Source organism: Geotrypetes seraphini, chromosome 16 (genome assembly GCF_902459505.1).
Source record: "Geotrypetes seraphini chromosome 16, aGeoSer1.1, whole genome shotgun sequence".
Taxonomy (NCBI): domain Eukaryota; kingdom Metazoa; phylum Chordata; class Amphibia; order Gymnophiona; family Dermophiidae; genus Geotrypetes; species Geotrypetes seraphini.
Genome location: NC_047099.1, coordinates 47928930 through 48066854, shown reverse-complemented (window position 1 = coordinate 48066854; position 137925 = coordinate 47928930). Strand labels below are relative to the sequence as shown.

Here is a 137925-nt window from a genome sequence, read left to right as displayed (position 1 = left end):
CCCAGGTCCCAAGTACCTAGCTAGATCCCAAGAAGGTTTTATGCTGCTTATCCTAGGAATAAGCAGTGGATTTCCCCAAGCCATCTCAAGAATGGCCCGTAGACTTCTCTTTTAGGAAATGATCTAAAACATTTTTAAACCCTGCTAAGCTAACTGATTTCAGCACATTCTCAAGCAACAAATTCCAGAGTTTAATTACACGTTGTGTGAAGAAATAGTTTCTCTGGTTTGTTTTAAATCTACTACTTAGTAGCTTCATCACGTGTCCCCCAGTCGTAGTATTTTTGGAAAGGGTGTACAAGCGATTCACATCTACCCTTTCCACGCCACTCATTATTTTATAGACCTCTATCGTATCCCCCCTGAGCCGTCTCTACTCCAAGATGAAGAGCCCTAACTGCTTTAGCCTTTCCTCATAGGGAAGTCATATCATCCCTTTGATCATTTTTGTTACCTTTTCTAATTCTGCTGTATCTTTTTTGAGATTATGGTGACCAGAACTGCACACAGTATTCGAGGTACGGCCGTACCATAGAGCGATATAAGGGCATTATAACATTTTCATCTTTGTTTTCCATTCCTTTCCTGATAATTCCTAACATACTATTTGCTTTCTTAGCAGCTGCCGCCCATTGAGCTGAGGGTTTCAATGTATCCTCAACAATTTCTATTCCATACTATGTAAAATTCTCAGCAGATCTGCTGCTACTGTCCTGTGTCCGACTCTTGGATACTGTGTAGGCCAATCCTCGCCACACTTCGCCGGCTTCTTTCAGTGGCTTGATGTTTATTCCCGTGTCATTCCTGATGGTATCCAGCCAATGGGCCTTTGGTCTTCCCAGTTTCCTTTGACCACTGACCATTCCGAGTAGCACCTCCTTTTCTGGTGAATTCTCCCTCGTCAAATGTCCAAAATAAATCAGTTCTGTCTGGTAATCTTGCCTTCCAGGCAGATCACAAAGTAATAAATATATGTACACAATCCGTTCAAGAAATAAAAGACCAATACGATACACCAAATTATTAAAATCAAACAAAAGAACAATAGTGACCAGTTGCCAGGTGATCTCTCAATCTCACACATCAGAGGTTAAAACATTTTAAATGAATTAAAAATTAACCCCCCCTTTTTACAAAACCGTAGTGCGGTTAATAGCACTGGTTGCCGCCGGTAACAGCTCTGACACTCATAGAATTCCTCTTACCGCCGCAGCTGTTGCTAAAAACCACACGATGGTTTTGTGAAAATGGGGAGGGGGGGGGGGTTAAGAATAATTTTGGAAAAAGAAATACACCGAAACCAGCCTCGTTGAGTAGAAAGTTTAGAACAGCTTTTCCTGGGTCCTAACTTCCCACCTCCTCACATTTTTGATCACGCTGCACTAGGGGTTTTTAGCGCGGGCCAGCGAGGTAAGTGCTCCGACGCTCGGAGGAATTCTGTGCGCATCGGAGCATTTACCACGCCGGCTCGCGGTAAACATCTCTAGCGCAGTTTCATAAAAGGGGGCCTTTATTTGGTTAATCCGCTGGTGCACTGGTTTTCCACATAGTCCTCGGGACACAATGAGCCAGTTGGGTTTTCAGGATATCCACATGCGTGCGCTACCTCCTTGCTTTGCAAATCTCGCTCATGCATATCAAGTTTCATTAGGATTTTATATACCGCCTATCAAGGTTATCTAAGCGGTTTTACAATCAGGTACTCAAGCATTTTCCATATGTATTGTGGAAATCCTGAAAACCGGATCGGCTGCTTGTGTTCCAGCGACTGTCACTTATATAGCGCTGAAAGGCGTCCACAGCGCTGTACATTTGACATTTAATAGATGGTCCCTGCTCAGAAGAGCTTGCAGTCTAACTTGGACAGACAGACATGACACATAGGGTTGGGGATGCAGAACCCAAGGTGAGAGGAGTTAGGAGTTGAAAGCACTCTCAAAGAGGTGGGCTTTTTTTTTTTTTTTAAATATTTAAACACTTTTATTGAAGGAATAAAGTAAAAATACAATCATATGCAGTATTCATAAAGATATTCCTTACAAACGATTTCACACATTTAAAAATCTAATCCTATCATGACAAACTATCATTCCTTCAAACAATTTATATTACAAACCATAGTCCCCCATTATCACCCCCTTCCTTTCTCCCCCTCCCTCCTTCCCATTCCCCCTTCCCTCCCAGGATGAAAGGTGAAGGTTTTGGAATACAATGAAGGCAACCATAGCTTCAGTGTAATTCATTAAGAATTAAACTTCTTGCTCTAGGTGAAAGTTTTTGAATATAGGGGGTCCTAAGTTTTCAAAAAGAAACAAGCTTTTAACTGGGCCTTGAACACTGGCCGAGACGGAGCCCGCCGTAGGGATTCGGGCAGCTTGTTCCAAGCATACGGTACAGCAAGGCAGAAGGGATGGAGTCTGGAGTTGGCAGAGAAGGAGAAGGGCACAGATAGGAGGGACTTACCAGCTGAGTGGAACTCACCGGGTAGGGGAACCTAAGGGGCAATGAGTGAGGAGAGATAGTGGGGTGCAGCCCAGTGAAGTTAAAAGTTTATTTATAGCTTGATATACCGACCATCACAAGTATCTGACTGGTATTTAAAATTGCATAAGGAAAATAATAAAGTGAAATTAAAAAAAAAAGCATTTGTAGCAGCTAGTTGACTGAGTATTGCCGCTCACTGGATCACCTCCTGCTCCACTCAAGCTCCACCTCCCAAACTGCCCTGGTATGGTACGGATACTGCCGCTGAAAATCTGCATAGAGCTACGCTGGGGGTATTTACTGCCAGATAAGGCAGTAAAACAAAATAGCCCATAGCACTTTTTTCAAGATAAATGCTGTTGCGTGTCGACTCGTTAGCTCCTCAGTGGACAAGAAACTAAGGAAGAAATCTGTCTAAAATTCGAAAGGAGAATGATGACCTTGTGTCTGCGATTCAAAATTGAAATACAATGCAAGAGAGAGCAGGTGATGTTGAAACATAAAATGTTAACATGAAAAACAGGACTACAATTCCCAGGATGCTTTGAGATGGGTGTGGCCAAAACCCGCTGTAGGCTGAGTTTGTCCAAGTGGCATGGAGAAAGGGGCAAGGGAAGCGTTTTGTCATATGTTGCTTCTTGGCTGAACCTAGGTCAGTCACAACAGGCTGAGCCTGGTTCTGGACCTGTCGTTCACATAAAGCTTTGAGGAGATTTGCATCAAATTCATTGGATCACAGCAAAACTTGAACCCACAAATTTAAAAGCTTGTTCACAAAACGTAGAACATTTTTTTTGTTGTTTTAATGCTCAGTTGTTATTAAGGGAAACAGTCTGAGGTCTCAAAATGTCTCTTCAGATCAAAATGTTCTTTAAAAAGAAAAACTGAGTCTTCTAGAGTCTTTCAATAAAGGCAGTAGCGTTGCAGCTGAGGTTCCCCCAGTCCCTGATGGACTAGATTGAAGATGTCACCTTTACAAGATTGACATGAGTGATAGAGAGTTTCATGGCAGTGAAAGGAGAGACAAACTCAGGATGCAGACGGCAGTGCTGAGTGAACCCATCGCTCCATGAAATATTTAATAGTATAAACCACATTCTTCAGTGTCTCCGAGAATAATTTCTACTTTCTGCATCATCTTTTCTTATTTCCATATACTTTAAGAAATGTACTGTGAAATCGTGAAGGAACTCCCAGAAAATGTAATCTCTCTTGATTGGGAAGAGGGTGGGCAGGAGAAGAGCAACCATGACTCCTGCAAAAAAAAAAAAAAAATTCCCAGAGATCTTCTTCAAACAGAAAAGGAAAAAAAATGATCTGCCTCCCACTTTCAGGCCTTAACATGACCTTTCTTCACTCAGTGTGTAGTTAAACTCTGGAATTCATTGCCGGAGAATGTGGTGAAAGCAGTTAGCTTAGCAGGGTTTAAAAATATATATATATTTGGATAAAGTCTATGGACGTAAGATGGACTCTGGGAAATCCACTGCTTATTCCTAGGATAAGCAGCTTAAAATCTGTTTTACTACTTGGGATCTACTTGTGACCTGGGTTGGCCACTGTCAGAAACAGGATACTCAATGTTTTTCTTTTCCTCAGATAATTCCATTTGTTCAAGGCTAAAGGATCAGTCCTTTAAATGCCTTCATATTTTGACTTTTTAAAAATCAAAGGGAGTCAAAGTGGAGAGAGGTCACTGGTCTGACTAAAGGTGCAAAGTCCTAAAGAGAAATTTGAAGGCCATGGATTGAATAGCAGGAGATTCTGTGTGGAAATCATCATTTGGACGATGAGGTGGTGTTTATGTATCTCTGTTCAGTGTTGACATCTGAAAAGAGAATAATTATATTCTAGGTGTTAAGAACATAAGAATTACCGCTGTTGGGTCAGACCAGTGGTCCTTCGTGCCCAGCAGTCCGCTCCCACCACGGCCCCTAGGTCAAAGACCAGTGCCCTAATTGAGTCTAGCCTTACCTGCGTTCGTTCTGGTTCAGCAGGAACTGGTCTAACTTTGTCTTGAATCCCTGGAGAGTGTTTTCCCCTATAACAGCCTCCGGAAGAGCGTTCCAGTTTTCTACCACTCTCTAGGTGAAGAAGAACTTCCTTACGTTTGTACGGAATCTATCCCCTTTCAACTTTAGAGTGTTCCCTCTTGTTCTCCCTACCTTGGAGAGAGTGAACAATCTGTCTTTATCTACTAAGTCTATTCCCTTCATTATCTTGAATGTTTTGATCATGTCCCCTCTCAGTCTCCTCTTTTCAGGGGAGAAGAGGCCCAGTTTTTCTAATCTCTCACTGTATGACAACTCCTCCAGCCTCTTAACCATTTTAGTCGCTCTTCTCTGGACCCTTTCGAGTAGTACCGTGTCCTTCTTCATGTACGGCGACCAGTGCTGGACGCAGTATTCCAGGTGGGGGCGGACCATCGCCCGATACAGTGGCATGATAATCTTCTCCGATCTGTTTGTGATCCCCTTCTTAATCATTCCTAGCATTCTGTTTGCCCTGGACGGTTTCATTGACTTGTCTACAAGTACTCCCAAGTCTCTTTCCTGGGGGCTCTCTCCGAGTACCGCACCGGACATCCTGTATTTGCACTGCCCAACCAGTTTTGTTCCTTTATTCCCTAGTGATGAAATAAGGGATTAGGTCAGAGATCTGTTTGACTCATGCAAAGCCTTGAAAAGTTTCTGCAGTCCCGCTCGGAACTATATTCAAAGGAAGATTTGAAAAAATCCTGCCTCTCGCTTTCCCTTTTGTCTGTCAACCAGAGGGTTGGGGATTTCAAGCAAATGAATCTAGAACTTTCTTTGTATTTAACATTTATCTTTTAATAGCTTAATCATGGTGCTGGTGACTGAGGTGACCTCCAGCTGTCTGAATTTTCCCTTCTGCTTATTAAAATGAAAATATATTCAAATACAATGAGGACATGGCTGCCGTACAGATGGGAAACAGCTGCTTGAAATGTTCCTGGTGTATTGCAGCCAGACTATTCCTTTCTCTTTTTTTAAATTGGATGCTGTAAGCTAACCAGACAGTATTTGGGGTGGGGGGTGGGGGGGATAAGAACTGCCATCAAACCCAGTAGCTTTCTTCAAGTTTCAAGTTTCAAGTTTATTAAATTATTTGATTAAACGCTTTTCAGGATACAAAGCGTTTTACAAAGAAATAAAATTGGATTTCTTAAATCACAAATACATCGTAAATAAAAATAATTACTTAAAAATTAAAAACAAACTGGGGTAACAAACACATGGAACAGTAGGAAAGTAGGGAAAAGAAAAAATACAATAAAAAAATAAAAAAAATAAAAAAAATGTGTTAATCAGATTAGGTTAGAACATAAGGATGATGTGAGAAAAGGATTTGCAAACTTAAAAATCTAAAAAAAAGGGGATATAAAATCAGAGTTTAATACAAAACAATGAGTATAGGAATCAACCGAAAAATAAACTTTTAGTTAAAGGCTTCTTTAAAAAGAAAACACTTTAAACTAGTTTTGAATTTATTCAAATCTTGTTCAAGTCTTAAATAAAGAGGGAGTGAGTTCCAAATAGTAGGGGCTGTAACCGAAAAAATCAGGTCACGGCGAGTACCGATGATTTTTAAAGAGGGAACGTATAGGGACGCTTGTGAGGATGATCTGAGAACTCTTGACGGGCTGTAAGGAATCAAAAGCCTATCTATAAATGCAGGAGTATTATTTCTTATTGTCTTGAAGACTAATAGTGCTATTTTATATGTAATCCTATATGAAATTGGTAGCCAGTGAGCTTTTTGAAGCAGAGGTGTAACATGATCGAATTTTTTTGAACCTGAGATTACCTTTATTGCAGTGTTTTGTATGATTTGGAGGCGCCTTATATCCTTAAGATATGCCCCCTTTAACAAGGAATTGCAGTAGTCTAGTTTTGAAATCACTAGAGAATGAATTAAAGTATTGAGCGACAATGAATCGAGAAGGGGAACCAATGAACGAATCATTCTCAGTTTATAGAAACAATTTTTCACCAAAGCACTGATGTGTAATCGGAAAGAAAGATTATTGTCAAAAATGACGCCTAAGATTTTTGTATTAGAAGTGAGGTATAGAGGTTTATTATCTATTAAGATTGGGTTGATGAGATGTACACCTTCTTTTCCTGAAAAAAGCATAGATGAAGATTTATTGATACTTAAAGAAAGTTGATTATTCTTCAAACAGTGACCAATCCAGGTCAAAAGTACCTGTATGAATCCCAAAAAACAGCAGAATTCCATGTTAACCTCAGCGATAAGCAGTGACTTTCTCCGGTTCTGCCTCAATTAAATCTCAAGTTTATTAAAAATTTGATATAACACTAATCATAAATTCTAAGCATTTTATAAGAAAAATTTTTAAAAGGGGTCCAGTTAACAAACTATTAATGATATAACATTACTTACATGAAACATTAGGATAGTGGGGAGAAATACAATTCGAAAGAAAGAGAGAACAATTAAGGATAATAACATAGTGAAAGGGAAAAATAAATTTTGTATTGAAAATGAGCTAGAAAAGTCCCACAGACCAATTAACAGTCATTTGCATCTTTAAATAAAAAGCTTTTGAATTGATCCAAATTCTGTTCAGACCTTAAATATGATGGTAACGAATTCCATATTGTTGGGGCTATTGCAAAAGAAGAAGCCCTACGGGTACTAATAATTTTTAGGGATGGGATATGAAGAAGATCTTAAGGTTCTTGGAGGATCGTGTGGAATCAGATATTTATGGATAAAAGTGGGTTCTTTGGTTTTCATAGTTTTGTAAGTGTTATGGTGATGGATAGGTAGCCAGTGAGCACTTTTTAACAAGGGAGTAACATGATCAAATTTTTTGTTGTTGGTTATAATTTTTATGGCAGTATTTTGGATTAATTGTAAATGTCGGATGTCAATGACAGTTTACCGACTTTTCCTCTGGGAATTTGCCCTGAATTTTTCAAAACACCAATATACTAACTGCTTCAACCACATCTTCTGGAAACAAATTCTGGTGCATAATTATTAGATGAATGAAAAATAATAATAATTGATTTGTTTTAAAAGTATATTTAATAACTTTATGGCATGTCACCTAATCTTTGTACGTTTAGAAGGGTAAAAATTTGACTTGTGTTTACCTGAACATAACGGGGATAATTTTGACAAGAGGGTGACATAATTGAAATCTGTGGGGGTGAAGGATAAGGGGAAGAGAATTTCAGAGGGTGTTTCCATTGAAGTCAATGGGGCTGAATGATGTTTGGAAGAGATATTTAGGAGGGTGTCACCATTGAAGTTTATGGCGGTGAATGGTGAGGAAAAGTTCATAGTCTGTTATTGAGAAAGTCATGTGGAAAGCCATTGCTTGCCTTGGATCGGTAGCATGGAATGTTGCTACTCTTTGGGTTTTTTGCCAGGTGCTAGGGACCTGGATTGGCCACCATGAGAACAGGCTACTGGGATTGATAGACCATTGATCTGACCCATTAAGGCTATTCTTATGTTTTTAAGAGGATGACACCTTTGAAGTCTATGAAGGTGAATGATGAGGGGAAAAATATTTGAGGGTGACGCCTTTGAAGTCTATGGAGGTTAATGATGAGGGGAAGAGATATTTGTGAGGGTGACGTCATGGAAGTCTATGGGGTGAAGGAGTTTGAACTACTGAAGACTATTTCTTGAAATAAATACCATTCTCCACCCAGTAGGCATGGCAATGGATGTTAGCTAAGGGATTAAACTAAGCCCTTTCCACCCTTTCGGATCTTCTTTTCATTCAGTATCTCTCACAATTAAGCATCTTATTAACCGGTCAATATTTCTGCTTCTCTGGGGGAGATGGAGAGCAAGGAATGATATGCTCCGAGAAAAGTCAGAGTGATCTCGGCCTGTAAACTTTTAATTTTTTCCAGCCCTTCCTCTGAACTCCATAAACAAGTCTGCTTTGCAGTGGCGATGTCTCTCCTTCGCCCCCATGGACACTCTCACCCTCTGAGACCATCTTCTCCTCATGCCATATGTCCATCTTTTTCCTTCAGTGGAAGAACAGGCCAGGCCACCCCTTGAAGAAACACTGGAGTTGCCATGGAAACCGGCCCCTGTCTCTCGCCCGCACCTCCAGAACGCCTCTGCTAGAATTTTTTTCTTAATTCTTTTTTTTTTTTTTTACTTTGCTTGCCTGCTGCCTCTTTTTCAGTTATCATTTTTGTCTGATAGATAATCGTGGCGAGCTCATGAAACAACATCACAGGCGAGGAGGCTACAGGTCACGCTAGTAACAGGATTCAAGAAAGCTCGGGATGGGTATAGAGGATCTGTGGCTGCAAAGATTTGAGGAGAAAAACAGAGATTGGAAGTTTTTTCATTATATATAGAGAGAGAGGGAGAGATAGAAAGAGAGACAGACAGACAGACATATTGTGCTCACCTTTTCCAAATCAAAACTGAAGAAGAACGACATTCAGATACAAAATATTTTCCCTTTCCGATCAAGGGGAGTAATTCTCTGTAGATCACCCCAAATTAGGCTCCAGGACGCTGCACGCTAGGCGTGAACTGTATATGGGTAATTGTGAACGAAACTACTGTTATGGAGGTGCGGCCGTACCATAGAGCAACACCAGGGCATTATAACATTTTCATCTTTCCTTTGCTGATAATTCCTAATACTCGATTTGCTTTCTTAGTAGTTGACACACATTGAGCTGAGGGTTTCAACGTATTCTCAACCGTGACGCCTAGATCCTTTTCCTGGATGGTGACTACTAACACCGAACCCAGCATCACATAGCTATAGTTCAGGTTCCTCTTTCCCACATGCATCACTTTGCACTTGTTACTTTTGTAATGCCACTTAGGAATAGGTGGTTGACATCTGCCATTTTGATGCAGTTTCTCAGTCTCACGAGTTCCTCTTGAAATTCTTCACAATCCTCTTGCGACTTAATTTTGTGTTTTCAGCAAATTTAATTCTCTCACTAGTTATTCCCATCTCTAGATCATTGATAAATAAGTTAAAAAGCATAAAGCCCTGGGGACCCCCCTCTATTTACAAACCAATACAACCTCTCATAAATGACATTCATAGGAGTAAAGCAAAATCATTTGAGTCCAGACCCTCTGGGGGAAACAATTACTAAAGATGAAAGGAAAGAAATTTTTGAAGGAGGAGAAAGCCCCAGATCCCCGTCTGCTGCCAGAACAAATCTTGCATGCAGACTAGAGAGGGAACTAGCCTCATCTACCCAGCACTTCATTAATAACTTATATTCTCAATGCAAGACAATGAATTCTTTACCGTTTAACTATTTACAGTTCTTGTTACTTATCATGAAAAAGTTCTCCTATGTTAGGGTTGCCAGATTTCCTCTTTGAAAAAAAAGAGGATGTCTGGCCACGCCCCATTCTGCATCCGGCTCCGCCCCCAGCGCAGCCTCCACACGAACCTCCCCGAGCTCTAAGGTCACATTTGAAAACCTTCGCGTGTGCACGGATGTTGATGCAATGATGTCACACACATGTGCAAAGGCTTCCAGACGTGCCCTCCGAGCTCAGGATTTCCAAAACCCGGACAGTCCTCTAAACGCGGAGATGTCCCATGTTATCCACTTCACTTAAGTGCCATTCGGTACGCTATAGTTTTAACGGTTCTCCGACGATGGCAAGCCAGAGTTTCGCTTGACACTGCATCACGGATTAGGACCCGATGCTCTGCAAATTAAATCAAAAAGATTTTTATCCATTGGCATTCTGAACACTTGCGGCTTCTTTGACAAAGCCCCGAAGCCCTTTAAATATCTATGGGCTTTGGGGCCATTAGCACGGCTTTGTAAAAGAGGCCGTTGATTTAATAATTTAATTTCCCATTAAGGTACAGATTCACTTACTGCTTTTTGCCACCTTCCTCCACGCTCACACAAGCGGCAAACATAGCCACAAGGTTGGGCAGCCTCAATTTGAATCAGCGGGTGACCTCACACTGACATCAGCCTAAATTTAAATGCCCATTGGTTTTGGACTAACATAATGTTGTTGACAATCTAGTTAAAATCTGTGTTTCAGACTTGTCCATACTTGAAAATTGTTGTAGAAAGTCTACAGGTGAGAGCCATATCAATTAAAATGTGCTTAATGGCTTCACTTGCTCATAAACTGATTCCCTGACATTTGTGGTCAGAGATCCGGCGTGAGACAAAACTGCAACCAACACTAAGCAAATTCAAAAATTCATACTGCTCAAATGATTACGATGATGTTACTATATTTTTAGATGGTCCATCAAGCCCAGTAGCCCGTCCTCACGGTGGCCAATCCAGGTCTCTAGAACCTGGCCAAAACCCAGAGTGTAGCAACATTCCATGCTACCGATCCAGGGCAAGCAGTGGCTGCCCCCAGGTTCCTCCGATTTCTTTTGTTCTCTGCGCAGTAGGGCCAATCTTCTGTCTCTCCCTCTTCTGAACGGTGTCACATGGTCTAAAATGCAACATTTAAGCATTGGTAAGGGATGTCCATTTGACGTACAGTGGTTGGACCAGTGGCTCATCTACACTGCTCCTGTGTTCTCCAAATCTGACCCTAAACGGTCTCGTGGTCTGTCCAACGTACAGTTTATTGCAGGGGCAGATAATCACATACACTACATGGGGGGGGGGTGTCACATGGTTTATGTTTTAATTTGTATTTGCCTCCTGTTTGTGGATGTGAGACAAAATCTCCCACATCTCACACGACTCCCTACATTATCAGTAGAGTAGACCTAGTGGATTGATGTCTTTCCTGCTGTATGCCATTCTGATGTCTTTGCAGTTGTGCTATTGGCCAGTGCCTCCCTATGATGGCAGCCACCTGCTCAAACCCCTTCCCATATTTCAGTATGCAAGTAGGTGTCCATTCACTTGATTTAATCTGTTTGTCTTGAAATAGGAGATCTCTGTTTATATACTTAGCTCTTGTATAGGCCCTATTAGCAACCTCTAGCGGATATCCCCTGTCCAATAATTTATCTTTTAGTTTCTTTGCTTGCGTTCTATACGTGTCAAGGGTTGAGCAATTCCATCTATACCTCAGAAACCGAGAAAAAGGTAGTTTCCTTTTTAAAGTCGGTGGGTGATGGCTCTCGAAGCGCAAAAAACGTATTCCTGTCAGTCGGCATCCGAAATACACTAGTTTCAAAATTTGAGTCTGTCCTTATAATCGATTGATTCAAAAATGAGATCTGAGTAGGGTGCGTTGACATACTAAATTTAATTTTTTTGTGATCATTATTCAACCACTGTACGGAAGCATCTTTAGAACCCTTCCATATTAGGAAAACATCATCTGACCCAAAGTTTAATCTTAGAAGAAAATTGATCTTCTAGTATCCAATGCTCCTCAAATGATTTCATATGCAAATTGGCTGTAGAAGGGGTCGTTGTAGCCCACATTTCCACCCCAGAAATTTGTTGGAAAATGTGATCTTCGTATTGGGAAAAAAAAATTTTCTTCATTGTGATCTCAATCAATCTGATGATCGCTCCAGAAGGGATCCGCCGTTCCTGAAACAAAATCTCAAGAGCTTCATCCTGAGGTGTCACCGTATGCGGTGACTTAGCATCAAGAGTTGTCATAGAGGTAATCTCAGGGTTATTGTCAACCGTGGAAAGCTTGTTGATGAAATCAGATGTGTCTCGAATGTAACTTAACCCGAGGACACAAAAAACCAGTCTGAAAAAACAAAGGTTCCAAGAGGGATCCCTTTCTCAAAATGATTAGTCTACTTGGGGGATTCTGAAGGGTTATATATACTTTAGGTAATAAGTATATGACTGGAATTTTCGGGTGAAACTCTTGTTTCGTCTGAAATCTGCCAAGAGTTTCCAAGGTGTGTTCTTTGATTAAGCATGGCCAGACAGTGGCCAAACCAGGTCCCAAGGACCTAGTTAGATCCCAATGAGTAAAGCAGATTTTATGCTGCTTATGCTAGGAAGAAGAAGTGGATTTCCCCAAGTCCAACTCAAGAATGGCCTAAGGACTTCTCTTTTAGGAAATGATCCAAACCTTTTTTAAACCCCGCTAAGCCAACTGATTTCACCACATTCTCCAGCAATGAATTCCAGAGTTTAATTACACGCTGTGTGTAGAAATATTTTCTCTAGTTTGTTTTAAATTTGCTACTCAGTAGCTTCATCGCATATCCCCTAGTCCTGGTATTTTTTGATTTGAACTAGGCATCCCCGGGTCTCAGCCCACTGCACTGATCATTAGAATGGCCTGCCCAAGCAATCCCTATATGGATGGGAATAATAAAGTCTGTCTTGGACTCTAAGATGCACTGCCCTCCTCCCCACCACTGCTTTTCCTGATCAGTGCCTTGAGGCGATGTGGTGGAGCTGAATTCATTTTGTCAAAACCTGACCCTGCCAACCTCCGGTGGATTTTGCACTGACTAAATCTTGGCTCTCTCATCCTTCCCCTCCAGCCCTTTTCCCATTGCTTGCTCATACGCTGTTATCTCTCTCTCTGTCTCTGCATAGCCCTGCAGGCTGCGTTGCCCGGAGGGACCTTTCCTTTTCTTCTTGCAGTAACTGACACACTATAGATTTTGAAGAGCCCAGAATCTAGCTGTCATGACGATCCTCTTTGCAGAATCACTTCACATTTCTTGGCTGCACGCCTGAATGGGCCTTGACGTGGTGATCAGAACCTCATATTGCCCTCTGCCTTCTGTGCCGCCACAGACCACCTTCAATCCCTCATCCTCTCGCCCCGCCCGCTCCTTTGAAATTAGCAAGGGAAGCCATTTTGGGGCGCTAGCTTTCTGTGGCCACACCAGCCACACCATAGGTGGCTACAGTCCGGCTCACTTTTTACTCTCTTTCCAACTTCCTCGGTAACTGTCACAGTTGGTGGAGTCTCTAGCTATCCACCCCAGCCTCCGTAAAGAAAGATTTGAATGTTTCCATTGAGCCCCCCCCCCGAGCACATTTAATCACTAGCCTTGTACCCCTTTTCTGAACCGTTTCCGTCCTTAGGCAGGTTTATGGACTTCAGAAATGATGAGAGGTGGGGGCCGGCGAAGAACTGAAGTGGGAAACAGACCCCCTTCCCTGGCTCTCTGCCCCTTCCCAGTGTCGTCTTATCCCTTTGCTTCTTCCCAGCATCCTCTCTCACCCTGCTCCGACCTCCTTTCACTGCCAGAAGTGAAAGTCCTGGACCCAGCGGCTGTTGCAGGACTGGTTCTGACTGGTAGCAACAGCAGCAGTAAGGAGTGTAGGAGGAACAAAAGAACGACCTTACTGGGCCAGACCAATGGTCCATCAAGCCCAGTAGCCCGTTCTGACATCCTTGAAGGCTTTCCAGGCGATTTTCTCTGGCCCGACTAACAGATCTTCAAATCTCTTTGATCTGTGGACCGACAAAAATGCCTTCCTTAATCTTGGCGTCAGCTATTAATAATTGCATTAGCCTGAAATTGTAAAAATATACTTTTTTGTTAAAATGGTACATGATGCGTAATTTTAAATGTGATTTTCGTGATCAGCAGCCAAAAAAATCTGTAAGATCCCCCCGAAGGTGTTGACGGAGCAAAAACTTTGTCTAGTGTTTTCTAGAAGCAGACTGTGCCCCCCCCTCACTGTTCCTCAAATGCCAACTTCCGCCATCTAAAAGAATGAATTGTTTTTGTTTAGAGACTTTGTTCCACGGGAAGAACTAATGCTCTCCTCTCTCCTGAGAACATGGGAGCTTACAGACCGATATCAGCAGGTTGCTGTTCTAAGTTTTCTTCCCTACGGGAGTTTTCATTTGAATACTGCTCGAGAGCCAGAGGGAATTTCGCCAGGCTTTGTGAGCTAATGCGTACAGCCCCCCTGGGGTAGATGAACTAGAAGGAAATGTCATGAACTTCAGCTTTCATGATGGCATTCTCAGGAGAAGGGACAGATCCGAGGATCAGAACTGAAGCACAGGTTGACAGAATGACCTGCCAGAGGCCACATTCAGCATAAGAGTTGCTATACTGGCACAGACTGAAGGTCCATCAAGCCCACTATCCTGTTTCTGACCGTGGCCAACCCAGATCCCAAGTAGTAAAACAGATTTTATGCTGCTTATCCTAGGAATAAGCAGTGGATTTCCCCAAGCCATCTCAAGAATGGCCCATGGACTTCTCTTTTAGGAAATTATCCAAAACATTTTTAAACCCTGCTAAGCTAACTGATTTCAGCACATTCTCAAGCCTCATCACATGCTCCCCAGTCCTAGTATTTTTTTGGAAAGAGTGAACAAGCGGTTCACATCTACCCCTTTCCACGCCACTCATTAATTTATAGACCTCTATCATATCCCCTCCTGAGCCGTCTCTTCTCCTAACTGAAGAGCCCTAGCCGCTTTAGCCTTCCCTCCTAGGGAAGTCGTCCCATCCTTTTATCATTTTTGTCACCCTTCTCTATACCGTTTCTAATTCTGCTATATTTTTTTCGAGATATGGCGACTGGAATTGCACACAGCATTCGAGGTGCGGCTGTACCATAAAGCGATACAAGACATTTTCCTCTTTGCAAAGTAAAAACCATTCTGGTGACAAACTATTTCTGAATACCCTTTGAGTTCAAGGTGGCCAGCTGGCGCAAGGTTCTCCTGGTTTTATGCTTGTCATTGTATCTATGAACTTACAGTCCCTGCCTAAAGAAAGTGAGTGTATTAGTCTGAAGTGCATCCAGAATCCAAAATACATTGAGAAGGGAATTCAAAGAAAACACACAAACACATAAGAATTATAATGGTCCCCGAGAAATCATGTTGTCCACAGAGGAAGGAAGCACTCCACACTTTCTCCGTTATACATATTCAGGAACAAATATGTTGTCTATGATTTGGAGGGGAACATGAGACCTTCGCAGGGCAAAACATCCTACTCCAAATACCTCATCTCAAATCTATTGATTGATTTTTGGTTTCTGTTATTATTTTGCATGAATTGCTATCTCACCGCAAGCATTTGTAACGGAATGGCAGGTCAAAAAATAAAATCGACTGATTTTGGAAGACTAGATCATTACTTGGTTTGCTTAATGAATACATCTTACGGGGATTAATGAGGCTGGAGACTGGGAGGGGTGAAGGAATAGGCGCTTTTAAGCCACACTGGCTGTATGGGCTCGAAAGGATAAGGGAAATACTTTTAAAACCAATAGAAGGAAAAAACATTTTCACTCATAAACTAGTTAAGCTCTGGAACGTGTTGCCAGAGGTTGTGGTAAGAGCGGATAGCGTAGCTGGTTTTAAGAAAAGTTTGGACAAGTTCCTGGAGGAAAAGTCCATAGTCTGTTATTAAGACATGGGGGGAAGTCTCTGCTTGCCCTGGATCGGTAGCATGGAATTTTGCTACTCTTTGGGTTTTGGCCAGGTACTAGGGACCTGGATTAGCCACGGTGAGAACGGGCTACTGGGCTTGATGGACCATTGGTCTGACCCAGTAAGGCTGTTTTTAGGTTCTTAAGGTACAGAGGAAATGTCTCCCAAAACCACCTTTAGGAAAACAAAATATTTAAAAGTTCAATTTTAACTTCCTGAAAATTGCCCCAGTTCATTTGTTGAACCTCAAGTTAAAATGATCTAAAAGGACCAAAGGGTTCGGTCTGGTGATGATGGATGAAATCATAATGCAGCTGAGTTAAATGGAATTGTAGATGATGAAGATATTTTTGGGGGAAAACATAAACGTTTCAGAGGCAACCCTCAAATGCCAGAACCGGCCCCTGACACCTGCAGATCAATAAAGCAGGGCTTCATTCTGCTAAATTTAAGAGTGCTGAATATTTGAAGATCACGGCTCTCTGTGTTAATTTACTTACTAAACAAGCTGCCAGGTTTAATCTCTTTCAGAGAAGTTATGCTTCCCAGATGGTGCCGTGTTTGCTGGCGATGGCTGAGATACAGTATGTTTCTCTTTCTTTATTCAAGTCTGAGCCCACTGCATTCTGGGACTTGCAGTTTTCCCCTGCCAATAAAATAATGCAGTTATATCCGTGCTGTCTTATCACTGGTGCTGATCAGTGCATTTCATGACATCTGTACTGTAGAATAGTGAGAATAGCAGATTTTTCTATCCTGGGTGCTGATTGGTGTGATTCTCACAGTGTCTGTGCTGTAGAATAGAATAGTGTATGACAGGAGTGGGCCTGAGCTCAAGGGAGCATCTGCTGTATAATAAGGACAGGAGTGGGCCTGAGCTCAAGGGAGCATCTGCTGTATAATAAGGACAGGAGTGGGACTGAGCTCATGGGAGCTTCTGCTGTATAATAAGGACAGGAACTGGATTGAGCTTTTGGGATCGTCTACAGCAGTGGTTCCCAACCCTGTCCTGGAGGACCACCAGGCCAATCGGGTTTTCAGGCTAGCCCTAATGAATATGCATGAGAGAGATTTGCATACAATGGAAGTGACAGGCATGCAAATCTGCTTCATGCATATTCATTAGGGCTATACCGAAAACCCGATTGGCCTGGTGGTCCTCCAGGACAGGGTTGGGAACCACTGGTCTACTGTATAATAAGGACATTAGTGAGTCTTGTGCTATGTGTGGTAACAGCTAAGGTAAGACTCAGTTTCTGGATTTCCCGCCTTTTTTTGCCATCAGGGTCCTCAGAAAGTTGCAAAAAGTTGATTCCATTTTCCTTTCTCCTCTATTCATGTCTGTGGGTTTCTTTGGGCTCATCGATTGGTTTTGCAAAATCAATTCAAATAATTAAACTGTCAAACCTGCCACACAAGGTTTTTGTCAAACTCTGAGCTAGGGCCACCCAGGCCAGCCTAGAGAGGACGCTGCAGTGCTGCTGTGTCCCTGCCTGACAGTTCTGTCCTTGCACACTGCAAACTCATCTAGTTTTTATGATGTCCCTGGTGAATATCCATCAGATTAAAGCTTGTCAAGCAGTTGTTGATATGCATGAATACAGCACGGACAGCTGATGAGTGAATCTGTAGCAGAGGATTGTGCAGACATCACACTGATACACCTAAATCATGAATACAGCACAGAGAGCTGATGCGGGGCTCTTTTGCAGGCTTAACTCTCCGTGCCATATTCTGACTCTGCGAATATCAATTTGTCACTTGCATGAACCCCTGAGTCCCATTAATGCAGATTCATAAGAGTGGGAGAAGCTAATTAGGGGAGAAACTTTCAAAGTCACAATTATGCTGAATTTTAACAAAATAGTTAAAAACACTTCTCATTCTCTAATCACTTTATTGATGAAGGGTCTGTTTACTAACTCCCAAAAATGAGGTCCAAAGCAGGTCAATAGAGTTGTTAGGGTTGGGGCAGAGACCCTGAATATGTGCAGGCTTTGAGGGTTCGGGGGTAAGGATTTTTTGTGGAATGGGTGGTTTTTGTATTATTGGGTATATTTTCTGGTCGTAGAGGGCAATTGTCCAGGTGGCTACTCACCTAGAACCGTTGATTCACCCTTTTTGTCCTGTGTGTCTGTCATAATTAGATTGTAAGCTCTTTTGAGCAGGGACCATCTCTTGCATGTTTAATGTATGGTGCTGCATGTGTCTGGTAGTGCTACAGAAATAATAAATAGTAGTAAAATAGAGTTATGTAAATTAAACAAATAAAACCTAAAAATAAACCAGTCAGGTTAAAAAAACACAACCCATGATAACCCTTCAACCCCCCCCCCCCCCCCAAGAAGCTTTGGAATTCACTGTACAGACAAATGGGATCTTGCTAGGTATTTATGACCTGGGTTGGCCACTGTTGGAAACAGGATCCTGGGCTTGATGGACCTTCGATCTGTCTTATGTTCTTATGTGAGCCAAGTAAAGGACAATGAAGCCATTGTGACATCACTGCTGAGGTTGGCTCTTAGGCATTGGTGGAATGAGGCATTATGACATCACAGTCTCAGCTCTGGAATGTTGCTACTCTTTGGGTTTCTGCCAGGGACTCGGGACCTGGGTTGGCCACTGTTGGAAACATGATAAAAGTAAATTCAACCATGCCTCACCGCTCTTGTCCAAGCTCCACTGGCTTCCAATTAACGCCAGGGTCCACTTTAAATGCGCCTGTCTAACTTTCAAAATCCTTCACGGCACCCTCCCTCCCCTTATCCCACTCTCCTGGACCTCCTCAAATCTTAATACTACCAGATCCACTCACAAACTAAAACTATCCTTCCCTTCATTAAAAGGCATCTCCCGTGTAGGAAAACTAGGGTCCTCCCTCCCCTTCAGATTCACTGAGCTCTGGAACAACCTTTCCTCCCCCCTTCGGATCCTGAGCTCTCTCCAACTCTTCCGCAAACATCTGAAAACCTGGCTGTTTTCAAAAATGTAATATTCACTCCATCTGTGGCATCCTGTGCCCCCCCACATATTCCTCTCACTTTATCCTGTAACCTTCATTGGCGTTCCTTTCTCTTCCAACTCTTGTAAACCGTGCCGAGCTCTGCGATTGTGGAGAGTTTAGTTTAGGATACTAGGCTCGATGGACTCTCGGTCTTTCCCAGTATGGTTCTTGATGTTTAAATCGTGAACATCCCTCACTCCAGTTGCACCAAAGAGAGCAAACTTCTCAAGGCGGTGAGCACGTGGCGGCAGCAAGGGAAACGGATTTGGGGACATCCCCATTCCCCACTGAATCAACTGAGAACACATTTGTCAGTGTCAACTAGCACCGTGCCTTTTCACTCTAGAATTATTTAATATATATATTTCATGGTGTTTGAATGCAATCAAGAAGACTTGCATGTCGTACATAGTAACAGTAACCACAGCCAGAGGTGAAACATGAAAGAAATTAGCACAGAATTTAAAATGTCGGTAACCCTGGCTATCACATAGCACCTTAAACAGTTTATAGAGAATCCGTTGTAATGTGACAATTTTTATAATATCCGCATCCCCAATTTGTTGGCTGCACTGTTACCTCGACACACTCGTAACATTCCACTAAAAATGAGCAAAAAACAGGCCACATATATCAAGCTACCATCTAGAAATAAGGAGGACATCTGTCCACTCTTTATTCTGTGGTCATGTCCAGCCCAGACAATGACCGGCAGATAAGAACTTAAGAATAGCTTGACTGGGTCAGACAAATGGTCCATCAAGCCCAGTAGCCCGCTCTCACGGTGGCCAATCCAGTTTAGTATCATCTGCAGATTTAATCACCTCACTCGTCATTCCAATTTCCAGATTATATATAAATAGCACCGGTCCTAGTACAGACCCCTGTGGCACTCCACTGTTTACTCTCCTCCACTGAGAAAAATGACCATTTAACCCTACCCTCTCTTTTCTATCCAATAACCAATTCCTAATCCATAACTGAACTTTGCCACCTATCCCATGACACTTTAATTTTCTCAGGAGCCTCTCGTGAGGAAATTTATCAAAGCTTTCTGAAAATCTAGATATATTATATCAACCGGCTCACCTTTATCTATATGTTTATTCACATCTTCAAAGAAGTCAAGCAAATTGGTGAGGCAAGATATCCATCGGCTGAACCCATGCTGACTCTGTCTCATTAAATCATGTTTGTCTATGTGTTCCACAATTTTATTTTTTATAATTGTTTCTACCATTTTACCCGGTACTGAAGTCAGGCTTACCGGTCTGTAATTTTCCGGATCTGCCCTAGAGCCCTTTTTAAAAATCCACGGAGCATTGGCCACCCTCCAATATTCAGGTACTACAGATGATTTTAGTGACCACTAACAGCAAGTCAGCAATTTCATGTTTGAATTATTTTAGTACTCTGGGATGTATACCATCTGGTCCAGGTGATTTATCACTTTTTAACTTTTTAACATCTTCCAGATTCACCGAGATTTCTTTCAGTTCCTCCACATCATCACCCTTCAAAACCATTTCTGGTTCAGGTAGATCTCTTACATCTTCTTCCATAAAGACCGAAGCAAAGAATTCATTCAGTCTCTCCGCTATGGCCTTATCTGCCCTGAACTCCCCTTTTGCTCCTTGATCATCCAGCAGTCCCGTGGATTCCCTCGCAGCAGGTGGTGGAAGTCTCCCCCATTGCACGGAGGGGTATCTCCTACCAATCTCCCTCCTGGCATGGGATGAGAGTTCTAATTTTGTCATTTAATTTTTTTTTTTTTGACTCAACAAGCGTATTTTGTAAGGTAGAGCAGCCAAAACAGAAGAATGATGCTCTCAAGTTGTGGCTGCCAAATTCTGAATCACCCGGAGCTTTGGCTCCCTGAACCGCAATAGGTTATGTTAAGAGCTGATAGGGTAGCGTGGCATGAAAAACTGCTACAGAATCCTCCTTAGCAAATAATGGATGGATGAATGGCTTTCTGAATTGAAAGAAACAGTTTTGGAGTGAAGAAGTGACCTGCAGCTCTCTCTCATCAGCCCATATTAATTTTAATCCCCAAACTCCGTGAATTTGTTCTTTAAAAGCAACAGATAACTTCTCATGCACAGAGAGGCTTTGGCGAATGCAGGACCAGGGTGTGGATGGTGATGGGGGTGCCCTGGAATGAGGGGACATGTCCCTGGCCCCAAGAGCGAGGGCGGGCTGTATTTGTGGAGCTGGCACTACCGCTTAGCAGTTCTGTTTTTGTGGGGTGGGATGACTTGAACAGAGCCCACTCGGAGCTCCTGGTTTGCGTGGGTGATGCTCCTTGTAATACACAATGACCCCGTTTCCCTGTGACAACTGGATATTTGTTCTGTGAACACACAAAACCTCCGTTTAGGTGGGGTTCAATTTAAGCTTAACTATGCAGCATTCAGAAATTTAGAGAATGACACGGAGACAAATTTTTCCCCGTCCCTGCGGGAAATCCCATCCCCGCAAGTTTTTTTTTTCCTGTCCCTGCCCCATTCCTGCAAGCTCTGTCCTCATCTGCACAAGCCTCAAATGCTTTAAAATCATAAGTGTTTGAGGCTTGTGCGGTTAAGGAAAAAATTGTCCCCGTGTCATTCTCTATTCAGAATCCATATCACAATTATATAGGTTTTCTATCCCCTCAGCTGGACTCCCATTCAAGGGAGATCAGGATTGACTATAATCCCTAAAGACTGGTAGCTTTGCCACGGACCCCCTAGAAGAGAAAATCCTTTTTTTTTGTCACTATCAAAGCTTTTACCAAGATACCACTCTCTAAGTACCAAGGCCTTCCAAACCATGCTGGGATTGATATTCCATCTGTTTAACACGTAGGGTCATTATAAATTTATACAGTAATAAATTTAATTCTGGAAGTGCCAGGGAAGCAGCGATGGATGAGGCCCCAGTAGGTGAAAAGAGGGGGTGATGTATCTGGGTTTTTTTTTTTTTTTTTTCCTATTTAAGTGCGTTAGTTCTGGATGAAAAAAGACCAAAATGAATTGATGAATATTTAAGTGGGCCTCTCAGGGCTGTTTCAATGGTAAATAAACCACCATCGCAGAAAAAAAAACAAAAGACTTACACAGGGCCTGGTTTCTGATCTTGCATTGCCAAGAATGTGTGACCAGGAGCAGGGCAAACCACAAATGCACCCTGTGCGACATGTCCCCCTAGTGCTCCAATCTCTGCCCAACGTGTCGTGTCGTGGTGAAGTAGGGATCACAGTGGACGGGGCACAATGCCCTATGTGGCCACACCGCCCACACGTAGGTCCCTATGGCTTATACGTAGCAGCTGCCATTGTTTCTCTGAGAAATGAGCATTGTGGATACCAGATTGCATGGGACAGCACAAACGTGTAGCAAGGGGGATGGAGGTAACCACCAGGGACTGGGCTGTTGCAACTACTCTGTTTTTATACAAGCCAGGCTTGAAGTGGCTCTGATTTAGAAACTGGAGCTTAAGTTCAGTCTGGGACCTTGGAGTTGGTCCTAAAAAGGCGGATGTGATTTTTGTCGCATTCTTTTTGATTCATGGTCAAGGACAGAAACAAAACGGCAACAGGGTCACAGAAGCTATCTCATGGACCTGGAACGTATAACACATCTCAGGGTTAGTAGCAGAGCTGGGGATTAGAGCTCAAGGTCGCATACAATGAGTCAGGAACACCATCGGACATTAGAACTGAGGCATGGAGGGTTTAGGTAACTCACTCTGCATTTCCTACAATTCTATGCGGATTACAAATTATTCAGGTCCTCAAGCATTTTCCCCTGTCTGTCCCGGTGGGCTCACAATCTGTCTAATGTACCTGGAGCAACGGGGGGATTAAGTGACTTCCCTAGGGTCACAAGGAGCAGCGTGGGTTTACATAGAAACATAGAAGATGACGCAGATAAGGGCCCTAGCCCATCAGGTCTGCCCACTCTACTGACCCACCCCCAAAGTCTACTATCCTAGGGATCCCACTCCTGGTGACAGGTTCCCTTGGCTTAACCCTCTAAGGGATCCCACATGGGCATCCCATTTGCTCTTAAATTCTGGAGCTCTAACCACTGCACCAAAACAAATGACAAGATTTATAGTTAAAAGCCAACGTTTGCATCTCCCCTCCTTTCCCCTTCATCCAATAGCGCTGGCATGCTTATTAGGCGCCAATAAGGCACGCACATGATATGTGTGCTTACGGCATTGCTTTTCCCGGTACATGCGCACATTTATGCATCTTTCGTGGTGTATTTTGCGCATGTGCCAATCGCTATCATCAGCGACTCATTTCAAGGAAATGTAGCGAACCTCCGCTACCCTCCGCCAACCTTGAGTTACCAGATTTTACGTAACCCCCCCAGGCCCGCCCCGTTCTACCCATCCCTAGCCCCGCCCCCCTCAGCCTGCTCATCTCAGTTGGGAGGGCATCCGTGCATGCGACGTGATCTGCTTCTCAAAACCTGGAGAAAGTGCTGGGTTTTGAAAAGCTGTCCGGATGCATTTTTTTTTTTTTCTTTTTGAAATCGCTACGATAACGGCTGCCACGGTGGCCCATCGGTATTTACCGCAAAGTTTTGAGAATCTTCCCCCCTAAGACAGAGGGTTGGTGACAAAACCAGGGAGTGGAACTCACGCATTAGGACTTTTGAATACCTGAAATGAAATGCTTTATATACACCAAACAGATCTCTGCTGCTTCTCCTGGTAAGAAGGTGCTCCACTCCTGCAGGAGCTAGAGGTGATGGTGGGGAGTGGGGGTGTGCAACTCACTTTCTCCTCCCAGTGCATTGCGAGAGACAATTGGAATCCAGAAGGCGTCTGCTCCAGCTGCCCGAGCCCATGTCAAGCCGTCCTTTTTGATTAACTTTAGGCCTTTTCAATTACATGGGGTTCTGTTCACCCCATAAATATTAATGAGATTTGTGGAGTGATTGTAAAAGCGAGTGGAAGGATCGAAAAGAGAAGGTGGCTGAGTAAGACTCAATGCGCCCTCTTCGGTGATGACAGAGGCTGAAAAGTCGAGAAATCTGGCATTCCTCCCTATGAGAAGGGACAGGCCGCATTTCTGAACCCCCATTATAGTCTCGTCTAAAAGCCGATGAAAACCACAGTCTTTTTACCCAACCTGAGCCCTTGTGAGAAGAAAATGTTATGGAGGTGGTTTTTAGAGGGGGGCTGTGCCATGATTTCCACAATGAATATGCATGAGATTGATTTTGTATGCAATAGAGGCGGGCCATGCAAACATCTCTCTCACATGGTAAACACCAGGCTGACTAAAGGTTACTCGTAAACTCTGTAGAGCAGTGTTTCTCAACTCGGTCCTGGAGTAGCCCCTTGCCAGTCAGGTTTTCAGGATATCCGCAATGAATACGCATGAAAAAATTTGCATATAATGGAGGTCATGCATGCAAATGAAGTTAATGCATATTCATTGTGGATATCCTGAAAACCTGACTCCAGGACCGAGCTGAGAAACACTGCTCTATAGGACTGGAAATCCAGAGGCCTCTTTGCCATGTGAATGGATCTCCCCTTCCTCTCAAACCTGGTAAAAATAATGCCTCAGAAACACAGACGAATTGCCTTGAGTGTAGCATCTACTCTCTGAGGCAGTACTGACCCAGTGTCCCAGCGTGGAGTTAAGGGACACTCTCTCCTCTGTGATTCAGTGTCCCAGCATGGCGATAGGCATAGTCTTACGGATGAAACGGAAGGAAGGAAAACCAAAGAAAGAGCAGGGAAGGGACAGAACACATCAACCTAAGGAACAAATATAATTTTATTGTAAACGAAAATAATGTAAAAACATATCATATATGTAAAGCCAAGCCTTATGTAAAGTCCAAGTCTTGTTGATTTAATGGACCCAACACAATCCGTGTTTCGGCTTCTGTAGAAAAGCCTTCCTCGGGGGTCGGCCCAGTGGGTGGCGCTCAATAAGAAACTCTTCGAAAGACAAGGCTTAAAGGCTGGAAAAACAGGATCAAAATGATCATATAGTCAAAAACACACTGGAAATCTGCGCACAGCGTTAAAGCTAAAACAGAAACGGCCCCAATCATGTAGGAGCTATAAAGTGAAGCATGAAGGCAAACGTGATGATGTCATCGGGAACTAAAAAGTGAAGCTTGAAGGCAAACGTGATGATGTCATCGGGAACTAAAAAGTGAAGCTTGGAGGCAAACGTGATGATGTCATCGGGAACTAAAAAGTGAAGCTTGAAGGCAAACGTGATGATGTCATCGGGAACTAAAAAGTGAAGCTTGGAGGCAAACGTGATGATGTCATCGGGAACTAAAAAGTGAAGTTTGGAGGAAAACATGATGATGTCTTTGGGAACTAAAAAGTGAAGCTTGGAGGCAAATGTGCCTTTAAGTCTGGTATTAAAGACTGCTCTTCTGGTAAGCGAGGCTGTCTCTCAGATGGCGTCTCTTTCCTACTGCTCTTCTGTCTCTCTTTTCTCTGAGTGCTCCCGATCCTCGGCGCTTCCGTCAAGATCCAGCTTTCGACATCACCCTGTCACAGCTCCAGCCCCTCTCTTAAAATCAGACTGAAGTGGGTTTCCCATGCCACCCTGTTCTAACCCATACACCCCAACCCTTACCCGACTCCGGATGAAGAAATTAATTAGAGCGATTTACTCTGCATCTGCTCTCCAGAGCTGGGCCGTGGAGGCGCTTCTCCGGCAATCAATTTGAATAAAATTTAAGCGAAGCCATCAATCTTAATTTTGAAAATCAATGCCAGGGCCAGTGCTGTGTGGAAATACAGGAATCCGTGTCTGTAATGTTAGCAATTATAGCAAAATCCTGAGACGGCTCAGCGATGGGGACGGTTGGAGAATATGACCAGGTATGGACATATTGGGGGAGAAGGGAATCTTACATAAAACAGTGCAATTTTTATTCCGCCCCCCCCCCCCCCAAACACATCGGTAACTCTAAAGCTTTAAGAAAGATGCAGGACAGAGGAGGTGAAGTTCTGGCCTCAGAACCCTCATCTAGTCTCCAGGAGCTGTGTCAGGGCTGGAGATCTAATCCCCACCTTGGCTGCAGTCTGCACGATCCCAGATCAAGCCACTTTCTCCAGGAGAATCTGCCTTTCTTTACTCTGAAGGTCCTGACCCATACTTTTGAGAAGAAGAATAATTATTTGGGGGGAGGGGGGGATAACGTAGCTGGTTTTAAGAAAGGTTTGGACAAATTCCTGGAGGAAAAGTCCATATTCTGTTATTAAGACCTAGAATGTTGCTACTCTTTGGGTTTTGGCCAGGTACTAGTGACCTGGATTGGCCACCGTGAGAACAGGCTTGATGGACCATTGGTCTGACCCAGTAAGGCTAATCTTTTGTTCTTATGTTTTCCTGCCCGTGTTCGCTTGGCTTGTCTAGGCTGAATTCCTGGTGACCCAGAGAAAAATCTGACTCCTGTGGAGCGTTCTCTGAAATGCCCTGTTACTGCATAATTAGGACAGCAGTTCTGATTTATTAGAAGGACCTATAAGAGTTTATTAAAGATATAACAACATAGGGGGGAAATACTTTATTGGACTGGGCTCATACATTTTTTAAACTAGATTTTGAGATGTAAAATTAAATTTCTCGGGTCCAAAGAGAACAAGCAGAACCCAAAGAAAGACAATGACCATCAAAACCCTTTCAAAAGCATTCTTTGGAAAATTCCTCAGTGGGCTTCAAAGGTGTGGGCAGGAGTCTTGGTGGCACTGGATTGTGGATTTTAATTCTGTGGGCTGTTCATGGTTTCACGGTCATCTCTTACCCATCTGACACTTTCCGACGCTCTCTGATGTTCCACGGATCACGAAACACGAATTTGTTTTACTGTTTTCTCAGAGAGTAGCTGGTGAGGAATTGGCATTCAAAGGCCCTGCATCTCACTTAAACACATCTCTCTCAACACACGGTCCTTGACACTGCTAAAAGGACAACCCACAGATCCCTGGTTTTGGGAGAGTGAGTGGGTTGGGATGTTATAGAGGAGATTCAAGGTCTGCAGGTGTGTGTACGCCATCTGCGCTGTATCTGTCCTGTGGATAAAGTAAAGATTTAATTTCCGACGGCTGTCTTTCGTGTTATCTGGTCCCGTCTCTTCATATCTATTAAATATTCCTTTCTACTCGCAGCCCATTTCTTCTGCCTGCTCACATATGCCCCGCTCAGGGGGAAGCACAAAGATTTAAGACCCCCAAATCTTCAGCCAGGGCCAGCCTCTGCTGTCGCTGTAAAGACTGGCTGATTTGTGGCCGTGGAGAAGCGTGCTTGCGTGTCCTATCTGAAGGATGGATGGCACCCTGGGTTGAGCGGAGCCTGCATAGCTCTCTGTCTCTAGGTTCACTGCAATATCTTGGCAGATGAGGAAAAGAAACTCGACCACCCCGAAAACGCGCCGTGCTTATGAGAGGTGGTTCCAGGGCTCTGAGATAACTCTGGTGCTGAATTCGAGGAAAATCTAATTCATGTATAAAATTATCTTCCTAGGGTTTACCAGTATTCGTATGAAATGAGAAATTTAAGAAAAGATTAGAGGGTGGTAAGGCAGGTACCAGCCTAAACGAAGACATACAGGGGAAACCACCCCTGGAGTGGTAGGTACAGCCCTAAATAAAGACGACCCCCCCCCCACCCCCCCCAGATTCTGCATGTTGAACCTAAAAGTTGTGTGTAGATCAGTGCACGCAGCTGATGTAGGTGCACAAGTTAATCAATTAATTGACCTCATCAGCCCGATAATTGGCAATTAACTCATATGTGTCGCTAATTGAGGCTAATTAAAAGTTACACGTTCAACTGTAAAAAGAGAGCAGCAGTTGTCACAGAATGTGCGCCTAACTTATGCGTCTCACACCGGCGCTAAGTGCGCTTTTTAAGGCTTGAGATATAGAATCAGGCCCAGAGTGGGTAACCTGTACGGAACGGCAGGTATAACCTTAGCTACTTTCTTGGGCCGACTAGACGTCCTTGCTGTTAATTATAATGGCATTATTTTTCTGTACTGTAAGATTCTCTGAGTAATATTTTTGTTTATCTGCTCTACAATTCCTAGCTTTGATCTGCCTAGATGTTGCTTAAAAATAATACACTTTTTCATTTTTCTTTTCACCTTTGGCTGCTGCAGGGCGACAGTAGAATACAAAGCTCAGGATGTGTTTTGCCTCTGGCTGTGGCTGAAACATGAAGAGCGGCCAGAAATGGCCTCGGGGATTTGTATTCTGTCACCTCTCAGATCCTGCTCATCTTTTGGGGTGAAACCTTTGCTCTCTGCATGGGCTCTGGTTCTACCTTTTAGCACCCTGCTTTCCAGCTTTCTCTGAAGTATGTTGGCTGCTGTCTTACAATTCATAGCTGCCGGCCAATTTAACAATGATCTATTTAGGTGTTTACCAGTGCAATAGCTTTCAAAAGGCAGAGCTGAATTCCCCTGGATTTCTGAAGGATGTTAAAACGAGCCAGCTGCGCATTCATAAGGTTTAAGGGTGCCGGGGATAAGCTGAAAGATGGCTCCTTTGTTTCTGTAGGATGAAGAGGATTATCTGGGCATAGGGGAGGCAGAGATGAGACTGCAGATGAAAGAAGCATTTCCAGCCCTGTCTGCCGTGGCAGGTTTGAAATTAAATTGCAGTGTGTCTGAAGCTTGCACTGCTCTCCTGTCCGTGCTGTACCTGCTCTGTGAATTAACTAGAAAGATAAGTGAACTTTCTTCTCAGTTCTCTCCCCTGTTAAATTTTAACATCTTTCTGTAGGAAGGGTTTGAAATCTTTCCTTTCCCGGTCTTTAAAATAAGAACATGGGAATAGCCATAGCAAGTCAGACCTCTGGTCCATTCAGCCCAGTATCCTGTTTCCACGGTGGCCAATCCAGGTCACAAGAAACCCAATTAGTAGCAGCATTCCAGAATCTCAAAGAGCAAGAAAGATTCTGGAACCCCAAATACAGTAGCAGCAACATTCCAGAATCTCAAAGAGTAAGGAAGATTTTGTAACCTCAAAGAGTAGCGACATTCCATGCAGAATCCCCAAAGAGTAGCAACATTCCAGAATCTGAAAGAGTAAGGAAGATTTTGTAACCTCAAAGAGTAGCGACATTCCATGCGGAATCCCCAAAGAGTAGCAACATTCCAGAATCTCAAAGAGTAAGGAAGATTCCGGAACCCCAAAGAGTAGTGACATTCCATGCAGAATCCCCAAAGAGTAGCAACATTCCAGAATCTGAAAGAGTAAGGAAGATTCCGGAACCCCAAAGAGTAGCGACATTCCAGAATCTCAAAGAGTAAGGAAGATTTTGTAACTTCAACGAGTAGCGACATTCCATGCGGAATCCCCAAAGAGTAGCAACATTCCAGAATCTGAAAGAGTAAGGAAGATTCCGGAACCCCAAAGAGTAGTGACATTCCATGCGGAATCCCCAAAGAGTAGCAACATTCCAGAATCTCAAAGAGTAAGGAAGATTCCGGAACCCCAAAGAGTAGCGACATTCCATGTGGAATCCCCAAAGAGTAGCAACATTCCAGAATCTGAAAGAGTAAGGAAGATTCCGGAACCCCAAAGAGTAGCGACATTCCAGAATCTCAAAGAGTAAGGAAGATTTTGTAACTTCAACGAGTAGCGACATTCCATGCGGAATCCCCAAAGAGTAGCAACATTCCAGAATCTGAAAGAGTAAGGAAGATTCCGGAACCCCAAAGAGTAGTGACATTCCATGCGGAATCCCCAAAGAGTAGCAACATTCCAGAATCTCAAAGAGTAAGGAAGATTCCGGAACCCCAAAGAGTAGCGACATTCCATGTGGAATCCCCAAAGAGTAGCAACATTCCAGAATCTCAAAGAGTAAGCAAGATTCCGGAACCCCAAATAGTAGAAAGATTCCATGTAGAATCCCCAAAGAGTAGCAAGATTCCAGAATCTCAAAGAGTAAGGAAGATTCCGGAACCCCAAAGAGTAGCGACATTCCATGCGGAATCCCCAAAGAGTAGCAACATTCCAGAATCTCAAAGAGTAAGGAAGATTTCGGAACCCCAAAGAGTAGCGACATTCCATGCAGAATCCCCAAAGAGTAGCAGCAGTCCAAGTTGCCGATTCCAGGGCAAGCAATAGCTTCCCCCATGTCTGTCTCAATAGCAGACTATGAACTTTTCCTCCCGGAATTTGTCCAAACATTTTTTAAACCCAGCTATGTAAACCGCTCTTAACACATCCTCTGACAAATGCGTTCCAGAGCTTAACTATTCTGTAAGTGAAAACATATTTTCTCCTATTGATTTAAAAAGTATTTCTCTGTAACTTTGAGTGTCCCCTAGTCTTTGTCATTTTTGATGGAGTAAACCCATTCTACACTACTCAGGATTTTGCAGACCTCAATCCTATCTCCACTCAGCCGTCTCTTTTCCAAACTGAAGAGCCCTAACCTCTTTAGTCTTTCCTCATATGAGAGAAATTCCATCTCCTTTATCATCATGGTTACTCATCTTTGAACCTTTTCTAATTCTGCCACATTTATTTTTGAGAAAATGCAACCAGAACCGAATGCAATACTCAACGTGAGGTTCCATCACAGAGTGATACAGAGGCATTGGAGGTCTCGAGCATTGTTCATTTGTTTGTACGCCATTTGGATCGGCATCCAGTTTCTTAAATACATAAGCCTGACTAGGAGTTTCATTCCAATTCCATAATTTCTCTGAGATTCATTGTTTTTCCCATCCTTTCCTTGTGTTTTATTATGTTTGCAAAGTTAGTCTTTAATATGTTTTGTAAGGATTAGTTTGAGGTTTGTTTTGTTGCCCCCTCAATTTTGTAATTTTACTGATATGTTCATCGCTTAGAATTTTGAATAAACGATCAATCAAATTTATAATAAACTTGAACTTGAAACTTGAAACGTAAATTAAATAAACTTGAAATGAAGCTCTGGAACTTTCTATTTTGCTTCTTAAACTGGGCTATAAACAGTTGGGAACTGTGTCTCCGGGAATAACCTTGATATATACAACTCTGGAAGCTTCTTCTGCATAGTTTTATGGTGGCTCACTCCTCTTGGGCCGATGCTCAGAACCTAACGCCAGCGTTAATCTGTGCAGGAAACGATGGCCACCCCAATCGTATGTAAAGGCAGTCAAATGGATATCAACGAGGTCATTTCCTATTCTTCTCAAATGCTCAGAACAGGCGCAAGAAGTCTCTGCGTTGGCAGCTGAAGGGACGCCACTTTCCGCGTGAAGGAGAGCAGCAGCACTGGGCGTATTTGGCCGGCAGGGCTTCGGTATCCCCAGCAGCAAAGTTAAAGGCGTGCTGAAGTTTTGGACAGGGCTCGAATACAAAATTCACCCCCCCCCCCCTCCATGGCTATGCCACTGGTCTCCAGCATATGCTGGTGTTCCCTGAGTGTGAGTGTGGGTTTCTGTCTGTTCTGTGACTCACTGTGAGGGAGTCTGGGTGTGTCTCTTCTCTGTGACCATGCAGAAGACCAGTCAGTTGCTTAAGGAAGCAGCTTCTGAGAGGACCTGGAAATCAATTGAGGAATACGTAAGGCCACTAATACCCTTTCCCTGGCCCTGAGGAGGGAGTCAGCCAAATCTTGTCTCTGCAGTCCAGGAGGTTCTTGTGGACTGGAATCGCCACTGCCTGCGTGAAGTACTGGTACTGGTAGTTCAGGCCTTGTAGTACTCTGTCTCGGGTACTTGTTGTCCACCCACGTGGATCTTGAGAAAGGCTGTGAGTTTCTGGAGGGACTTGGGGTGAGTCCTCGTTTGTTTTTTGTTTTTTGTTTTTAGTAAATATTTATTTATTTTTGTGGGTTCAGGCATCTTCAGGTTGAGTAGAAAAGTTGTAATGGAGAGCTGTAGAAAAAATCCGACCGATGGGAACGGGCGGAAACTAAAGACTGGGGATTAGGGGGAAGCAGGGGGAAATGGGTAGGGCTCGGGCATTGCACGTGCTCAGAGAGAGAGAAAAAAATCTCTCTGAGCTATTGGAGAGCTTATCCGCAAATTGGGAGGTGTTGGGACAACACCCATATGTGGCTGACTCATCCTGCTTGTCCTAGGAGAAGTGTCTTTTTCTCTGAGTGTCTCTGTGATAGCCCTACTTTCTTTATGTAATAGACTCAGGAATAGAGTGGCACTGGAATGGAAAGCTCAAGGTGTGTTTATAATTCCTTTTTGTCTAGTATGGGGCATTTCTGCACACACTAAATATTCCTTAGCAGACTAATGGGTGGAGGTGGGAAGAGGCTTCATTAGATAAGCTGTGATCACTACTGCCACGACCTCAACCACTATTCTCCCTCCCACCCTCCCCGTTTTCCTCTTTCATGATCTCCCTGTGTGGACCCCACTACATCCTCTCCTTTGAGTCTCTCTGTTTTTACTTGTGCAATTGCACAGATATCCCTTCACTTGAGAGCCGTCAATGTTTTAGAACTTCTGACGCTAATCAAGGAGCTGTAAGCCCCGGCTCTGTCACTGGATCTACGCATGATCTCGGGATCGAGTCACTTTTTTCCTCTTGTGTCGCAGTCCCAATCTCCAGCTCTGCCACTGACTCGCTGTGTAACCTTGCGGTGAGTCACTTTCTCTCACTGTGCCTCAGTTCTAATCCCCAGCTCTGTCACTGAGTCTCTACGTGTGACTCGGGGTGAATCACTGTTTCCTCCTTGAGCCTCGGTTCTAATCCCCGGCTCTGTCACTGAGTCTCTACGTGTGACTCGGGGTGAATCACTGTTTCCTCCTTGAGCCTAGGTTCTAATCCCCGGCTCTGTCACTGACTCTCTACGTGTGACTCGGAGTGAATCACTGTTTCCTCCTTGAGCCTAGGTTCTAATCCCCGGCTCTGTCACTGACTCTCTACGTGTGACTCGGGGTGAATCACTGTTTCCTCCTTGAGCCTAGGTTCTAATCCCCGGCTCTGTCATTGACTCTCTACGTGTGACTCGGGGTGAATCACTGTTTCCTCCTTGAGCCTAGGTTCTAATCCCCGGCTCTGTCACTGAGTCTCTACGTGTGACTCGGGGTGAATCACTGTTTCCTCCTTGAGCCTCGGTTCTAATCCCCGGCTCTGTCACTGACTCTCTACGTGTGACTCGGGGTGAATCACTGTTTTCTCCTTGAGCCTAGGTTCTAATCCCCGGCTCTGTCACTGAGTCTCTACGTGTGACTCGGGGTGAATCACTGTTTCCTCCTTGAGCCTCAGTTCTAATCCCCGGCTCTGTCACTGACTTTTTGCCAGTGACCAGAGGGTGAGTCTGCTGTTGTTTGGTTAATTATTGCTGTTTCTCTGTCCCTACTTTAAAAGTCACCACCGCAACTCAGTTTCCAAACCTGGCGAGCATACATTCCACCCTAGAGGCGGCTGTCGTGGTAATGTGGAAACCTCTTTGAGCCACTTATGGGAGATTAAAAAAAAAATAAAAAATTTAGCGGAAGTCATTTTATTTAATCTCATTTAGAAGCCTGAGCTTTGGATGCGTCTGCGCTCAGCATCCCTGCATATTTCTTAGGATAGACCATTCCAGCCAGCTAATGGGATTAAGTTACCCAAGATGGCACATTCCGCTGGAGAACCGTGGCTCAGGGATGGCTTTCAGTCTGTCTGCTAATTAAGCCCTCGTCGGTTTTAATAAATGACCTGTCATATTTCTAAGGCACTTCCAGCTGCTTTGCGCTGGCTTAATAAGGCCGCCTGTCTCACATCCTCGCTTCGGGTGGTGGTGGGGGGGGGAAGGGAAGAGGGAGGGGGATGTCGCAGTATGCTTTTGATTCTCACTGTATGGTCCGGATATTTAAGCCTGTTCCCTCGCTCCCGTGTCCCAGTAGTTGGGAGGCTTTAGGATTTATTTCCAAGCTGACTCTGTGTGTGTCCTCAGGGGAATCACCTTATCTTACTAAACCGCCGTTCTAATCTCCAGATCTTCTGTCTATTCCAAGTATGAGCTTAGAATGTGTCATTTTCTTTTGGCTTTGTGTGTGACCTTGGAGCGAGTCACTTTACCTCTCAGTTCTAATCCCCGGCTTTGCCACTGGACTTGGGATCGGCCATTTTCTCTCTTTCTCTTTTTTTTCCTTCTGTTCTAATCTCCAGTTCTGTGCTTGGGTTTCGTTCTCTCTCAGTTTTAATCCCTGGTTCTACCTGTCAAATTTCTGTGTTAGTTTTGGGTGGGCTTGAGCACTAATCCCCAGCTCTGTCTTCTTCGGGAAAGTACATCAGTGGACAGGTTGATCACCCGTGAGACAAGCGAGCCAATTGCTCCAATACACAAAGTATATGAGCTTCAATTTTATTCTCTTTCTCCCCTCCCACATTAATAAAATAGTTATTTCAGAGGGAATAAATAGAGTCATTAAAAAAATTTTTTTAGAGGTCTTTTTGTTGAACAACATATGAGCATGAGCCCTGCCTGTTGAGGGGGGCGTAGCGGTCCCCTGTTCCTGCCCCTTCCTTCAGCCCAAGTCACCCACTTACTTTCTCAGCTGGAGCAAGGTACTTAACCCCCCTCTTGTGACCCTGTGCAGGATCTTTAAGCTCGGGTGGGGGCTTAGCAGGTGCACAGAACTGGTATATTGGAACACCTTGCACGCAGACACCAGTTGACTAATAAAAGGCTGTCACTGCTGGAAATGCCACAAGGAAGTGGCCGCATATCAATGAGAAGCGCCAGCTCTAATCTTAATGTCCCTGTCACCAGCTAGCTGAGCTGCGGGGAAAGAGGAATAGAAATCTACCTCAGTGTGAGAGGCTGAAGGATAGACCTCAGATCAGTGGCGTAAGATCCCAGGTTCCCTCTGGGTGGTTTCTGAACTGCATTGTCAGCCTGGACTCTGACCCAGTGCCCCAAAAAGGTGTTAGGGGGGACACTCTTCCCTCTGACCAAGTGTCCCAGAGTTGAGGCACTGATGTGTTTCTACAGGTCTGTAGCATAAGAACCGATCATCCAACCCCCTGAACTCTTGCCTTCAAGACATAAATGCTCCACCTCTTCCCCCTTATCTCCCCCCTCTCCTCACCCCAGCCCGTGGTCCCTAGCCTCTGTGAGAAGCCAGCTCATTAACCGCACACTATGATTTTAATTAGGAGTGCTTGGGTGCGCCGGTCTGAGCGGTATGGCAAAGGGCCACTCGCGTTAATTGGATCAGGCAATGGATAGTGTCCAAACCGAGGAACCCCATCACCATAGCTGCATCCTAAGATGTATGAACAACCGCCTCCCCCCTCCCTTCCACCATCCTGACCCCTGAGACCTTTCCTATGGACATCCATGGAAGTGCAGGCCTGTGAAGGAGGCATCCCCTCCCGCCCTCTCTCTCGCCACACTGCCGTCCTTAATCGCCTCGAGCAGCTGCGATTCAATTTCTTCTCACTTTTATTTGGTTTTAATGAGATGTGCTGCTAATGATTGTTTAAAGTTTAAAACCCCTCCTAAAAACACGGAGGCCATGTCTTCGGTTTCCGCTCATTAATTCTGCTCGGAGCACTGAAAAATGTCAGTTGGGTGGAGAGCGCGTTTTTTTTTTTGTGCGGGCGCTTGAGGTGGGCTGCGGAAGGGGAAAGGATGAAGAAACTCCTGTCTGACATTTTAACTAATGCACTGTAATGTTACTCACCATGCACGACTGCATTAAATCCAAATCCCTAACTGATATCAATCAATTTTATTTAAAATTAGATATTAAGGATAGGAAAAGATATAACAGGAGTAGAAAGAGCTCAAAGAAGAGCGACTAAAATGATAAAGGGGATGGAACTCCTCTCGAATGAGGAAAGGCTAAAGAGGTTAGCGTTCTTTAGTTTGGAAAAGATACGGCTGAGGGGAGATAGGACTGAAGTCTGCAAAATCCGGAGTGGAGTAGAACAGGTACAAATGGATAGATTTTTTTTTTTTTACTCCATTAAAAATTACAAAGACTGGGGGGCACTCAAAGGGAAATACTTTTAAAATCAATAGGAGGAAATATAGTTAAGTTCTGGAACTTGTTGATGGAGGATAAGGTAGCAGCGGTTAATGTAGCTGGGTTTAAAAAAAATGTTTGGAAAAGTTCCTGGAGGAAAAGTCCATAGTCTGCTATTGAGACATAGGGGAAGCCACTGATTGCCTTGGAATTGGTAGCATGAAATGTTGCTACTCTTTGGGGATTCCGCATGGAATCATGCTACTCTTTGGGGATTCCTCATGGAATGCTGTTACTCTTTGGGGATTCCGCATGGAATGTTGCTACTCTTTGGGGATTCTGCAATGTTGGTACTCTTTGGGGATTCCGCATGGAATGTTGCTACTCTTTGGGGATTCCGCATGGAATGTTGCTACTCTTTGGGGATTCCGCATGGAATGTTGCTACTCTTTGGGGATTTATGAATGTTGGTACTCTGGGGATTATGCATGGAATCTTGCTACTCTTTGGGGATTCCGCATGGAATCTTGCTACTCTTTGGGGATACCGCATGGAATGTTGCTACTCTTTGGGGATTCAGCATGGAATGTTGCTACTCTTTGGGGATTCCGCATGGAATCTTGCTACTCTTTGGGGATTTATGAATGTTGGTACTCTGGGGATTATGCATGGAATCTTGCTACTCTTTGGGAATTCCGCATGGAATGTTGCTACTCTTTGGGGATTCCGCATGGAATCTTGCTACTCTTTGGGGATTCCGCATGGAATGTTGCTACTCTTTGGGGATTGTGCATGGAATGTTGCTACTCTTTGGGGATTCCGCATGGAATCTTGCTACTCTTTGGGGATTCCGCATGGAATGTTGCTACTCTTTGGGAATTCCGCATGGAATGTTGCTACTCTTTGGGGATTCCGCATGGAATCTTGCTACTCTTTGGGGATTCCGCATGGAATGTTGCTACTCTTTGGGAATTCCGCATGGAATGTTGCTACTCTTTGGGGATTCCGCATGGAATCTTGCTACTCTTTGGGGATTCCGCATGGAATGTTGCTACTCTTTGGGGATTGTGCATGGAATGTTGCTACTCTTTGGGGATTCCGCATGGAATGTTGCTACTCTTTGGGGATTCCGCATGGAATGTTGCTACTCTTTGGGGTTTCTGCATGGAATGTTGCTACTCTTTGGGGATTCCGCATGGAATCTTGCTACTCTTTGGGGATTTATGAATGTTGGTACTCTGGGGATTCTGCATGGAATCTTGCTACTCTTTGGGGATTCAGCATGGAATGCTGCTACTCTTTGGGGATTCCGCATGGAATCTTGCTACTCTTTGGGGATTCCGCATGGAATCTTGCTACTCTTTGGGGATTCTGCATGGAATCTTGCTACTCTTTGGGGTTTCTGCATGGAATGTTGCTACTGTTTGGGGATTCCGCATGGAATCTTGCTACTCTTTGGGGATTCCGCATGGAATGTTGCTACTCTTTGGGGATTGTGCATGGAATGTTGCTACTCTTTGGGGATTCCGCATGGAATGTTGCTACTCTTTGGGGATTCCGCATGGAATGTTGCTACTCTTTGGGGTTTCTGCATGGAATGTTGCTACTCTTTGGGGATTCCGCATGGAATCTTGCTACTCTTTGGGGATTTATGAATGTTGGTACTCTGGGGATTCTGCATGGAATCTTGCTACTCTTTGGGGATTCAGCATGGAATGCTGCTACTCTTTGGGGATTCCGCATGGAATCTTGCTACTCTTTGGGGATTCCGCATGGAATCTTGCTACTCTTTGGGGATTCTGCATGGAATCTTGCTACTCTTTGGGGTTTCTGCATGGAATGTTGCTACTCTTTGGGGATTCCGCATGGAATCTTGCTACTCTTTGGGGATTTATGAATGTTGGTACTCTGGGGATTCTGCATGGAATCTTGCTACTCTTTGGGAATTCCGCATGGAATGTTGCTACTCTTTGGGGATTCCGCATGGAATCTTGCTACTCTTTGGGGATTCCGCATGGAATGTTGCTACTCTTTGGGGATTCCGCATGGAATCTTGCTACTCTTTGGGGATTCTGCATGGAATCTTGCTACTCTTTGGGGATTCCGCATGGAATCTTGCTACTCTTTGGGGATTCTGCATGGAATCTTGCTACTCTTTGGGGATTCTGCATGGAATGCTGCTACTCTTTTGGGATTCTGCATGGAATCTTGCTACTCTTTGGGGATTCCGCATGGAATGTTGCTACTCTTTGGGGATTCCGCATGGAATCTTGCTACTCTTTGGGGATTCTGCATGGAATCTTGCTACTCTTTGGGGATTCCGCATGGAATCTTGCTACTCTTTGGGGATTCTGCATGGAATCTTGCTACTCTTTGGGGATTCTGCATGGAATGCTGCTACTCTTTGGGGATTCTGCATGGAATCTTGCTACTCTTTGGGGATTCTGCATGGAATGTTGCTACTCTTTGGGAATTCTGCATGGAATCTTGCTACTCTTTGAGGATTCTGCATGGAATGTTGCTACTCTTTGGGAATTCTGCATGGAATCTTGCTACTCTTTGGGGATTCCACATTTTGCTGACCACCACTGGTGTTATCTCTGGAAATTCAATGCCAGATCACCTCCCAGATTGCAGCACTGAATTTCCAGCTATATGCAGGCAGTGACAACATAACCAGTTAAGTGTGATATTTATCACTTAAGTGGCTCTGTACATACAATGTGTACATGTGCACAAGAAACCACGCTTTGCTGCAAAGCCTTATGCGCATGTGTCTGGCACACACCTCTCCTCCCCACATTTGCTGCATGTTTGCTGTACGTAAAATTTGCATGCAATTAGTGGTTTTATTGCCCCGCGGTGTTACGCTTGCGGAGGAAGCCACGCTTACTGCAGAAGTTTCCAAATTTATTAAAATATACTGTTCCGCGTCTTGGGGCAACCTTCAGGGCGGCTTGGACTAAAGTACTTACAATGGGTACAATAAAATCATAGTTAAACCTATCCTTGTACACACATATCAGGCATACTTCCCTCACATTTGCCATGCACACAATTTGCAGGCAATTAGCTTTTCCTATGCCGCAGTATTATGCTTGCGGTAGATGCTACGCGCGGCTCTAGGGTGAGCCTTTCTGCGTTGGCCTCTGGATGTGTCAGTTTGGATTTTGCCTGCCTGATGTAACTACATTAATCTCGCTCTCTAGTACTTTCACTTGCAGCCACCGAGGACTCACAGTGGATACTGGGGTCTGAGAAACCAAGCACATATTCAGGGAACCCCCCCCCCCCCCACCCAGGAGCCCAATCTCCAGTCACTGCGTGTGCTGTCAAGATTTGCAGAGTAAGCGGTGGGATTCTTTGATTTCCCTTCCACGAAACATCAGAAATCCACTGAAACAAGCCTCTTTGGTATTCAGGAAGGATGAGGAGGGAGTGGGGAGCGTTTTGGTCAAGAATTGAAAATTTTTGTCAAGTTTCTCTAATCACACAAACCCTGCTGCAAACCTAGCATTTGTTCTTGCTGAGAAAAGTGGTACTGGCGGCAGCAGGCATCCATGGAGGGAGCGTGAGAATGCCTGATTATCTTTGGTCTTGCCTGCCAGCTTTCTGAGCTGCTAACTCCTCCACTATTGATCTGGGGGTGTTGGGGTCAGGGTGCCCCCCCCCCTTGCCGAGGACCTGCAACTCCCACGCTGGTCCTGGACTGCGTATTTCAAGGCTGCTTGGCTTTCTTTAAAACATATATATCTCTCAATTTGCTTCTCCAGGCTTCTGAAAATGCTTGAGACTGGAGGCGAATTTTCCCTTTAATCGAGAGCTTTAATTACCTGAATGTCAGAGGTGACCGAGTCGCCCTTATGACTTAATAACCAATTAAACTAGGATTCCAAAGCACTGCGGTTCCATAAATTTAAACAGAAGGTGGTAGCATCACTCCAAACACCAAAAATCTTTCTGAAAGGGTTTGGAGACTGCGGTAATGCCGACCCATTGGAAAATCGTCCTCTTGTGACCCATTTTAGCTGAGTGAAATTAAAGAGGCATTCCTGCTAGTGTCTTTAGTTAGAGGGAGGTGCAGATGGGTTTTCCAAAGTTATGCAGACTACTTTGCTCTGCCCCCCTCTTTCCAGTAGGAGTGTTAGCACCTGGTGCTAACAGTCATCATTTAAAATCAGAAGGAAAGTCCCTCCCTCCACCCCCCCCCCCCCCCGCTAAGAACTGTTTCATGGCTCCCTGCAATCACCAGCTTGGGCCACCAGATGTCACTCTTAACAATGAACATGCCCCCCTTTCTCAGGGATTGTGATGGTCACTTTTGAAGTACTGTACCTTCAGCTCCAGTTGACCAGGGCTATAGAGGATCCAATTCTGTGCTATAACCAGGACCTGCCACTTGGCAATGCAGAGCCACTGCTTTATTCCTAGGATAAGCAGCATAAAATCTGTTTTACTTCTTGGGATCTAGCTAGGTACTTGGGAACTGGGTTAGTTACTGTTGGAAACAGGATACTAGGCTCGATGGACCTTCGCTCTGTCCCAGTATGGGAACTCTTATGTAAGTCAAGTATAGGACAGTCAAGCCATTGTGACATCACTTATGAGGTTGGCTGTTAGGCATTGTGATAATGAGGCATTATGACATCACAATCTCAGCTCTGGAATGTTGCTACTCTTTGAGGTTCTGCCAGGTACTTGGGACCTGGGTTGGCCTCTGTTGGAAACAGGATTCTGGGCTTGATGGACCTTCGGTCTGTCCCAGTATGTCAACTCTAATGTTCTTACATTAAACAAATATTGTTATTGTTGAAGGAGACAAGACCTGAGTCCTTTGTAACCTCTCAGTTTACTCAGACAAGTTCCCTTCCTCAGCTGAAGGCCACAGGAGAAAGTGCAGACACCGAACGAGCATGGGTCACAGCACAGACGACGTTCAAAGAATTTTTTCAAAAATAAACATTGTGTGGGCTATTTTCAAATCCTTCTTTTGTCATCACTTAAACATCTGTAGGCTCCCTTGGTATTCTTGAACCTCTTAATCACCTCTCAGGACCGATCATTAATGGAATATTAGATGTTCTGTGCAATCTTATATCCCGTCAAATCCTCATTAATCAGAGCTCCAGGCGGAATCCAGGCAGCATTCAGTATTGTTACATAGAATTTTGTAAAGAGTTAAACGTCTTACAAAGAATTATACATGCTACATAAAGTTTTCAAATTATCCATACAGTCTGAGGTAATATATCATAAATATCAGCTGACCATTAACATTGTCTTTGTTATGGGTGACATATTATTAGTCTGAATCTCTTTGGACCCCTGGTAGGGATTTCTTTAAAAAAACATGCTTTCTGATTTTTGTGACACAATGTAGATACTGTAATTGTGCAAATTATGATGGAAAGTGAGTTCCACACTTTTGCTATTTGGAATATTGCATTCAATTCTGGTCTCCTTATCTCAGGAAAGATATAGTGGCACTAGAAAAGGTCAAAGAAGAGCGACCAAGATGGTAAAGGGGATGGAACTTCTCTCATATGAGGAAAGACTAAAACAGTTAGGGCTCTTCAGCTTGGAAAAAAGACAGATGAGGGGAGATAGGATTGAAGTCTACAAAATCCTGAGTGGAGTAGAACAAGTACAAGTGGATCGATTTGTCACTCCGTCAAAAATGACAAAAACTAGGGGACACTCGATGAAGTTACAGGGAAATACTTTTAAAACCAATAGGAGGAAATATTTTTTCACTCAGAGAATAGTTAAGCTCTGGAACACAATGCCAAAGGTTGTGGTAAGAGCGGATAGCGTAGCTGGTTTTAAGAAAGATTTGGACAAATTCCTGGAGGAAAAGTCCATAGTCTGTTATTAAGACATGGGGGAAGCCACTGCGTGCCCTGGATCGGTAGCATGGAATGTTGCTACTCCTTGGGTTTTGGCCAGGTGCTGGTGACCTGGATTGGCCACCGTGAGAAAGGGCTACTGGGCTTGATGGACCATTGGTCTGACCCAGTAAGGCTATTCTTAGGTTCTTGGTTGAATGATTTGCTGTGAGATGTCTTGTGTTTTATATATTTCAGAGTTGGGAACGATAGGATCAGGCTGGTAGTTACGCTGATCAGTAGACTTAGTAGATAAGGACAGGTTGTTCACCCTCTCCAAGGTAGAGAGATCGAGAGGGCACTCTCTAAAGTTAAAAGGGGATAGATTCCATACAAACGTAAGGAAGTTCTTCTTCACCCAGAGAGTGGTAGAAAACTGGAACGCTCTTCCGGAGTCTGTTATAGGGGAAAACACCTTCCAGGGATTCAAGACAAGGTTGGACAAGTTCCTGCTGAACCAGAACGAACGCAGGTAGGACTGGTCTTTGTCCTGATGGTCACCGCGGGAGCAGACTGCTGGGCACGATGGACCACTGGTCTGACCCAGCAGTGGCCATTCTTAAATTCTTACCCAATACTTTGATAAATCTGGGGAAGCTGTTAGGGACATCACCATATAGTATTTTAAATGCTGCGCAGCTTAGTTTGAATTCTTTTAGATTAGATGATGGATAATTTAAGATAATTCTAGAGATCAGATAATGAGCTGCGTTGTATGCCAGGAATACATTTCTGGAATCCCGACATCGTGCTCCATCTCTGGACCTATTCCAATCCTACTCGGTAAAGGTAAGAAATGAATATTTAAGGTGGTTTTAGACAGAGATTCCAGATGTCCGGATTTACCTGAACATGTCCTCTTTTTAGAGGACACGCCTGGATGGTTTGTCCGGGTTTTGAAAAGCTTCCAGCTTAGGACCGCGTCGGAAGAGCATCTGCGCATGTGCGGATGCAATGAGGTGACATCTCCCGACGTGGCTCCGAGCACGAGAACAGGCTGAGGGGGGCGAGGCTGGGACGGAACGGGGTGTGACGCGGACAGAATGAGGCGGGGCTGGCTGGAACTGGGCGGTCTTGGGTCTGGATTTTACAATAGTAAAATCTGCTAACCCTACTTTTGGGAGAAGTGCTCGTAGATTCCAGATTAGGCGTCGCCATCCAGGAAAGACCAAGATGTCACTGTGGACAATTAAGTTGGAATCTTCTGCTCGATCTGTGACCCCCGAATGTTAGGAATAGAGAATAAATCAAAGTGTCTCATAATGGATCAGCATCGCTGCATGGTCCCCCATCCCTGCGGGATCTATCTCCAACCCATCCCGTCCCTGTTTGTGCCCCACCCTTGCAAGCTCTGTCCTCATCTGCACAAGCCTTGAACACTCGTAATAATAATAACTTTATTCTTCTATACTGCCATAGTCAGTTGACTTCTAAGTGTTCAAGGCTTGAGCAATTGAGGGACAGATCTTGCGGGGACAAATTTGTCCCCGTGTCATTCTTTAAATTGGTGTGACCACGCCTCATGAAGTTCACCGCATCCTCTCCTGCGATTATTCTGGGGTTTCCTTCCCTATTTTGTTCTCAATATTTCCACTTTTAGTCTGTTATTGTTTTTAAAATAATAGATGTGCACTTTTTCGTATGGCCACATCTCCACCCTCCCCCTTATTAAAGAATCTTTTGCCGTGGACCTACATTTCAGACCCTCGCGCTTTCAATGAATCAGTGTGACGCTGGCATTGATTTGGGGGTGGGCATTCTGATGATGATTAGGACAGCAACACCAACTGATGATGACAGCATGCAAAACACCTTCAAATGTCAACACAGGAAGCAGGAAGATGACTGTGGATCCTTTTAGCTGAGACCCCTCCACCTAGAAATAGCCCGAAAGGAAACATATTAACAAGCAGAACAGGCATTGAGGACAAAAACCTCAGGCAAAATAGACCAAAAGCTTCGGAACTCGAGAAGGGTTTAAGATACCGAGGTAATAAATAAGATTTAATTACAGCTGGACAGGAAAACACCCTGGACAGTGTACAGAGGGCATTAAGAAACCATCTTCGACTTGTAACTTTGAATTTCAACTGTTCACGTTTGAGTAATCGCAGATGCTCTGAGCACATGTCCCTGTCATGTCCTGGATGATGGAACGGTGAGATGAGACCAGCATCAGGATCTCTCTAGAGATTGTCACAAGATTCAGTTCTCGTAGGGAGTTAAAATAATGACCCATAAACTACTGCAGGGGCACAGCCTATGACCTCTAGGATTCAGGGGATGGACGCAGGGATACAGAATTTCTTTAGGACAGCTAGTCTCTTTTAGGAGGGTTTAGGAGATGGAGATGGAATTAGATACAGAGCCTGTCGCCTCTAGGACTGGAGGGTTCGGGGGATGGACACAGATACACTGATTTGTCATATGGATCTTTCACCAGGCATTGCCCGCTTGGTTCCTTCTTTACTTGACCACTTCTTGCTAGTGGAAAAGCTCAAAAGGGCCAAAGTTGTTTCTTGTTTTTGCTTTTTTTTTTTTTTTATACACCGTAAACATGAAAAGTCATCAGTCAAAGTGAAAGTGAAAAGGACACGAAGATTGTGGGACTTTAGAAGCTGGTGTTGTTCCCCGATGGAGAGCTAGTTAGATTTATTTCCAAATCGATGGCTTCATCCTGTTGAAAAGGAAAAGGTGTGTGTGTGTTGGGGGGGGGGGGGGGTAATTTTTGGAGGAGGACTGCCAGAAGCCTTGGTATTGCATTGCAAATGTATTGATTAGGCGTGAACCGGCTGCTAGCACATGGGCTCGTCAGGAAGGATTCTGATGCGAGTACATTGAGTTGGTTTGTCCCCCTAATTTGGACCTAGTTAGGAGGAGCTTTCCGAGACCTTCAGCAACGAGGTAGTGAGATGGAGGAACAGGAACCAGTTTGGAGCTCTATGGACAACGGCATAATGAGGGGTCCACCCCGGGCATGGTCTATGTAAAGGGTGCCCTCCCCTGCTTCTTCCCAACCCCGCCTGCCACACACATGCACTCCTCTAATTTTCCCTGCGCAAGCAGTATTACGATCTTGCCGCCCGCTTCGCTGTTGTCTCTCTTTGACATCGCTTCTGGGCCCAGTGCCTAGAAAGTGAGGTTAGAGGGATAAGGCTTAACACGTCTGGCTCTGCGCGGGACACTGAGGGTGCAGTCGGCACCGAAAGCATTCAAGAGAGAAGAGGTCTTCCACTGGTATTGCCCACCATGGGGTAAATTCAGTACAGGTCGCCAAAACTTAGGCACCAGAAAGCTGGACGCTAACTAAGCTCATATTCTGTAATGGCAGAATTGTAAACCAAATCTTTTATAAAATATTAGTATACGTCCCCGGTTACGCACCAATCTTTAGTTGAGTCCTCTTAGGTCATGTCTATGGCTGGCGTAAATTCAGCAGGTGGGTGTATAAATGCAATTATTCCATAAAGTGTGCGCAAGGATAAATGGAATGGCCATGACACCCCCCCCCCCCTTAACACCACCTTTGAATTAACGCATGAGAGAAGTTACGCGTGTTGTTTCTAGACTTATGGTTCAATTATCAGCCGGTGGCAGGCAGTGTGGTTACCTGCTGATGGCGGCACTGACCCTGGATATTCAATCCAAGGCCAAATCCAGTGACTGCCATTCAAAGATCTTGGGTTCAGTGGAGGTGAGTATAGTTGGCAGACTGAATAGAAATTATCGTTTGAGTAGAGTTGAGTAGAGCTGTTGGTGGGTAAAGATCTTAGATTGAATAAAAAAGTCAGTAGAACTGGTGGATTGGCTAAGTAGAGATGTTGGGTTGAGTAGAGCTGATGAATTGGGAAAACATCTTGGCCTGGGTAGAAATGATAGGTAGAATAGGTTTGAGTAGTGATATTAATAGATAAAGATCTTGGGTTGAGTAGAGCAGATTAATCAAGAAGGGTATTACAACCAGAACGAAAGAAGTTATCCTGCCGTTGTATCGGGCGATGGTGCGTCCACATCTGGAGTACTGCGTCCAATATTGGTCGCCGTACCTTAAGAAGGATATGGTGTTACTCGAGAGGGTTCAGAGGAGAGCGACACGTCTGATAAAAGGGATGGAAAACCTTTCATACGCTGAGAGATTGGAGAAACTGGATCTCTTTTCCCTGGAGAAGAGGAGACTTAGAGGGGATATGATAGAGACTTACAAGATCATGAAGGGCATAGAGAGAGTAGAGAAGGACTGATTCTTCAAACTTTCGAATAATAAAAGAACAAGAGGGCATTCGGAAAAGTTGAAAGGGGACAGATTCAAAACAAATGCTAGGAAGTTCTTCTTTACCCAACGTGTGGTGGACACCTGGAATGCGCTTCCAGAGGATGTAATAGGGCAGAGTACGGTATTGGGGTTCAAGAAAGGATTGGACAGTTTCCTGCTGGAAAAGGGGATAGAGGGGTATAGATAGAGGATTACTGCACAGGTCCTGGACCTTTTGGGCCGCCACGTGAGCGGACTGCTGGGCACAAGGGACCTCAGGTCTGACCCATCAGAGGCATTGCTTATGTTCTTATGTTCTTATTAATTGGGTGAGATCTTGGGCTAAGTAGAGTTGACTACTGAGTAAGAATTAGGGGTTGACTAAAAATGATAGATTGAGTAGAGGTGATGATTTTGGGTAAAGATCCTGGGCTCAGCAAAATTGAATAGGGTTGCCTTTCTGTTGCTTTAGGAGCAGTATATCAAGTACCTCAAATAAATAAATATTGGATTGAGTAGAAATGGTTAGAGCTGATGAATTGGGGAAAGACTTTGGGTAAAGGAGATATGATGAGTTGAGTAAACTTGACTTACTGGGATTGATCTTGAATTCAGTAGAGGTGAGAAGCAGAATTGAGTAGAGCTGATGATGGATGGAGATTTTGGGTTGAGTAGAGATGATGGATTGGGGTGCAAATCTTTGGATGGATGGATAGATTGGGTACAGTTAATGGCTTTTGTAAGGTGAATGTCAACAACCAGCTCCATAGCTTGCATCTAGTCAAAAGACAGAGATGTTTGGTGATTGTGGCTGTTAATGCAGAGTCCAGCCTGCTGCATGGGTACCAAGGGCTTAGTGAGCAGGTGATTACCAGAACCGTTGCCGATTCTGATGCCTTCTGTGAGGATAGTCAGTGATGTCATTTCTTTTGTTAAAGAGACAAGAGACCAGAATCTGATCCAGAAGGGAAAGGGCGAGCTTGGAGGAAATAGGAGAAAATCTTTTCTAAAACCAAGATAAAGTTGAGGGGTTAACGCACCTATGTACTGGCTGCCAGATCATTCTCTCTGCAGGAGCCCTGCCAGCTTTCTTAGTGTACTGGGATAACCTGGTCTACTGTAATTCATCATCGGCTGAGAAATTTGTCCGGTGTGTGTCTGAGGAGCTTAGGAGAGGTGAGCCAAAGATGGGAATGATTTCAGGATTTACAGCCTGTGCTCTGGAGACCTATCACACTGTGGCATGGTGGGCAGGTACAAGATAAATCCTCAGTTACAGCAGATAAGATAATGTCCCCGGGGCCAGTTTATAACCCAGTCCTTTTTCACCACTGAATTCTAATTTATCTCCGTAGACAGCATTGTTAAAGTGCACGAGAAGTAACCACCTCACTCCTGCCCTGCAGCACTGCCTGATATTCCAGTACTGGGACACACCCTCCCCCCACCTGCCAATGCACCTCACTCCTGTCCTGCAGCACTCCCTCAGCACACACACTCTTTCCAAAAATACTGGGACTAGGGGACATGCGATGAAACTAACCAAATAGTAGATTTAAAACAAACCTGAGAAAATATTTCTTCACCCAACGTGTAATTTAACTCTGAAATTTGTTGCTGGAGAATGTGATGAAATCAGTTAGCTTAGCAGGGTTTAAAAAAGGTTTGGATACTTTCCTACAAGAAAAGTCCACAAGCCATTATTAAAATGGACTTGGGGAAATCCACTGCTTATTCCTAGGATAAGCCGCATAAAATCTGTTTTACTACTTGGGATCTTGCCAGGTACTTGGCCACTGTTGGAAACAGGATCCTGGGCTTGATGGACCTTTGGTCTGTCTTATGTTCTTATGTGAGCCAAGTCTAGGACAATGAAGTCATTGTGACATCACTGCTGAGGTTGGCTCTTAGGCATTGGTGGAATGAGGCATTATGACATCACAGTCTCAGCTCTGGAGTGTTGCTACTCTTTGGGGTTCTGCCAGGTACTGGAAACAGGAAACTGGGCTTGATGGACCTTCAGTCTGTCCCAGTGCGACAACTCTTATGTTCTTATGCTGCAGGGGGAAGGGCCACCAGCTAGGTCTGGTGTCCCCAGAGCCTCTGTAAGACTGGCAGTCCCTTGTTTTCTTCCCCTCGGCTATAGGATAAGCTGTATTATAGAAAAGCACTAGCGTCATATCTCTGTTATTTGAAGGTTCTGATTTGTGCTTATTAGATGCTTCATAAGTATTATGTCTCCCTTTTAGTATGTAATATTTCTCTCTCTGGCTATCTGATTCCACTCCATCCCCAGGATTCCCCCTGCCGCTCCCTGGCTCTGTGATGCTCCGAGGATATAATAGGTGAGAAGAGAGGGGGAAATCCACATTCCTGCAGAGATTTCCCATGAAGAGAAGCACAATTAGAACCGAGAGGGTAAGGGGAATTAAAAAGAAAGGAAGGGAGGGGGCAGAGGCAGATAGCACCAGCATGGTGAGAGAGGGTACAGGGCATTAGCACTTCCTCAGACCCCCAAGGGTGGCAGAAATTGCCAGGTGAAGCCACTAATTGCTCGGAGACCAGAAATCATCGGCAGCTCGCCTCTTAACTGAAATTCCTGCACGTCTGGCTCGGGCGAATTATGCCGGGAGCTGAAAATGAAGAGCACCATGAAAAACAGGAGTTATGTTCTAGCCGCTCAGCGGAGGAAGGGATGAAATATGAATCAGACAGCTGTCAGATCCAGGAGGCGTAAATTAAACCGCTTCTCCGCTTGAAATGCCCCGACCTGGAAAATGCTAAAACCACTTTAATGAGATACTGGAAGATGGCCAACTTCTCACTAATTATTAATATATCAGGGAGATTTATAGGAAGGAAATGGAGAGGCTGGGCCCGTCCCCCCCCCCCCCCCCCCAAACTCACCAACCCTCTCTGAGGGAATCAGCTATGAGAGGGAGAGACAGGGTTAAGGATTTAGGGGATGCTGAGGCCAGTCATTGATGCAGTGTGCTCTTTAGTGCTATTGCACAATGTGCAAAGTGAGAAGGTAAGAATCATCAGTGCTGTGTGCTCCCCAGTGCTACTATGTAATGTGAGAGAAAGTAGAGGATTATTGTGGTGGGGGATGAGATTCATTGATGCTGTCTGCACCCCCGATAATGTGAGAGAGGAGGTGGAGGGGTGAGGATCATCGATGCTGTGTGTTCCTCAGTGCTGCTGTATAATGAGATAGAGGAGGTGGAGGGATTATTGTGGAGGGGTGAGGATCATCGATGCTGTGTGTTCCTCAGCGCTGCTGTATAATGAAATAGAGGAGGTGGAGGGATTATTGTGGAGGGGGTGAGGATCATCGATGCTGTGTGTTCCTCAGCGCTGCTGTATAATGAAATAGAGGAGGTGGAGGGATTATTGTGGAGGGGTGAGGATCATCGATGCTGTGTGTTCCTCAGCGCTGCTGTATAATGAGATAGAGGAGGTGGAGGGATTATTGTGGAGGGGTGAGGATCATCGATGCTGTGTGTTCCTCAGCGCTGCTGTATAATGTGAGAGAGGAGGTGGAGGGAATATTGTGGAGGGGTGAGGATCATCGATGCTGTGTGTTCCTCAGCGCTGCTGTATAATGAGATAGAGGAGGTGGAGGGATTATTGTGGAGGGGTGAGGATCATCGATGCTGTGTGTTCCTCAGCGCTGCTGTATAATGTGAGAGAGGAGGTGGAGGGAATATTGTGGAGGGGTGAGGATCATCGATGCTGTATGTTCCTCAGCGCTGCTGTATAATGAGATAGAGGAGGTGGAGGGATTATTGTGGAAGGGGTGAGGATCATCGATGCTGTGTGTTCCTCAGCGCTGCTGTATAATGAGATAGAGGAGGTGGAGGGGTGAGGATCATCGATGCTGTGTGTTCCTCAGCGCTGCTCTATAATGTGAGAGAGGAGGTGGAGGGGTGAGGATCATCGATGCTGTGTGTTCCTCAGTGCTGCTGTATAATGAGATAGAGGAGGTGGAGGGATTATTGTGGAGGGGTGAGGATCATCGATGCTGTGTATTCCTCAGCGCTGCTGTATAATGAGATAGAGGAGGTGGAGGGATTATTGTGGAGGGGTGAGGATCATCGATGCTGTGTATTCCTCAGCGCTGCTGTATAATGTGAGAGAGGAGGTGGAGGGAATATTGTGGAGGGGTGAGGATCATCGATGCTGTGTGTTCCTCAGCGCTGCTGTATAATGAGATAGAGGAGGTGGAGGGATTATTGTGGAGGGGTGAGGATCATCGATGCTGTGTGTTCCTCAGCGCTGCTGTATAATGAGATAGAGGAGGTGGAGGGATTATTGTGGAGGGGTGAGGATCATCGATGCTGTGTATTCCTCAGCGCTGCTGTATAATGTGAGAGAGGAGGTGGAGGGAATATTGTGGAGGGGTGAGGATCATCGATGCTGTGTGTTCCTCAGCGCTGCTGTATAATGAGATAGAGGAGGTGGAGGGATTATTGTGGAGGGGTGAGGATCATCGATGCTGTGTGTTCCTCAGCGCTGCTGTATAATGAGAGAGAGGAGGTGGAGGGATTATTGTGGAGGGGTGAGGATCATCGATGCTGTGTGTTCCTCAGCGCTGCTGTATAATGAGATAGAGGAGGTGGAGGGATTATTGTGGAGGGGTGAGGATCATCGATGCTGTGTGTTCCTCAGCGCTGCTGTATAATGAGATAGAGGAGGTGGAGGGATTATTGTGGAGGGGTGAGGATCATCGATGCTGTGTGTTCCTCAGCGCTGCTGTATAATGTGAGAGAGGAGGTGGAGGGAATATTGTGGAGGGGTGAGGATCATCGATGCTGTGTGTTCCTCAGCGCTGCTGTATAATGAGATAGAGGAGGTGGAGGGATTATTGTGGAGGGGTGAGGATCATCGATGCTGTGTGTTCCTCAGCGCTGCTGTATAATGAGATAGAGGAGGTGGAGGGATTATTGTGGAGGTGTGAGGATCATCGATGCTGTGTGTTCTTCAGCGCTGCTGTATAATGTGAGAGAGGAGGTGGAGGGATTATTGTGGAGGGGTGAGGATCATCGATGCTGTGTGTTCCTCAGCGCTGCTGTATAATGAGATAGAGGAGGTGGAGGGATTATTGTGGAGGGGTGAGGATCATCGATGCTGTGTGTTCCTCAGCGCTGCTCTATAATGTGAGAGAGGAGGTGGAGGGGTGAGGATCATCGATGCTGTGTGTTCCTCAGTGCTGCTGTATAATGAGATAGAGGAGGTGGAGGGATTATTGTGGAGGGGTGAGGATCATCGATGCTGTGTGTTCCTCAGCGCTGCTGTATAATGAGATAGAGGAGGTGGAGGGATTATTGTGGAGGGGTGAGGATCATCGATGCTGTGTATTCCTCAGCGCTGCTGTATAATGTGAGAGAGGAGGTGGAGGGAATATTGTGGAGGGGTGAGGATCATCGATGCTGTGTGTTCCTCAGCGCTGCTGTATAATGAGATAGAGGAGGTGGAGGGATTATTGTGGAGGGGTGAGGATCATCGATGCTGTGTGTTCCTCAGCGCTGCTGTATAATGAGATAGAGGAGGTGGAGGGATTATTGTGGAGGGGTGAGGATCATCGATGCTGTGTATTCCTCAGCGCTGCTGTATAATGTGAGAGAGGAGGTGGAGGGAATATTGTGGAGGGGTGAGGATCATCGATGCTGTGTGTTCCTCAGCGCTGCTGTATAATGAGAGAGAGGAGGTGGAGGGATTATTGTGGAGGGGTGAGGATCATCGATGCTGTGTGTTCCTCAGCGCTGCTGTATAATGAGATAGAGGAGGTGGAGGGATTATTGTGGAGGGGTGAGGATCATCGATGCTGTGTGTTCCTCAGCGCTGCTGTATAATGAGATAGAGGAGGTGGAGGGATTATTGTGGAGGGGTGAGGATCATCGATGCTGTGTGTTCCTCAGCGCTGCTGTATAATGAGATAGAGGAGGTGGAGGGATTATTGTGGAGGGGTGAGGATCATCGATGCTGTGTGTTCCTCAGCGCTGCTGTATAATGTGAGAGAGGAGGTGGAGGGATTATTGTGGAGGGGTGAGGATCATCGATGCTGTGTGTTCCTCAGCGCTGCTGTATAATGAGATAGAGGAGGTGGAGGGATTATTGTGGAGGGGTGAGGATCATCGATGCTGTGTGTTCCTCAGCGCTGCTGTATAATGAGATAGAGGAGGTGGAGGGATTATTGTGGAGGTGTGAGGATCATCGATGCTGTGTGTTCTTCAGCGCTGCTGTATAATGTGAGAGAGGAGGTGGAGGGATTATTGTGGAGGGGTGAGGATCATCGATGCTGTGTGTTCCTCAGCGCTGCTGTATAATGTGAGAGAGGAGGTGGAGGGATTATTGTGGAGGGGTGAGGATCATCGATGCTGTGTGTTCCTCAGCGCTGCTGTATAATGTGAGAGAGGAGGTGGAGGGAATATTGTGGAGGGGTGAGGATCATCGATGCTGTGTGTTCCTCAGCGCTGCTGTATAATGAGATAGAGGAGGTGGAGGGATTATTGTGGAGGGGTGAGGATCATCGATGCTGTGTGTTCCTCAGCGCTGCTGTATAATGAGATAGAGGAGGTGGAGGGATTATTGTGGAGGGGTGAGGATCATCGATGCTGTGTGTTCCTCAGCGCTGCTGTATAATGAGAGAGAGGAGGTGGAGGGAATATTGTGGAGGGGTGAGGATCATCGATGCTGTGTGTTCCTCAGCGCTGCTGTATAATGAGATAGAGGAGGTGGAGGGATTATTGTGGAGGGGTGAGGATCATCGATGCTGTGTGTTCCTCAGCGCTGCTGTATAATGAGATAGAGGAGGTGGAGGGATTATTGTGGAGGTGTGAGGATCATCGATGCTGTGTGTTCCTCAGCGCTGCTGTATAATGTGAGAGAGGAGGTGGAGGGATTATTGTGGAGGGGTGAGGATCATCGATGCTGTGTGTTCCTCAGCGCTGCTGTATAATGAGATAGAGGAGGTGGAGGGATTATTGTGGAGGGGTGAGGATCATCGATGCTGTGTGTTCCTCAGCGCTGCTGTATAATGAGATAGAGGAGGTGGAGGGATTATTGTGGAGGGGTGAGGATCATCGATGCTGTGTGTTCTTCAGCGCTGCTGTATAATGTGAGAGAGGAGGTGGAGGGATTATTGTGGAGGGGTGAGGATCATCGATGCTGTGTGTTCCTCAGCGCTGCTGTATAATGAGATAGAGGAGGTGGAGGGATTATTGTGGAGGTGTGAGGATCATCGATGCTGTGTGTTCCTCAGCGCTGCTGTATAATGAGATAGAGGAGGTGGAGGGATTATTGTGGAGGGGTGAGGATCATCGATGCTGTGTGTTCCTCAGCGCTGCTGTATAATGAGAGAGAGGAGGTGGAGGGATTATTGTGGAGGGGTGAGGATCATCGATGCTGTGTGTTCCTCAGCGCTGCTGTATAATGAGATAGAGGAGGTGGAGGGATTATTGTGGAGGGGTGAGGATCATCGATGCTGTGTGTTCCTCAGCGCTGCTGTATAATGAGATAGAGGAGGTGGAGGGATTATTGTGGAGGGGTGAGGATCATCGATGCTGTGTATTCCTCAGCGCTGCTGTATAATGTGAGAGAGGAGGTGGAGGGAATATTGTGGAGGGGTGAGGATCATCGATGCTGTGTGTTCCTCAGCGCTGCTGTATAATGAGATAGAGGAGGTGGAGGGATTATTGTGGAGGGGTGAGGATCATCGATGCTGTGTGTTCCTCAGCGCTGCTGTATAATGAGAGAGAGGAGGTGGAGGGATTATTGTGGAGGGGTGAGGATCATCGATGCTGTGTGTTCCTCAGCGCTGCTGTATAATGAGATAGAGGAGGTGGAGGGATTATTGTGGAGGGGTGAGGATCATCGATGCTGTGTGTTCCTCAGCGCTGCTGTATAATGAGATAGAGGAGGTGGAGGGATTATTGTGGAGGGGTGAGGATCATCGATGCTGTGTGTTCCTCAGCGCTGCTGTATAATGTGAGAGAGGAGGTGGAGGGAATATTGTGGAGGGGTGAGGATCATCGATGCTGTGTGTTCCTCAGCGCTGCTGTATAATGAGATAGAGGAGGTGGAGGGATTATTGTGGAGGGGTGAGGATCATCGATGCTGTGTGTTCCTCAGCGCTGCTGTATAATGAGATAGAGGAGGTGGAGGGATTATTGTGGAGGTGTGAGGATCATCGATGCTGTGTGTTCCTCAGCGCTGCTGTATAATGTGAGAGAGGAGGTGGAGGGATTATTGTGGAGGGGTGAGGATCATCGATGCTGTGTGTTCCTCAGCGCTGCTGTATAATGAGAGAGAGGAGGTGGAGGGATTATTGTGGAGGGGTGAGGATCATCGATGCTGTGTGTTCCTCAGCGCTGCTGTATAATGTGAGAGAGGAGGTGGAGGGAATATTGTGGAGGGGTGAGGATCATCGATGCTGTGTGTTCCTCAGCGCTGCTGTATAATGAGATAGAGGAGGTGGAGGGATTATTGTGGAGGGGTGAGGATCATCGATGCTGTGTGTTCCTCAGCGCTGCTGTATAATGAGATAGAGGAGGTGGAGGGATTATTGTGGAGGGGTGAGGATCATCGATGCTGTGTGTTCCTCAGCGCTGCTGTATAATGTGAGAGAGGAGGTGGAGGGATTATTGTGGAGGGGTGAGGATCATCGATGCTGTGTGTTCCTCAGCGCTGCTGTATAATGAGATAGAGGAGGTGGAGGGATTATTGTGGAGGGGTGAGGATCATCGATGCTGTGTGTTCCTCAGCGCTGCTGTATAATGAGATAGAGGAGGTGGAGGGATTATTGTGGAGGGGTGAGGATCATCGATGCTGTGTGTTCTTCAGCGCTGCTGTATAATGTGAGAGAGGAGGTGGAGGGATTATTGTGGAGGGGTGAGGATCATCGATGCTGTGTGTTCCTCAGCGCTGCTGTATAATGAGATAGAGGAGGTGGAGGGATTATTGTGGAGGGGTGAGGATCATCGATGCTGTGTGTTCCTCAGCGCTGCTGTATAATGAGATAGAGGAGGTGGAGGGATTATTGTGGAGGGGTGAGGATCATCGATGCTGTGTGTTCTTCAGCGCTGCTGTATAATGTGAGAGAGGAGGTGGAGGGATTATTGTGGAGGGGTGAGGATCATCGATGCTGTGTGTTCCTCAGCGCTGCTGTATAATGAGATAGAGGAGGTGGAGGGATTATTGTGGAGGTGTGAGGATCATCGATGCTGTGTGTTCCTCAGCGCTGCTGTATAATGAGATAGAGGAGGTGGAGGGATTATTGTGGAGGGGTGAGGATCATCGATGCTGTGTGTTCCTCAGCGCTGCTGTATAATGAGATAGAGGAGGTGGAGGGATTATTGTGGAGGGGTGAGGATCATCGATGCTGTGTGTTCCTCAGCGCTGCTGTATAATGAGATAGAGGAGGTGGAGGGATTATTGTGGAGGGGTGAGGATCATCGATGCTGTGTGTTCCTCAGCGCTGCTGTATAATGAGATAGAGGAGGTGGAGGGATTATTGTGGAGGGGTGAGGATCATCGATGCTGTGTGTTCCTCAGCGCTGCTGTATAATGAGAGAGAGGAGGTGGAGGGATTATTGTGGAGGGGTGAGGATCATCGATGCTGTGTGTTCCTCAGCGCTGCTGTATAATGTGAGAGAGGAGGTGGAGGGATTATTGTGGAGGGGTGAGGATCATCGATGCTGTGTGTTCCTCAGCGCTGCTGTATAATGAGATAGAGGAGGTGGAGGGATTATTGTGGAGGGGTGAGGATCATCGATGCTGTGTGTTCCTCAGCGCTGCTGTATAATGAGATAGAGGAGGTGGAGGGATTATTGTGGAGGGGTGAGGATCATCGATGCTGTGTGTTCCTCAGCGCTGCTGTATAATGAGATAGAGGAGGTGGAGGGATTATTGTGGAGGGGTGAGGATCATCGATGCTGTGTGTTCCTCAGCGCTGCTGTATAATGAGATAGAGGAGGTGGAGGGATTATTGTGGAGGGGTGAGGATCATCGATGCTGTGTGTTCCTCAGCGCTGCTGTATAATGTGAGAGAGGAGGTGGAGGGAATATTGTGGAGGGGTGAGGATCATCGATGCTGTGTGTTCCTCAGCGCTGCTGTATAATGAGATAGAGGAGGTGGAGGGATTATTGTGGAGGGGTGAGGATCATCGATGCTGTGTGTTCCTCAGCGCTGCTGTATAATGTGAGAGAGGAGGTGGAGGGAATATTGTGGAGGGGTGAGGATCATCGATGCTGTGTGTTCCTCAGCGCTGCTGTATAATGAGAGAGAGGAGGTGGAGGGATTATTGTGGAGGGGTGAGGATCATCGATGCTGTGTGTTCCTCAGCGCTGCTGTATAATGAGATAGAGGAGGTGGAGGGATTATTGTGGAGGGGTGAGGATCATCGATGCTGTGTGTTCCTCAGCGCTGCTGTATAATGAGATAGAGGAGGTGGAGGGATTATTGTGGAGGGGTGAGGATCATCGATGCTGTGTGTTCCTCAGCGCTGCTGTATAATGTGAGAGAGGAGGTGGAGGGAATATTGTGGAGGGGTGAGGATCATCGATGCTGTGTGTTCCTCAGCGCTGCTGTATAATGAGATAGAGGAGGTGGAGGGATTATTGTGGAGGGGTGAGGATCATCGATGCTGTGTGTTCCTCAGCGCTGCTGTATAATGAGATAGAGGAGGTGGAGGGATTATTGTGGAGGTGTGAGGATCATCGATGCTGTGTGTTCTTCAGCGCTGCTGTATAATGTGAGAGAGGAGGTGGAGGGATTATTGTGGAGGGGTGAGGATCATCGATGCTGTGTGTTCCTCAGCGCTGCTGTATAATGAGATAGAGGAGGTGGAGGGATTATTGTGGAGGGGTGAGGATCATCGATGCTGTGTGTTCCTCAGCGCTGCTGTATAATGAGATAGAGGAGGTGGAGGGATTATTGTGGAGGTGTGAGGATCATCGATGCTGTGTGTTCTTCAGCGCTGCTGTATAATGTGAGAGAGGAGGTGGAGGGATTATTGTGGAAGGGGTGAGGATCATCGATGCTGTGTGTTCCTCAGCGCTGCTGTATAATGAGATAGAGGAGGTGGAGGGATTATTGTGGAGGGGTGAGGATCATCGATGCTGTATGTTCCTCAGCGCTGCTGTATAATGAGATAGAGGAGGTGGAGGGATTATTGTGGAGGGGTGAGGATCATCGATGCTGTGTGTTCCTCAGCGCTGCTGTATAATGAGATAGAGGAGGTGGAGGGATTATTGTGGAGGGGTGAGGATCATCGATGCTGTGTGTTCCTCAGCGCTGCTGTATAATGTGAGAGAGGAGGTGGAGGGAATATTGTGGAGGGGTGAGGATCATCGATGCTGTGTGTTCCTCAGCGCTGCTGTATAATGAGATAGAGGAGGTGGAGGGATTATTGTGGAGGGGTGAGGATCATCGATGCTGTGTGTTCCTCAGCGCTGCTGTATAATGAGATAGAGGAGGTGGAGGGATTATTGTGGAGGGGTGAGGATCATCGATGCTGTATGTTCCTCAGCGCTGCTGTATAATGAGATAGAGGAGGTGAAGGGATTATTGTGGAAGGGGTGAGGATCATCGATGCTGTGTGTTCCTCAGCGCTGCTGTATAATGTGAGAGAGGAGGTGGAGGGAATATTGTGGAGGGGTGAGGATCATCGATGCTGTGTGTTCCTCAGCGCTGCTGTATAATGAGATAGAGGAGGTGGAGGGATTATTGTGGAGGGGTGAGGATCATCGATGCTGTGTGTTCCTCAGCGCTGCTGTATAATGAGATAGAGGAGGTGGAGGGATTATTGTGGAGGTGTGAGGATCATCGATGCTGTGTGTTCTTCAGCGCTGCTGTATAATGTGAGAGAGGAGGTGGAGGGATTATTGTGGAGGGGTGAGGATCATCGATGCTGTGTGTTCCTCAGCGCTGCTGTATAATGAGATAGAGGAGGTGGAGGGATTATTGTGGAGGTGTGAGGATCATCGATGCTGTGTGTTCCTCAGCGCTGCTGTATAATGAGATAGAGGAGGTGGAGGGATTATTGTGGAGGGGTGAGGATCATCGATGCTGTGTGTTCCTCAGCGCTGCTGTATAATGAGATAGAGGAGGTGGAGGGATTATTGTGGAGGGGTGAGGATCATCGATGCTGTGTGTTCCTCAGCGCTGCTGTATAATGAGATAGAGGAGGTGGAGGGATTATTGTGGAGGGGTGAGGATCATCGATGCTGTGTGTTCCTCAGCGCTGCTGTATAATGAGATAGAGGAGGTGGAGGGATTATTGTGGAGGGGTGAGGATCATCGATGCTGTGTGTTCCTCAGCGCTGCTGTATAATGTGAGAGAGGAGGTGGAGGGATTATTGTGGAGGGGTGAGGATCATCGATGCTGTGTGTTCCTCAGCGCTGCTGTATAATGAGATAGAGGAGGTGGAGGGATTATTGTGGAGGGGTGAGGATCATCGATGCTGTGTGTTCCTCAGCGCTGCTGTATAATGAGATAGAGGAGGTGGAGGGATTATTGTGGAGGGGTGAGGATCATCGATGCTGTGTGTTCCTCAGCGCTGCTGTATAATGAGATAGAGGAGGTGGAGGGATTATTGTGGAGGGGTGAGGATCATCGATGCTGTGTGTTCCTCAGCGCTGCTGTATAATGAGATAGAGGAGGTGGAGGGATTATTGTGGAGGGGTGAGGATCATCGATGCTGTGTGTTCCTCAGCGCTGCTGTATAATGTGAGAGAGGAGGTGGAGGGAATATTGTGGAGGGGTGAGGATCATCGATGCTGTGTGTTCCTCAGCGCTGCTGTATAATGAGATAGAGGAGGTGGAGGGAATATTGTGGAGGGGTGAGGATCATCGATGCTGTGTGTTCCTCAGCGCTGCTGTATAATGTGAGAGAGGAGGTGGAGGGATTATTGTGGAGGGGTGAGGATCATCGATGCTGTGTGTTCCTCAGCGCTGCTGTATAATGAGATAGAGGAGGTGGAGGGATTATTGTGGAGGGGTGAGGATCATCGATGCTGTGTGTTCCTCAGCGCTGCTGTATAATGAGATAGAGGAGGTGGAGGGATTATTGTGGAGGGGTGAGGATCATCGATGCTGTGTGTTCCTCAGCGCTGCTGTATAATGAGATAGAGGAGGTGGAGGGATTATTGTGGAGGGGTGAGGATCATCGATGCTGTGTGTTCCTCAGCGCTGCTGTATAATGTGAGAGAGGAGGTGGAGGGAATATTGTGGAGGGGTGAGGATCATCGATGCTGTGTGTTCCTCAGCGCTGCTGTATAATGAGATAGAGGAGGTGGAGGGATTATTGTGGAGGGGTGAGGATCATCGATGCTGTGTGTTCCTCAGCGCTGCTGTATAATGAGATAGAGGAGGTGGAGGGATTATTGTGGAGGGGTGAGGATCATCGATGCTGTGTGTTCTTCAGCGCTGCTGTATAATGTGAGAGAGGAGGTGGAGGGATTATTGTGGAGGGGTGAGGATCATCGATGCTGTGTGTTCCTCAGCGCTGCTGTATAATGAGATAGAGGAGGTGGAGGGATTATTGTGGAGGTGTGAGGATCATCGATGCTGTGTGTTCTTCAGCGCTGCTGTATAATGTGAGAGAGGAGGTGGAGGGATTATTGTGGAGGGGTGAGGATCATCGATGCTGTGTGTTCCTCAGCGCTGCTGTATAATGAGATAGAGGAGGTGGAGGGATTATTGTGGAGGGGTGAGGATCATCGATGCTGTGTGTTCCTCAGCGCTGCTATATAATGAGATAGAGGAGGTGGAGGGATTATTGTGGAGGGGTGAGGATCATCGATGCTGTGTGTTCCTCAGCGCTGCTGTATAATGAGATAGAGGAGGTGGAGGGATTATTGTGGAAGGGGTGAGGATCATCGATGCTGTGTGTTCCTCAGCGCTGCTGTATAATGAGATAGAGGAGGTGGAGGGATTATTGTGGAGGGATGAGGATCATCGATGCTGTGTGCTCCTCAGCGCTGCTGTATAATGTGAGAGAGGAGATGGAGAGATTATTGTGGAGGGGTGAGGATCATCGATGCTGTGTGCTGCTATATAATGAGATAGAGGAGGTGGAGGGATTATTGTGGAGGGGTGAGGATCATCGATGCTGTGTACTCCTCAGTGCTGCTGTATAATGAGATAGAGGAGGTGGAGGGATTATTGTGGAGGGGTGAGGATCATCGATGCTGTGTGCTCCTCAGCGCTGCTGTATTATGAGAGATTGGAGGAGGGAAGGGTGAGGATTATTAATGCTGTCTGTGTCTAATGCCGGTGAGGGAAAGTGTTCAGCATACAAGAGAGCTGCGCTCTGAACTGATAGCAGCTTATTAGACCTTTGAGCTCCCAGCATGATCTCTGATTTATGAGACCTTCATATAAAGCCATTCTTGAGTAAATTGTGCCCTCTCAGTTAATGGGATTTGAGACGGGATTAGGTTTTTCATATTTTTGCAGAGGGGGCAGGCGGGGTTTGATGTTTCTCATGTCATCTGGCTTCTTTTTGTGCTACACAAGCCGTGGTTGGGGCTGAGGGTTTTTGCGTTGTGCCTCTCCTAGTACAGACTGTTATCTTCAGAGACGAAAGGGTGGGTCGGGAGCGGCTGTGGACTGGACGAGTCAGGGACTGCCTCGCCCTGGGGTCTAATGAGAGGAGATAGGATGAATCCGGGATTTCCGTCATTCAATTTAGGGTAAAATTCAAATACATAGTTGGCTCCTGGAACGCTGGCTGTTGAATAAACCTCGAGAAAGAGAAAATGACGGCAGAAAAAGGCCACCTGACCCATCCACATCGGCTGCTATCTCTTGCTTTCCCATGCTTTCTTGAATTCAGACAGTTCTCATCCCTACCCTTTCCATAAAGAAGTACTTTTGAGTCATCTTATTTATGACCTCTCATTCCCAGAGCTTCCTTTCAGTTGAAAGAGACCTGTCTCCTGTGCATCTATGCCGCAGAGATATTTCCTCCACAGTAGACGTCTTATGATGTGGACCACCCACCATTTTAGTAGCCTTCCTCTGGACCGACTCCATCCTTTTTATATCTTTTTGAAGGTGTGGCCTTCACAATGCAGTATTCTAAATGAGGTCGCACCCGAGTCTTATACAGGGGCATCAATACTTGCCTTTTCCTACTGGACAGTGGTGTGCAGTCAGGGCCGTCAGGGGATTCACCCAACCCCCTGAAGTCTCTGAGGGCACTGCTCTGAATTTGATTAGTTGAGCAGGCAGCAGGCACCAATCAAATTCACATCAGTACTGTCATAGGGTTATCATATTTGTGAAGTAAAAAAAAGAACCCATGACCCCATTCCAGCCCCACTCCCCTCTTTCAGCACTCACCCCTACTCTGCCCCACCTTTCACCCGTTTCCTTAGTTCCCCCTTCCCATCTCTCTTTCCCTCTCCCATACCCCCATGGGTGCTTCTCCCTCCCTCCAACCCCCCCTGTGGGTGCTTCTTTCTCTCTCTCCCTCCCTCTCCTATGGATGCTTATCTCTCTTTTTCTGTCTACCCCCTCCCCATTGCACAATTCTTCTTTCTCTCCCCTGTCCCCCACCTAACTGAAACTAAATCTTTGGGCTGCTGTCGGCCTGCCCCGGAAAATCTTCTCTTTGGAACAACTTCCTGTTCCCGCATGGGCAGAAAGCCCCAGAGGAGAATACTTCCAGGACAGGCCGAGAGCAGGTTTACCTCACTCCTGCTGCTGGTCCAAAGATTCAGTGTCAGCCATGTCCGGAGGTAGGTGGGGGGCAGGGCACACCGGCTAAGGCTCTGGACACTTTTTCCCCAGACAGGGGAGAAAGCCGTCCGGACACCCAGACAGTCCTCAATAAAAGAGACCATATCCGGGTAAATCTGGGTGTCTCGTAACCCTATACTGTCAGGCCTTCAGGGGGCTGGATGAATCCATGATCGATCGATGGAATAGTCTTCTTCGCCAGGTGGTCGAGGCCAGTAGCGTGCTTGACTTCAAGCGTCGATGGGACCAACAGGTGGGGGTACCACAGAGTTTTGCTTAAAAGATGGATACTTCAGGTGGGGGGGGGGGTTGTCTTGAGTAGACTTGTGGGAGGGAGGGTTATTGGGCCGCCGGCCCTTTTCTGCCGTCAAACTCTATGTTTCTATGCTTTCTGTTTACTTTCTGCTTGATACAGTTTGACTGGTTGATCAGGCGGCATCAAACAAAAAGGAAACCACAAAATTTTTTTAAAAAAGCAGGTTAAGGCAGAGCTTATAGGAATGGGGAAATTGATTTCCCGCGGGGACAGGGAACCAATAGTCCTTGTGCCATTCTCTACCGAAGACACAAAAGCAGATTCATTCATTAATTCTTTTTTGCTATTGCTGTGGTTTGCAGACTCCTAGTCTCAGGTGACTGAGAATACTCCCTGCTCCTCCGACACTGTGAAAAAGGCAGATGGGTTGAATCAGTGTCCAGATAGAACAGATAGCGTTACAGCATTGAGACCTTCTTTGCACACAGCTCTGCCAGGGCGCCTCGCTCCAGCACTTCCGCAACTCCCGCTATTCTAGAACCGAGACCCTCTCTCTCTCTCTCGCACACCCATATTGGGATCATAGAAGCCCCAGCCCTTGCTCACTGTAGCTGTGGTGTCTGTAGTGGCAGCGTGGAGTCCCTACAAGATCTCGGATCTGCTTACCATGTTAACGATAATGGTGACTGAGACGTTGAAGGTCGTCTTGGGGACACTTCTTCTTTCTTATGGACGCTTCAGTAATAGATACCTGGAGGAGAGAAATTGTTGCTTCCTGAAGACACTATAGGCTAGAGATCCTTATTTACTGGGCAGCTCGGTCTCAGGGTCAGGACAGGAGCAGAAGTGATGGTGTTCGTGTACATGAATGTGTGAGTGTGTACCTGCAGGGTGTGTGTGTGCGCGCATCTCTTTATACGCCCTCTACCTGTCCTGTGGATCTATTCGAGGCTTTGCTTTCCGACCCTGTCACTGCCGCCCGCTGTTCCTGCCCCATCCTGATGTGCAGATGTTTTACCTGTCCTTGCCTCCTCTTGGCGGTGATCTCGTTAAAACCTCGTTCATGTCCGCCACCCTTCCCTGCATGTACAAACCGTACAATCGCGCTGCGTAATTCACAATAAGTGACAGGCCCTGGCTGGTGAGCAGCAGAACAAGGCTGCGGTGGGATTTCACGCGCTGTAAATCTTTCTTCTTAACAGATGTTCAGAATAGGAAGGCAGGGAACGGAAAGTATTTTTCTACATTATATCTTTAAATTCACTTTTTATTTTCACTCCCCTCCCCCCTATTTAGTTGTGCTTTGAATTAACCCTTTGCTATTGTCAGAATATCCATTCTGTTCTTTTGCCTGTGTGAATTACTTTCTGTAATACATAAGAAGGGAACCTAAGAAGTGAGTTCTAATCCCCAGTTCTGCCACCGATTCTGCTGTGACTTTGGGGTGAGTCTCTCTATCTCCATATGTCAGACCATACGTTTGAGGTCTCATAATATATAGAATCAGCCCCTTGTTCTGTCATGCTTTTATGGCTGCAGAAAAATGCTGCCACACCCCTGGTGAACTCTTCCTAGGGCATATGTTTAATTTCCATTATTACTGAGACTTATAATTTTGATAGGGCTACCAGACTGTCACTAGCTAGCTTTGCGTGTTAAGCATCTGATTTAACATCTCACACCTTCCTACTCTTTCATATCCACTGTGGGGTCCTTAGGTCCCTTTTATTCCACTAACTAAAATTTCGACCTCTGTGAAGGTCTCTGGGAAGACCTCTGGGAAGGGAGGGAGAGAGGTAGGAAGCAAATGCCAGAGGGGAGAGGGATAGAGAGAGAGGAGGAATGAAATCACATAGAAAAGGGGAGACAGAGGGATGCCGAGAGGTTGAGGGAAGGAAAGAGGCAAAAAGGGAATGGTGGAAGAGAAGGTGAGAGAGAGGGAGGTGGGGAAGGAGGGAGGAGGTGGAAAGGGGTAGTTGGCCCTGTAAGGTGGAGAGAGCTGTACATGCCACTCCATAACCAGTCTGCCGGAAGAGGCAGCGGAGACAGAGACTGTGTCTGAATTCAAGAAAGCCTGAGATAGGCATGTGGGATCTTTAGAGGGAGGAAGAGATAATGGTTAGAGAATGAGACGGGAACACATTTTTCCCGTCCTGTCCCTGCCCCATTCCTGCAAGCTCCGCCCTCATCTGCACAAGCCTCAAACACTTTAACATCAGAATGTAGTAAAAGTGAACCAAGTCTAGGACAATCAAGCCATTGTGACATCACTGAAGAAGTTGGCTCTTATTGATGGAATGAGGCATTATGATGTCACAATACCAGGGGCATAGCCACAGGTGGACTCAGGAGTGCCTGGTCCCATCTGCCTTTGGCTCAGGCCAATCCAGCACCAGTGCACCTCCCCTGGTGCCAGCTGAAAACATCTGCAGCATGCCATAACATCTTGCCCACAACCTCGTCTATGAGTGGCAGTACGCCAGAGTTGCCCATGGCCAGTGCCTTTAGTTCTAACACATGCTTAGTTTATACATGAGACATGGCCAGCAGCTGGTTGCTGCCGCTCACTGCTGTGGTTATCTGAGGGCAGTGGTGTAGCGAGGGATGGCGGACTGCCCCAGGCGCCTTCACGGCGGGAGCACTGGCACCTCCTCTTCACCCTGCTGCCCACCAGCCTCGTCAAAATCTTTGGCAGCAGCTGCTGCTCATGCCGGCCTCAGCTTTCCTTCCGATGCCACTTCTCGTGTTGCCCCACCAAGTCAAAAATCTTCAGATCGTTTGTGGGCTTAAGAACGTAAGAATAGCCTCAGTGGTCCGTCTAGCCCAGTAGCCCGTCTTCACGGTGGCCAATCCAGGTCACTAGCACCTGGCATACGGCTCGCATTTCCCCCGCTGCGTGCCGAGTTGCATTGGCTCCCTGCGATTTGGAGGTGCTGGTTTGCAGGGCAGCGCAGTGTGACTTCCCTCCTGCTACTTCTGATTCACTGGTTCTCTATAAGCCTGTCAAGAATTTACGCTCGAAGGCCCAGCAGTTGTTGATGGTTCCGTCAGTAGATCAGATGCATAAGGTGTCGATGCGGTCACGAATATTCTTGGTTGCAGAAGCACAGTTGACGAATGCTTTTCCGTTATCAATTTAGCAGGGTGTCTTCTCCTGGGCAGTTTCTGAGATGTTTAAAGGTGAATTTTCTTAATTGAGTGATGGTTTTTTTTACTTGGTTTTATTAGGTCGGTTGCTTTTATTGGGGGGGGGGGGGGGTTCGTATTGTATGTTTTTTGGCCTCTTATCTATGTTTGACTTTAATCTGCATAGATTATTGAGATAAGCAGGATTGTAAATATTTTAAATAAATAACTAAAAAATAAAAAAGGCAAAAAAACTTGTTCTTGTAACCCTCAGCAATGTCGCTCATGAAGATATTGAACAGAATTGATCCCAGGACCGTTCCCTGAGTTTTAGAAGAGAAAAGGGATACAGACTGGGAGAGGAGGAGGAAGAGGCAGAGAGGGGATGGAGGGGGGAAGAAAGGAAGGCAGGGAGAGAAGGTGGCAGGGAGAGAGTGAGGAGATAGGGGTTTTAGTAGAAGGGACAAGGGAAAGATGATGGAGGGAGGAGGCAGAGAGGGGATGGAGGGAGAACCTGGGGTGGAAGGGACTGAAAGCTAGACGGGTGGAGGGAGGCAGAGAGAGAGAAGTCGAGATCGAGCCTCCTGAATTGCAGTAAATCACAGGCTTTGAAGCTTCTTCCAGTTCTTTGTCATGGCAACCCAGCTCCACCATTAGTATTCAGCAGGAGCTCTCCTTCGCCTCCAGAGCCAGGGCCGGGGTGAGGGGAACTGCTTCAGCATCAGAGGGAAGAGGGGAAAGCAGGCAGGGTCCTCCTGTAACGTCTGCCCCACTCTCCTCAGCTTTTTCTCATAGTCTCGTCTGGCATTTATAGCCTCTGAAAATCTCTGTGTTTTCCTGGAGTCCCCTCTGCTATTTTCAGACCCCCTGTTCTATGCACATTGCTTGAGTTTCCTGTGATATTTTCAGCCTCTGAACTCTCTGTATCTTGCTGGAGTTTGCTCTGGTAATTTCAGACCCTCCTGTTCAATGCACATTGCTGGAGTTTCCTGTGATATTTTCAGCCTCTGAAGGAACTCTCTGTATCTTGCTGGAGTTTGCTCTGGTAATTTCAGACCCTCTGTTCTATGCACATTGCTTGAGTTTCCTGTGATATTTTCAGCCTCTGAAGGAACTCTCTGTATCTTGCTGGAGTTTGCTCTGGTAATTTCAGACCCTCCTGTTCAATGCACATTGCTGGAGTTTGCTCTGGTATTTTCAGACCCCCTGTTCTATGCACATTGTTTGAGTTTCCTGTGATATTTTCAGCTCTGAAGGAACTCTCTATATCTTGCTGGAGTTTGCTCTGGTATTTTCAGACCCTCCTGTTCTATGCACATTGCTTGAGTTTCCTGTGATATTTTCAGCCTCTGAACTCTCTGTATCTTGCTGGAGTTTGCTCTGGTATTTTCAGACCCTCCTGTTCTATGCACATTGTTTGAGTTTCCTGTGATATTTTCAGCTCTGAAGGAACTCTCTATATCTTGCTGGAGTTTGCTCTGGTATTTTCAGACCCTCCTGTTCTATGCACATTGCTTGAGTTTCCTGTGATATTTTCAGCCTCTGAACTCTCTGTATCTTGCTGGAGTTTGCTCTGGTATTTTCAGACCCCCTGTTCTATGCACATTGCTTGAGTTTCCTGTGATATTTTCAGCCTCTGAACTCTCTGTATCTTGCTGGAGTTTGCTCTGGTAATTTCAGACCCTCTGTTCTATGCACATTGCTTGAGTTTCCTGTGATATTTTCAGCCTCTGAAGGAACTCTCTGTATCTTGCTGGAGTTTGCTCTGGTAATTTCAGACCCTCCTGTTCAATGCACATTGCTGGAGTTTGCTCTGGTATTTTCAGACCCTCCTGTTCTATGCACATTGTTTGAGTTTCCTGTGATATTTTCAGCCTCTGAAGGAACTCTCTATATCTTGCTGGAGTTTGCTCTGGTATTTTCAGACCCTCCTGTTCTATGCACATTGCTTGAGTTTCCTGTGATATTTTCAGCCTCTGAAGGAACTCTCTATATCTTGCTGGAGTTTGCTCTGGTATTTTCAGACCCTCCTGTTCTATGCACATTGCTTGAGTTTCCTGTGATATTTTCAGCCTCTGAAGGAACTCTCTATATCTTGCTGGAGTTTGCTCTGGTATTTTCAGACCCTCCTGTTCTATGCACATTGCTTGAGTTTCCTGTGATATTTTCAGCCTCTGAAGGAACTCTCTGTATCTTGCTGGAGTTTGCTCTGGTAATTTCAGACCCTCCTGTTCAATGCACATTGCTGGAGTTTCCTGTGATATTTTCAGCCTCTGAACTCTCTGTATCTTGCTGGAGTTTGCTCTGGTAATTTCAGACCCTCTGTTCTATGCACATTGCTTGAGTTTCCTGTGATATTTTCAGCCTCTGAAGGAACTCTCTGTATCTTGCTGGAGTTTGCTCTGGTAATTTCAGACCCTCCTGTTCAATGCACATTGCTGGAGTTTGCTCTGGTATTTTCAGACCCTCCTGTTCTATGCACATTGTTTGAGTTTCCTGTGATATTTTCAGCCTCTGAAGGAACTCTCTATATCTTGCTGGAGTTTGCTCTGGTATTTTCAGACCCTCCTGTTCTATGCACATTGCTTGAGTTTCCTGTGATATTTTCAGCCTCTGAAGGAACTCTCTATATCTTGCTGGAGTTTGCTCTGGTATTTTCAGACCCTCCTGTTCTATGCACATTGCTTGAGTTTCCTGTGATATTTTCAGCCTCTGAAGGAACTCTCTATATCTTGCTGGAGTTTGCTCTGGTATTTTCAGACCCTCCTGTTCTATGCACATTGCTTGAGTTTCCTGTGATATTTTCAGCCTCTGAAGGAACTCTCTGTATCTTGCTGGAGTTTGCTCTGGTATTTTCAGACCCTCCTGTTCAATGCACATTGCTGGAGTTTGCTCTGGTAATTTCAGACCCTCCTGTTCAATGCACATTGCTGGAGTTTCCTGTGATATTTTCAGCCTCTGAACTCTCTGTATCTTGCTGGAGTTTGCTCTGGTAATTTCAGACCCTCTGTTCTATGCACATTGCTTGAGTTTCCTGTGATATTTTCAGCCTCTGAAGGAACTCTCTGTATCTTGCTGGAGTTTGCTCTGGTATTTTCAGACCCTCCTGTTCAATGCACATTGCTGGAGTTTGCTCTGGTATTTTCAGACCCTCCTGTTCTATGCACATTGCTGGAGTTTCCTCTGGTATTTTCAGCCTTTGCTCTCTAAAATTTTCTGGAGTTTGCTCTGGCACTTCTAGCCCCTGCACCCTATCATTGTGTATGAAGAGTTTAATTTATTAAGAAGGGAGGGAGATTGGTTAATGAAAGGGAATTATCTCTGGTTTAGCTATTGGATAAGGTCTGCAGGATTTATCACTCTGCTCTGACATCTGGCTCAGCCCTTTGCTGCCTTCTCCACTGTCTTGTCTCCCATAGTTCAGCCATTCAGCGCATCTTGCTTAATGGGATGACAGAGATGGGGGGGGGGGGGGGAGATGGAACACCGGCTGGAAAAAAAAAAGCCATTTATAAGGGCAGAGGAGAACAGGAAGTGTTATGCTGTCATTAAATCCGCTTCCTGCTCAGGCCCTCGGCCGCTTTGCACAAGAGGTGTGCCTAGCCATGAGAAAACCTTACAGCAGATGCCAATGGAGAGCAGAAAGGGTCCCGCCCCTCCGCAGAAAGAGGGGCAGGGGGGCATCCGTAGGAGGAACAGATCCAAGAGAGTGCATGAAGGGGGCATTTTTCAGATGAAAATTCTCCCATGCTCTCTGGGGAGAGAGGAAGGGTTTCCTTAACAAGAGACAGTAGTGAAACAGACATTTCCTGGGTGATCATCGGAGGCCTACACTGATGCACCTAAAACAGGAATACAGCACAGACGGCTGAAGCGAGGATCCTCACCAAGAGCCCGGTAGCACGGCATTGGGGGGACCATCTTTCCTTTGACCCACTATTAATCCACCATCCCAGCATGGTCTTAGGGCACTGTATATATCCAATCAGCAGGGGTCTCAAAGTCCCTCCTTGAGGACCGCAATCCAGTCGGGTTTTCAGGATTTCCCCAATGAATATGCATGAGATCTATTAGCATACAATGAAAGCAGTGCATGCAAATAGATCTCATGCATATTCATTGGGGAAAGCCTGAAAACCCGACTGGATTGCGGCCCTCAAGGAGGGACTTTGAGACCCCTGAAATAGAGGCTAAGCCTCGGCCCCATCAAAGACGTATTTAGAATGAATCTGCTGCTGATTCTTGTTCCGAAGCCCAAGGTGCAGCGTATTCTAAAGATGCAGTGAGAGGTTTAATTACCCAGCTGTGCTCAGTATGTCACTGGCTTTTATCCAAGGACTCTGCAGCCCCCTCCCCCCGCCCTCCGAACCTCCCATCTCTCTCCAGTATTGTGGTCCTGGGCTTTGGAGCAGGCTGCTTTTAGTGTACCAAACTGGATGTACTAATTAAGCAGGACATAATGGAAGACTCACGACTGTCCTCATCACCCGCCTCTTTTCCGCTGTTCCTCGCTTGAGGGATGAGAAGCAGGGCTGTAAACTTGGGGGGGGGCAGGGAAGGAGGATTCCCCCCCCCTTTGCATCTGCTTTTATATTTTCGTATGGTCTCGCTGATCAAAATTTTGCTTAGATCGTGCTTTCAATCTCGTCCTCATATTCCAGCTTTTAGTTGAGGGATTGGGGGACAAGCTCTCAGTTTTGATATCCCCCCCAACTTCCTGATGTCCCCCTTTACTTTTGGGTACAGCTATCCTGTTTCAGGGACAGGCATCTCAGCCCACCCCACCCCCCACCCCAAAAGCCCATCTGGAGTTACAGCTAAACTCCCCTCCTTCCTCCATATCCCATCATAGCTTAACCATCCTGTCTCATTTCAAGTATAGGAAAATTGATGAGATACTCCACATGGCCCAGATCAGGAAATAGGACCGACCCCTGGCGATGGGGGTGAATTTCAAAGATAAAAGGTTTTATTGTGTCACCAAAAATAACCAACCTTTCCACACACACAAAAATTCCATGCGTGAACCCATCACGGAACATGACTGTTCAATTTTTTTAAATTTTTTTTCAAGTTTTTTTTTTTGTTCATCACTTGTCCATGACCCATAGAAAGTGAGACAGGCCTCAAACTATCTAAAACTTCTCCCCACCCACCTTACTTCTCCTCACCATCACCCAAAAAACAAACCAAGTCAACAGAGAAGGCCAAAAGAAGTCAAGTCATCAGAGAAGGTCAAGGCACCCTTCCTTTTATAATTCCCCGGATGTCTTTATGACATGAAAGAGGGTAACGTTGTACAAGACCTGATGGCCATTATTCCATGTATACAATACCCGTTCCCGAGGGTTGTAGTCCAGCATTGAGATGTGAGAATACTGGTTATGGAAAGGGATGTCTGTGTACTCGTAGGTGGAAGTGTTCGTGTAGTAGGCAAAGTAGATCTTGGCACCAGCCAGGTGGGAGTTGGTGACATAGAGAGTGCCACAGATCATGAAGGACTCCCCAGCGCTGCGCTTGGGGTAGCCCGTGTCCCAAGTCTGAAGCACTTCCAGGGTGGTCGGGTCCAATTTGCTCACCACGATGTTGCCAGCATTCTGGATAGTGGTGTAGACCGCCCAAAGGCCTCCCTCATCCGCCATAAAGTCGATGTCGGAGAAGCCACCCCAGGAGTAAGGGAAGGTGTTATTGTAGCCAGCGCCACTCAGGCTACGCTGCACTACCACGCTCCGTGAGCGGAAGTGGTACTTAACCACCACGTTGCTCTGGTACTTGTTGTAGTAGAGGGAGCCGTTGAAGACCACGTGGCCCGTGCCAGCCCAGGGGTGTGGCAGCAGGTGCTGGATGAAATTCTGGCCTTTGATGAAGTCATTGAGTGTGCGGTACTCCAAGACCCTTCGACCTTTGTAGTAACCATCCATGTACCATACCTGGAAGCGGGTGAAAGAGGGGGGGAGAGAGAAAAAAAGAGTGAAGGACACATGGATGTATAGTCAACTAGGATCAAATGTGCAATAATGCATCAATAGAGTCGAATTTGAAGGTACTCTGGGGGATTGGCACTGCAGGTCGATATGAAATGCTTACGATAAAATACAGTACACTTCTCCCTCTGTATTCGCTGTGATAGGGGATTAACAGAAAAACCGTGAATAGTTTTTTCATATGTTATTTGCTGTTTTCTATTAAAATCCATCGTGAATATGGTGAAACCGCGCATAACATGGTGGGAGACTTGTTCTGTTCCTGAAGGAGAGGCAAAACACGGTGAAGAGAGTGCTGGGAATCAGCGATTTCTCTAAGCAAGCTGACGTAATTTGGGGGGGGAGGAGCCAGCAAGCTAAAAACTGCAAATAATTGAAACCGCGATTGCTGAAAATGCGAATATGAAGGGAGAAGTGTATCTAGTTAGGATAAAAAACTTGTATTGAAAAACCTTGCACTGTTAAGGATAACTATGGTCAATTGTCACCTGTGAACTCTATACACTTCCCCCTCCCTATTCGCGGTTTCGATTATTCGTGTTTTTTTCCCCTGGCCGCCCCCCTGAGAATCGCTCGTTGGCATTAAAAAAAAAACCCCAGCCCCAGGACTTGGAGGGAGGCAATCAGAGGCAGGGGGGGGCAATCAGAAGTGACCGGGGGGTGTGTGTGAAAGGCGAACAGAGGCAGGGGGGCAATCAGAGGCGGCGGGGGGGGGAAGGGCGATCGGAGGCGGAGGGAGGCAATCAGAGGCAGGGGGGGGCAAAGGCGAACAGAGGCGGGGGGGGGTGATCGGAGGGGGAGGGAGGCGATCAGAGGTGGCAGGGGGGCCAATTGGAGGTGAAGGGGGCAATCGGAGCATGGACCTTACCTGGTGGTCTTGCGGTGACGTGGGGCAGGAGTGATCTTCTTACACTCCTGCCCCGTGCAGAGCGGTGCTGTGAGTTCCCGTGGTCTCAGGGAGTTCCTGTTGTAGTCTCGTGAGACCACGGGAACTCAGCACGGGGCAGGAGTGTAAGATCACGCCTGACCCGCGTCACCGCTAGACCACCAGGTAAGGTCCGGGGGTGGGTCAGAACCGACCAAAAGTTATTCACGGGCCGGCTTTGCCCCTAACCCCCGCGAATAGGGAGGGAGACCCCTAGTATGTATCGAATTAGGACACAACCTTGTATCGTAAACTTGTTCTGTAATTATGTCCCATTGTAACCTGATAACTATTTTCTGTATGTTTAGCCTGTAACCCCTTCTGATCTCTTTAGGGGAAACAAATTATTGGATCCTTTTACTAAGGGGTGCTAACGCGTCCATATAACAAATAACACCATCCGGCTCGGCACCCTCCCTTTGCTTAGTCCTTTCATGACCCCTCCGTCCCACCAGCCGTGATATTGTGCTTTCTCTCCCCCCCAAGACCCCGGCACAGCTGTCACAGACCCGTTTCTGCTCTGAAACCTGGCAAGAGACTTGGGCTGATGGACGGTGGGGATTTTAATCTTTTTTTTTTTTTCCTTCACATGCTGGGGCAGATATTGTTCCACCAAAGGAATCTTAACCGCTGGTGAGATGATTCAGGTTTTGGAGGAAACAAATCTCATTTTCCCCCTGCCGTTCGGCAAAAAGCAGAAATGCATCAAATCTGTCGCACGGCAGGCATCGTAACACGTCCCCGGAGCTGCTGTCACATTCCCCTCCCCCCCTCCAAAGCCGGTTTCTGTAATACTGCAACACGGTGGGGGGGGGGGGTGTCGTTTCTTTGCTCCTTCTTCCCCTCACAGATCCCTTTTAATTCTCCAGCGCCGATGCAATTGATTTTTTCATTATCTCTAATGTTATGGCAGTCGCCAGCTGTTCAGACAATTAATTTCCGACACCCACTTTGATTTCCATTTAAATGCCCCTTTCACCCCAACATATGTGAGAGCGGCATCACGCGTGGTCTTTCCCAGTGTGTGGTCTTTAGTGTCTTGGGGGAGGGGGGGTTTGCTTTTTTAATGCACATTCATCCACAGGTAGGGTGGCTACACCAGTTTCACACCCTCCAATCCAGGCTGGCTTTTCTCCTAGGACAAGCAGGATGAGTCAGCCACTATCCTGTTGTCCACGGAGAACCTACGTTACAGGTAAGTAACTACACTTTATCTACTTCAGTTCCCTCCCCTTCCCCACAGACTGGTAAGCCCTGAGAGCAAATCCCTCTATCTGGGGACCTGGAGTCAGTTCGTCATCCTATGAACCTCTATCTAGAAATTGGTTTTCTGGATACTCTGGGACCCCCCCATCTCTGTCTGGGACATTGATGCCATAAAGTTTTGTTTGCAAGATCCCAGGGAGTTCTTTTCCGCACCCCCTCACTATCATCCCAATTTAATTCAACTCGATCTTCATAGCCACAGCTCAAAAGGCTCCCTAGCATAGCCAGAGCCCAGCCAGTAGGTGCATCGTTAATGTATGATGGCCAGGATGCCATCCTCTTAATCGCTGGAGGTGAGGGGTAATGCTAAATTCACCATCAGCACCATGGAACTCGCCACCCTTCAAAATCCTAAACTAGTTTCTCCTTCAGTCATCTCTGTGCTGTAGCTACTATGGCTGTGTCGACAGTCTTCATGGGTAGGGCTTTCCAAATATTTTCTCGCTGCCTTTGTCCCATGATGGGGAAAATCTTGTCCTTTTTAGCTGGACTGTAGATCCCCCAACACCCAACATCTGGGAAAGTCATTTGCATAGTCTATTGGCAGAGAGATTAGGGATCACAAGCTAAGGAGAGGACCCTTCAACAATTCGTACCCATTCCACTGCCTACTTAAGAGGGATTGGGCAGACATTTCAAAGAAATGTTGCTGGTAACAGCACTCACTATTACCACACCGGATTTGGGGGGGAGGGGGCAGATTCTAGAAATTATACTAAAAAATGGGCCCCCGGAAAATATTGGTGCTATTTATAGAACAGTGCTTCACACTGATTCCTGCACTTTTCCGGGTGCCAGACTGACGCCTGCTGAAACCCTAAGCCCAAATTGGGCACGGAGACTCATTTTATATCAGTGCACAGATAGCAGAAGAGCAGACGTCAACAGAGTATGGGTGTCACACTGATACATGTAAAGCATGAATACAGCACGAACAGCTGAAGAGCAGACTTCATCAGGGCCCTTTACGGGCATCACACTGATATACATAAAGCTTGAATACAGCACAGATAGCTGAAGAGTAGACTTCATCAGAGTCCTCTACAGGTGTTTTACTGATGCATTTAAAGCATGAATACAGCATAGATAGCTGATCTTCAAGAGAGCTAGAGGCCGACCAAATTTTGTTTTTAGTTACAGTACTGAAACCGACCCCCAAATCCTTTCTTTGATTGGTTTTGGTTTTGCTCAAATGAATAAGGCCGTGGCTTCAATTTTTGCCAAAACTGTCCACATGTTTTCGGTGGAAGCCACAATGTGCACTTTTGTCCCCCTCCTCCTCCCCTTAACCAAACAGGAGTTGCCTTTCTCCCTTGCCCACCTGTAGGGGCCACCCTTGAGCCTGTCTTACAAACCCTGGTGTTTTTTTAAGGGTGTAGTCCAGTCCGGAGTAACCCACATGCTGGTTCTGCTCTCACACTATCTGCCATGACCTCTAGTGGCAATCTTGTGGCATTGCTGCAAGAGGTCATGGCGGCCATTTTGAGAGCAGAGCGATTGAGGTTCACTCCTACCCTCATTAAACCACTAGACCACCAGGGATTATAAGGTACTCTGGGGAGGGGTGGGGGGAGCTATTCTTTTTTGTGTATGTAATGTGATGGCAAGTAATGCAGTTAAATATTTGTGATAAAAAGGTTTAGCAGGAATTTAAGTCTGTAAGTTTGGGATGCTAAGCTCATAAGGAATTATCAGACATTGTAAAAGCCCTGTGGCTTTTATTTTCGGTTTTTATTAGCTAAGGTCCATGTGTGCAGAAGTTGTTTTACTTGGAGGCAACGTATGGTCTTTCAGTATTTCAGTGGCGTACCTAGGGTATGTGGCACCCGGGGCCCATCATTTTTTGACACCCCCCCCCCCCCCATGTAAAAATTTTTTTTTTTTTTTTTTTGCAATAACCATGAAATGGAATAAATGGTCAGAATAGAAACAGGCAGTGAAAATTTTCTTTTATTGAACCTCATATATGTAACCATTATTCCAAACATAACAAAACATAAATTATGTCTAAATTGTCATGACATTAGAAGTACATATGGAGTAGTTGCAGGCAGTGGCGTACTTAGGGTATGTGGCACCCAGGGCCCATCATTTTTTGACACCCCCCCCATCTATATGAAAAATATGATTTTTAGTACCAATCTACATATCGCACCACAAGAGTGTACCTAGGAAAAGGCTGCATCTTAAACACTGCAGTGAGCACTAGAACACCAACACATACATTGTAAAACTAAACAAGCCAGATCCCGCACAGTCAATTGGTCCTGTAGTCAATGCCAACTGAAAACTATGTCTTTTTCATACACACAGAACAGAGATACACCCTCGCCCAAAATGGAATAATCACAAACTAAAAATAGAAATATGTAGACAAAAGTTAAACTGATCCGCCAAGAAACCAGACCCTGGATACAATGCAACACCACAAAAAACAGTAACACATGTCCTCTAATACAGTGCAAAATATAAAGACAGTAGATGTAAATTTGAAAAAACTGATACATAACAATCACCACTTTATAAATTAACAAATAAAAATAAAACAAATAATGAGATATAAAAAAATACAATTTTATTGGACTAATCCCCGTAAGCTCGGTCCCCATCCCCGCAAACCACCTGATTCCATCCACACAAGCCTTGAATTGTTTATATTAAAGTATAAAAAGAAACAATATTCTGTACAATTGTCAATTTATAAATCAGCGTCTTCTCCCCACTCTCTTCCCCATTTCCCTTCAGCATCCTCAGCCCACTCTCTCTCCACTTTCCTTCAGCGCACGCACATAAAAACAAGCAAGTAATTTTATATCATTTTCATTCTATTCATTCATAGAAATTAAAGTCTAGATAATGCTAGTCACATAACAAAACATGATTTTACAAAAATAATTCCCTGCAGTCAAGCCTGCAAGGATTATTAGATGTCTTTCAGCAGTTCCCCTCCCTCCCTCCCCCTTACCTTTGTGGCCAAGTCAAAATGATCTACCAACAATAAAATTTTAAAAACACAAAGCACGCTGTACGCAGAGAAAATGTTAATTATCATTTATATTCCGCGGGTTTTCAAAGAGGTCAAGGCAGATGACTTTATGCAATGTCACCTCAGTAACAACTATACAAAAATAGACAAATATTCCCCCTCCCTTTTTACTAAACTGCGATAGCGGTTTTTAGCGTAGGGAGCTGCGCTGAATGCCCCACGCTGCTCTCGACGCTCATAGGCTCCCTGCGCTAAAAAACTCTATTGCGGTTTAGTAAAAGGGGGCCATAGTGCAAAATATAGACAGCAGATATAAATTTTCAAAACGGACACATTTTGATCACTAAGTTGAAAATAAAATCATTTTTCCTACTTTTTTGTCTGGTGATTTCATGAGTCTCTGGTCCTTCTTCTGATCCTTCTTCTTTCTCTCTCCCCCTGGCTCCCCTCTTTATTTCTGCCTTTCTTTCTCTCTCCTCCTGGCCCCCCTCTTTCTTTCTGCCTTTCTTTCTCTCCCCCTTGACCCCCCTCTTTATTTCTGCCTTTCTTTCTCTCCCCTTGGTCCCCCTCTTTCTTTCTGCCTTTCTTTCTCTCTCCCCCTGGCCCCCCTCTTTCTTTCTGCCTTTCTTTCTCTCCCCCTTGACCCCCTCTTTATTTCTGCCTTTCTTTCTCTCCCCTTGGTCCCCCTCTTTATTTCTGCCTTTCTTTCTCTCCCCTTGGTCCCCCTCTTTCTTTCTGCCTTTCTTTCTCTCTCCCCCTGGCCCCCCTCTTTATTTTTTCCTTTCTTTCTCTCTCCCCCTAGCCTGCACAAAGCCATCGTGCCGATTTCTCCACTTCCACGATTCTTTCCCTACCCTCACCCCCAAGCCAGCAGCCGATTTCTCCCTGCTCCTTCCCCGATGTCCTGATGTCCTGAACTTCATCGGGCAGCAGCAGCATTCACAATTCACTGATGTTGCCCGCTTCAGGCCTTCCTCTCTGTCGGGTCCTGTCTTCATGAAAACTGGAAGTAGGCAGGACCCGGCAGAGAACAAGGCCTGAAGCCGGCAACAGCAGCGAATTGTAAACGCTGCTGCTGCCCGAAGAAGGTAATGGAGCACCGAGGCAGTCCGCTTCTCCCCCCTCCCAGCCGAACCCCCGCTGACCCTCCTATCTCCCCCCCCCCCCGTGAACCTTTCCGACCTTCCCAGCGAGAGCAGCAAACCTCCTTCGCGGCTTTCTCCTCCCTCTGCCGCGTTACTGATGACGTCATCAGTGATGCGGCAGAGGGAGGATAAAGCCGACGCTACTGGAGGGAGGTTTGCTGCTTTCGCTGGGAGGGTCAGAAAGGTTCACTTGGGGGGGGGAGAGAGATAGGATGGTCAGCGGGGTTTCGGCTGGGAGGGGGGAGAAGCGGTCTGCCTTGGTGCTCCAAGGCCTGGCGCCATTACCTTTTTCGATAATGGCGCCGATGCTGCTTTCGCTGGGAGGGTAGGAGCGCGATAGGGACCGGGCCAGCTGTGCACCCCCCCCCCCTAAGGCGGCACCCGGGATGGACCTCCCCCTCGCCCCCCTTGGTACGCTACTGCCCTGGGGAAACAGCCTGCAACAAGATCGCGCGATGCCAGAGATCTTTGCCTGCTTCGGCTGTTTCCTCCGCCGCGGTCCCGCCCCTCCTCTGACATCAGAGGAGGGGCAGGACCGTGGCGGAGGAAACAGTCGAAGCAGGCAAAGATCTCTGGCATCGCGATCTTGCTGCAGGCTGTTTCCAGACGCGACACCCGGCGCAGGGGGGGGTAACTGGACCGGACCGGGAGCACCCCCTCAGGGCTTGGTACCCGGGGCGGACCGCCCCCCCCCCCCCCCCCCCTTGGTACGCCACTGCAGTATTTAAATTTTTATATATGTTCTGACTGGTGATCAAAAAAATTTCCAGGATCTGTTGGGTATTTTGAAGATGCAACATTTTAATCAAATGTGTGGTCTGCAGAAGCTAGATTCTATGAGAGAGGAACCTGCAGCCATTGTTTTGAAGTGTAAGTGCTAGTCAAGCTTCTAGTGTGTGCAGAGAAATGATATTTACCATGAAATTAAGTTTATGTATTTAAAAAATTAGTTTGAGAAATGTATTGATCTGGGTTGTAATTTTTCAGAGACCTTACATTCAGTAACATCAATGTGCCTCTTTTTAAATTCTGGATTGTGCATGAGGCTGGTATAGGGTTACCATATGGCTCCAGAAAAAGGAGGATGGATTGAGGTATCCGGGTTTTCTTCTATTGCTTTCAATGGAAGTAAAGCCCAGATTGTCTCAGTCTGTCCTTCTTATGTCCATTGCTTTCAGTGGAAGTAAAATCCCAGAGCCATATGGTAACCCTGGCTGGTATAATGTCTGAAGACCAGTGTTTGGACTCTCTTACCCTGTTTTAGTAAGAATATTTATCATTCTTGTCTTTTGCAAAGTTTGGATACGAATAAAAAGCTGGTAATCTTTTTATTTTTTTTTTTTACACCTGCTCACAAAGGTCCTGATTCAGGAAATCTGTAACTGTGTTCATCTGTATTGACTTGGGAAGCAAAATGTCCCCCAGGCCAATTTTAACCTGCTGATCTTTTTTCACACTTCTGGTCTTTCCTTCTTCTCCCCTGAGGGCGGGCGGTGAAGATTAAGTTTCCAAAGCTATTTAATAACTTTGAAGGACTTTGCCTCCAAATTCTATTAGTTACTCAATTGATTTTGTTCTGGGAGGACACAGGCCAGGCGGCGTCTCCATTGACCTGGCCTCTCTAATGGGTTTTAGCAGATGCTTGGGCAGTAAATAGCCACCAAGGGGCTGGTTGTAGTGGTGGCATTCTCAATTATAGCATTTGACATGGATTTAGGAGGCCTTACGGGACGCGAGCTCGTATTCCACCTGTTGACAATTCCAAGTAGTCTCAAGATGCAGCCTTAGGGTCAGTGGCTCCCCTCCATCTTCCCTTTCCCCCCGTACCTTTTAAACTTCTCCCTTGCTCTTTGACATCATCTCCTAGGCGCAGGTTCCGGAAGTGACGTCGGAGACGCCGCCGATGCTGACGTGGGCAGCAAACCTCACGCTGGGGAAGGCAAGGCGGCACGCACGTGTGGCAAGGAGAGGAGGAGGGATGCCATGCACATAGGAAGACCGACCCACCGCTCGCCCCCATACCATGCCACTGCTTAGGGTGATTCTCTTTATCCCCTTCTGCCTCACCATTAAGACTCAGCTCTGTCCCTGGCTGTATGTGTGATCTCGGAATGAGTCACTTTACCTTCATATGCCTCAGTTCTAATCCCCGGCTCTGTCTCTAACTCTGTGTGAGTTCTTCTTTGTCTTCCTGTGCTTCGTTTCTAATCTCCAGCTGTGTGTGACTGTGGGCTAAGTGGCTTTATCCCCCCCCCCTTAAATATCAATACTTCAACTAAACAAATCGAAAACAATCAAACCTCCATAAGTGCTGCCTGGCTTTCGTTTCCATCCCAGGGGTGGCTGCGCGTCTTCTTTGATGGCATTTTACAGAGACTTGTGACTTTGCTTCCCTCACCCGTAATAGATTCTGATCATTTGTGATCTCCAATGGTTAAAGTAATGCGGTAGAGATCAGTTTAAAGCACTCACCCTGTTGTCAGAGCTTGGGGCCATCGAATCTGTCATCCAGGAGCCAAATCTAGAGCCCGAGGCACGTACTGTGATGGGGTTACTGACCCCGGTGAGCTTGCCGCAGCCTGTAATGGAAAGCAGGTAGTACAAAACACGGCTATCAGATTAATACATAACCTTTGGAAATTCGGTCATATCGTTCCCCCATTTTTGAAAGAAGCCCATTGGCTCCCGGTTAAACATCGTATCATATATAAATTACTATTAGTAACTTTCAAGGTTTCAACTACAGAAGAGCCACCATATCTTGTACGTTTGTCGAGTCCATACACATCTGCAAGACATTTCCGTTCTGCAAAAAAACGTCTTCTTACATTTCCATCATGCAGGGAAATAGTTCACGAGAATATAAGAGATGCAGTTTCTCTGTTAATGGTCCAAAGCTCTGGCACTCATTACCATTAACGCTTCGACTAATAACTTCTATTGATAAGATCAAAGTCAATTTGAAAACTTTTCTTCGATGTATATTGAATCATAATTTAGTATATAGCGCTGTTGGTATCAGTCAAAATAGAAAATAACCCATATGTACTTTTCCTCCCTCCCCGCTGCCAGAGGATGTGGTAAGAGTGGATAGCGTAGCTGGTTTTAAGAAACGTTTGGACAAGTTCCTGGAGGAAAAGTCCATAGTCTGTTATTGAGAAAGACATGGGGGAAGTCTCTGCTTGCCCTGGATTGGTAGCATGGGATGTTTCTACTCCTTGGGTTTTGGCCAGGTACTAGTGACCTGGATTGGCCACCATGAGAACGGGCTACTGGGCTTGATGGACCATTGGAAAATGACATATTCTTTCCCAAGGGACCCTCGGTCACGAGGGGGCACCCGCTCAAACTTAGAGGAGGGAAATTTAGTGGTGACACCAGGAAGTATTTCTTCACAGAAAGGGTGGTGGATCAGTGGAACAAACTTCCGGAGCAGGTGATCAGAGCCACCAGCGTGCTCGACTTTAAGAATAAATGGGACATCCACGTGGGATCCCTGCGAGGGTCGAGTTAAGGAGCTGGGTCATTAGCACTCGGGCTTAATGGGGTGGGTCAGTAGAGTGGGCAGACTTGGTGGGCTGTAGCCCTTTTCTGCCGTCATCTTTCTATGTTTCTATGTTTCTATTGGTCTGACCCAGTAAGGCTGTTCTTAGGTTCCTATGTTTTCTATATACATTTTGTAGTTTTTTCCTCCTTACCTTAATTTCATGTATTTTTAAAGTATTTTTTTATTGATTTAAAGAAAAAATGTTTTAGAATGTAAGCTGCCCTGAAATTACTCCCGAGGTGTGGGGTCGTAAATTTTTAATAAACTTGAAAGCGTTAGAAAGATGATTGGATCAAGTTGCTTTATTTCAGTATTTCTCCCCCCTTGCCAGTCAGGTTTCCAGGATATTCACAATGAATCTGCATGAAAGAAATTTGCATATAATGGAGGCAGTTATATTCATATGCAGTGTGGATATCCTGAAAACCTGACTGGCAAGGGGGGACTCCAGGACCGAGTTGAGAATCATGAAGAGAGCATGGTTTCTAGGAGGTATGGGTGCTGCCTTAAACTCAACAAGAGATCCATAAGAACATAACAGAAGAATATCCTTACTTTGTCAGGCCAATGGTTCTTCAAGCCCAGGAGCCCGTTCTCACTAGTACCTGGCCAAAACCCAAGGAGTTATATAAAGAAAACCAGACCAGGTTGCGATCTTGAATGCTGGAGAAAGGATACTTGTCCTCTACTTGGGCTGTAATCCTATGTATGTATGTATGAAGAAGACCAGCCCCCTCCATGCACTGTGACCCTGTGTGTTATGTAAAAATACTAGGAGGCATGTGATGAAGCTACTTACAATAAATAGGAGAAAATATTTTTTCACTCAACATGGAATTAAACTCTGGAATTTGTTGCCTGAGAATGTGGTGAAAGCAGTTAGCTTAGCAGGGTTTAAAAATAGTGCAGCTAACTTCCTAAAAGAGAAATCCATAAGCCATTATTAAGATGGACTTATTCCTAGGATAAGCAGCATAAAATCTGTTTTACTCCTTGGGATCTTGCCAGAAACTTGTGACATGGGTTGGCCACTGTTGGGAACAGGATACTGGGCTTGACGGACCTTTAGTCTGTCCCACTATTCCTCTTGTGCTCATAGCAGACTTTTTCTGCACCTGTGCTGCTCACGCCTGATAGTCTTGCAAAAACTCATCTGAAGACCTGAGTTTTTAATAGACTGTTGGGTCAGGGGATTGGGGAAGGGGACATATGTGTTTATCTTATATCAAACCAATGTGAGCGGACCCTCTAAAAACTGATGTACTTTTCAGAATACCCAGGTCCCCAGTACTGTTATGAAATTCCCTTCCACACAGATACACCCAACACACTTCATTCTATTAAAAACAAACCAGTCTACATTCTTCAGAAGATGAAAGCAATCCTTAAGAAGCTTCCTTCATCAATTTCACTAACGACTCTGTCCCCCTCCCACCTCCTAGAGTTATTTCACTTTGGCTTTAAATAGCTCTGATTCTCCAGAACTTGCAAAGAGAAAATCATGAACAGCCAGCCTTTCCATAAGCTAAGGGGCAGCCAGAGTGCGCAGGGGCTGAAAATACCAGCGGAGACTCCAGCCAAATGCAGAGAGGGGTGGGGCCCTGAGATTCCCCAGCACCCTTTGTCTCCCCTTAACCTATACACAGGTCAATTCTTTCTCACCTAGTTTTTGCATGCAGGCGTGCAACCTGGCCTCCAGAACCAGGACCCGATGCTGCAGCTCCTCGTAATCGTAGACTCCCATTTCCTCCTGGATGACTAGCAGGATGCCGGAGAGGTTCCTCACTTCCTCCTTCAGCTGGACGATCATCCTCGTGTCGGTTTTGTACTGCTCCAGCACGGGGATCAGTGGCAACAGCTCGTTCATTTTGTCTTTCAGCTCCTGAGAAACACCAGCGAAATGTTAGGGAGGTCCATGTCCTTTGAAACAATGCAGAGACTGCCATAGTTGGGGAAAAAAAGGCAGAAACCCTACAAAGATGTCTCGTATCGGGAAAAAAACGTAAAATCACTTATACACTTAAAAGGAGATGAGGGTACACTGCATGAAACCATCAGTTCTAGCCCGAAATGAAGGTGTTTACCCCTAAGCTCTTCTGGGCAGGCGGCCTATTTCAGTGTTCATATGACATGGTTTACTGTACTAACTTGCTGTATTTCTGCACTGCTAGATCCTGCAGAGGGAAAATGACTTCTGAAGTTTAGGCTGCATAAATCCAGTGCACCCTAGTGCTAAACTGGATGAAAATTGGTTCTCAGTTGGTGTGTGTGTGAGTACTGGAATAGCAGGGGGGGAACAGGACAGGAACGGGGTGCATTGGCAGAGATGTGTGCGTTATGCACTGGAGGAGCTGTGTGTGTCTTTGTGTGAAGGTCTCAGTGCCATAATGACAGAAGGTGCTGCAGGGCAGGGGGGGTGGGGGGGGGAATGAAGAGCAGGAGTTTGTGCTTAGCTCTGGTTTTTAATTCCTTTCTTTTCTGAGCTCTGGAAAACTGAACTAATTGCGTGAAAAAGTGCTGATGTGAGCTAGTGGCCGTGACCAGCAGGCAGGCTGAGTAATGACTCAGGTTCACCATCTGGCCTGGACCCTTCTGATGCCTCAGACTTGAATGTCTTTAATTAAATTGGTCCGAGACTTTCTGAGCAGACAGATTCTTCCAGAGAAAGATGTAATCAGCTGGGCCGCCACAAACTTTTCTTAATGGGAGACTTTTTGACACTGAAATTAGGTCATCTTCTTGTCCTGTAGGATGATTTAGATACAACCAAGTGCAATAAAATATATGGAAAATGAATCATAGCATATTTGTCTGTAATAAAAATATACTATATATCATAGTAAAGGTGCCTCTAGAACATGGACCAACTGGGCACCTGAGGCATTAATTGAAAGATCAAGGAGCCTCTGTGCCCTGAGGTCCACTCCCTAATAACGTATCTGAAAATGAGGGCACAGCAGCTCCAATATTCCTCCCCCAACACACAGAAAATGTCAGCGGACACTTACCGACCCCCCCACCCTTCAACATCTGCTCTTAAACCACACACATGCACACACACACATACAGGACTCGCCTACAACTCTGTGGATCAAAGATAAAGAAGCCCCATGTACCAATGTGGGTCAATGAGGATTGGAGCAGGAGAAAGCAACCCCCCCAACCACCACTGCAACTCCAAAAGCATTGAGGTCACCTCCAACCTCAATATGTAAAAGATAGCTCAAGACCTGAGTGTTGAATGAATGAGGTGAACCTTTGGAAGGAGCTGGTCCAGAGGTTCTGTCTTCCTGTCAGGTGATGAAGAGATAGGTACACGTCCTTTTCATTATAGGTAAGAAATTAGTGCCCCCTCTGAAAAGATTTTCTGTCCTTCATGGCTAAATCTTCCTAAGTATACAAGAAAAACTCTTCCATTTTTCATACAATTTGGGACACATTGAACCTCCACGTAGAAACTGATGCCAGTTAAAGGCCTTTGGTCCCATCCAGTCTACCCATCCATATCATCTGCTATCTCTTCCCCCCCTCCCCCCCAAGAGATTCCACTTGCCTATCCCATGCTTTCTTGAATTCAGATATAGACGGCTGAGGGAATATAGGATTGAAGTCTACAAAATCATGAATGGAGTAGAACGGGTACAAGCGGATCGATTTTTTGCTCCGTCAAAAATTACAAAGACTAGGGGACACCCAATGAAGTTACATGGAAATACTTGTAAAACCAATAGGAGGAAATTTTTTTTCACTCAGAGAATAGTTGAGCTCTGGAACGCGTTGCCAGAGGATGTGGTAAGGGTGGATAACGTACCTGGTTTTAAGAAAGGTTTGGACAAGTTCCTGGAGGAAAAGTCCATAGTCTGTTATTGAGAAAGACATGGGTGAAGCCACTGCTTGCCCTGGATCGGTAGCAAGGAGTGTTGCTACTCTTTGGGTTTTGGCCAGGTACTAGTGACCTGGATTGGCCACTGTGAGTATGGGCTACTGGGCTTGATGGACCATTGGTTCTTATGCCTTCATCTCTACCACCTCTACTGGGAGGTTATTCTATGTATCCACTACCCTTTTCATAAAATGGTATTTCCCTTCCACCTTCTCGTAGAGCTTGCATTAGTCAGTCCACCAGGGATGATGGTCAATTCTGAAGCCAGAAGGCAACCTGCTTTCTCAGCTACCTAACTTTGAACACACTGGGTGGGCACCTTTGCAACATTCCTTTGAGATCCTCTGAGGCTACTCTGGTGCCTTAATTGTGAATTGTTAAAAAAATAATCTGGATTCCCTCCTTCCACATTCAGGGATGTCTCCCTTTCGGTACCTAGATGGAGTCGAGCACAGCTCGATTCGTCTGCTCATTCTCCAAGACTGCATACAATTTCACAACTATCTAGCACTCACAGCTGGAAAAGTGATTAAGAAATGGGGGAGGGGCAGAGGGAAACCACTTTTGGAATTTTTCCTAACTATTTGGCTCGATTACCTGACTTCATACTGATAGCTCAATCTTCTCTCCTGCTGCTGCCTGGCTCTCAGACCCATACGAACCCTCTTCCTCCCTGCCCCCACTTAATTTACTGATATGCCCTAATTTGTTCCCCAGCTCCTACAGATGATGGCGGCACCTAAGATTCCATTAGCCCAGAGCGGTTGATATTTATTTGGTGTCATGTTGAATTTATTCTCTGTTGGCGTCCAGCCGAGGCTCTGCATTTCTTTTTACCAAAGGAACTGGCTAACGCAAGTGGTGTTCTTGGCTTGCTGTCATGCAGAGAGTAGGATGGTCTCGGGGGGGGGGGGGATCGCCTAGGCAGCACAATACTTCAGCATTTCTGCACTGCAAGGCTGTGTGCTCAAGCCCGACTTTCCGGGGCTGGTGACAGCAGGTGAATTTCAAGGAGCAGTGCACCCTTTCACAAGGTCGCAGCTGTTTCATGGTGGGTCCCGGCTCTTTTTGTGGTGGATGTAGTTCCAGGAGAATTACATCCTATCAAACACTCCTCTGCTTTTTATGGTGCACTGGGGGAATACGCCACCCTTCCTTATTTATGGCCCCTTTAAAAAATAGATTGCATCTGTATGCCATTTAGTCCTAGGGATTTCAGGTGCTGTATCCTTGTGCCCATCTCCCGAATCCTCCTGTCCTAGAAGCAGCAAGTTCTGTATCCCTGAATCGTCTTAAAATTTCTTACCCGCCTAACACCTAGACGGATTACAATTAAACATACCCAAAGGTAGTTCTGAAATGTTCTCGGCTTCCTTCCACATCTAAATCAATGGCATTTCTTTTGAGTCTTTCAGATATTCACATATCAAAACTACACAAACAGGCATCTGTTTGTGTCACTGACAGAACTTATTTCACTCAAACCCCAATTTATAACCCAATAAACACAATGACTCCATGACTTAAGATCCCTCAGAGTAATGGGGAATGGGTGTTTTGTCAAGGCTAAGCAAAGCATTTAACCTAGTTTGTTCTGCATGGTGCATGGTAATGGCTTCAAGCTCCTACATCTTAGTCAATCAGAGCTTCTTTTTTTTTTAAATATTCTACTGTCAGTAAAGGGGCTTTTACATTTGGCTCAGAGGGATTTGTTGCCCTTTATAGAGAGAGATCTTAAATACTCCTTTCGTTGGCTTGTGAATGCAATCTTGTTAAACTGTTCCTTGAAGTGAAATTAAATGAAAGAGGAGTCTAAAATGGAAACCGTCCTTGTCCCCGAGTTCAGCACCATGGACTTCAGGCCCCGGGCTCCAGCATTGCTAGGTGACACTAGCCACACTGAGAAATGCTAGGCCTGAGAGGCAGATACACAAAAATCTGGCACTGTAGATCTAAAGTGTCTTGTTTTAAGCTCAATCCAAACAGCATGCAAATTGCATGCATATTGGCTGCTAAAGAGGTCGGGACTTCCTGGGACATGCCCAAAAGAGCTGTGCAGTAGACAGAATTCTTGTGTGCATGTCTAGGGAACCCCAACTCTCCCACATAATCACCCCCCCCCCCCAGTGGTCCAGTGGACCACTGCCCTAGCCAATCCAACCCCACGGCCAAAAAAAGGAGATATCCCTGTTGGTTCAGTGGATCCCCCTCTCCCAACCCTCCCAAGCCCAAACACATTTTGATCCCTAGTGGGTCAGCCTCCCAAACCTCATTGCATCCACTCCTGCTCCGGGTTCCCCAATAGTGGGTGGGCCAGTCGTCTGACTGGTCAGGACCCAAGCTAAGCCCCCCCCCCTTTCCTCTCCTGTATCTTTTCTGAAGTTGCAGGAAAGAGTAGGTATACCTGCCTCCAGGTCAACCTATTCAAAATGGTGGCACCCTACTCTTGTCCAGTGCATCCTAAATTCTATATAAGATCTTAATTTTGCTTGAATTACTGCTTCAGGAAAAGTGCTTGGACCTGCTGTTTGTAAGGGAAATTATGTGCATAGTTTGGATTATTCAAACCTAAGAAATTATTTACCTTCCTCAGTCAAACCTCACCTCAAAAATACCTCCTAAACACCACGGGTGAAAATAGGCCAAACATGCATACATGCCTAAAGGGTGGGCAATAACTGGAGACCATTTCTGCAGATAAAACACTTTTTTTTTCCAAATATGCAAATTTGCTGAAGGTCACAGAGTGATAGCTCACAGATCTGAGATCTATCCATTGCAACATTACAGTCAATTGGTGTTATAATGAGAGTTCATCATCTTCCAAAGAAAACCAAAAACCCACCTGTTCGATACTTAATCTTCTTTACCCTCTCTTCTCTCCCTTTCCCTTCCTCCTCTCTCCCCTCCTCTCTCTCCCCTCTAACCTCTCTTTACAGTCGCCTTGAGCCTGTATAGGTATGAGCGACTCACAAATAGAAGATTACATTAGATTAGTTCACTTGAGATGCCTAACCAGCCTCAAGGTGTGTTTTTGGATTTTGTTTATGTTTAAGCCTACCTTACTGTATGTTTTTCATTTCACCTAGCAAACCTCAGCCGCCACGAGGTTACATTTCAAGTAAAATGTACCTGAAAACTCCGGGTGCTGATGGTTTTCTGGCTGTCAGTAGCTACCTTCAGTCTTGAGTCCAGCACCTTCATCAGCGACTCCGTGTTTCTCACATACTGCAGGTCCCGAAAAGTTCTCAGATCCAGCACCTCCATGGACTGTGAAATGTTCTGCACCTGAATGAGTCCAATTTCCAGGGCTTAAAACATGGTGACATCATTCTCCGATCTAGTCAGTTGTATTCTGCATGCTATAAAGAACCGCTGAGGGTTGCATCCATGCAGCTACAAGCCTTTACTCATTTATTTTCTTTTTATAATGCCCCTAGAACAACTGTTTAAGTTCATTTGATGGGGAGAACATTCCAAAGCTCTGTTATCAGGTTGTAAAAGCACTCCCCTGCATTTGAATACATTTTCATCATCAGTCAAATTAGGTATAGAGATACTCCATGCCTACCGCTAGCTCCATGGATCTTGAGGAGTCCCTCATGTAAATCTTTGTGAGACCTTCATAGGTTTACCGCAGTGTCATCTCCACCCTGCAGCAAGGCATTAAGGCCCTGATTCCGCATCTGCCACATGTCAATCGCCAGCACGTACTGCTTCAAGGAAATGTAGACCCAGAGTTTTACAGGTCTACATTTCCGGCAACTAGGGTCCTTACTGCATTGTGGCTAGTGTCACCTAGTGATGCTGGAGCCAGGTGGCACCCCCCTTAAACACGCCCGTTTCCAGGTTTTTTTTACATTGCTAGCCAATGCTTGGTGCCATGGACTTAGGCGCCATTCCTGGAAGCCATCTAGCATTGCCTAATTTTTTAATTGGTTTCTAATGGCACCACTTAGATCCAATTAAAACCCTTAAGTTAGTCACCTGTAGGCATGATCTAGGTCAGTGGTCCCCCACCCTGTCCTGGAGGACCACCAGTTCCAATCGGGTTTTCAGGATAGCATGAGAGAGATTTGCATATAATGGAAGTGAGAGGCATGCAAATCTGCTCCATGCATATTCATTAGGGCTATCCTGAAAACCTGACTGGCCTGGTGGTCCTCCAGGACAGGGTTGGGGACCACTGATCTTGGTGCCTGCCGAAGACTTAACTATCGGTGGCTTTTTGAGAATCCAAGCCTAAAAGACCAATGAAACGGTGGGGAATTATTTGTTTTACGCAAAGAGAGGTGGAGATACTGCTGAGATGAAAGGAGATACCTACTGCATAGACCAGGGCTGCCCAAGTCCGGTCCTCGAGATCTACTGGCAGGCCAGGTTTTCAGGATCTGCACCATGAATATGCATGAGAGAGATTTGCCTATCAAGAAGGCAGTGCAGGCCAATCTCTCTCATGCATATTCATGGTGGAGATCCTGAAAACCCAGCCTGCCAGTAGATCTCGAGGAATGGACTTGGGCAGCCCTGGCATAGACAATAGACAGAAATTCTGGAGAGTGAGACAGAAAGAAAGATTTTCTACCAGACCTTATATCTTGCAAAATATTGACAAGGATTCAATGTGGTTTACAATATAAATAGCCTCAAATTAGTTTTAACAACTATTCAAAAATAATTAGAGAAAAAAGATGTCTTTTTAGCAGTTTCCTGAAATAGTAATACAACTCAAGTTGACAGGTATGCAAATCTCTCTCATGCATATTCATTAGGGATATCTTGAAAACCTGACTGACTGGGGGTCCCCCAGGACAGGTTTGGGAACCACTGATATATACCATCTGCCAAGGCTGAATTAACAAAGACAGTCAGCCACACCAAAAAGAATTGCCGCTGCTGGGTCAGACCTGTGGTCCATCGTGCCCAGCAGTCCACTCATGCGGCGGCCCTTAGGTCAAAGACCAGTGCCCTAACTGAGACTAGCCCTACCTGCTGCGTACGTTCTGGTTCATCAGTTTTGACATCAGTATCGTGGGAAATTCCGGCATCGGGGAAGTCAGTTAAGAGACCATCTGCTTCCCAACAAGCGTCATGAGTCTCTACAGCAGTGGTTCCCAACCCTGTCCTGGAGGACCACCAGGCCAATCGGGTTTTTAGGCTAGCCCTAATGAATATGCATGGAGCAGATTTGCATGCCTCTCACTTCCATTATATGCAAATCTCTCTTATGCATATTCATTAGGGCTAGCCTGAAAACCCGATTGGCCTGGTGGTTCTCCAGGACAGGGTTGGGAACCACTGCTCTACAGCATTGAGTCAGTCGATGCAAACCAAACAATGACGCCACAGCTCCTTAGCTTTGCAGGTTGTCTCGTCTTCACAGTGTGCATCCCCATCGAGGTCACCCATACCGAGACAACCTGCTGCACTGTTGAGTCTATAGTACTGGTGCATACTTCATCTCAGTAAGTTAGAAGGAATGCTCTCCAGCATATCTAAGTAGCAGAATTTTTCTGAATTTTTTTTTTTTTTTTAACAAACCAGAGACTACTTCTGGAGTAATGATAGAAAATTCACTCCAGCATCTATCGACCTGGTATGCCTTCATCCATGTTATCATTTAAAACATCAAGCTCGATTCAATCTTCCATTTTGTGTGTAAATGACTCTCACACTAACGTAATTTTGGTTTGAGCATGCCAAACTTTCTGCAGCAGGTGGCTGTGTAACTGAACCAGCTAAAACATCTTTAGTTGATATTGTCACCCCTGTGCTGGTAAAAGAAACTCTGCAGTGGCCAAGAAACGGGGATGGAGGTCGCTTTAAGGTATATTTACTAAACTGGGTTAAGTGTTTATGTTGCTTCTGAGCAACAATGCCAAATAAAGGGTTAATAAAGATGAGAAATAAAAAAAAAAAAAAAGTAAACATGCAAATGGTACCCTGTTAAAGAATGAAGGGGTTCATGCATTGTTTAAACTGATAATGCATATTAGGTTCATTGTTGAATACCTAATGTAGAATTCTGGGGAATATTTTATAAATGGTGCCGAACCTTGGGCCCCAGTAGGTGTCCTACTGGTGCCTAAGTTAATTGAGAAATGCTGTTTAAAATGGTAAAATTAAAGTGCCTACCAGCACATAAATAAGGCACTGGAATTGTGCCTATGTAGGCACTTTGACGCTCAATGCCACTGGAAGTTTCTCACCTGCTTAGACCTAAGCAGTTTACAAAATATACTCATAAATAAATATAACACAAGTACATAATCAGACAGCACAATTCCAAGGTTCTCGTATTACATGGTTACGCAGTTGGCGAAGGCTTCCATAAGCACAATTCCAAGGTTCTCGTATTACATGGTTACGCAGTTGGTGAAGGCTTCCATAAGCACAATTCCAAGGTTCTCGTATTACATGGTTACGCAGTTGGTGAAGGCTTCCATAAGCACAATTCCAAGGTTCTCGTATTACATGGTTACGCAGTTGGTGAAGGCTTCCATAAGCACAATTCCAAGGTTCTCGTATTACATGGTTACGCAGTTGGCGAAGGCTTCCATAAGCACAATTCCAAGGTTCTCATATTACATGGTTACGCAGTTGGCGAAGGCTTCCATAAGCACAATTCCAAGGTTCTCGTATTACATGGTTACGCAGTTGGCGAAGGCTTCCATAAGCACAATTCCAAGGTTCTCGTATTACATGGTTACGCAGTTGGCGAAGGCTTCCATAAGCACAATTCCAAGGTTCTCGTATTACATGGTTACGCAGTTGGCGAAGGCTTCCATAAGCACAATTCCAAGGTTCTCGTATTACATGGTTACGCAGTTGGCGAAGGCTTCCATAAGCACAATTCCAAGGTTCTCGTATTACATGGTTACGCAGTTGGCGAAGGCTTCCATAAGCACAATTCCAAGGTTCTCGTATTACATGGTTACGCAGTTGGCGAAGGCTTCCATAAGCACAAATCCAAGGTTCTCGTATTACATGGTTACGCAGTTGGCGAAAGCTTCATAAACAAGGTTGTTTTTAAGTACCTTCTTGAATTTTTGCATATCCCATAAGTAATCTCAAGGATCCCTTCAAACTATTCCATAGAGATACCCCTGCTATTGATTACTGACGTTCTCGTGCTTTCATAATGAACACGAAATAATTCATTTGTGCATAGTCGCAGCGTTCCCTCAGATCTCAGAGACCTGGACGGCTGATATAATTTAATCACCTGTGCCAAATTAAAGGGGATTTTTTTGATGGATTACTATCTATGTAAGCGTGATTCATGCCATAGATTGGCATCAGAAATTTTGGCCTGGAAAACCCTGGCCTACATTTCCAGCGTCTAATGTTTCATGGAGGTGTGATTCTCTATAGGGTGCCAGTGCGTGATTGGCGCTTTTTAGGTGACCACCGATGTTGGTGCCCTATAGAGAATCCAGGCCTTTGTTTTATGAGATGGTGAGCAGGGGATGAGAAAGGGGTTGGACGTGCTCGCTGCAGTTAATTTGGATAACCATAATGCATGTTAGTTGTATAACTGGCGTCTTTGCAGATGTACTTAACTAGTTCTGCTTTAGTTACTGTAGTATTAACAGACATTAACATCATGGCTGACCTCTTCTAAATACTGATTATGCTTCTAAACCTTACAGTAGACATTTTGCATTTATCACAGCTGCTCTTGTGCTTTGGTTCTCGTCCTGGCACTGCATCAACCCTCTTGGATACAAGAACCGAAAAGTTTATCTCCTTGTGTCTAGGGTCATCCCATTATAATTTGCATATTAAGTGTAATTGATACAGCAGTAAAGTGTATTGGGATCCAGTCTGGATGAAAGGAACCAACTGAATCCAACTTCTTAACATCACAGTGCCTCTGAGCATGAAAAATTTAATTCCCTTTAGAGCCTTTATCATAGGAACTGAGCAGAATCAAAGTCTGGGGAAGAGTAAGTAATTCTCTAGTCTGCTTTAATAGACCAAGTGAATGATTTAAACCTCAGAAAGACTTGCTATGCACTTGGAGATCAGAACTCAATCTATTGAAGACCATAGGATGGGAGCAGACTTCTAGAAATACTTGTATGTTACCTTTGTTTGATTTTTTTGCGGATCAGGCATTGCCCACTTCGCATGGATTTTGGACTCTTGAGTTGTTAGGTCTTCATAGCAAAGGTGTTTTGATGGCGCAGTAGTTTTTCTAAGGTGGAGCTAAGCAGCAAAGAGGTGGTTGAGCGGTGGATGGCAGGATCTCTGTATTCACAATTTAACCATTCCAACCTGCTACTGGCCTACAAGTCCAGCTTTGAAGAGGGCTAAAATGGGGCCCCTCTAGAACAAAGTCTGGGGAGGGGGTGCTTTGGCTCCATATGCTGCGTGTTCACTTGTACACAGAAACCACGAGGTAGTGAAGAGCGGGGAAAGAGTGGGTTCCAATCTCGGCATCAAAAGCCAGGTAATAGTAAATTATTTGTGTTTCAAATGCAGCTCTGCCAGCTCCTTTAGCTCTGCTACTGAATTTTAATCATGTTGTGCTGAGAATGGCTGAGGAGGAAATAGCCTAAAGCTAGTGATAAAGGAGAGAAAGTTAATGTAACCACAGGGCCTATTCGGTTTATTTCATCTGCAGTTTGTTCTGTAAGTAAACAGGGAAGACAGCTGTTAGGGAGGGGAAAACAGGGACAATAACCAGCGATATAGGGACTGCTTAGGAGCAGGGAAAGGAGGGAGACAGGGGCAGCAGGAGAAAAGCATCAGCAATGAGAAGTGTTGCTGTACCTGACAGAATAAAAAGGAAAAAAAAAAAAACATGATTCCATCTGCTCATCCCGTTGATCAATTGTAACACTTTTTTTTTGCCAGACACAAATTTTAAGGGGGTCAGGAATCGGTTGAGGAGGCGAGACCTCTGTAGGAAGGGGAGTGAGGTATCCAGCAGAGGAGGTGAGACCTGTGTTCTCCCACACAGTTGATGTCCATCTCAACCATGTCTGCAACCAGAGCACTGGCATCACTGTTCAGAATATACATTCTCTGTTTTCTTGACTGTGGCTAGGTGTTCTGGATACAAATATCTCTACTTGCTTTTCAGGGGAGGGCAGTATGAAAGAGATGATAGAGGCAGCACCCAAAGTTATCTCTTTGTTTTTTTGGGTTTTTTTCCTAAGCAGTTGTGGCTTTGTGCTTAGACTGAAGAAAGCTGCCCTCTTTGAAAGATTGCATTCCCATTATATTTGTTTTTTTGTTTGGAAGTCTCTGAAACTGCCAATTCATTGGTAGGGAGTAACCCCGTTTGCGGCTGTGTGTTAAATAATCAGATGTTTTTCTGAAGAAGCGGTGCTCTCTGTACTCTGAGTTGCCGCTGCCTTTCACTTCGTGGACAATGCAGCCAAATTTAGCCTTCCTAAATCACACAGAATGAGCCTTCGAAAAAGACGGCTTTTAATTTTAAACTGCAGCTTGAAAAGAGCTACCCTCTCAAACAACCTACCACTCAGCTCCATGGTTCAGCTTCGGTCTGCAAGAGAGAAATATCAGTTTCATGCTGAAGTGCCTCTTGTTACTAAAATTACATCCTGACAGCCCTTTTCAAGTTATTACTGAGCAGCTGGGCACTGCCCAGTAAATAACAGTCTTAGTTAAAAAATGAATAAGTCTAGGGTAGCTTCTCAGTTAGGTTTGCCACTGGTCCTTCTTCCTAATTTCATGGTATCCATATTGTTGTTCTGTTATTGATCAGAGAGCACCTTTAAAGCCACAGCTCATACATTTAATTTGAAACAATAAGGGAACATGTTTCAGCACCATGGATAGCTCTGTCTTGGATCTTCCCACAGTCACCTGGTCCACTTTTAACTGAATTAATAGTTAGTCAGTGTATCAACACTAAGGATAGCTCTGCTTAGGATCTGCCCTAGTGACTAGGTCCACTTTCAGAGTGAAATAATAGGAAGCTAATGTTTCAGTACCATGTATAGCTCTGCTTGAAACCTGTCTGCAGTAACCAGTTCCAAAGGGGATGTGATTTCATATAACACCTCCTTGGTTTACATATTACATACCTGGGGCACTGGAGGTTTAAGTGACTTGCCCAAAGTCACCAGAAGCTGCAATGGGAATAGGACAGTCCCCCAAGTTTTCAGGTCTCTGAATTCCACTCAACTCCACAATGTCGGCATTTCAGCACCATGGATAGCTCTGCATAGGCAGCCAGCATTTCAGCACCATGGATAGATCCTGCTTTCTGCCAGGTCCCTCTCCTCCTAACACAGCAGCCTGTGAGTCTACCCACACCCTAAAGTAGTGTGGGGATTTCAACCCCATCATGGAGGAACCCTTAACTGATCTGGTCTTCAGGATTATAATGAATATGCATGAAATAGCTTTGCATATGCTGCATTGTAGGATAATCTCTCCATATTCAGGTCTTCCTACAGCCACTCCATCCCCATTTCTCTGAGACCTGCAGGTGGATTCTCTATTGAAACAAACATTTAACAGCTTTGTACCTTTGAAATGAAATGTAAATCATCTTTAAACCGCAGTGGGAATATTTCCAATTGTGGCTGGGATGTGGAGATCGCCTTTGAATTAAGGACATTTGTACTTCTATTCACTAATTTTTGTTATTAAAAGATAGACTGGCAGAGTCAACTTCATGCAAATGACATCAGGCTTCATTTCTGTGTGTCAGAATAAAGATCCTCTGGGTATCTTGCCTCATCTGCAAATTTGTTGTCCTTCGAGACTGTTTGTAAATCAGTCTGTTCCTGCTTTTAAATAGGAGAGAGATAGCATGAGGATGGATCTAATGAAGCTTGAGGAATGATCTGGAGTGGGGAAGCTAAGGTTTAGTGCTTAAAAAACAATGCAAATTCATACATTTGGGGCTGCAAAAACCTCAAGAGAACTGTGCAGTGTAGAAGTACTTCTGCGTATGAAAGAACTGGATTGGGGGGGAGGGGGGATCATTTCTGATGACCTTAAGGTGGTGAAAAAGGCTATGACAAAAGCCCAAAGGATATTTGAGTGAATACGCATAGGGAGAAGAATGGCCATCAGGTAAAAGGAGGTGATAGTGCCTCTCTTTAAGTCTCTGGTCAGACCTCATTTGGAGAGTTGTGTGCAGTTCTAGATACCACATTTATAGCTGACAGCCCAATGTAAATGATTTCTATGTTAGAAAATAATGTCTTAGCTTAAATTATTCAAATGTAAAGTGGAAGGAAATCTCAGAAACCTGCTCGGAACTTAATAGTTCAAGGGATATATCCAAGACTTAAAGGTTCGATTTCAATCATGGATTCTTAAAAAAACCTCTTATGTGAATGAATGTGTTTAAAAAAAAAAATAGTGTTAAATTCAAACCAGTGTCAAGTCTCCCTCCCTTTCATATAAATAAATTTTATGTATGACTTGTTTCTGAGCATCATTTTCCTCTTTACATTAGAATAATTTAAGCTAAGACACTCTATTTTCTAACCCAGAAATCATTTGCATCAAGCTGTCAGCTATCATTGGGTTTCTACAATCTTTTTTTGATTTATAAAAGGGTCATTATAGCCATATACAATATTGTGATATCTTGGATAAACGGAGGGTATTGTATTCATAAATATTGTGTTTAATTCTGGTCATGTAATATATACCCATAAGTATGTCGCCAGTGAAACTCTAGTATCTGTGGCCGAAGGATATGGCAAAAGTTGGGTCATGGACACAAAAGGTGTTGTAATATCGGCTCCATGAACTGTCCAAGCTTCTTGTTGTTTTGAGTCTAATAGATATCGTTTCTATGACCCAGAACAACTGAAGGCTTTTCTTGAAAATAAGCGAAAAGTTCAGGCCCGGATGTGGGTACGAGGGGAGATAATGGAAACTAGTTTTCCAATTAGAAGTGTGAAGATATGCTGATGAGATGCCTGTTACATCATTGAGACATTTCCTCCTCTTTTTTTTTTTGAGAACCAAATTTCCTATTATCTTTCTGCTCTTAAATAGTGGACTTAAAGGGAGTTCGTTGCTATTTAATTTGTCTAACAGTGTATTCTGTGAAATTTGTTAGTTATTGATATTGCTGTATGATTTCCATTTCCTAATGCATGTACGTGCCACACCTTGAAAAAGATATATAAAGGATGGAGTCGGTCCAGAGGAAGGCTACTAAAATGGTGCGTGGTCTTTGACATAAGGCGTATGGGGACAGACTTAAAGATATCAATCTGTATACTTTGTAGGAAAGGCGGGAGAGGGGAGATATGATAGACGTCTAAATACCTACGTGGCATAAATGCGTAGGAGTCGAGTCACTTTAAGTTGAAAGGAAGCTATGGGATGAGAGGGCATAGGATGAAGTTAAGGGGTGATAGTCTCCGGAGTAATCTAAGGAAATACTTTTTTACAGAAAGAGTGGTAGATGCATGGAACAGTCTCCCGGAAGAGGTGTTGGAGAGTGTCTGAATTCAAGAGGACCTGGGATAGTCACGTGGGATCTATCAGAGAGAAAGAGATAATGGTTACTGCAGATGGACAGACTAGATGGATCATTTGGCTTTTATCTGCCATCATGTTTCTATGTATATGTTCAATTAAAATTGAATTATTATTATTATTTTTTTTTTTTAAAGCTCCTTTTTGCTCCTTCTGATCTAATTTCATACCATATTTCTTTAAAGGTTCATGTTTGGCTTTAGCCTGAGACACTGGTTTTCTAGAGCCCTCCAAAGCCTGACCACTGCCACATAAGGATTTCTTCATAGAATTGGTAGCAGACCACGTCTCCCAGACACTTGGCCTTGATGCAAACCCCTGAAGCACTTGACTTGACCTTGGATTAATACTAGGGCAGTCCTTCAGGCCCTCCTACTCACCTGTTCTTATGTTAACCTATTGGCATTCAGCAGTATGAACAAAGATCATTCACTTCCCACTCAACAGGTTAAGAAGTCACGATGGTGGGATTTTCAACTCTGGAGCATAGTCCTATCAGTCCCTCAGGGATGGTACGCCAGCACTAAGCACTGCTTCCAGAGCTGCACCTCAGAGTTCATGTAGCTGTTAAGTGTTGCATGAGAGAGCCAAGATGTAGCTGGGATTTCTGAAAGATCTGGGTGGTGGCGTTACACCTACCATAGCTTTTGTGAGCTCTGCTGGAGCTCAAAACTGCATCACCCCTTTCCAGATTGTTCCAATAATAACATTTGAAAAATCTACTCTGCGTGTGCTTTAAGAAAGCAAATTATGAATTTGAACAACAAAGAGAGAAATTAGTTTGTGCGTTATCTCCTGCTGAGGGGAAATGGATTGCAGGGATCAGGATGTGTTCTAATCTGTAACTGGTTAACTGTTGTGGGGGTTTGATTGGTTGTTTTAAAAAAAAATATATTTAAGGTACCAGAAAAGCTTTGGCCCCTGCTTCCACTTCACCCAGCTTCAGTTTATAAAGATTATATCTTACCACTGTTCCAACCTCAATGACATGTGCTTTCACCCAGCTCCCTCTCTGCCCTTCACTAGGGAAACAGATAAATGGAATAGTATTATTTTTGTAAGTAGCTTTTTGCTCAAATCCTTGCTTGCAGGAAAAATGCACTGCTTAGCCTTGGCTTGCAGGAAAAGCTATCTACCTTGTAACTGGGAGCTTGGCCTGTTTGTTTAAAACCAAATTGCTCTGCAGGAAGCCACCCAAATGGGCCATTAATGTATGCTGGACTGGGCACCGACGAAATTAATCGGATATTTTTCTATCTGTTCCCCAGAGTGATGAATGGCTGCTCTAGCGCTCCCCCAATCCATCACCCTCTGCAGAAGTGACGCACTCATTCTCTCCCCTCCTCCCCCCCCCCTCCGCTCCAGGGAGCTCACCGCAGACCAAGGGAGTGAGAGATGAAAATCCTTTACCTTGTATTTTTTGGGTGGTGTGTTTTCAGCGCTTGTGGTGGGGCTGGAGGGTAATCTCCCTTATAAGGACAATTCCCCCATAGAAGAAAATCTTTGCAGGGCTCAGCATAACCATCCTAATGGAAATAATCCTTGTATTCCATGTAACAACCCCCCCCCCCCCCAATATAAGAACATCTTCACACAGTCCCCAGCACATCCCTCTCTGTAACAGGAGCATGGTGAGGTTTGGAACCCAGAGCTCCTGCCTGTCTGGGCTTCATATCATTTCTATTTCTGAGAGAGAGCAGCTCTGTTCTGTCTCTTTTCGGTGATTTTCTCTCTGTCTCTGAGGATCTTATCCCTGAGTCACTTTTTTTTTCTCTCCTTGCTCCTCTGTTTGAGTCTTCTCAGGAAACCTCTTCCCATCTGTGTTTCCTCTTCATTTTAGCTCTTGTTCCCTACAACCTGTCTGGGGTGCAGTTAAGTTGAATGACATTAGATAATGGTGGCATATATCGCCCCAGCATCCCACCTCCTCCATATTTTCCTTTATACGACCTGGACCCCACATCAGACCCCCCCCCCTCACCTTTTCCAGAAGCTGCCGGAGCTGCCGGCTCCGAGGATCTCGAGAGCATGTGCTCTGCGCCGGGGCCACCACTGTGCAAATGCACTTGCCATCGGGGGCCTGTGCTGAGGTATAGATCTGCCAGCCGTCCTCGGGTCCAGGGAAGAGGGTCTGTAAGGAGGACAAAAGAAGGGAGGGGGGTCAGTAAAGTCTTGCCACTCGGGGAAGCCCACCCTCAGCCCAAATCACAGGGCCCTTGGAAACCTTGATAGTCAAAGCTCCTCTCTGGCATTCCTCATGGAAGTGTCATGCCTTGCTCCTTTTGCATCAAGCTCTCCTCAGGGAGCCATCACTTGTACATTCTATCTCCTCTTGTCCTCCCCCCCCAACACAGGCATATGTACAAATCTCCAGGGGGTGACTGTGTAATATCTAGTGACTGTTTTTAATCAGCATCTATGAGCCTGGGTTAAAACATTAATGAGGAGAGGGTTATTTTTTTGGGGGGAGAGAGCTGCAACCTCCTCAGGTTTTCCCCCTCCCACTGTATCACTGCATAAGAGGATAATTACCCCCCTCCCCCAACCACCACTTCCAGACTGCATCACTGCCTTTTCCTTAAGGTCTGCAATTTATTATGGTTGTAATATGCAGATTTATGGCATATTTGGAAATTGGGAACTCGCAGAAGGAGCCCAGGGAGAGCTTCAGTTGCCAACTCTTCAGAAGTTCTGGTAGTGCTAAATGCAACATGGATGATTCTCTCTATATCTAGTGAAGGAGCTTGGGGGGGGGGGGGTGCTCAGGTACCCACTGCATCCATGGAGCTGTGTCGGCGTGGGATAGAGTCCCAGCCATACCTAATTCTGATCTTTGGACAGGATAAAAGAAGGTTCCATTCAAATACCCAGTACTACCTATTAAATGCCCCCCCCAAAAAACAACCTGTTTTCTATACAAAGACAAATACAAGACCAGGGGGAGGGCAGCGATGCACAATGATGGAGGGAAATCAAACTATGACAGGTATCGAGCCTGCCTCGACACAGACATAGAGGGCAGAGGGTAAGCTCAAAGGGAAGAGAGGACCGAAGATCGAAGGGATGAAGTAGACCATTCAGTTCTTATCTGCAGGCCATTGCTGTTATGAGGCCGAGATTACACAGAGACAGAGCCGGGGATTAGAACTCAGGCTTGATGAGATAAAGCGGCTCATCCCTAAAGTCAGTTGGTCGTACCAAACAGGAGTCACCTCCACGGGTCGATGCAAGCAAACAGTGGGGATGTCCAAAGAAGACAGGTGGACCAATATATTTCTAAGTTCTGCTTTTATTCAATAACTCTTTATACCAACAAACCCAAAACAGAAAAATAAGTGAATTAAATTTGTAGAAAACATTTTCAAAATAAGAGGCGACGGAGATCTCAATCTAATTGCTCAAAATAATTGAACAACTCTGCCCAGGAACCCCTGTTAAGGTAAGTTGTTGGTTCTCATTTTCCCAAACGGGTAATAAGTAGAACATCCCAGGACGTCTAATCAATATATATGTTCAAAATTCAAGCAAAAAGTTGCTAATGGCCAAAGGCAACTTTTTTTCTGTCTGAATTTTGAATTGAACATTTTGAATATATATTGATTAGACGCCATTTGAGTCTACGGAGAAATCATTACTTTGATTTTTTGCACTCATACACTGAAGGGTCCTGGGATGTTCTACTTATTACCCGTTTGGGAAAATGAGAACCAACAACTTGCCTAAAAAGGGGTTCCTCGGCAGAGTTGTTCAGACTGAGGACCCTCTACACACATTTAAGATTGGATGTTATATTATTTTGAGCAATTATATTGAGATCTCCGTAGTTTCTTATTCAATAACTGGACATGTACACGTTTTGGCTGCAACAGCCTGCATCAGGAGTCTTATTAGCAGAAGCACTGATAAGGATGGACACATGAATGGCTTGGCCCATTTAGCACGAAAAAAGTGTGAGCGCTCAGCCTCAATAAAAAGAAAACCAAATCTCAGTGTTCGCAGGTCATACACAGAATGGCAGTGACAGAGCCAGGGATTAGACCTGAGGTACAGGGTGATGAAGTGACTCTCCCTGAACACACGGAGATAGTGACGGAGCTAGGAATTAAGAACTGAGGTACAGAGAGAGAAAGTGACTCACCGTGAAGTCACACAGTAGTGTCTAATGTCCATCTTGCCTTACAGTACCAGAACATTTTGGCTGTTCCTCCCTCGTCCTGGAGTCTGGCTTCTTCAACAAGGTCAACAAACTTTCATTATGGAAATTAATCACTTTTTCAACTGAGCGATGGGTTTTCTGCATGCGTGCATGGCCACTTTCTAGCCAGAAACCATTTGTCAAGTGACACTTTTCCTGCTCCTCTCCCAGCAGAGGAAGTGCAGGGAAAACCGATGCCATGAACTGAGCACTTCCAGATGGCTTCAGCAAACTCGCACACCTTTCCAGATGACTACTGGGGTCGTATGCATCCTGGAAGTGGCTGCCCAAGTCTTTCCAATGTCATACAATGCAGTCATGCAACAAATACTTAGGATCTGATATTTAAGGATCAGTCATACATCTGGCATTGGTTTATTTTTCAAAAAAATCCTGCAATATTTTGCAGGTAATTCTGTAACGCAGCACCCGGTATGAGTCTGTTCTATAAAGGAACATAGGTTCTGATTTTTCTGGAATAAGTGGCAGGGAAGAGGTTACAGACGGTAATGACAGGGGTAAAGGGCTGGATGGATTACAACAGGTTAAAATTGAGTGCCCAGTAAATAAAGGTTGTGTTTTAGAAGGAAACAAGGGAACAATATTCCAGACTCAGTTGAACTCTTAGGTACATCCATAGTGATTTCAACTGAGGTTAAGTATACGGGTGTCCTTGTGGATTCCTGCCTGACTTCTAGAGGGCATGTTCAAGTTATGGCCCGAAAAATATTTTTTAAAGTTGCGTCTTGCACTGAGTGCTTTGCAGGTTGCACAAAATTAGATTTTCTGGATGCTTTTCGAACTGGGGAAGCATGAACATGTGCAGGCACTAATTTTAAATAAGGTGGATTATTGTAACGCATCATTTTTGGGGGGTTGTGAAGGTGAGATCGTTGCAGTTACTTCTGAATTCTGCAGCACGGTTGATTACTGGTGCATCAAATAGCTCATATAACACCGATTCTTAAACGACTCCATTGGTTACCGATTCAACATAGAGTGCAATACAAAGCATTGTCAATAGTTCATCAGGCAGTGTTTTGAAATCTTATCGCCCATGAAGAACTTTGAGATCTGAAACTAGCATGCAGTTAAATCTCAACAAGAGCAGGTCAATTGTACTTTCAAGGATTGGCGATGCGATGGTGTTGGTGGGGTGTGTGTGAAGCTTTGGAATACTCTGGCTGGAACCTTGCGCTTATGTACATTCGGGTTAGGCTTTAAGAAACTGTGTAACAGACCCATTTGTCAACGCATTTGTGATGGGGTTTGACTGAGGTTGAGAAGTGGAGCTTATGGTAGGTCAAGGACTTGGTTTGTGTACTCTTGATGTTTTGTTATGTAGGATCTGCTTTTATAATTATTTTGTCGGTATAGTCAAATTCATGTATGTTTCTCATGTGGACCACACAGGCTATGTGTGGTACATAAATGTTTTAAATAAATAATACTGTATAAAATTGGCTTAAATAGGAGTACAGGATACGCTATCAACTGCTGTTGATGGTCTATCTTTGCGCCTAAGTGCCCTAGTGGACAGTGTTCTGGCATATGTTCCGCTTCAAAAGTTGCGCTGACCTCTACATTCCAACGGTCAAGCAATTGAGGCTGAACGTGTCTAGGGCAAGTATATTTTTCTGTTTAGGCCCCCCAAGAATGGAATGAGGTTCCGATGTATATATACCAGCAGGAAAACCTGAATCATTTAAGAGATTATTGAAGAGGTATCTAGTCTGAGCCGAGTTCATCGGTGCATAGTTGAGTGCTGGTCGCTTATGTTTTCTTATCGGTGCATAGTTTGTGTAGGTATTTTTATTACTATATATGTCTGTTGTGACCCACTTTGTATAAAGCCAGAATACAAATGAATAAACTATAGTGGAAATACATACCTATAGGGTAAACGCCTTGATGGAGTGGATAACCTAAGGAGTGACCTAGCAAAGCTGAAGGAATGGTCTGGAATTTGGCAGCTAAGATTTTAGTGCTAAGAAATGCAGGGTCATGCATTTGGGCTGCAAAAACCCAAGGGAGTGGTCAGTAAGGGTCCACCCCAGGCGCCATCTTGGTGAGGGCACAGGAACCTCTCCGCTTCCCCACCACATGCACGCCTTCCCTTCTGTAACTCTAGCTCTTCTCAGACGCAAGTAGCATCTCCAACCTGCTGCCTGCTGCAGGTTGGTCATGGGGCCAGGAAGTGATGTCAGAGGGAGAGCCGAGGCCAGCACAGGCAGCAGGTTGGAGATGCTATTTGTACCAGTGAAGTTAGAGGTACAGGGGAAAGGGCATGTGGCAGGGGGGTGGGGAAGGAGTGCAAGGGTGAAGAGGGCAGGGGGCACCACCGCCCAGGTGCCTCTCACCCTTGCTATGCCATTGGGAGTGGTACAGGTTAGGAGTGAAGAGCTTTTGTGTACGACGGAAGAGTGGGACTTGGGTGTGATTGTATGTGATGATCTTAAGGTGGCCAAACAGGTTGAAAAGGTGATGGTGAAAGCTAGGTTGCATAGGGAGAGGTATGGCCAGTAGGAAAAAGGAGGTATTGATGCCCCTGTATAAGACTCTAGTGAGATCTCATTTAGAATATTGTGTACAATGCTGGAGACCAAACCTTCAAAAAGATTTGAAAAGGATGGAGTCGGTCCAGAGGAAGGCTACTAAAATGGTGTGTGGTCTACATCATAAGGAGTATGGGGACAGACTTAAAGATCTCAATATATATATACAGTGGTACCTCGGAATCCAAACTTAATCTGTTCCAGAACCCCGTTCGAGTTCCAGGACAATTTTTCCCACTGAAAATAATAATAGAAACTGGATTAATCCATGCTTTGGTCCCGCCGGCATAGGCATCAAGATCGGCAACTGCAAGCATTGCTCAGCCCAAAGCTTCCCTGTGACGTGAACCGCCCAGGCGGAAACAGGAAGCTGCATCAGAGGGGAAGCTTTGGGCTGAGCAACGCTTGCAGTTCCCGTATGTTCAGATTCCAGGGCAAAATTTAAGAAAAAAAATAGTCCGATTCCAAGTTTGCATTCTGGGGCATTCGGATTCCGAGGTACCACTGTACTTTGGAGGAAAGGTGGGAAAGGGGAGATACGATAGACATTTAAATACCTAAGTGGTGTAAATGCGCACGAGTCAAGTCTTTCATTTGAAAGGAAGCTCTGGAATGAGAGGGCATAGGATGAAGTGAAGAAGTGAAAGGCATTGCTCATCTTCGCTAGGCTGCTGCATAGAATCCCCCTTTTTACAAAAGCATTGCGCAGTTTTTAGTGCTGGCCATGGCGGTAACAGCTCCTACGCTCATAAGACTTCTTTGAGCGTGAGAGCTGTTACCGCCACAGCTGGCACTAAAAACCACGCTATGCTTTTGTAAAGAGGACGGGGATATGTATATCTGTATATCCCCAGATTCTATTCAGGGAACCCTGATAGGTGCTTGCAACTAAAATGTGTAATGAGCCAATTAATGTCAATAATTGGACAGTAACAACTACTCATTTGGATTTGCTAAACTGTAGTCTGTGAAACTGCCCACCCAAATCCTGTAATGTGCAACCCAAAGAGAAGCATAGCCATGGGAGGGGCATGGGCAGTGTTATAGCGCACCCCCAAATTGGGCACCTGGAATTTCCCTTGACTCGTCTAGAGCAGATGTTTCAAATTTCCTAGCTGCTTTGCGGAAAATTGACCTTGCATCGTATAAGGGGGGTTTAATGAGCTGTGACTGTCTCCTTCCCATCCAATAATGCAGGGTATGACCTTCAGCAAAGTCGCTTAACCTCCCTGTGCTAAGAGTCAGATTTTAAATATCAGCTTTGTCACCGCATGAGTCATCATCTTCAAGAAGATCAGAGGCTGAAAAAAACCCAAAGAAGACTCCAGAAACAATACAGAGGGCACAGGGGCTGAAAATACCAGAGAAGACCCCCCCCCCCCCCCCGCAGGATGTAGAAAGCATCAGGAGGCGGGGAGTGCCAGAGACTCGGTCCTATTTCAGGCATTTTAACTCTGCTAGTGTATGCTGGGCATGTTTTTCATATGTACTCATTTACATCTGATGACTAATTCATAAGCTTTCATTAAGAAAGTTAAAAGCGAAAACAGGTATTAGGATGCGGTGTCGGAGCACAGAGTGGCAGGATAAATTATTCAGCTCAGCAACCTAATGCCCATCCTGCAGGGAGAGATTGGAGAAACTGGGTCTCTTTTCCCTGGAGAAGAGAAGACTTAGAGGGGATATGATAGAGACTTACAAGATCATGAAGGGCATAGAGAGAGTAGAGAGGGACCGATTCTTCAAACTTTCAAAAAATAAAAGAACAAGAGGGCATTCGGAGAAGCTGAAAGGGGACAGATTCAAAACAAATGCTAGGAAGTTCTTCTTTACTCAACGTGTGGTGGACACCTGGAATGCGCTTCCAGAGGGCGTAATAGGGCAGAGTACGGTATTGGGGTTCAAGAAAGGATTGGACAAATTCCTACTGGAAATGGGAATAGAGGGGTACAGATAGAAGATTACTGCACAGGTCCTGGACCTGTTGGGCCGCCGCGTGAGCGGACTGCTGGGCACGATGGACCTCGGGTCTGACCCAGCAGAGGCATTTCTTATGTTCTTATGTTATGTTCTTATGGTGTAATCTGTAGCATGGCGGGTCTCCTTCAAATCCCAGAGACGCACCAAATTGCTCAAGTTTAAACATTACATTACCTCATCTAAATTCTTATATACTGCAGCTACCTTGTGGTTCAGCTAAGAGATACTAACCATATGTAGTATGATCAAAACATTTACCAAACAAGTGTGTTTTCAAGCATTTTCTAAAGACTAGGTAAGAGGTTGAGATTGACATATTTGGCAGCTACGTGGAACAAACAAGTTTGTATATCAAAGTTTTACTAAGAAATCGTTTCTAAACGCATCTCTTTACAGATGGAAAATCAAAAAGTTGTAAAGAGGGGGCTCTGAAGAGAAGTCCTGAAAAACAGGGCTGGAAGGAATCTTGAGAGGGTGTGTAAGGGCTTAAGAGACCTTTGGAGGTCATCTGGAATTGAAAATAGGGCATGAAATGATCTCGGGGCTAATATGGATGCAAGAGACATCAAGAGGTTGCTTGGAGTCATCAGAGACAGAACTAGAAGGGACTACAAGAACATAAGAATAGCCACTGCGGGGTCAGACCAGTGGTCCATCACGCCCAGCAGTCCACTCACATGATGACCCTCAGGTCAAAGACCAGTGCCCTAACCGAGACCAGCCCTACCTGTGTACGTTCCGGTTCAGCAGGAACTTGTTTAACTTCGTCTTGAATCCCTGGAGAGTGTTTTCTCCTATAACAACCTCCAGAAGAGCATTCCAGCTCTCTACCACTCTCTGGGTGAAGAAGAACTTCCTTATGTTTGTACGGAATCTATCCCCTTTCAACTTTAGAGAGTGCCCTCTCGTTCTCCCTACCTTGGAGAGGGTGAACAACCTGTCTTTATCTACTAAGTCTATTCCCTTCAGAGAGAGCAAGATGGGACCTCCAAGAGATTGCATAAAGTCATCAGAGATGAGGCAAGAAGGGGCCTCAAGAGGTTGCCTAGAGTCTTCAGAGACGGGGCAGGAGGAGGCCTCAAGAGTAACAGAAAGATATAAAGATCTACCAGAAAAAAATCACTGGAGCACATTTGCTTTATTCAGGCACCTTAGAAAAATTGTACATAAAATCAATGTAATGCTTGTAAATCTACCAATTAATGCACAGTCATTTCAGAACCTTAAAAATTTCATTAACAAAAACATTGGAAACAAACCCTCCCCCAAAAAAACCCCCAAAATCAGGGGGAAATACAAAAATGAGTTGAGAATTTTTCCATGCATGCCCCTAGAAAAATGAGATACCACTGTCTATCTTCTGCTTCCAATGTCCACCACACCTAAACTATCCTACACAGAACCTCCTTCCCTTCAGTCAGATAACTGGTTCCGGTGCTCATCTGAACCTCACAGCTGGAAAGCTTTTCCTGTCTCATCTCTCATCTCCTCTACTGCAATGTCTCTTGTCTAGTCCCTACTGGACAGGGAGAACAACCTGTCACTTCTCTTTATAACCTCCGTAGTTATGAATTTGATGACTTCTGTTACCCCATAAATCTTCCCATAGCACAAAATATGGCATAAAAACCTTATCTGATGCATTACCCTAAGCAAAAGCTCCCTTGCCTCTCACCTAATAAACCTTCTCCCCTCCCTATGAGTTCTTCTTCTTAAGCCGTAAAATTTAAAACCTTATCTGATTCTGCAGAAGGCTGGGGCTCATTTTTATGAGCTCGTTAAAGTGTAGAAAAGCCAGGGAGGCCATAAACTTTGCCATCCAGCAGCTTGGGAGCCGGTGGAAGGAAGGGGCACCGCCTTCTCAATCCTGTATGTCTTTGGGTCGACCTCTTTTGCGATGGGAGACTTTGGTTGTCATAGATATCCATGTCCTGACTACATTTCCTTTCTAAGATTGATTTGCACGCTTCTTTTTGGTTTGCTATATTATCACGCATTCTGGTGCTATGAATTATCGTGTTTGTTTTTGTATTTTTTTTAACATATGCAGAGATTTTATAATTTTTCATCATTTTGTGTGATGATGTAACTATTTCAGGATGTCAAAATTTGCTCTGAGTTAATGTTCTCATCATGGAATATAAATCTGACTATATGTGAACGCACCTGGAGTTGACAGCACATAAAAAAACAGTCCCTGAGCACCCTTTTCCATCATCATTACTGCTTCCCACCTCAGGAATATTCATCAGCTGTAGTCCCCAAACTCTGCTAGGCAAATCCTATAGGGCTGGGGAATTTGCACTTGGAGGCCGCCTTGCTTTCTCACCCAGGTCAACCCAAACAGACCAATCCATTCCTGGCTCTGCCTGCATGTGGTTTTCATAGGGGCAGGAATGTCGGAACTGCATATCCAGGGCTGCTGCATCAAGATTTACAAAGACTAGGGAACACTTGAAGTTACAGAATAATACTTTTAAAACCGATAGGAGGAAATATTTTTTTCACTTGGAGGATAGTTAAGCTCTGAAACGTGTTGCCAGAGGATGTGGTAAGAGCAGTTAATGTAGATGGTTTTTAAAAGGGTTTGGACACGTTCCTGGAGGAAAAATCCAAAAACTGCTGTCGAGACAGACATGGGAGAAGCCACTGCCTGCTCTGGATCAGTGGCATGGAATGCTGCTACTATTTGGGTTTTTTTGCCATGAACTTGTGACTTGGATTGGCCTCCGTGAAGATGGGATACTGGGTTAGATGGACCATTGGTCTGACCCAGTAAGGCTATTCTTATGCCAATTATAGGACAGTCAAGCCATTGTGACATCACTGATGAGATTGACTCTTAGGCATTGGTGGAATGAGGCATTATGACATCACAATCTCGGCTCTAGAATGTTTCTACTCTGGGATTTTGAAATGTTGCTACTATTTGGTTTGTTTGTTTTTTTGCCATGAACTTATGACTTGGATTGGCCTCTGTGAAGATGGGATACTGGGTTAGATGGACCATTGGTCTGACCCAATAAGGCTATTCATAGGTTCTTACCAAGTTACTTGTTTCTACTAAATTAGTCCTGCCACTAATATGAAAATTCAAAACCCAGGACTCCTTTGCAACAATGTATATATGTCATTTATAACAGAGCTATACAATGCTCTTTTCAAACCAATAAGTATATAAAACCTCTCACATAAGGCAAGCAAAGAGAGATGTTTGGACCCATCGGAGCACTTTATTTGTTCCCAAGTACCACCCGACACCGTGATACACTTCTCTTATGTACAGGGATTGCTGTTCAGTCTTCAATATTTTGTGACTTACAACGGTAACACGAGTGTTCCAATATAGTGGAATAACGGAACGTTTAGCTTTATAATTCCATTCCAACGGTAAGCGAGGTGCAAAATCGGTATATCCCCAGATTCAGAAAAGGGTGCAAAAAGAGCCGAACAAAAGACCCGGCGTGGATAACTAAAGAAGTGAAGAAAGCGATAGGGGGATAAGAAGAATTCATTCAAGAAATGGAAAAAGGGCAAAACCGAGGAGAACTGGAATGAACACAGGAAGTATCAAAAAGAATGTCACCTCTTGGTTAGAAAAGCAAAAAGAGAATATGAAGAGAGGCTAGCCAGGGAAGCACGAAATTTCAAACCGTTTTTCATATATGTTAAAGGGAAGCAGTCGGCTAGGGAGGAGGTGGGACCGCTGGATGACGGAGATAGGAAGGGAGTGGTAAAGGAGGAGAAAGAAGTGGCGGAAAGACTAGACATGTTCTTTTCGTCAGTATTTACAAAAGAAGACACATCCAACATACCGGAACCTGAACAAATCTTCAAAGGAGACCAAGCAGAGAAATTAACATCCATGGAAGTAAGCCTTGAGGACATACACAGGCAGATAGAAAAATTAAAATCTGACAAATCGCCGGGCCCGGACAGAGTCCACCCTAGAGTATTGAAAGAACTAAAGGAGGAAATAGTGGAACTACTACAGCAGGTTTGTAATCTATCTCTGAAAACAGGCGTGATCCCGGAGGATTGGAAGATAGCCAATGTTACGCTCATCTTTAAAAAAGGATCGAGAGGTGACCCAGGGAACTACAGACTGGTAAGTCTTACCTCAGTTCCAGGGAAAATGGCGGAAGCGCTGATAAAAGATAGCATCGAGGAGCATCTAGAGAGGCATAAACTTATGAAAACAAGCCAACATGGCTTCTGCAAGGGAAGATCGTGCCTGACGAACTTATTGCACTTCTTCGAAGAAATTAACAAACGGATGGACAAAGGGGACCCCATAGACATTGTATACTTAGACTTCCAAAAATCCTTTGACAAGGTACCCTATGAACGCCTACTTCAGAAACTAAAGAATCATGGGGTGGAAGGAGACGTACACAGATGGATCAGGAATTGGTTGGCGGGCAGAAAGCAGAGGGTAGGAGTGAAGGGCCACTACTCGGACTGGAGGAAGGTCACGAGTGGTGTTCCGCAGGGGTCAGTGCTTGGACCGCTGCTATTCAATGTATTTATAAATGATCTAGAAACAGGGACGAAGAGCGAAGTAATAAAATTCACAGATGACACCAAGCTATTCAATTGGGCTAGGACTAAAGAGGACTGCAAAGATTTACAAAGGGACCTAAACAAACTAGGGGAGTAGGCGACGAGATGGCAGATGAAGTTCAATGTAGAGAAGTGCAAAGTCTTACACGTAGGAAACAGAAACCCGAGGTACAGCTACACAATGGGAGGGCTGTTATTGAGTGAGAGTTCCCAAGAAAGGGACTTGGGGTAATAGTGTTCATGACAACGAAGCCATCGGCATAATGCGCAGCGGCTGCTAAGAAAGCAAATAGAATGCTAGGAATAATCAAGAAGGGTATTACAAGCAGAACGAAAGAAGTTATCCTGCCATTGTATCGGGCAATGGTGCGCCCGCATCTGGAGTACTGAGTCCAATATTGGTCGCCGTACCTAAAGAAGAATATGGCGATACTCGAGAGGGTTCAGAAGAGAGCGACATGTTTGGTAAAAAGTATGGAAAACCTTTCATACGCTGAAAGATTAGAGAGACTGGGGCTTTTTTCGCTGGAGAAGCAGAGACTTAGAGGGGATATGATAGAGACTTATAAGATCACGAAGGGCATAGAGAAAGGGACAGATTCTTCAAACTTTCGACAACTACAAGAACGAGAGGGCATTCCGAAAAATTAAAAGGGGCCAGATTCAGAACCAATGCTAGGAAGTTCTTCTTCACCAAACGGGTGGTGGACACCTGGAACGCGCTTCCAGAGGGAGTGATAGGACAGGGTACGGTATTGGAGTTCAAGAAGGGATTGGACAATTTTCTGAAGGAAAAGGGGATAGAAGGGTATAGATAGAGGGCTAGTATACAGGTTCTGGACCTGATGGGCCGCCGCATGAGCGGACTGCTGGGCATGATGGACCTCAGGTCTGACCCAGCAGAGGCACGGCTTATGTTCTTATGTTCTTATTAGGTCCTCCACTATCTTTCATAGGAGTGACGCTGTGGAATAAGTTGACTGGACCGCTAAGAGCTGTTGTAGATTTTCAGAAGTTTAAGAAACGTCTGGAAACTATGTTATTGGTAGAAGCATTCCAATAAATGCTTTTTTTCCAGAATTATGAACGTTTCTGTATCGATACGCTGTCAAGTGATGTAAAATATGGCTGATATGAAGGACCTGTTATTTGTATGTGTTGTACGTTTTTAGTTTTACGATTGTCTGTGGTTAAGAAATCTTTTAAATAAATAAAATCATAGTTCTCCCCAACTCAGATCTGGGTTTCACGCTCCGGCTTCCTCGGGAGGAGAAATGTTAACTAAAAAACAGTACACAACAAACGTTTAAAAGCTGTGCACCTCTTTCAAAATGCCACAACACAGTAAAAATAAATCGAATCAATTCACATAAATACTGAATTTTTAGCAAGTCCTGGTTTTGTGAAGCCGCATCCCAAAACAGTTTGGAGTCTGTGGTCTCTTGATTCTACCCATTTGAAAACAGCATGGTGGGTCCCATGATGCACCAGGATGAGAGTGTCAGAAATCCAGGGCTGGCCTAAAATCGCCCTTAGAAGCTCTTCAGATCCCCTGTTTGGTTTGACCCCCACAAGGAGGTGGCAGTCCTGTATTCACTATAATATTCTCGCCCCTCTCTCTCCCCCTTATATCAACTTTCAAGTTTATTTAAAATTTGATAAAATCGCTTTTTCAGAAATTTCAAAGCGATGAACAGTAAAAATGGGGGTAATTTATTGGGGGGGAACCACACACTTCAGACAAGAGAAAAGTAAGAGGGTGAACCACAATCAGTACAGGAAAAGGAAATGAGAGGGAGTTGCCTACTTAAGTGTCGGTTGGATTAGTTCTAAGATGAATGAATCAAAAGCAACTTTTTATTTTTTAAAAAATTTGCCTTTAAACTTGTCAAGTGTGTTTTTCTTTTCTTCACTTACCATGGCCGGTAGTAGATTCCAAATTTGAGGGGCAGTGACTGAGAAAAGTGTTGATCGCAGGGATGGAATAGTGAGAAGATTTTGATCCTCTGATCATGAAGTAATGGGACCTTAGATAGTTGAACTTTAAATGTAATTAGGGCCATAAGAACATAAGAAACGCCTTCACCGGATCAGACCTAGGTCCATCTAGTCCAGCGATCTGCACACGCGGAGGCCCAATTAGGTGCTCCCTGTTGGAGACCCGGATCTCCCATATCCCTCGATATGATTTGCTAGAAGGTGTGCATCCAACTTGCGCTTGAAACCCTGAAAACCAGTCTCCGCCACAAGCTCCTCCGGGAGAGCATTCCAAGCGCTCACCACTCGCTGTGTGAAACGGAACTTCCTGACATTTGTCCTGAACCTGCTGCCACACAGTTTCAGGCTATGACCTCTTGTCCGTGTCAGTTTGTATTTGGTATCATATCTGAAATTGGTTAATTCAAAAAAGCAGACCAGGCCTGTTTATTTTCCTCCACCCCTAGGGGTTGTTGCTATAAAACATTCTTTGATAGGCCTTTGGAATATCAGGCAAGGAAAGCGGATTCCTGGATAAGCCCGCTGATTGCTCCGGCATATTCTTATCCTATATTTAGGAAATTATTAAAAATTCATCTGATAACCAAGAATGTTGATCTTCAAGCTTCTTAAAGATTTTATCATGCCGTGTTTGTAAATTTTTCTTTCCAATTAAGTTGTATTTCTAATTGAGATATTAATACTAGCATGTTTAAGTTTTTTGTAACCTTGATGTATAATTCTGCTCATAGAAATGTGTATACGATTGTGTTTATCTACTGTTGTGAATCGCCTAGAACTAATGGCAGGGCGGTATACAAGAAATAAAATTATTATTATTATTATGTAATTCTATGGTTGATTTGGAGCCAATGCGTGTTCTTTAGTAGGGACGTAACATGATCAAATTTCCTTTTTCCTGTAAGCCCCTTGTGCTTAATTTCAACTAGAAGTCCTCAAGAGCGTCAACACTCGAACCCTTTCAATTATCCTGTATGATGTTTCGTACACAACAAACCTCCCCACCCCTGCCCAGGCCTCCTGCAATCCTGAAAAGGTGACGAATGTCACCCTGTTCATAAAGTTCACGCATCTCTTCCAAATCTAATCTGACACCGACTGATTTTTAAAGGGATCCATAATCTAATTTTCAGATGCACTTGTCAGCCGAGAGCTCCACAGGCTTCCATCATTCTCGTCCAGCAGCTTTTGCGCTCCTGGCTAAAGGCTAGTGGGGAGGGGGGCTCTCTTTATTACCTGGTGATGGATAGTACAGGACAGGCGATTGACTGATAGGTGGCAAAAAGCCTCTGATAGCAGGTATTGAAATACTACCAAAAGGGCCCAAGATTTATCGCACATCCAGCCAGTGATCGGTGTTGTCCTCGCCTTCAGGGGTCACCATTCCTGGTTTTAGACCAATGCACCTAATTCAACCAACCCGGCTCCTACGGAGGACCATAGTAAGGCAGCATGGTCATTAGGCAAGACCTGGGCTAGACTACATCTTTCCACTGGCTTCTTAGTTGGAGAGGTAGTTTCTCAACGCCTGCATCAATGAAGTATGGACAGACTTATACCTGGAAAATTATCCTAGGAAAACACCAAGCATGTCTACCATCTTGAGCAAGTAGATTTTCTGGCTATTATCACATACTTTTGAAAAGTCAGATGTATGAGCATAAGCCGGAAGCCTGAAGTCATAATGCCATTATACAGAACCATGGTGAGACCTCATTTGGAATACTGTGTGCAATTCTGGAGGCCACACTACCAAAAAGATGTGCTGAGAGTAGAGTCGGTGCAACGGATGGCCACCAGGATGGTCTCGGGGCTCAAGGATCTATCGTACGAGGAAAGGCAGAAAAATTTGTGGCTGTACTCACTCGAGGAATGTAGGGAGAGAGGAGACATGATCGAGACGTTTAAGTATATTACCGGCCGTATCGAGATGGAAGAAGAGATTCTCTTTCTCAAAGGACCCTCAGCTACAAGAGGGCATCCGCTCAAACTCAGGGGCGGGGAATTTCATGGCGACACCAGGAAATATTTCTTCACCGAGAGAGTGGTTGATCCTTGGAACGAGCTCCTGGTGCAGGTGATAGAGGCAAACAGCGTGCAAGAATTTAAGAGCAAATGGGGTGCCCATGTGGGATCCCTTAGAGGGTTAAGCCAAGGGAACCTGTCACCAGGAGTGGGATCCCTAGGATAGTAGACTTGGGGGTGGGTCAGTAGAGTGGGCAGACCTGATGGGCTATGGCCCTTATCTGCCGTCATCTTCTATGTTTCTATGTTTCTAAGCCTCAACTGTGACCCTGAAAGCTCCTCCCCCTACTGTGGATAATAGTGCATATTTATTCTCACTACACAAGGACTTTAATCTGAATACAGGGTGGGGATCTGACGAAAGCCTCTTTCAGCAGGTCAAACACAGTTTGACCCAGAGAAATAACTCTCCATAAAAGTACCCATTGAGTCTATGAAAGTGAATGACATGGGGAAGTGAAATTTAAGAAAATGACACCATTGAGTTTATGGAGGGGAAGAGATGTTTACCAGGGTGACACCAATGAAATCTATAGAGGTGAATGATGGGAAGAAACATAGAAATATGACAGCAAATGAAAGCCAAATGGCCTATCCAGTCACAGAAGAAATATTTAAGAGGGTGACACCATTGAAGTCTACGGGGGTGAATGATAATGTGAGGAAGTCTGACGCTACCATTCCCACTGCTGAAACCTCCCTCATCGTGTCAAGCTCCATAGCCCCAACAGGGAAGTGACGCAGGAGAGGTGGAGCCAGGACGTTTAAAAGACAGGGCTAGAGTTGGTTAAAGGAGGCCCAGGGAAGGAAGTAGGTGTAACCACCATAATCTGGCTGAGGTAAGCCAATTCTTGATTCAGTACTGGAGTAACTGAGACTGGCCCAATCTTAGATGTCTTTCAGTTCTGAACCAGAACATTAACTTGCGTTTTCCTTTATGAGTGTGTCCATAGGCCCAACTCCAACCCTTGCTCACACTCACAGATGTCTTAATAGTTTAAGAGGGTGACACCATTGAAGTCTATGGGGGGTGAATGATAGAGGCTTAAGATACATCTGTTTGACAGGTTTTCATCTTATTTCTATTCCTATTTTACCTTTTTAGGCTTCCCAACTGATGTATCTTACATTTATAGTAATTATTTGACTGTTTAATTTTATGTTATTTTATTCATTTTTTGTTGTGAAACGCTTTGAACCTTTTTTGGTATAGCAGTATACAAAAATAAATTATTATTATCATCATTGATTCTACTGGATGAGAGGAAGGATAATTATGAATATTTATGAGCTATATTTGCATGCACCACTTCAATTGCATGATCTGTTTCTTGCTTGAGAGGGACTGCATTTGACCACCCCTTGGGAACACTAAAGGACAGTCTCACTCCAATTCTGCTTGTCAGCATTGCATGCTGGGATTGGTAGTTCTGAATTCCAGCAGAGATGCTCCAAGTACAGACAGATTTTACAATAGGCTAATTTTGTATCTGCTAATAAAAAAACCAAAAACCCTTTAAATCTAGTCCACAGCGGCATGCCTGGGTAAACAGCTTTTGATTATCGTTATTATTAAAATAGCTGCGCTCCAATCCTCTGTTCTGAAACTACTGCTCATAACTAATTATATTAATGTGATCCAAGGAAGTAATTAAAGATGAACCCTGCTGCGTCTGGCTGTTTGTCCATCCATTGTCTGGAATCGGCTGTCACAACCTGCTCTCAGGGACTGTTGGGTTTCTGGTGTGATTGCAGGGGAGGAGCGGGTGCAGAGACAGAGGGAGCAGGAAAAGGAAGCTTATGGCAAGGAGGGAGCGGCAAGAACTGCTGAGGGAGGGGAGTGAAGCTGGAGGAAGAAAAAGCAAGGCCAGTAACCAGAGATGCAGAGAGTGTTGAGCGATGGGTGGGGGGGGGGGGGAGATAGGTCATTAGCAAGTAATATGGGGTGAAGAGTCCCATGAGCACGGAGTTCTTGTGTGGCGAAAAACTCCAGTGCTTTTAAGGCTCTGAATTTCTGAAGAGTTAGACTTAGGCACAGAAAAAGTACCTGAACATACCGGTAGTATATGTAAAGTGCTTTGATTGTACCCACAGAAATTCAGTTCAGTACTCCCCCCCCCTGAAATTCAGGGGGGTTCCGTTCCAGGAACACCTGCAAATTTTAAAACACTGCTAATATGGTTTTTCAGCTGATCGAAGGCAGGAGAGGGCAGCTGGGGCCCCAGCGGGTGCTTTAAATTGTACTTACGAAACTGGGTACACTTTCCGACTACCTCTTCCTGGTACTAAAGTCATGGTTACACCAATCAAGAGCTGCTTTGATACGCCAAATAGCATGCCAAAGCAGCTTCTGGTTGGTGCAACCATGACTTCAGTACCAGGAAGAGGCGGTCGGAAAATAACACGAATTATTGAGTCCGTGGCTTGTGAACCGCAAATTCGTGGGGGTTTACTGTATATCAAATCCGTTACCCAATTCATAGGCTGCGGAACACTATTTGATTTAGGGGGGGAGGGCCCAGGAGTTCTACCCTAGTCCCAGGGGAGTCCTGCATCGCCAGCTCCTGACTTCACCTCCTACCGGCATTGTACTTTAAATCTTCAGGGTAGCCACCACATGGCGTCGATGAGCAGGAAGTAGAATGAAGGGTTCTGGGGCATGCGGTGGCTGCTCCGAAGATATAAAGTACAACATCAGGAAATGGCGTGGGAGAGTGGCCACCAACTGTTGACCGCCAATTTTTGGGGAGGCTGCGGCTCCTGTGGCTTCCCCTCGCTCTGATTCCTAGGCCATAACGATTCACCGCCATTTGTGTAGAACTAGGAGATGGTGCAACAGAGAAACAGAGAGAAATGAGGGCGGCTAAAGGCCCTTCTAGTCTGCCTAACCATGCCATCTACCCTCCCCTTGTCCCAAGCTTTCTTGAGTTTAGATACTTTGTCTCCACTATCTCCACTGGGAGGCCATTCCAAGCGTTCACCACCCTTGCTGTGGAAGAGTATTTTCCGAGTTGCTTATTAGTCTATCCACTTTCACCTTCATTCTATGCTCCCTTATCCCAGAGTTTCATTTTGGTTGAAAGAGATTTGCCCCATGTGCCTTTATGCCACGGAGGTATTTACCAAATTTAAACCAGCTCAATATTTATGAAAATCTAAAGACTCGCTATTCAAACTCAATACAAAACAGTCTTATAGATACAAACTTGTAAATAGAAGTTCATAGGTAGAATCTTATAGACCTCTGTATGAATCCAAACTTTTAAAACATACAGAGTAGCAGCACCCAAATCGTCATCGGTTCGGAATAAATATTATAAATATCTTATAACATTAATTAAGTTTTTAAAGTAATGAAATACTCCTCTTCAGCTACGCGGGTGGGGGCAGGCACTCTGACATAGAACTATGTTTCGCCCGTAAGGGCTTTTTCAAGGAATTCCCCCTTAGAGCAAGAGACTCACGCTTCCCGCGTTCATTTGGGACCGATGATGGTTTGGGTGCTGCTACAGAGGTATTTAAACATCTCGTATTGTAGCTTCCCTCTCCCATGTTTCTTCCAAAGTATACATATTGAGATCTTTAACTCTGTCCCCGTAGGCCTTATGATGTATGTAGACCAACCATTTTAGTTACCTTCGTCTAGACTGACTCCATCCTGTTTATATCTTTTTGAAGGTGCGGTCTCTAGAATTGTACACAATATTCTAAATATGGTCTCCCCAAAGTCATAAAGGGGCATCAGTACCCCCTTTTTCCTACTAGTCATTCCTCTCCCTATGCATCCAAACGTTCTTCTAGCTTTCGCGGTCACCTTATTAACCTGTTTGACCACCTTAAGATCATCGCATACAATCACACCTAAGTCCCGCTCCTCTGTCGTGAGCCGAAGTACAACTGCAAGTGATGACAGTCTGCGTCTGCGAAATGGTTATATTACATCCCTCCACTAACTAAACTCTTCCCATGGGGACTAACATGTTGACTGAGAGAGGAAGAATGTGTTTATCGTACTGGTGAGATTTTGTTCTGGGTATGCAAGCTTCCTCTGTCTGCTCTGGGCTGTGCTGGCATAGCAAGCCTCATTAATCACCAGCTGTTGGGGTTAACGGAGGAAGGACAACATTCGCCAAAAGCACCATGATGGAAAATGAAAACCAATTGTGCATTGCGTCCCTCCCTTCACGTATTCTGATTCATAATAAGCCATTTTTTGGTGAAGGAAGTAACAGTCTCTGGAATCGACCGGCCGTAATGTACATGTTGGGATACATGGAATGTTTAGAGTATAATGTAGAGCTTTACAAGTCAAACAAAGAATTTTAAATTTTGATCTATAATATATAGGCAAACAGTGTAAACTTATCAACATACTGAAGCCTAGCTGCTAAAGTCTGTAACCTACATAAAAGTGCTGCATTGATTCCACAATTTATTGAATTACAATAATCTAACTTTGATATTACAAAGGCATGAATTAATGTGTGAATGGAGTCAAATCTAAGGTTTTACTGACGGAACAAATATGTCTAAGCCAGTAATAACCTTTTTTTTAAATACCTGACCTATTGGCTGTTCAAAGGAGAATTTACTGTCGAAAAGGATTTCTAGATAACGAAATGCCTTTACTGGAATCAAATCACATCTAGGACTGGAAGGTTCAGGGGATAGACACAGGGATATAGAGCCTGTCGCCTCTAGGACCGGAGGATTCGGGGGATGCAGAGTCTGTCGCCTCTGAGGACCGGAGGGTTCGGGGATGCAGAGCCTGTTGCCTCTGAGGACCGGAGGGTTCGGGGATGCAGAGCCTGTCACCTCTTGAGGACCGGAGGGTTCGGGGATGCAGAGCCTGTCGCCTCTGAGGACCGGAGGGTTCGGGGATGCAGAGCCTATTGCCTCTGAGGACCGGAGGGTTCGGGGATGCAGAGCCTGTCACCTCTTGAGGACCGGAGGGTTCGGGGATGCAGAGCCTGTCGCCTCTGAGGACCGGAGGGTTCGGGGGATGCAGAGCCTGTTGCCTCTGAGGACCGGAGGGTTTGGGGGATGCAGAGCCCATTGCCTCTGAAGACTGGAGGGTTAGTGGGATGCAGAGCCTGTCGCCTCTGAGGACCGGAGGGTTTGGGGGATGCAGAGCCCATTGCCTCTGAGGACCGGAGGGTTCGTGGGAGGGACATGGGGATACAAAGCCTGTTGCCTATAGGACCGGAAGACTCAGGGGATGCAGAGCCCGTTGCCTCTGAGGACCGGAGGGTTCGTGGGAGGGACATGGGGATACAAAGCCTGTTGCCTATAGGACCGGAAGACTCAGGGGATGCAGAGCCCGTCGCCTCTGAGGACTGGAGAGTTTGGGGGAGGCAGAGCCTCTGAGCTCTGTATGTTTGTGTGTCCTTTGCTGATCATCAAATGTGAGAAACACACTGACCACTGCATGTGACAAAATAATCCATTAGAGTATTCTCCAACCAGGTAGGGTCACCTGTTTTCTCCTGATTGTGGGACATCAAAAGGTTCCGATTAGGTTGTTCCATTGAAAAGACTTTGACTCTCTTTGATCGCTCTCCCTTTGGTGGGATATTAGAGGGACTTTCTTTTTTTTTCCTCTTTTGCCCCCTGGCTCTCTTCGTGCTATTCCTCTTTCGTTGATGCCGTCTGAGATATTGGCAGACAAGAGATTTTATGCTGCTGAAGGCAAGAATCTGTTACGCTCCCGAATGACAAGAGATGGTGACAGAAACAAGTAGTGTTTCTCTCACATAATCTCTTCCTTTCCTGTCACAATATTGACATTTGTTCCGTCTTTGACAGCCATCGGCTTTCCCTCCCTCTTCTTTATCTCTTGTTTTCTCTCTTTCTGCCCCCCCCCCCCCACACACACACACATCTTTTCTCTTCAAGGCTGTAACCTCAGGACCTCTGATTTTGGGCATTGCAGAAGGAACCAGATTCACACGCATGTACGTGGACACTGACATGTTCACACTATACATGCCTGTACATGGATGGACGTGTACACATGCACACAGACACTTGCACATGGATGGAGACACAGACCACACATGCCTGAACATGCAGAGACTCACGCATACATGTATGCATTTATATGGACCCATACACATACGTTCATGTATTTTGCATGCACACAGGCTTCCATGTACACAAATACACGTGTAGACACCTTCCTCAGAGTGTTTCTATGCTATGGGGGCTGGCTTGGGTGCCTACTTCATACAGGCACCTGCTATTTCTTAAATAAAAGGGGTTAAAATAAATTCGGCCCCTATTTAAAGCTATTTAACCATCTGAAAATGGCCGCCAACTGGTTGACTTGTTCTTCACGAGTATCCAGTCATTTTCAGTGGCAGTTAAGCAGTTATCTCTGCTGAAAAATAACCGGTTGGCACTGAACTCAAGAGTGGCAAATATTCAGTCCCTCACTGCATAACTAAACAACTTTCCCCCTGCTTTATACAGAACCGCGCTAAGGAATTCTACGAGCGTCGGAGTTCTTGCCACCACGGCTGTTTGTAAAGGAGGAGGTTAAATAGTTGCCCTATCTTTAAGCGGTTTGGCTTATACGGTGAGGGGCTGAATATTGATTTAATTGGCCAATATTCAATGCCAAAGCCCGAAAGGGCCTGACATTGAACATCTGCGAATAACACCAGCAGTGGTCAGCAGAAAGCTGACCGTTGTTGACTGAATATTTGGGGGGAGAGGGAGATGTGTTTTTTACATTCCACCGTTAGCTCGCTATTATAAAATCAAGGCCATGACACATTGTAGACAGATTTTCCTGCTAGCCTGGCACACTTTTCCGAAAGCGGTAGACCCCTTTCCAAGAAAAACCATTCACCCGACTTAGGGGCACTTTCTCCCATTGCCCTCCCCCATTTCTCTTGCTTCCCCCCCTGTACTTTTTCCTTTGCTGAGTGTTTAATTTTATTAGTGTGATGGCCAGTGAGCAGATATGGGGCGTCTTTCGCCCGGAGCTGAGTGCCGGTGAGTAAAAGTGGGCTGGAAATAAGTTGTTTTTAGAAGAAATCCTAATTTCTTAGACCAGGCATTCACCACCAACTAGGCTTAGTACTTGGCATCCTTATTCCCCTCCCTCGCACCAAACTCGAAAGCAACGCGCGTGAACTTTTGGCTTTAATGATGCAAGAAAAAAAATAAACAGTAGCATTGGAGGCTTTGAGTCCATTAATATTAGTGTGAAAAGAGACCTTTCCAAGGGACGCCGGTGTGAGGCTGCACGGCTCGAAACAGCACTGCAAGAGTCGGCAAACCCCAAAATCAGGGCGAGATAAGGACAGCGGCACTTCAAGCTGGAAGAGACGTCATGTAATTTATTTGTGTACCGCAATACCTTAACAATTGAAAAGAGAACTGTGCATATTCAGCGAATAAAAATGAAAAATTATACAAAAATACAAAGACGTCAATCCCCAGAAATTTTTTTTAACAAATAAGTTTTTAACAATTTTCTAAAAAGTAAAGGGTCTTGTGAACAACCTATCACTGAAGGGAATGAAAAAGAAAAAAAAAGGATTTCACAAAACAGCTAGAAATAGTAAATGAAAAATGATGAATTCAACTTGGCATCAGGCCATAGAGCACCTTATAACAAAAACAACCTCATTTTACTCCTCACCTTCACCCCTTTTGCGAAGCCACATTAGGCTTTTTTTTTTTCCGCCGGCCGTACCACCGCGGTTGGTGATGAAAAAGCCTAACGCAGCTTTTGTAAAAGGGGGAGGGGTGTTAAAGAAGACCCCAGCCTCTATTGAGAGCCAGTGTAATATACAAAAATAAGGTGTCGATGGTCTAACTATCTCAAGTGAAAAAAACATCAAACGCGCGTCTGTATTTTGGATTGCGTGGAGTCTACGAAAATGGTAAGACAATATAAGATGCTTTGGAAATTGTAGCCTTTCTGAAGTACCACATCGACCTCTGCTCCCGTAGATAAGTTCCAATCCCAACTTAGGTCCGGATTCTCAAAGCTTTTAACGATGGTCGCAAAACTGCCACCATTTTACCGTCTGATTATCAGAACGGCTCTTTTTCCGAGCTTCCTAGCAGCCTCCGACTCTGCCATGCAAATGAGGTACAGCGAGGTCATTGCTATTAAAATGGTAGTCAAATGGACTCATTAATATTTAAATGAGCACTCCGGGCAATTCTTTGTCATTGAGGGGCGATTCTTCAAGCGAAGTGCTGGCTTTTAATGACCAAAAGTTACCGGCTGGTCTGAGGGTGCCGGTACTGTGAAAAGCGCATCTCGGGCACACGTTTCTGGCTGTGGCTCATGATAAAAAAATTTTTTAAACCACACTATTGACATAAATTATAGTAATATAGTGATGGGGGGGAAAAATCTCAAAAGCACAGGGCTTGAGCGCGTGTATTAGAGGTGAGTCTTGTTGAAAGCCGATGATTGCACATCCCCTCCATCCCATAGCACTGGCGTGCCTGTGATTGACAGCGATGCTGGTAGTTCCCCGCCCCCTCCTACCCACCCGTGCCTTTTTCCAAGGACTATTGTGCGCATGTGCCGATCGCTAGCACCAGCGACTGATCTCATGTAAATTTTGCGACCCTCCGTGAACCTCCACGAACCTCATATGCAGGCGTGGTTATTCGAGAACGACTCGTCTGTATTTGAATCGTTAGATTTACAGATGCTACAGCGACCTGTCAGATTTTTCCGGCAATACTAGAGAATCCGGCCCTTAGTGTATTCCAGACTATCTTCTTTCAACTTAGTGGGCGTTGTAAAAACAGATGGATGGATTGCAGAGAAAAAGGACAGCATGGGCAGTGGCTGTGCAACTCGCAGAAACACACAGATGTGCACATGGAAGTCTATAAAGCGCACTTGGGCATACACAGGGAGAGAAACACATACACACATAGACACTCACACTTACTTTTTCTCTCTCTCTCTCACACATAGACACTCACACTTACTTTTTCTCTCTCTCTCTCTCTCTCTCTCTCTCACACATAGACACTCACACTTACTTTTTCTCTCTCTCTCTCTCTCACACACATAGACACTCACACTTACTTTTTCTCTCTCTCTCTCACACATAGACACTCACACTTACTTTTTCTCTCTCTCTCTCACACATAGACACTCACACTTACTTTTTCTCTCTCTCTCTCACACATAGACACTCACACTTACTTTTTCTCTCTCTCTCTCACACATAGACACTCACACTTACTTTTTCTCTCTCTCTCTCTCACACATAGACACTCACACTTACTTTTTCTCTCTCTCTCTCTCTCACACATAGACACACTTACTTTTTCTCTCTCTCACACATAGACACTCACACTTACCTTTTCTCTCTCTCTCTCACACATAGACACTCACACTTACTTTTTCTCTCTCTCACACATAGACACTCACACTTACCTTTTCTCTCTCTCTCTCTCTCACACATAGACACTCACACTTACTTTTTCTCTCTCTCTCTCTCTCTCACACATAGACACTCACACTTACTTTTTCTCTCTCTCACACATAGACACTCACACTTACCTTTTCTCTCTCTCTCTCTCTCACACATAGACACTCACACTTACTTTTTCTCTCTCTCTCTCTCTCACACATAGACACTCACACTTACTTTTTCTCTCTCTCACACATAGACACTCACACTTACCTTTTCTCTCTCTCTCTCTCTCACACATAGACACTCACACTTACCTTTTCTCTCTCTCTCTCTCTCACACATAGACACTCACACTTACTTTTTCTCTCTCTCTCTCTCTCACACATAGACACTCACACTTACTTTTTCTCTCTCTGTCTCTCACACATAGACACTCACACTTACTTTTTCTCTCTCTCTCTCTCTCTCTCACACATAGACACTCACACTTACTTTTTCTCACTCTCTCTCTCTCTCTCACACATAGACACTCACACTTACCTTTTCTCTCTCTCTCTCTCTCTCACACATAGACACTCACACTTACCTTTTCTCTCTCTCTCTCTCTCACACATAGACACTCACACTTACTTTTTCTCTCTCTGTCTCTCACACATAGACACTCACACTTACTTTTTCTCTCTCTCTCTCTCTCTCACACATAGACACTCACACTTACTTTTTCTCTCTCTCTCTCTCTCTCACACATAGACACTCACACTTACTTTTTCTCTCTCTCTCTCACACATAGACACTCACACTTACTTTTTCTCTCTCTCTCTCTCTCTCTCACACATAGACACTCACACTTACTTTTTCTCTCTCTCTCTCTCTCTCTCTCACACATAGACACTCACACACAGCAAAGACACAACACAAGTGGCTCTGGCAGGGCTTGTAATCTCCAGATGGAGGATGACACGGGGACAAATTTATCCGCGTCCCCGCAGGAACTCAACTTATGATTTTAAAGTGTTTGAGGCTTGTGCAGATGAGGACGGAGCTTGCAGGAAGGAAACAGGACGGGTCGTGAAAATGAGTTCCCACGGGGACAGGGTAACTTTTGTCCCCATGTCATTCTCCTATCTCCAGAGCAGGTAATGCTGCTGTTTCACAGACATCCGTCTCCACTCTGCAGGGAGATGGGCGGAGCCTTTACCTAGCATGACTCAGCACCTGCGCCCTAAGCATGTCTGGATGTGATCTACAGAAGAGGTGGGAGATGTGATGGAGGTATTCCAAGAATGCCCAGTCGCAGCCCTTTCCTTCGGAAAGGAAGATTTAGATCTGAAGTTTATAGGACGAGGCTCCAGAGCCACTTTGGAAACATGATAGCTGCATGGTCTGACCTTTCAGGGGAGGTGGTGGAAGAGAGGAGCAGCGAGCAGGGCTGGGGTTCAGGGTCATCCGGCTGGAAGGAAAGTCCAGACGCTGCTTGGCTCATTCTTTCCGCAGATGGCTTGCTCGCGCAGGAGCCCCATCCATTTCTAATACCTGAGCTGGAGCTGCCTGACAGGAGTGGAGAGGGGAGGGGGTTGTCTCTTTATCTCTTCTTGGATCAAACACTGGCAGCTCCTGCAGTCTGTCCCTGCTCTGCAGTCAGTCCATCCCCCCCCCCTCACACACACACACAGTCTCTTGCTATTTGCCATGTCCCTCCATGCTAAAAGTTTGGTTTTAGACTGTCTTCCTCCCTGTGCCATTTTCAGTGGGTCCACAGCTGATCTCTCACCCCCCCACACCTCCACACATGAGAGAACCCTACTTTTCTCCTACCCCCCCCCCGGCAAGCCTCCCAAAGACTGCACTGATTCCCTACAAGGAATTCCAAGCTTGGAATGGGGTAATTTAGCCCTTGAGAGTGCCTAGAGCATTTGTCATCGCTCCTGCCCCCCCCCCCCCCAAGGTGTCATATAAAGCCAACTAGAAGGTGATGTCTCAGGCTCCAATGTTCAGTTCTGACACCACAGTATTAAATACCACGGTGTAAGCGATTTGTCTTGACTGGGCGATGCTCGGCACAATAGCATTCAAATTATATGCATGATATTTGTGTGGAACAGCCCTGGTAAAAGGGGGAGGAACTGTGCCATCACGAGGCACAGCGCCTCCTCCTGCCTGAAGCCAACATTCTCCTTCCCTCTTCCCTGCTGATGGCGGCTCCGGAGCTGTGATCAGCAGGCAGGGGGCTTTTGGGTGGTTTTTTTTTAAAGGGTGCAGCTGTTGAGCTTGTGTTGTATGAGTGAACAACATCTGTGCCCATTAAAAAATGAAAGTGCATTCACAACTGAGCCAGCAGCCGCTTCTCTTCCTGCCGGCCCTTAAATGTTTTTTAATGGGAACTACAGTTGTGTATGTGTGGTGTGCCTCACCCGACAAAGGCACAACGGCTTTGAAATTTTTGCCCTGTTCCTTGCGTTCCTTTTTGTGCATCGCAAGGAGAACTCATTTAAATACTAATGAGCTCTTTGCAATGCATTTGCATAGGGTTCTCGGCAGCTTCTACGAGGATTGGTAGCAGCCATGGAGAAAGAACCCTTTGGTGCATCAGGAGAGCTTTTTCCAGGGAAGTAAGACTTCTTTAATGAGTTTTACTGCCACAGATAGCTTTTGAACATCGGGTACTTGGTGCAGGCAAGTCACATTGAGTGGCTGGTAGCCGCAGGGACGAGCCTTGAAGTGGTGGGGGGAGAGATATGACAGCTGTGTGAGGATTAAAGATATTGAGTTTTTGGTGTAATTGTTCTGTGCTTTTGCAAGGGATTGTATTGATTTGATGGTTTAATGAAAAGAGATTTGAGGATCTTAGTTGAAAATGTGTTTACGTTTGATTTGTAAAGATGTATTTATCTTATTTGTGTGATTGGCTTCGAGTATACATTTTTGGAAAGTGAGGCAACCTGATCAGAACCTGTTAATGCCTCCCCCACCCCCACCCCCACCCCACACACCTTCCCACCCTAGTTTCCATTTTGACTTGAACCGGAAATTTATTTTTCTCGGGGTGGTAGACATAGTAACATAGTAACATAGTAACATAGTAGATGACGGCAGATAAAGACCCGAATGGTCCATCCAGTCTGCCCAACCTGATTCAATTTAAATTATTATTTTTTTTTTTTTCTTCTTAGCTATTTCTGGGCAAGAATCCAAAGCTTTACCCGGTGCTGTGCTTGGGTTCCAACTGCCGAAATCTCTGTTAAGACTTACTCCAGCCCATCTACACCCTCCCAGCCATTGAAGCCCTCCCCTGCCCATCCTCCTCCAAACGGCCATACACAGACACAGACACAGACATAGGAGTAATATTAAGAAATTCTTTTTCATGGAGAGGCTGGCGGATGCCGTCCCGAGGGAGGTGATGGAGAAGATAACAGGGGCAGAATTCAAAAGAGCATGGGACAAACGCAGAGGATCTCTAATCGGAAAACGAAGGGCATGATTGGAAGAACCAAGGCCGGTACTGGGCAGACTTGAATGATTTGTGTCCTGTATGCGGCTCTTCGGATTAGGATGGGCTTGGGAGAGTTTTGATGGGAAATCTAGTCATTTGGGATGGTCTAGATAGGCTGGAGTAAGCACATGACCCAGAAATATCAATGAACAAGGACAAACTTAATCATGGACTTGTAATGCATTTACCTACTGGGCAGACTGGATGGACCATTCAGGTCTTTATCTGCTATCATTTACTATGTTACTCTGTAACCAGAACAATTTAGGCAAGTACAACCCACATCTTGTCCCTGTTACAAATTAATATTATCAGTAAAACAAACGATGTCCAGAGTTGAAACAAAATCATCTTTCTGTTCTCACAAAGTTTTCTGGGCAATACTACTACTTATCACTTGTTTAGCACTGAAAGGTGGACACAGCACTTTACATTCTGACATTTAATAGAGGGTCCCTGCTCAGAAGAGCTTACATTCCAACTTTGACGGAGAGAGATGACGCATAGGGTTAAAGATGCAGAACCCAAGCTGAGAGGAGTTATGAGTTGAAGGCAGTCTTGAAGAGGTGGGCTTTTAACTGGGCCTTGAACACAGCCAGAGACTGAGTCTGCCGTAGGGATTCTGGCAGCTTGTTCCAAGCATATGGGATGGAGTCTGGAGTTGGCGGAGGCAGAGAAGGGCACCTCCAGCACCCTTCCCTTGCCTGATCTAACCACAAGCTCCCACCATGATCCAATGACCACAACAGACAACTAATTTGACCCATACATTTGGTCTCCCCAAGTCCTCATGGTTTTTTCCAGACATTGCCAAGTCCACAACAAGCTCATCACAATCTGGTGAACATGTCAAGTGTGCACATAGAAAATGATATGGTGACAGAATTTGTCCCTTCCCCTGTGGTTAACCATGGGAAATCATCCCTGCATCATTCTGTAAGGAGGGAGGGAAGAATCGGACCCAGCCACTGGCCCTCCAGCCTTGCATTGAAGAATGCTGGTGTAGAAGGACTGAGGTTGAGAGAGACGCTAAAGAATGACACGGGATGGTTTCCAGCCACTGACCCTCAAGCCTTGCATTGAAGAATGCTGGTGTAGAAGGACTGAGGTTGAGAGAGACGCTAAAGAATGACACGGGATGGTTTCCAGCCACTGACCCTCAAGCCTCGCATTGAAGAATGCTGGTGTAGAAGGACTGAGGTTGAGAGAGACGCTAAAGAATGACACGGGATGGTTTCCAGCCACTGATCCTCAAGCCTTGCATTGAAGAACGCTGGTGGAGAAGGACTGAGGTTGAGAGAGACGCTAAAGAATGACACGGGATGGTTTCCAGCCACTGACCCTCAAGCCTCGCATTGAAGAATGCTGGTGTAGAAGGACTGAGGTTGAGAGAGACGCTAAAGAATGACACGGGATGGTTTCCAGCCACTGACCCTCAAGCCTCGCATTGAAGAATGCTGGTGTAGAAGGACTGAGGTTGAGAGAGATGCTAAAGAATGACACGGGATGGTTTCCAGCCACTGATCCTCAAGCCTTGCATTGAAGAACGCTGGTGGAGAAGGACTGAGGTTGAGAGAGACGCTAAAGAATGACACGGGATGGTTTCCAGCCACTGACCCTCAAGCCTTGCATTGAAGAATGCTGGTGTAGAAGGACTGAGGTTGAGAGAGACGCTAAAGAATGACACGGGATGGTTTCCAGCCAGTGACCCTCAAGCCTCGCATTGGAGAATGCTGGTGTAGAAGGACTGAGGTTGAGAGAGACGCTAAAGAATGACACGGGATGGTTTCCAGCCACTGACCCTCAAGCCTTGCATTGAAGAATGCTGGTGTAGAAGGACTGAGGTTGAGAGAGACGCTAAAGAATGACACGGGATGGTTTCCAGCCACTGACCCTCAAGCCTTGCACTGAATAATGCTGGTGTAGAAGGACTGAGGTTGAGAGAGACGCTAAAGAATGACACGGGATGGTTTCCAGCCACTGAACCTCAAGCCTTGCATTGAAGAATGCTAGTGTAGAAGGACCGAGGTTGAGAGAGACGCTAAAGAATGACACCGGATGGTTTCCAGCCACTGACCCTCAAGCCTTGCATTGAAAAACGCTGGTGTAGAAGGACTGAGGTTGAGAGAGACGCTAAAGAATGACACGGGATGGTTTCCAGCCACTGACCCTCAAGCCTTGCATTGAAGAACGCTGGTGTAGAAGGACTGAGGTTGAGAGAGACGCTAAAGAATGACACGGGATGGTTTCCAGCCACTGACCCTCAAGCCTCGCATTGAAGAATGCTGGTGTAGAAGGACTGAGGTTGAGAGAGACGCTAAAGAATGACACGGGATGGTTTCCAGCCACTGACCCTCAAGCCTCGCATTGAAGAACGCTGGTGTAGAAGGACTGAGGTTGAGAGAGACGCTAAAGAATGACACGGGATGGTTTCCAGCCACTGACCCTCAAGCCTCGCATTGAAGAACGCTGGTGTAGAAGGACTGAGGTTGAGAGAGACGCTAAAGAATGACACGGGATGGTTTCCAGCCACTGACCCTCAAGCCTCGCATTGAAGAACGCTGGTGTAGAAGGACTGAGGTTGAGAGAGACGCTAAAGAATGACACGGGATGGTTTCCAGCCACTGACCCTCAAGCCTCGCATTGAAGAACGCTGGTGTAGAAGGACTGAGGTTGAGAGAGACGCTAAAGAATGACACGGGATGGTTTCCAGCCACTGACCCTCAAGCCTTGCATTGAAGAACGCTGGTGGAGAAGGACTGAGGTTGAGAGAGACGCTAAAGAATGACACGGGATGGTTTCCAGCCACTGACCCTCAAGCCTCGCATTGAAGAACGCTGGTGGAGAAGGACTGAGGTTGAGAGAGATGCTAAAGAATGACACGGGATGGTTTCCAGCCAGTGACCCTCAAGCCTCGCATTGAAGAACGCTGGTGTAGAAGGACTGAGGTTGAGAGAGACGCTAAAGAATGACACGGGATGGTTTCCAGCCACTGACCCTCAAGCCTCGCATTGAAGAACGCTGGTGTAGAAGGACTGAGGTTGAGAGAGACGCTAAAGAATGACACGGGATGGTTTCCAGCCACTGACCCTCAAGCCTTGCATTGAAGAACGCTGGTGGAGAAGGACTGAGGTTGAGAGAGACGCTAAAGAATGACACGGGATGGTTTCCAGCCACTGACCCTCAAGCCTCGCATTGAAGAACGCTGGTGGAGAAGGACTGAGGTTGAGAGAGATGCTAAAGAATGACACGGGATGGTTTCCAGCCAGTGACCCTCAAGCCTCGCATTGAAGAATGCTGGTGTAGAAGGACTGAGGTTGAGAGAGACGCTAAAGAATGACACGGGATGGTTTCCAGCCACTGACCCTCAAGCCTTGCATTGAAGAACGCTGGTGGAGAAGGACTGAGGTTGAGAGAGACGCTAAAGAATGACACGGGATGGTTTCCAGCCACTGACCCTCAAGCCTCGCATTGAAGAACGCTGGTGGAGAAGGACTGAGGTTGAGAGAGATGCTAAAGAATGACACGGGATGGTTTCCAGCCACTGACCCTCAAGCCTTGCATTGAAGAACGCTGGTGGAGAAGGACTGAGGTTGAGAGAGACGCTAAAGAATGACACGGGATGGTTTCCAGCCACTGACCCTCAAGCCTCGCATTGAAGAACGCTGGTGGAGAAGGACTGAGGTTGAGAGAGATGCTAAAGAATGACACGGGATGGTTTCCAGCCAGTGACCCTCAAGCCTCGCATTGAAGAATGCTGGTGTAGAAGGACTGAGGTTGAGAGAGACGCTAAAGAATGACACGGGATGGTTTCCAGCCACTGACCCTCAAGCCTTGCATTGAAGAACGCTGGTGGAGAAGGACTGAGGTTGAGAGAGACGCTAAAGAATGACACGGGATGGTTTCCAGCCACTGACCCTCAAGCCTCGCATTGAAGAACGCTGGTGGAGAAGGACTGAGGTTGAGAGAGATGCTAAAGAATGACACGGGATGGTTTCCAGCCACTGACCCTCAAGCCTCGCATTGAAGAACGCTGGTGGAGAAGGACTGAGGTTGAGAGAGACGCTAAAGAATGACACGGGATGGTTTCCAGCCACTGACCCTCAAGCCTCGCATTGAAGAACGCTGGTGGAGAAGGACTGAGGTTGAGAGAGATGCTAAAGAATGACACGGGATGGTTTCCAGCCACTGACCCTCAAGCCTTGCATTGAAGAATGCTGGTGTAGAAGGACTGAGGTTAGAAAGATGCTAAAGAATGACATGGGATGGTTTCCAGCCACTGACCCTCAAGCCTCGCATTGAAGAACGCTGGTGTAGAAGGACTGAGGTTGAGATAGACACTAAAGAATGACACGGGATGGTTTCCAGCCACTGACCCTCAAGCCTTGCATTGAAGAACGCTGGTGGAGAAGGACTGAGGTTGAGAGAGACGCTAAAGAATGACACGGGATGGTTTCCATGGTTATCTGCGGGGACAGGGACAAATTCTTGTTCCCTGGAATACCCAGAGGACTTTTCACTTCTGTTGGGTCTTCTTCAAGTCTGTCCTTAGTCTCAGCCAGTTGACCCATGTTCCATGCAGCTGTGAAAACATGTTTCCCGACGTTTCCCCAAAGTCTACTCTCTTGGAGTTGCACGTCAGGAGCTCTTTGCCTTAGCACTTTTCTTTCTGCTGAGAAAAGGTTGATTCTTGTGGCCGATTGATTCTTTTGAGGTGTCTGTTTTTATCATATGCTCCCATCTCATCTCTGTTTTTGACTCGCAAAGTTTTATCTCAAAGGGCTTTTGGAGCAGACCTGGGCGCTAGGGCTCTTCATCTCCAGCCTCATATCCTTAAGGCCTCTAGGAATGAACACAAGCTTTCAGGTGGCCCAACTAGAATGCTTACCACCTCTTTCTCCCTAGCACCCGTCCATCTCTCGAAACCATTGCATATCGTGTTCCTGCTGTGCTGTGCTGTTATTGTAACCCTATGTGTAGGATAAATACAGCATGGACAACTGAAGAGACCTCGAGTGAGAGGACAGCAGCACCCCAAAAGCGAGAATACAGCACAAAACAAGTGAAGAGACCTCAGAAGAGGAGACGGCACACCCTGAAACACCCAAGGTAGCAAAGCAGCATTGACAGCTGCAGAGGTCTCTCTCTCTTTTTTTTAAAAAATAAATATTTGTTTGAGAATGGCAAATGGCTCAGACGGGCAAGTACTTGCTGTTCTTCCTGTTTTCTACCACCACTAGTAGTAGCTTCTATAGTTCTGAAAAGTGTACACAGCACTGTACAATCAACATGCAATAGACGGTCCCTGCTCAGAAGAGCTTACAATCTAATTGGACAGACAGGACATAAGAATAACCTTACTGGATCAGACCAATGGTCCATCTAGCCCAGTATCCCATCATCACGGTGGCCAATCCAGAGCACAAGTACCTGGCAAAAACCCAAATAGTAGTAAGATTCCAAAACTCCCCCCATGAATAAGCAAGATTCCAGACACCCCCCCCTAAGAATAAGCAAGATTCCATGGTACTGTTCCAGGGCAATCAGTGGCTTCCTCCATGTCTGTCTCAATAGCAGACTATGGACTTTTCCTCCAGGAACTTGTCCAAACCTTTTTTTTAAAACCAGCTACATTAATGGCTCTTGCCACATCCTCTGGCAACACGTTCCAGAGGTGAATGAAAAAAAGATTTCCTCTTCTTGGTTTTAAAAGTATCTCCCTGTAACTTTGAGTGTCCCCTAGTCTTAGTAATTTTTGATAGAGTAAAAAAATTGATCCATTTGTACCCGTAGACTTCAACCTGCTACCTTTTAATTTCACAAGGTGAACTGTTTACTAAGGGCCTGTTTTACGAAGCTGCACTGCGGTAACGGCCCTGAAGCCCATACAGATTTAAAGGGCTTTGGGGCCGTTGCCGCGTGGCAGCTGCGGCTTCGTAAAACAGGGGGTAAGTATCCCTTTCATTTCTGTCAGGTTTTTGTCGACTTCTATCCTATCTCCCTACGAGCTGAAGATCCTACCTCTTAATCCTATCTTCATATGACATTCTTGCCGTCCCTTTGATCATTTTAGTTGCTCTTCTCTGTACATTTTCTAAACCCATCTTATCTTTAAAACAAATTTTTGTTTAGACGAGATGACCAGAATTGTCCATAGGACTCAAGGAGTTCCTTGCATTAAGGTGCGCTAAAAGATTTCGCTCGCACGAAATGCTAAGAAGCCCATTTTATCCCCATGAGCTTCGTAGCTCCAGTGCACGTTGATCGTTAGCGCACCTAAGTAAAAGGATGGCCAAGGTTTGACTGCGGGGCACAGCGGAGCGGCTTGTTACAGCTCAGGATGCAGTGACGGCCGCTTCGCTGCAAAGTCAGCAATGGCTTCAAATATTTCATGCAGCGTTCTCCCCACCCCCCGAGAGATGACACCTAGGATTAACAGCTGGCTCATTTACGACACACATTATGCTATTACCCGCTTCCTCCCTCCCCAAGCCTAGACAAAACTCAGCCAGGACACTGCTGTGCTGTTTGCCACTCTAAGCAGAAGACGACTACAGCACAGACGAATGAAGAGACTTCAGGAGAGGGGACAAGCAGCCTCCAAAAGCAGAACTACAGCACAAACAGGTGAAGAGACCTCAAAATAGAGGACAGCAGTCCCTCACAAACAGGTGATGAGACCTCGGGGGAGAAGACAGCAGCACCCCAAAAGCACGAATACAGCACAGACAGGTGAAGAGACTTCAGGAGAGATGATGGCAACCTCCAAAAGCAGAACTAAAGCACAAACAGGTGAAGAGGCCTCAAAATAGAGGACAGCAGCCCCTCACAAACGGGTGATGAGACCTCGGGGGAGAAGACAGCAGCACCCCAAAAGCACAAATACAGCACAGACGGGTGAAGAGACCTCGGGGGAGAAGGCAGCAGCACCCCAAAAGCACAAATACAGCACAGACGGGTGAAGAGACCTCGGGGGAGAAGGCAGCAGCACCCCAAAAGCACAAATACAGCACAGACGGGTGAAGAGACCTTGGGGGAGAAGACAGCAGCAACCCCAAAAGCACAAATACAGCACAGACGGGTGAAGAGACCTCGGGGGAGAAGGCAGCAGCACCCCAAAAGCACAAATACAGCACAGACGGGTGAAGAGACCTCGGGGGAGAAGGCAGCAGCACCCCAAAAGCACAAATACAGCACAGACGGGTGAAGAGACCTCGGGGGAGAAGGCAGCAGCACCCCAAAAGCACAAATACAGCACAGACGGGTGAAGAGACCTCGGAGGAGAAGGCAGCAGCACCCCAAAAGCACAAATACAGCACAGACGGGTGAAGAGACCTCGGGAGAGAAGGCAGCAGCACCCCAAAAGCACAAATACAGCACAGACGGGTGAAGAGACCTTGGGGAAGAAGGCAGCAGCACCCCAAAAGCACAAATACAGCACAGACGGGTGAAGAGACCTCGGGGGAGAAGACAGCAGCACCCCAAAAGCACAAATACAGCACAGACGGGTGAAGAGACCTCGGGAGAGAAGGCAGCAGCACCCCAAAAGCACAAATACAGCACAGACGGGTGAAGAGACCTCGGGGGAGAAGACAGCAGCACCCCAAAAGCACAAATATAGCACAGGCGGGTGAAGAGACCTCGGGGGAGAAGACAGCAGCATCCCAAAAGCACAAATACAGCACAGGTGGGTGAAGAGACCTCAGGGGAGAAGATAGCAGCACCCCAAAAGCACAAATACAGTACAGGCGGGTGAAGAGACCTCGGGGGAGAAGATGGCAGCACCCTGAAACAGCCAGGGTCAGAATATAGCATAGGCAGCTGTGGGGGAGTAGAGAGATACCTCAAAAGAGGCAACTGCATCATCTCCAGGTACTCAAAGTATGAACACAGCATAAAACCACCTTAGAGACATGGGGCTGGGGGATGAAATGTCGGTTCTACCTGACAAGATGCAGCGAGACCCGGAAACCTGCAACAAGCATAGCAGGATGTTTAAATATGATAAAGCACACCTTTGATTCCTTGATCATTGTAAAAATTTAGAGATGTCATGTCATTCAAAGCAGCATCAGGAGGAGAAAGAAAGCTCAGGAAACAGGCAGCTTGTCTCCAGAGGAACTTGGGGGAGAAAGCTGAAGCCTGTTTGATTGGGTTCCCACCTTCACAGCAGGGCGATTTTTTCCCTTTATCTAAATTTAGCTCCCAGTAACCAGCTGGCAATGTTCACCTCTCTGCTTAAATTCATATCCTCAGCTCTCTGGAGCAGGGACCTTATATGGAACCCTGTAACTTTAACCCTAAAAGTAATTGTTCCTAAGTTTGTTGGTTTGTTTTCCCTAGGGGGAGGACAAGATGGGGGAGACCTATTTCAATCCCTGTTTTGCTGTGTTCTGGTGAGGGAATTGCAAAAGTCGATTCCATGCTACTTCCCGACAGTCGAGCACCCAATGTCTTTCCCAGTATCCCACTGCTTCCAGACACATAGGAAAAATATAGCAGAGGGAAGCTGTTTTGTGGAAGTCCAATATTTTGTAGATTGCCCCTTTGGGCACCACACAGTTAACCTGGATACGATGCAATGCGAAGGGAGTCCCTGGACCCTGCTCTGAATGTTCCACTGACCGTGGTGGCAGTGGGTACTTAATCTCCCCCACACATCCGTGTCTTCCTTCCCAAAATCAGAGTCTGGACTTGGCCTTGCCTTGGCAACCATGCAAATAACATTTAAAGACAAACTTAATGAGATTCACTGCCCTTTCATATAAGGAGCCTGAAATTTCTGGTGAGTCCTAGAGGCAAGCTCTCTAAGTTTAGTTATTTATGTACGGGTCAGCGGAGGTCTGAGAGGGGTATCAAAGGTCTATGAGAATCAATAGAGGTCTTTGAGGGTCAACAAAAGTCTAGTAGGGTGAACAAAGATCTTGAAGGGTCAACTCTGGAGGATAAAGTCATTTTTGAATGTTTGAACCCACAATCAGGGGCTTCAGAACCAGAGCTATTCCCTGTTCTCATCTACAGCCCAAACTCCCCCCAAAGTAAAGGGGATGTGGAGGAAGATGAAACGCTCCACATTTTGTCTTTTGTAAACTGAAACGCCCAGGTAAATAGTCTTGGCTTTGGAAAGACTGGAGAGGAGATGGATAGAAAGAATTCAATTTATTGCCTTGAGGCAGGTTCCCCCCCCCCCCTGCCGCGCCCCCCTGTCTTCAAGGGGGTGGAAAGGGTGGGGGAAAGAGTGCTGCATTTTAAAATGAAGACTGGAAATGTAGTCTCCAGATCTGTTCTATAAAACTGAGATCCCCCCCCCCCCCAAATCCTGCCTCCGTCTCATCACTTCTTTTCTAATCTGGCAGTTGCCCCTCCAACTCCCTTCCCTTTTCCCAGTGCGAGAACGCAGTGCCACCCACCGAACCGTTGCTGCGAACTCCCCACTGACGAAAGTTTGTTATTAGTGGGTCTTGTTTTCTCATGAAATGGGGAGTTAAAAGATCTGAACCGATACTCAGAAGGTTTACTCTTCACCACCAACTCCTGGTACGACCGGCAGCAAACGTGGTTTCTGGTTTGGTGACTTTTGGCATAACATGCACAGATCACGCCCCGAGGATGGCATCGGTTGGAGGGGGGTTTGGGGGGGGGGAGAAGAGAAAAAAATAACTCACGATTTTTTCTGAGGTGCCTGGCTTGGTTCCATTGAGACCCACCAGGGACGGCAGCGTCTGGGACATCCAGTTCGTCACCATGGCCATGGTACTCAGCACGGCCCCAATCTTCAACAGCGGCACAGTCATTTCGCTCCGTGCTTCATCCCCTTCCTCAGGGGGTCAGTACCTCACCCCCACCTCTCTTTCAGCTCTCAATCTCTGACCCCTCTGGTGCTGGGAGGAAGAGGTTGGGGAGGGGGAGGTCTCCAGGCTTCCCAGTACACGTGCGGATATGGAAGAGGCAGGCAAAAGGAAGCGGGAATCCCAGTCCTTGGATTCCTAGTCACTCTTTACCCTGCATCTTCTCCCTCTCCATTTGAGGATGGAAAATTGTACAGGCTGAGGACAGGAGATGCCTCCCAGCTGTATCTCTCCTGTCTTGGTCAACCGCCTGCATTGGACTGAAGCAGGGAAACTGATACCAGCCCCTTTCACCCTCCCCTCCCACCTTCTGTCTCTCCCTCCTCTCTCTCTCTCTCTCTCCCTTCCTGCCTGTCTCTCCTTCTATCCTTCTGGCTTTCTCTTTCCTCTAGTCTGCTTCTCGCCTCTTTCTGTTCTCTCCCTCACCTTTGTTCCCCCTTCTCTCCTCCTCTGTTCTTCTCCCTTGCTTTCCTCTTCTCCTTCTCTAGTATAAAAATTCTGCATCTATGCACATGATAAAATGCATCTCTGGCTCTCAGCTCAATCACTTGCAGCCTCAGCTGACGTCAGTACCACTGTTGAACAGCTGCTAGGGTGAACTCAGTGGGAGGAGGGGAGTAGAGTCGTAGCAAGAAGCC

General features: G+C 45.6%; 1 protein-coding gene across 2 annotated transcripts; it reads right to left on the bottom strand.

The window, feature by feature from the left end:
- Positions 1 to 70253: 70253 nt before the first annotated feature.
- Positions 70254 to 137233, bottom strand: OLFM2 (olfactomedin 2). 2 transcript variants are annotated; one of them, XM_033925264.1, is made up of 7 exons: positions 137101 to 137233; positions 118402 to 118418; positions 99208 to 99357; positions 87870 to 88025; positions 82517 to 82736; positions 79780 to 79886; positions 70254 to 70931 (listed from the first exon to the last, which is right to left on the bottom strand). In XM_033925264.1, exons 1-7 carry the CDS (start codon positions 137231 to 137233, stop codon positions 70254 to 70256), a joined length of 1461 nt encoding a protein of 486 aa, XP_033781155.1. The 2 variants fall into 2 exon arrangements, with proteins under 2 accessions (XP_033781155.1, XP_033781156.1); XM_033925265.1 differs by lacking the exon at positions 118402 to 118418 and having other exon boundaries at positions 137105 to 137233.
- Positions 137234 to 137925: the final 692 nt, after the last annotated feature.

Excerpts from the sequence above, each read along its gene's own strand:
- OLFM2 (XM_033925264.1), bottom strand. The coding sequence starts at position 137,233 with ATGACTGTGCCGCTGTTGAAGATTGGGGCCGTGCTGAGTACCATGGCC. Across the intron at positions 79,887-82,516 it reads CGCCTGCATGCAAAAACTAG|GCTGCGGCAAGCTCACCGGG; the intron begins GTGAGAAAGAAT and ends TTTCCATTACAG. Across the intron at positions 70,932-79,779 it reads CCCCAAGCTCTGACAACAGG|GTATGGTACATGGATGGTTA; the intron begins GTGAGTGCTTTA and ends ACCCGCTTCCAG.